The sequence below is a fragment of the Zalophus californianus genome, chromosome 14, assembly GCF_009762305.2.
Source record: "Zalophus californianus isolate mZalCal1 chromosome 14, mZalCal1.pri.v2, whole genome shotgun sequence".
Taxonomy (NCBI): Eukaryota; Metazoa; Chordata; class Mammalia; order Carnivora; family Otariidae; genus Zalophus; species Zalophus californianus.
Genome location: NC_045608.1, coordinates 179,539 through 321,913, shown reverse-complemented (window position 1 = coordinate 321,913; position 142,375 = coordinate 179,539). Strand labels below are relative to the sequence as shown.

Genomic DNA, 142,375 nt, shown 5'->3' with positions numbered 1-142,375 from the left:
AGAAAAAATATTTTTAAGATTTTATTTATTTTAGATATTATTTTATTTATTTTATTTATTTATTTTATTTATACAGAGAGAGCACAAGCAGGGGGAGCTGCAGAGGGAGAGGAAGAAGCAGGCTCCCTGCTGAGCAGGGAGTGGGACGTGGGACTTGATCCCAGGACCCCAGGATCATGACCTGAGCCAAAGGCAGACGCTTAACCCACTGAGCCACCCAGCGCCCCTAGAAAAAATGTTCTTAAATTGATGTTTTGGGACACCTAGGTGGCTCAGTCGGTTAAAAAGTTTGACTTCGGCTCAGGTCATGATCTCCAGGTCCTGGGATCAAGTCCCGCATCAGGCTACCTGCTCAGCGGGGAGTCTGCTTCTCCCTCTCCCTCTGCTTCTCCCCCTCCATCCTCACTCTCTCTGTCTCAAATAAATAATCTTTAAAAAAATTGATGTTTCTTATTGAGATTATACAGTTGTTTTGTGCAGAGTTCTTTGCCTAAAAAGATGAAACTAGAGGTGCCTGGGTGACTCAGTGGGTTGGGCTGCCTACTCTTGGTTTTGGCTTGGGTCATGTCTCATGGGTGGTGGGATGGAGCTCCACGTTGGGCTCCATGATCAGGGGGAAGTCAGCTTGAAGATTCTCTCCCTCTGCCCCTCCCCCTGCTCACTCTCTCTTTCTCTCAAATAAATAAATCTTTTAAAATAAATAAATAAATAAAAAGATGAAACTAGATTATTTTACATGGTTAGTTTCAGCTTCAAGCACTAATTTGTATTCATGTTAGTAATCTAAGAGGAAACATGACTAAAAATTCCAGCTTCTTTATGACTCACAGCATGCTTACAAGTTAGTTTAATATGCTCATATCTGGAATAACTTAAGAAAGTGACAGGTGAAATCATTTCCAGGATGGCAGCTATGGTGACAGGCTTCCATGAAAGTCCATAAAAACAGGTCAGGCAGAATGTCAACTAGCTGAAAGAGTAATATTTGAAATAATGAGAGGTATCAAATGTTCAATATAGCCAAAACAAAGCATCATCCATAGGAATCTTAACTTAGCCACCAAGAGATAACCATGCCCCTTCGACAAATCTCCAGTGGATCTTACTGCTTCAAGATGGTTTGGCGGTCGGCAGCTTTATGGTTGTGGTTGTGGTTGTGGTTGTGGTTGGTTATGGTTGTGGTTGGCTGGCAGTGTTACCTAATTGAAGGTGCCCAAAACCACACTTATTTTCCATGTCTGTTTCCAAGGTAATGGACTAATAAACAGAATACAACTCAGCAATAAAAAGGAACAAACAATACAACATCATGGATAAATCCCAAAATTATTACAATGAGACCCCAGGAAAAGAAAAAGAAATCTAGTCTATGATTCCACATATCTAAAAATCTGTAGGATGGGACGCCTGGGTGGCACAGTAGGTTGAGCGTCTGATTCTCGGTTTCAGCTCAGGTCCTGATCTCCAGGTCCCGAGATGGAGCCCTGCATCAGGCTGCTCGCTCAGTTCAGAGTCTGCTTAGTACTCTATCCCTCCCCCTCTTCCCTTAGCTGAGCTCGCTAGTGCACTCTCTCTTTCTCTCTCAAATAAATAAATCTTTTATGATTTTATTTTTTTGAGAGAGAGAGAGAGCACAAGCAGGGGGAGTGGCAGGCAGAAACCAGGACCCTGGGATCATGACCTGAGCTGAAGGCAGATGCTTCACCAACTGAGCCACCCAGGCATCCCTCATTAGTAAATTTATAGACTGGCCTAAATCCATTGGAAAACATCTAGAAATGCATCCAACCTGAGTGGGAAATATACACTATCTCTGAGTAGCAAGTGTCTGAAAGGAAGCAGTAGCTCTTGGAGCAATCATAAAGAGATACAGGTCAAATGTTCATCACTGACTGGTCATTCCTGCACACCGGGCAACTGTTGGATGCTGTTGTCCGTAGTGATCTACTGTCTAGATGACATTGGACAGGGCCAATGAAACTGTCCTTTGGCAATGGGTGACAGTCCAACAAAAAATACTGCAGAATGAAAACTAAGACACAGAGGCAGTAATTATTTTTGAAGGCTTGGAAGGGAGAATTTAAAATTCACTCAGGGTTAAGGCTTGCAAAATGAGAGAGGTGACTGAGAGAACACATACTTTTCCTTCTGAGGGAAAATTTACTGAAAGAATCTAGAAGAGGGAAAGAAATTGGAGATACAGAGAGGAAAGACATTTATCACAGACAACTCCACCTTTATACTCAGGTGGCTTCACACCTCCAAATAATTTTACAGAATCACAAGCCATCAACACCAGACATTATATGTATGTCCCAACACCCAATGATTGATTTTACCTCTGTGCATCATCATTGCCAAAGAATTTATTCATTTGATTTGAAAAAACAAGTCGCATATGGCTTCCACTAAAGATATTTTTACATAAGTGATTCTCAGGACCATGTAAACAAGCACTGCTGTTCCATAAGGAAATACTCTGGAGGGCAGGACATTGGACAAGGGTTAGGTCTTTCCCTACAGAGCCTATGACCGTAGAGGAGAGGCAAAGCCATGGATACACGTCAGGGGGATGGATACAAAGCAGTGGAAACCAGGGGCGCCTGAGTGGCTGAGTCCTTAAGCGTGTGCCTTCGGCTCAGGTCATGATCCCAGGGTCCTGGGATCGAGCCCCGCATCGGGCTCCCCGCTCCGCGGGAAGCCTGCTTCTCCCTCTCCCACTCCCCCTGCTCGTGTTCCCTCTCTCGCTGTGTCTCTCTCTGTCAAATAAATAAAATCTTAAAAAAAGAAAAAAAATTAGGGATGAAATACCCACAGAAAAATTTAGAAATAAATACATTAATCAACTGACGTATTTAAAAAACGTACAAATGTGTCAAATGCCCTCTAGAAAGAAAAATCTGCTAAATCTGCTGCCATTGAGAGAGACTATATTTTTTAAAATTGTAGGTGAGAGTAAAAATAAATAAAATATAAATTAGATCTTACATATTTTAGACTCGGCGGCATAAGTTCCTACGTGTAAATTACAAACTGAGGGAAAGTGGGGCACAGACCACACAGTAACACGGAAAACAAAGGCAGCACACATGCCGGGAGTACAGATGGGGCCGACGAAGGAAGCCAGCTAGGAATGGAGCTGGCTGCAGCAGGGACTCGCGTCTCCGAGACGGGAAACGGAAAGGACTCGGCGCAGGCTGGGTGGGGGCGCGCCCGCCGTCGGCGCGGGGGCCGGGGTGAGACTCAGGTGCAGGCGAGGACAGCCCTGACACCCCGCGGCGGGAAGAGCCGGTCCGCGGCCAGCCCTACGCGCCCCCGCGGGCTCACAACCCGCGGAGGCGTCCCGGCCGCGCCCCCGTCCCCACTTAGGGTCCCGACTGCTGGAGCCCCCGCCAAAGCTCGCCCGAGGATGAGGTCTTCCTGCAGCTCCGCAGGACCCGCCGAGCCTGCGGCACTCAGCACTCCCCCAGGGCGTCCCCCCGCCTTCTGCCCGGGCAGCCCGGGCCTGGCCCGCAGGAGCCCCTCCGGCGTCCGCGGTGGTCAAGGAGCCGAACAGGCGCGGCTGACTCGCCACCGCACCGCCGCCAATGGCAATTAGGAGCCGCCCGTTGCTAGGCAGGGTGCTGTCTCGTAGCAACGCAGAGGCGGGGAATTGGCCAACAGACAGACACAATCTCAGCCAATAGCCGCTTGTGCCTGCGGGCGTGGGCGCCCTGGCCAATGGGAAACAACAGCGGCCTGTTACTAAGCGAAAACCCATCTCTAAGTAATGCAGCGGCTTGGGATGGAACCCAGGAGGCGGCTCTCTGAGCGGTTATAAGGGGTAAAAAGTGTTTCCTGTAAACCAGATTTTTTAAAAAATTTGCCTTGCTGGGGCGCCTGAGTGGCTCAGTCGGTTAAGCCACCGACTCTTGATTTGGCTCAGGTCGTGATCTCAAGATGGAGAGAACGAGCCCTGTTTGGGGCTCCACCCTGGGCCTGGAGCCTGTTTGGGATTTCTCTCATTTTCCCTCTGCCCCTCCCCCACTTAGATAAATAAAATCTTTTTTTTAAAGATTTTATTTATTTATTTGAGAGAGAGAGAATGAGAGATAGAGAGCACGAGAGGGAAGAGGGTCAGAGGGAGAAGCAGACTCCCTGCCGAGCAGGGAGCCCGATGTGGGACTCGATCCCGGGACTCCAGGATCTCAGGTCATGATCCCGGGGGTCCTGGGATCGAGCAGGCTCCCCGCTCAGCCCATCTGCTGAAATCATCGTGGTATCTGTTTTTAAGTCTGGTACTAGGAGCAGCGGAAGGGAGGAAAGATCTGTCGGAAAATCATAGAGCCACAGGGAGCCTACCTGGGGGAGGGCAGGGCAGCCTGGGCTGGTGGCCTGAGGGACCTTCCGCAGAGGGAGGGCCAGTGTGCTGGCGACCAGGGAGCCCTGGCCATTCCCCGTAGGGCCCTCTGACTGTCTCCTGATTTCTGGCCCTGACCCTCCCCTCCATCAGGAACAGATGTCCTACTTACACGTTGGCCCCAAGGGGCTCGGGGCTGGGACAGGCCAAGCCTCTCTCACGGCCAGATGCCAACTCGAGAGGCCACGGGCAGGAAGGGCTGGTCAGGCTGACGTTCATGCACCAGAGCTCCCTATGGCGCATCTGAGAACATCCAGTATAGGGGGAAACATAAAAAATAGAAATTCAAGGGGTGCCTGGGTGGCTCAGATGGCTGAGTGTCTGCCTTTGGCTCAGGTCATGGTCCCAGGGTCCTGGGATGGAGCCCTGCACCAGGCTCCCTGCTCAGTGGGAAGCCTGCTTCTCCATCTCCCTCTGCCACTCCCCCTGCTTGTGCTCGCTCGCTCTCTATCAAATAAAATCTACAAAAAAATAAATAAATAAATAAATAAATAAAGATTCTAACACAAAAAGCATTTTGTGCAAAATGTTCACAGCACAGAAAAACCAGTTTAATTCAGAACAAAGTGACTTTGACTCTTAACTCTGAAAGTGTGCAAACCATGTCTGCTGCACCAGTAACCTGCCACTGTGCACATTGTATAAGGAGCATAGGGCGTGTGCGCTCCCCTGAGTCATGCTCACCTGAGCACCCTGGGCTGGTGCTCCGCTCACAGGCTTATGGTGTGTCTTCAGAAAGCCACTCGGCTTCTTCAGAACGTTTGGAACTGAGGGCATTTTTCTCCCTCAGGAGGTCATAGCCTTCTACTTCCCAGATGTTCCCCTGTCTACCTCTGTAACTTGACCTCAGAAGATGAAGAACAAGAAGAAGGCACTAGTGATTACTAAATCCTCGTGGACAATTCCTCTGGCACTAAACTGGTAAAATCAGCTTTGGATATAATAATATTGTTTTAAATTTTAATAAGCACATTTAATAGCACTAATTAATATGAATGTTAAAATTTAAATTTAATGTATATTTTAATATATAATTTATCATATATAAAATCTATAAAATTTATTATAAATATAAATCTTAAGTTGATTTTAATATAAATATTATTACATCCTAAGCCGATTTTAGAATAATCCTGTTACAACTCAAATTGTAGAACCGGGCAAATGGAATAAAAACATAAATGTATTTCTTACTTTCTGTCGACTTACATTGCTGTTTCAAGGGAAAATGTGTGTGTGTGTCCTCATGCCCTGCCCCATAGAGGAAAAAAAATCATTTATGTTTTAAATTCTAACTCAGGGCCTGTCTTCCCACAACTCTTAATGCTGAGCTCAGTCACACAACACAGATGAAAGCTCCTCTTTGCCGCAGCCCCACATGTAGGCAAACCTGTGGCCCATACAAATTAGATGAATCACTGCACCTCCATCGTTGTTGTCAAGTGGATCCCACAAGGAAGAATGCGGCTGACTCAATGACCTGGACACATTTTACAGCGTTTTACTGCTCCTGAGCAATTCATTAACCAACTTTATAAAACTATTATATGATCACCAGTTTATCAACTGCATAGTAGAATTTCTTTGCCCTATATTTGTGGTAAGAATTAAGGGGAAGGTCATAAATGTTCTAACTGGGCAAATGCATGCACACTTGTTTGGGAAAGTCTTCCCAAACAGTTAACACTGCACAATTATGTGAAGGAAAAGTATACATTGGAATGTAACACACCATTTAAAGCTCGAAAACTGGGGGCACCTGGGTGCCTCGGTTTGTTGAGCTTCCAACTCTTGATTTCAGTTCAGGTCATGATCTCAGGGTCGTGAGATCTAAATAAATCTTTAAAAAAAACCACATATGTAGGGCACTTGGGTGGCTCAGTTGGTTGGGTGACTGCCTTCGGCTCAGGTCATGATCCTGGAGTCCCGGAATCGAGTCCCGCATCGGGCTCCCTGCTCAGCGGAGAGTCTGCTTCTCCCTCTGACCCTCCCCCCTCTCATGCTCTCTATCTCATTCTCTCTCAAATAAATAAATAAAATCTTAAAAAAAACCCACATATGTAAATAAGTGTTCTATTTTATACATAAAGAAAATAATTGTAAGTAGATAATTATGTGTAAAGAAGTAAAGTATTTCATCATGAATACTACCAATAATTAAAATTATATAGGAATGATACATTTATTACTTGTTGGATGTACAAGTTACAAAAGATGATTTGTGGGTTGTTCCATGATAGTGTACAGCCACGTTAATTGTATTCTCATGTATACAGCAAGGACATGCAAAGTGGTTTGTATACGGTACGTGCTGGATAGCTGTTTGTGCGAGCACACCCTGAATGCCCGTTAATCACTATCTTGAGAATGCAGAGATCCCAACCTCCCTCTATAATTCCATCAGGCAGGATATGTAGAAAAACATGATGTTCAGGGCTCAAGATCAGGGGCTCTGGAGGTGGCCAAGCTGGAGCGTCTCCTTTGGAAGGAAGAGGAGGGGAAGGGTCCAGAAAGTTGTAGTTTAGTTGCTATAAAAGCTTGCTGCATGTAGATCCTAGCAGCATTTGGTCACTCCTGGACTCCCTGCGTGCAGGTTCCCCAGGCAGTCTGTGTCTCGATGACCCTCTCCGGGTCATTTTGGTCTCACTGGACCATCACCTACCACTGGCTTACAGTCGGCTGGGGTGCAGCCACACGATTTGTCAGTATGAAACTTTTGCATTAATTAGTTCTTGTAATGTAGCCCCAGACTCCTAAAAGCCATCAGGAAGATAATCCCAGGCTTTTGAAATCAGTTCTCACAATAAGGATGCAGAGTCTCATATTTATAGATTTTATAGAGTAAAATCCTTAACCTTGTTTTTTTTTTTAAAGGAAATACTTTTTTTAAGATTTTATTTATTTATTTGAGAGAGAGAGTGAGCACATGAGAGGGGGGAGGGTCAGAGGGAGAAGCAGACTCCCCGCTGAGCAGGGAGCCCGATGTGGGACTCGATCCCAGGACTCCAGGATCATGACCTGAGCCGAAGGCAGTCGCCCAACCGAGCCACCCAGGCGCCACAATCCTTCACCTTGTTTGGTAATTGTTTTAATCTCAGTGTCTTTTGGGAACAGAGATTAGACAGTTGTCCTGTTTATAAATAAGCACATGAAAATATTTCAGAGCTATTCAGTGAATTTCATATTTTAATTTGATCATCATATTTTATAATCACTAGACTGCATGTACATGTATAGAAACTAAAGTAACTATAAGGGTTCACACTCAAATCACATAGAAGTAGAGAGAATTTAGAAAAAAGTGGAGTACAGGACATTCACAGCCTCTTGAAATCACCCATCTTGAATGAGATTACTCTTTGTTGAATGCTCTGAGCACATCTTGAAATCACAGGAAATTCTGTTATGATAGGCCATATTAGTCTATAATATTCAAAGTTTTCTGATTAAATAAATTAATGAACATTTGAAAAAAGGATGGATGCTTTCAAGTTACATATTAATATTCTTTTATTTCCACAAAAATAAAAGTATTATACACCCCATATTTATGAAGAATTTTTTCAAATTTAATCCTTGTTTTCCAATTTTAAGTAATTCACACTATTCTATTTTTTGTTTTCGTTTTTTAAAGATTTTATCGTATTTATTTTTGAGTGAGTGAGTGAGTGAGAGAGAGACATGAGTGGGGGGAGGGATAGAGGGAGAAGCAGATTCCCCACCCAGCAGGGAGCCTGATGCGGGCTCAATCCCAGGACCCTGGGTTCATGACCTGAGCCGAAGGCAGACGCTTAACCAACTGAGCCACCCAGGCGCCCTCTATTTACCTTTTAATATCTTCAAGATCTGTAAGGAAAACTCTATCATCCCTGCCACACGTAATTTGAGTTTCTATTTTCTTGATCGCTCTAGCTGGGGTTTATCCACTTTATAATTTCAAAGAACTGATTATATTTTTGTTAATTTTCTCTATTTTTGTTTCCTATTTTATTAATTTCCACTTTTATCTTTCTTATTTCCTACCTTCTACTTTGGATTTAATTTGCTCTTTCTGAAGTTCTATAAGGTAGAGGCTTAAATCATTCATATCAGACTTTCCTTCTTTCCTCATATAAGCATTGAAGAGCTATGTTTCCCTTTCACAAAGCTTCAGCTGCCTCTCTTGAACTGTAATGTTTTTTTCTTATCCTTTAGTCCAAACTACCTTCTTATTCCCCTTTGATTTATTCATTTTGTGTTATTTATAAGCATATAGCCTAATTTTCAAATATTTGAGCATTTTCCAGACTTATTATTTTTATATCTATTATTATTGAGAACATATCCTAGGATTTTCACCTATGGAGACCTGATTTATGGCATTACACATGGTCTGTATTTGTGAATGTTTTACAGACACTTGAAAAAAAATATGCAGGGGCGCCTGGGTGGTTCAGATGGTTGGGCGTCTGCCTTCGGCTCAGGTCATGGTCCCAGGGTCCTGGGGTCGAGCCCCGCATCGGGCTCCCTGCTCAGCAGGAAGCCTGCTTCTCCCTCCCCCACTCCCCCTGCTTGTGTTCCCTCTCTCGCTGTGTCTCTGTCAAATAAGTAAATAAAATCTTAAAAAAAAAATGTGCATTCTGCAGATTTTATATGTAGAGGCTTATAATGTCCATTAGGTCAGGTTTGTTTGTAAGATTTCCCCAAAACTTTATATCCTTCTGGACTTTTAAGTTATTTATTTATTTATTTATTTATTTATTTATTTATTTATTTGAGAAAGAGAGAGCGCCCTCGAGCAACAGGAAGGGGCAGAGGGAGAAGCAGAAGCAGACTCCCCACATGGGGCTCCATCCTGGGACCCTGAGATCATGACCTGAGTCGAAGGGAGACGCGTAACTGACTGAACCACCCAGGCGTCCCCAATGTGACTTTTCTTGATCTCATGACCTGTGAACTAAATTATAAAACCAATCCTCACCAATGTTCCAATTCAAAACAAAAAATACGGAAGGAGGGGCGCCGGGGTGGCTCAGTCGTTAAGCGTCTGCCTTCAGCTCAGGTCACGATCTCAGGATCCTGGGATCAAGCCCCGCATCGGGCTCCCTGCTCAGCGGGGAGTCTGCTTCTCCCTCTCCCACTCCCCCTGCTTGTGTTCCCTCTCTGTCTCTCTGTCAAATAAATAAATAAAATCTTTAAAAAAAATAGGGAAGGAAAATTTGTTGAAACACAACAAAAATATACATAGCAGGTATATTCACCTCTGCACTCACCATAAAACTTTTTTTTAAATAACCACGTGTTTCATATTATGCCTGCCATTAGCAAGGTATTGGTGGGTCAAGGTTCTTTACTTGTGGGGAAACCCAATCTTCATTACTGAAGACTGAATTTCTAGTAGTCCTATCCTTATTAGGGTGCTTTAGTCTCCCACCGGAACTCACAACCATAATGGAAATACTAAGAGGCTCCATACAGAGTCCACCTGGCCCCAAATGTGTGCCAGCAACTCCTTAGTTCTGTGGATTTAAAACCCCAGTAGTAAGAGTAACCTCCTTCTCTGATGGTTGATTCACCGGCACAAGATGCTCAAAACAGCATCAAGGAACTGTTGTAACGTTTGATAGGAGCCTTCTTCCCTTGAGGATTAAGCCCTCGGACCCAGAGGCAGTCAAGGTTGCAAGAATGGGGAGTAGAAACTGCATATGAATACCTACAGCTCTACCCCCTCTGGCTTCTCAGCTCTCCTACTACCTCTTTAATCAACTGCAATTCGCTCAGCTTCACTTAGAGTAGCTGTTGTGCTCAAGCTTGGACCCTGATTGGTAAGTCAGACAAGCTCTCACAGGACACTTCGGAATAATGAAGACCTCCCCGTACAGGATGCATAAGAAATTGGGGGTCAAGGTCATCCCCCCAAAGCAATACTTTGCTAACCTAGGTCCTAACTTTAATTTTGATACAACCCCGTATACAAATAACATTTGCCATTGGATATGCAACATAAAGACTACTGTCCACAAATCTCCCTTTCTCTGATGAAAACAGTCATTTTTCTGTAAGTCTGAATGTTATAACCATTCAGGAAAGAAATCTGACATTGTCAGGCATTATCAAGGAGAGGAAGTACTAAAAAATTCTAAACGGAGGTACAGGTAACATGCATAATAGATGGTTTCAACAAAGACAAGTTTCTTGTGTTGGCAACAAAAGAAAATCACACATTTGGGTGTGATGCAAACCTCTGAATTTCACCAACATTCAAGAAAGGGTTTTGGCATTTTCAAGACACGTTATTTAAAAATTAAACTTAAAGTTGGCATATTTAAAAGCAAGATAATACCTTGTGCATTGCAAGGTCTCTTGTACATTAAAGATTTCTTTTACAAACAATAAGGTAACTTGATTTCTAAAGCCTCATCTGTACGAGATGTCTGAATCAAATTATCAAAAATCCTAATTCTCCTAGCAAAGAGTCTCTGCATGTAACCTTACAGAACTACATGTTTTTTTTTAAATAGAGTTTCTTCTAATTATTTGCAAAGTACTTTAGGAAAACATTAAAAGATTGATACAGAGAACAGTATTACATGATGTCTTAACATATTAACCTAAAATACAGTTTCTTGGCTCTATTATATTCAACGCATGTACAACTAATCTGTACAGAAATCCCACTGAGAAAATAACAGGAGGATATGCTTTGTGGGTCTTTTATTTTCTCAAACCCCATTTCTCATATATTTAGATGATGAGTGATGCAATTCAGGGCTTTTCTGTTGCTTACTCAGTTATATGTTAACGTGTATTCTTGCCTTTGCATGTCTAATATGAACAACAGTTCTGTATATAAACTGGTGACGCAGAGGAGGCAGACAACTTTACTGAAAAAGTCCAGCTTCTACTACTGAAGGCAGAGCAGATAAGAGCTCTCAAACTCATTTACGTGTGCCAAAAATATCTGGCAATATATCTTAAACTGTTTGTTAAATAATAAATACATCATTTGGTGCAGCTTATCTTCTACCATTATGGTACAAACAAACGTATCCACTGTGTAGCACTCTTGACAGATGCTGCGTCATAAACATGACATACACCATGTTCACAGATTAACTTCACATGTGCTATGAAAATATATAAATTTATAACATGTAGGCATACTCAGGAATATAAGCCCTATGTTCCTCTGAAGCAACAGGCTTTTTACTTGGCTGTCATCATTATGAACATATATATATATATATATATATTTATATGTACAGATACATATCTTTAAGGTTTCATATGCTTATTATTTAAAATTGAATAACCTTTTCTTTAAAAGATGCAATACCAGAGTTGGAAATTGATTTTTTTAACGTTTCTATGGACAAAGTTTTTCTATATTCTTTTAAATCATTATTTTTGTCCTCAATATGAATAATTTTATTTACGAGACTAGACTATTTGCTGAGTGCTTTTTTCTACAGTCTTTGCCACGTTCACTGCACACAGAGGCCCACTCTCCCATTTGGCATTCTGATGTTTAAGGAAGTAGAACTTCCTGCCAATGACTTTCCTATACTCATGGCCTTCAGGGAATTTCTATAAATGCGTTTTAGGATGTAGAGAGAAGGGCGATTATTTTCTTCAAAGTTTCTCACATTCACTCTGTTTCTAGGGTTTCTGTTCTATGAGTTCTCTGATGTATGATGAGGTGTGACTTCTGGGAGAAGGCCTTCCCGCATTCACCACACCCATAGGGCTTCTCTCCTGTGTGAGTCCGCTGGTGTATGATGAGCTGTGACTTCCAAATAAATGCTTTTGTACACTCATTGCATCCATAGGGCTTTTCTCCTGAATGAGTTTTCTGATGTCTAATGAGCAGTGACTTCCCACTGAAGGCTTTCCCACACTCACTGCATCCATAGGGTTTCTCTCCTGAATGAATTCTCTGATGTTTATTGAGACTTGACTTCTCTCTGAAGGCTTTGCCACATTCACTGCATTTGTTGGGCTTTTCATCTATATGGGTTCTCTTATGAGTAATAAGTTGTGATTTCCCACTGAAGGCTTTCCCACATTCACCACAGGCATAGGGTTTCTCTCCCGTGTGACTTCGCTGATGAATGATGAGCTGTGATGTCTGAGAGAACACTTTCCCACAGTCGCTGCATTCATACGGTTTCTCTCCCGTGTGAGTTCTCTGATGTGTGATAAGGTGTGACTTTCTAGAGAAGGCCTTCCCACACTCACATCCATAAAGTTTTTCTCCCGTGTGAACTGTCTGATGTGTAACAAGGTGTGACTTCTGGGAAAAGGCTTTGCCACATCCACTGCATTTGAATGGTTTCTCTCCTGTGTGTGTTCTCTGATGGACAATGAGTCGTGACTTCTTGCTGATGACTTTTCCACATTCACTACATTCATAGTATTTTAATCCAACATGAGTTTTTTCATGTTCAGTATGGAGAAAGGATTTCTCATATCCATTGCCCTTACCAGCTTGCTTTCTTCCACAGTTTCCAGTCTGAGTAAATAAATCTAACGAGTATTTCAAATGTTTTCCATTTGAGACACGCTTATTGGGCTTTTGCTTTAAAGGTGCAAGGTTCATGCCAGACTGAAATATTTTTCCACTTACATTCGTTTCATGGACTTGTTCCAATTTTTTAATCCTGTCTTGAATTTCTTGGTGCCATGCTTTGTAATCATCAACTTTCCAGTATTCTAGAAAAGAGAACAATCAAACACATTTTGTGAATTCTTCAATAACTGTGAACCAGATGAACGAGAACTGTAGAAATAATCACACACACCAGTACATGTTTGGGAATTAAAATTAAATAAAGTGTGTTCATGAAAACTGAGGTAAAAAACCAATAATAGATAAGGAGAAGGAAAAAACCCACATTGACTAAATAGGTTGTTAGAAGCAATGATATAATAATCTGTCCCAGGCAAAGGGTTTCATTTGCACACACACTCAACTCTAAGACAAGGCAATAAAAAACTGCACTAGGAGGCAGGGAATGATGACACCAGAGTTATTCCTTTGGTTGTGGGAACAGAAAGAGTAAATTATCATAAAAGAAATCAAGGAGAGAATAGAGGAAATGCCTGTGGGTTTACAATAGTAATCTGAGGCACTTACCAGTCAAAAGGGGAGGAAAATATGTGGGAATTGGAACAGTGAGAGGGGAAAAGTGACAATGACTCCTGTGTCCAGGAGAAAAGAAAAGGGACCTATCAGCAGGATACAGTTTGTGGTGCGGAGAGGAAAATGAATGTATGAAGTCTGACATGAGAAAGGGGGGCTGAGCTCCTCAGTACAGACCAGAGAAGCTAGCTCGCTCTGAAATCAAAGCAAAGGACAGATTACCCTCACATGGATAAGTGACAGATATCTACCTGTGTATCTGAGAAGCTCATCTCAATGGTTCTTTTTTTTTTTAAGATTTATTTTTTATTTACTTGACAGAGAGAGAGAGAGACAGCGAGAGAGGGAACACAAGCAGGGGGAGTGGGAGAGGGAGAAGCAGGCTCCCCGCCGAGCAGGGAGCCCGATGCGGGGCTCGATCCCAGGACCCTGGGATCATGACCTGAGCCAAAGGCAGATGCTTAACGACTGAGCCACCCAGGCGTCCCCATCTCAATGGTTCTAAGTCACTTCCAAAGGTTTAGTGACTTCGAGAATTCTCTCAACAACATTGTGAAGGTGCCCACCCTTCACTGTCTTCACTGTTCGCTTCAAAGGGCATTCCAATCCCCCTGCCTCCCAGGTGACTCACCTGAAAAGCTCTGACTGGGGATGTCTTCACTGATTACCCGTGGCTTCTCCTGCTCCAGTCTGAAGATCACATCTGGTCTGATAAGTTGAAACCCTGTGTATGGAAAATCACACAGGACTTGAGCCCAATTTCTTGGGCTTCAGGCTTCTAAAGAACAAACAAATGCTTAGCTTCAGAGGCTGTGAATGAGGTCTTTCATTTGGGATGCACATGGACAAACACTCTGAAGACAAAGAAGGGCTAAGAATTTTTGAATTCTTAAACTAAAGCCCTAAGTCATTACACAGTTCACAGGTCCCATTTTTCAGTAAACGAACAGGAAAAGACAGCTGACTGGGCCGAGTCCACACAGGATGTGTCCTTACCTAGTGACACAAGGCTGCTCAAGTTCTCCAACGTCACATTTCTGTACAGAGTCTTCTGAGCAGAGTCCAGCAGCTGCCACTCCTCCCGCGTGAAGTCCACAGCCACATCCTCAAACGACAATGATCCCTGAAAGAACATGCTCCTAGTAACTCTGAACCAACGGGTTTTGGGTAATGAAAGAGAGATGTAAGGGCCCTGGGGTATGAGCCACTAGCAGTCTTCGAATAGCTCTTCTCCTTCTGTCTGCTAACCTCAATTGTACGAGGGGTGCAAATACACCCCGTTCCCGGTAACAAATCACAGCCGTTCCCTTTGTCCTTCTGTCTCTCTTAAAGCTAGAGTTAGTCCTGTGCCTGTGTGCTGGCAGCGGGAGCTAGGAAGTGTGCGAGGGCCATCTGGGGGAAGCTGCTGCTCCTCTGATGAAAGAGAGAGACACTGATAGTACCCTCTGCTCTACTATTCTCCCTGCTTTTATTTATTATTATTATTATTTTTTAAATATTTATTTATTTATCTGACACACAGAGAGAGACAGCTAGATGGGGAACACAAGCAGGGGGAGCAGCAGAGGGAGAAGCAGGCTTCCCGCTGAGCAGGGAGCCCGATGCGGGGCTCGATCCCCGGACCCTGGGATCATGACCCGAGCCAAAGGCAGACGCTTAACGACTGAGCCAACCAGGCACCCCTATTTTTTATTATTTTTAAAAAGATTTATTTATTTATTTTAGAGAGAGAGCGAGCAGGGGGAGGGGCAGAGGGAGAGCGAGAGGGAGTGTTAAGCAGATTCTGCGCTGAGCGTGAATCCTGATGTAGGGCCTGATCCATGACCCTGAGATCATGACCTGAGCGAAACTAAGAGTTGGACACTTAACCAACTGGGCCACCCAGGTGTCCCTCTCCCCGCTTTTAAAGCAGACATGTACTTGAGTACTTGGCAGTAGCCACCTTGAGCCATGAGGCAACATGTGTGAGACAGAAAACCAACTTGTGAAGTATGGCAGAGTAGAACCCTGGAAAGACCCAGAGCCTTTCATGGCACCCCTCAAGAGCTGTGCTAGCCCAGGACTGTCTACTCCAGGTGTCCTACAGGAGAAACTTCACGGGCTTTATTATTAGAGCTATTATTTGTAAGTGAAGTCATCCCCAAGTGATACAGTTATTTAACATTCTTTTTTTTTTTAAAGATTTTATTTATTTATTTGAGAGAGAGAAAGAGAAGGAGAGAGCATGGGGGTGCACAAGGAGAAGCAGACTCCCTGCTGAGCAGGAAGCCCAACTCAGGGCTCAAACCCAGGACCCTGAGATCATGACCTGAGCTGAAGGCAGACGCTTCACTGACTGAGCCATCCCGGTGCCCCCAAAAGAATGATTTCAAGCCAAACACAAGATCTGGATTTTACATTCTATATAAGGTTATCATCCTTAGAAAAATTGTATTTTTTTTTAAAGATTTTATTTATTTGACAGAGAGAGAGACAGTGAGAGAGGGAACACAAGCAGGGGGAGTGGGAGAGGGAGAAGCAGGCTTCCCACGGAGCAGGGAGCCCGATGCGGGGCTCGATCCCAGGACCCTGGGATCATGACCTGAGCCGAAGGCAGTCGCCTAACCGACTGAGCCACCCAGGCGCCCCCAAAAATTGTATTTTTGATTTTGAAACAAATATCTTAATGTAAACAACACTCAAGTCTCAGCCCCTTATCTTCAATCATCACGTTAAAACATTAGATGGAATCATTAAATGAGTTGTTATTAAAACTTGAATGGAGGGAGCCTGGGTGGCTCAGTCGTTAAGCGTCTGCCTTCGGCTCAGGTCATGATCCCAGGGTCCTGGGGCCGGGCTCCCTGCTCAGCGGGGAGCCTGCTTCTCCCTCTCCCACTCCCCCTGATTGTGTTCCCTCTCTCGCTGTGTTTCTCTCTGTCAAATAAATAAATAAATCTTTAAAAAAAAAATACCTGAATGGAAAAAAAGCTCAGTATACTGGCCAGACAGCAGAATGTATCTCCTGAAAGAAGACATTTGCAGTGTAAATTACCACACTGATGAACTCCGCAAGAACAAAGATGAGAAGAAAAGAAGTCAAACATATTAAAGAAAAGTTTTTAAACTCAGAGGATAGATCCAAAAACCCATCGAGTATTCCAGAGCTACAGAGAATGGATAATAAAGGGGAGGAAATAATCACTGAAATAAAACAAGAAAGTTCCCCAAAGTTGGAGGCACACAAGAGCCTTCCAACTGAAAGCAATAAAGAATGTGGATAAAAATTTTATACCCAGGGCGCCTGGGTGGCTCAGTTGGTTAAGCGACTGCCTTCGATTCAGGTCATGATCCTGGAGTCCCGGGATCGAGTCCCACATTGGGCTCCCTACTCAGCAGGGAGTCTGCTTCTCCCTCTGACCCCCTTCCCTCTCGTGCTCTCTATCTCTCATTCTCTCTCTCTCAAATAAATAAATAAAATCTTAAAAAAAAATTTTATACCCAGACACATCAATGTGGGTACAGAGGGAAATGCAAATAAAAATCACAAAGGTACCATTTCACACCCCCTGAAATGACCACAATCAGACAATAACAGTGTTGGTGAGGAGTGGAGAAGTCGAGGCCCTTATATATGGCTGGTGGGACAGTAAAATGAAGCAGCCACTTTAAAACAAGTTTATCAGAGGGGCGTCTGGGTGGTTCAGTCAGTTAAGCGCCCGACTCTTGATTTCAGCTCAGGTTATGATCTCACAGTTGTGGGATCGAGCCCCATGTCAGGCTCTGTCCTCAACGGGGAGTCAGCTTCAGATTCTCTCCCTCCCTCTGCCTCTGCTCCACACCCCTTCCCCCGCTCGCTCACACTCTCTCTAAAATAAATAAGTAAACCTTAAAAAAAATACTTAAAAAAAAAGTTTATCAGTTCTTCAAAATGTTAAATATAGTTACCACAGGAACCAGTGATTCCATTCCTAGGTATGTACCAAGAGAATAGAGAACATATACACAAATGTTCGTAGTAGCATTATCCATGATAGCCAAAATGTGGAAATGTCTAGCAAATGAGGAACTGATAAACAAAACGTGCTATAGTCACACAATAGAATATTATTCCACAACAAAAGACAATAAAGTATTAATTCATGCCGCATCTTGAAAGTAGGCTGCAAGAAAAAAGCCAGTGACAAAAGACCCTGTAGTGTGTGATCCTGTTGAGACAAAATGGGTAGAATGGGCAAATGCAGAGAAACAGCAAGCATATTGTGGTGGCCTGGAGCTGGGGTGGGGAGAAATGGGGAATACCTGCTAAGGAGACAGGGTGTCCTTTTGGGAGGATGAAAATACTCTTTTTATTTTTATTTTTTAAAATTTTATTTAGTTATTTGACAGCGAGAGAGGGAACACAAGCAGGGGGAGCAGCAGAGGGAGAAGCAGGTTCCCCACGGAGCAGGGAGCCCGATGCGGGGTTTGATCCCGATTGTGACCTGAGCCAAAGGCAGACGCTTAACCGACTGAACCACCCAGGCGCTCTCTGGAGGATGAAAATATTCTAAATTTAGATTGTGGCTGAATAATTAAGACAGTTGCAGAAGTCTCAAAACTTACTAAAAAACAAAACAAAACAGTAAATTGTTCACTTTAAATGGGTGAATTGTATGGAACTACAATTGAGGAAATAAAAGAATTATTCACCTGGGACTTGGTCATTTTCTGCTATTCTTGGGAAATGGCCAGTAACTATAGGCTCTGCTCTCTGCTTGTGGACTCGGTGTATCTCCTGGACTCTATCTTAATGCTCAAATTAAAGGTCTCTGGTCAGGATTCTCTTCACCGAGGATCCTTGGTCCTGAGACTTCTTTATCTCAAATAAGCCAATTAATTCATGGAAACTGGAATCTGTTGAATCAGTTAACAAATTCTCTTTAGTTGATGCAAATATCCCTTTCTTGCTGGAAACTCACCTGCATTTAAAGCTCAGTGGGGGGCGCCTGGGTGGCTCAGATGGTTAAGTGTCTGCCTTTGGCTCAGGTCATGATCTCAGGGTCCTGGGATGGAGCCCCACATCGGGCTCCCTGCTCAGTGGGGAAATCTGCTTCTCCCTCTTTCCCTCTTCCTCTGCCGCTCCCCACTGCTACTTCTCTCTCTCAACCTGTATCTGTCTCAGATGAATAAAAAAAAAAAAATTCTTAAAAAAAAAAACCTCAGTGGGCTTTCTGTAGATTCTAAACAGACCTAACAAGGACTCAAAATAATGGGGTATGCAGAAGGAACCCCACAGCATTAATAGCAGTATTTCACAAAGCACTCATTCTCTCTCAAAGTGGGGAAGGGAAAGAGAGACCGTGTGTGTGTGTGCAAAATATATAGCCAACAGACAATACGAACAACAATTTCATTTTTAAATAAAGGCACAAATAAAAGAGGAAAATGAATCCAGCAGTTGATGAAATGAATAATTCAGCAGAGCTTCTCCTCAAAATACTGAGTCGTTCATTTTAAGCTCATAATGTTCTTGAGAGTTCTAAATTAGTTAATACATGTAAGTACCTTAGAACTATGACAGGCACGTAAACATTTAGCAAATGCTCGTTAGTGCTCTTCTTATTACATGATGTGATTATAGAAAATACATATCAATAACAGTTACTATCAATAATCCCACTACTTCAAAGGCACGTCTTTCATAGGGTGGGAGAAACCATGCTGATATTACAAAATGTGATCTGAAGTCTTCTTAAATTCTTAAGCCACAGAGTTTATGCGATATAGTAAACCCACTTCCAGACCCACAAATATAACAGCAGACCTGTGATTATATAGGTCACCCAGTCAGCTCTCAACCAGCACCCAATACCCTGGCATCCCTAGTCTTCAATCACTGACCCCCAAGGCCACGACATCAGTAGCCTCAAAGACCGCCCATCGGTCCCACCTCAAGCCCTCCACAACCTACTGCACCAAGCACACTCCCAGCAGGCTGGGAGTCCCAGTCGGTCAGACAGCGGGCCCTAACTAACTCCCACAGCCCTGTGACTTACACCCACAACTCCCTCACTCACCCTCACACTTACTAACCCACAGGCTTCCTGGTGACTAGTCGGATGCTCCCCACTTGTCTAAATCTACTCTGTCCCCAGTCAGCCCCACGGACCCCCAATTACAGCCAAGTGTCAACCAATCTCTGATCTCCACCCCCCAAGCTACCAAATCCTTCACCCCGTAGTTCCCCAGTCACTATTCTCTCTTTTTTAAAAGCAAGCGCGATGCCAAATGGGGGGCTCGAACTCAGGACCCCAAGATCAAGAGTCCCAGCTCTACCGACCGAGCCAGCCGGGCGCCCAAGGGCTCCTGGAACGGCCGACACTCGGGCCTCCCCAGGCACTATCATCCCTAGTAGTCCCCAGGCCCTCGCCCACCAGGCACCCTAACCCTGACCTCGAATTCCCCAGTCACGGACGTAAACGGCCAGCCTACACTCACGTCCTCAGGAGCCTACGGTTCGTGACAACACACAGCGCCTCCCAGACCCCCACTGGCCTCCCCAAGGCTCCGCAACAAGTTCAGGAGAGAAACCCTCCTCCGGTAACGCCCCCGACTCGCAGAGCTCTCGCAGGCCCCAGCAAACCGCAAGTCGGTCACCCCGCAGACACTCAACTTCGCGGTCCCTCCAGCCGGCAAATTCCACTTGCCCTTCACTAACCCCACCAGGCACCCAATTTCTGCCCTTCACGGCTGCCCCGGTCCCTGCAGGCACCCCAAGTCCAGACCTCCGATGTCCCCATTCCTGGCACCTTCAGACCGACGCCGCCCTAACAGGTGCACGACCGCTCACCGCCGCCGCGCTCACGGACACCCACTCCGCTGTCCCCGGCTCCCCCGCCAGCCCTCCGCCCGACAGGCCCCGGTCCCTCACCTGGCCCCAGTCACCGACCCCCGCAGGCCCCTCAGCAGCCCTCCGCACGGGCCGGCTCCGGCGGCCACGCTCCACACAGCAAGACCCGCCGCGCGCCGCGTCCAGCGGCCCCTCCCGGGAGGCCCCGTCACCCATCCCCGGAGTCCTCCGCCCCTCGGCCGCCCCCAAGACCTCCGCATTTCCGATTACAACGGACCGCCCCAGGCCGCGTTGGCCCCGAACGCTGCCCCGACCCGCGGAACGCGCGCCGGGGTCACCACAGGCCCGCGGGGAGAGCGAGGCCGCCCCAGCCCCGCCCCGCCCCCACCCCCTCCCGCGGGGGCCCGGGCGCCGAGACGCTCCCCGCGACCGCGGAAGTGGGCGCGCAGAACGACATTTCCCAGAGTGCCGCTCGCCCCAGAACTACACCTCCCAGAGGGCTCTGCGGCGGGTCTCGCCGTAAGCTCCGTCGGCTTTTAGAGTCCGGGGGTGCGGGGAAGGTGCCCTGGGGTGCGCGCGGCATAACGAATGCTGGAGTTCCTGCCATCGGACGACCTCCCAGCAAGACAAAAGCATGCAGTTTAACACCATACTCACGTGTTAAAGCAGGAGTCTGTGCTGAGGGCGGAGGGCATTAAGACAGGAATGTGGGGCACCTGCCCAGCTGAGTGGGTGAGCCTGCCCCCCTTGATCTCTGGGTTGTGGATTCAGGCCCCATGCTGGGTGTAGAGATTACTTAAAATCATAAAGAGAAAACAAAAGGACAGGAAAGGCATCCAAGGACAACTGCTTCTGCTGTGGGCGGAGCACCGGACAAGGGTGGGGGGGTCCAGGCCCCCCCCATCTGCCGGGCCAGACACTGCCCATCTGTTTAATGGGGATTCCGAGGGGGGATATCGGATACAGAAGGTACAGGGTGCGGGTGAGTACACCTCACACAGCGTGCCCCACCTCCACTTTTCTTACAAGTTGTGCTCGTGGTATAGCTACATTGTCAGCATCCTACTCATTGAAGCTTCAAGGGATTAGGGGAGTCTCCAGTTTAGTTTGTAAGAAAGCAGGCCGTTTTCTTCTGCACAGACCCAGACCCCAGCTAGGTGAACCAAGGGCCAGGCAGAGCATTGACTCTTAACACCAACAACTGAATCGAGCAGTGCTTTTCTCTTTACGTTTCAGGCGTATGTGGATGATAAACGTGTTGGGAAACTGGCCAGAGCTTAGATCTGGTTTGGGATACCTAGCTGAATGGAAGCTAGAGCTCAATGTTACCAAGGATCACACTCACACATACTAATTTGTTGAACAGTTTACTCAGTAAACATAGAGGTACAGAGATTTTCTTTTCAAATACAGCAGAGAGAAGTGTGGGCAATAGGTGTGAACACTGCTCCCCTAGGCACCCTTGCTCCCCAGGTGCACCAGTCAGTGGAAACGGACCAGCAGTGCACACACACAAAAGGGATGGCAACCCTGTCTGCCCCAACCTCGTATGTGTAGCCCTGCCGGCCCAGAGCTCAGGGGTCATCACGGGACACATTCTGCTCTGTGCAAACATATACCATAGAGTAAGCATATATAACTCGCTCACGTGCTATGGGCTGCCCTGTGATCATCAGTTTGGAGATAAACACACACTACCATTCTGATGGCTAAAGTGGTATCAAGTCCACGGTTTAAACGCTCCTTTAACATGCCGACTCTCTCACATACACTAGATCTGCTTCCCCATCTTCTTGTGAATCCGAGCTTGATGTGTTAATAAATGTTAATGATAGGAATGAGAGCAATGCTTTAATGAGAACCTCAGATTACAAATGTCACTTCGCTTGCATTCTCCCTCCATCTTAGCAGTGACTGCTTCTGTGGGCACTTCTAATGATGGAGGTGTTGTAAAATACCTAAGTATAATGATTTAAGTATTCAATAAAGTTGGTGTTCCCTGCTTTATTTAATCTTAGAATTCTGAAAGTAACAGCCTCTATGACAAGATGTCAAGACTACCTGGATACAATGAGTAATGACTGATCTAAATTGCGAAGACCCCACAAAGGAAATAAACAATGATCAGAGAAGCATCACCTGATCCACAGAGGGGACCGTGGAACAGTTAGTTACTTGTCATCCTTGTGAGCTGGTCATGAGATGTTACACTGCCTGCTTCTAAGCTGCAGACAGACATCATGAGGTAAAGTTTTCTAAGCTGAGAGTGAGCACGGCCTTTCCCTTCACTTTGTGACAAATGCAGGGGGCCAAGGGAGAGTTGTGCTGGTGGAAACCATTTTGCTATCACACAGAGAGCACACAGTCCTGTTACAGAGAAACCATTAGAGGTAACAGTGCTGTAATCCAATTATGTCCACGCCTCGAAACACTGATTTTGTTGGCTAATTCCCTAAAGACAGGACCAGAGAAAAACACAAGTTTTTTGGCACAGACTATATTGTGAATGGTATCTTTCGGGGTTATACAAAATGGAAGACCTGCATGAAAAGCTTCTTCAAAATGCATATATGCAGGGAGTCTGCTTCTCCCTCTGCCCCTCCCCCCTCTCATGTGCTCTCTCTCTCTCTCTCATTCTAATAAATAAAATCTTTTTTAAAAAGGCATATTGAAATGCAAAAGCACCTGGAGAGAAAATGCAGCTGTGTGGCCTGATGGCAATTACTTCCCTTCAAAAGCCGTCCGGGTACCAAGAGAAAAGGACCAGGTGAGAGCGGGTAAAGGAAGGTAAACTTCCTAAGAGGTATCTGACAAATGACAGCGGATGGGGCTGCTGTGTTGGGGCTCGTTGGTAGTCTACTTCAACCTGACCGCCTCTAACTTCCCCAGACACTATGCTGTTGGTGACGGGCACCGGTGTGGAGCCTTTAGAGAGACTCTGTGGCAATTCTGACTACAGACATGGAAATCTTGTCCATGGGTTACAGAGTACATGGATCATATAGAAAAGCAGCAGAATATGGAATATGGAGGGTATGCACAGCAGTGTTTCTAAAGGACATACTGGAACCTATGAGGCATCATTCCTTTCTGCCTCACTCAGGACTGGTTATCTTTTTTCTTGTCCATACATACTGAACATAAATGCCAATGTGTTTTTGTAAATTGCTTGGCTAATCTAGAGTAGCATTAGACTTCATAAATGTTTCGGCTTCTATTACTGAAGAAGGGTTAGTAATAACTGCAAGACCATTGGATACGCAGCAGATGATAACCTGTGGAGCCATTTACATTTGCAGCAAAACAAAACAAAAAACACAAAGAACTTTGTTACTTGTCATAATTGCTACTCAATTAAAAAAAAGAGAAAATACTGACATTTAGTGTGGGAAATCTTGACAGATGTCAGTCTCTGCCCTATGAGGCACATGTACCAGTAATTGACACACTCAAAATGTTGTTAAATGCTCATCCTTCCACATGGCACAGAAAACAAAGGGTACACTCAAAATATTAACTCAACAACATTTAATAGAGGGACTATTTACAGATATGTGTTCAGAATTAAGGACACCAACTAGGGATGGTGAAGCATCTGAAGAGCAAGGAGAGGGAGGCGTGAACTGAGAACGGAGTGTCTACAGCCCCAGAGGAGGACTGCCCAGCGGGAGCTGTAACCATACAGGCACAGACTCTGCCAAAACCAAGGTCCAGTAAGGGAGGGTGGGGAGGAATAAATGTCCTAGCCTCTCTCCTCCCACGGCTGATCTAGCACCTCGGCAGAAACCCTAGAGGGCAGCCCCCGGGGTGCAGAGAGAGGAGGGGGAGCAGGGAACAAGTAGCACGTATGCAGGTCCATCACACGTGCAACTCTGCTGAGTAGATGCTACAGATACAAGTCACCCTGAGCCCTGGGGAAGCAGATTTCTGACTCAGATGATGCAGTCTATTTAACTATTTTAGAAAATTCATCCGTAAGTGTTGTTGTTGTCATATACTTTACTTCTAAATAGATCATAACCCACAATACATTGTCACTATTTGGCTTTATGCAATCGACTACCTTTTTAAAAGATTTTAAAATGAGAAAAAAAATCTTTTATATTTACCCAGATATTTACCATTCCCAGAACTCTTCATTTCTTGCTGTAGATACACGTTTCCACCTAGGATTATTTTCCTGCTGCCCCCAAACTTACTTAAATTTTCCTGAAGGAAGGCCTACAGCTAATACATTCTCTTTGATTTTGTTTTCCTGGAAAAGTCTTCTTACCTTTAATTTTTGAAAGATATTTCTGATGGTTAATACACAAACGCCAGGTTGCAGGGGTTTTATTTTCTCCCTCAGTAATCCAAAGTGGTCGCTCACTCTGGTGTCCTGTGGCTCGAGCAGTCTCTGCCCAGGGCGAGCTGGCCTGCTCTGTTCTGTGAGCGCGTCCTGTTTTTCCCGAGGCGCTTTACAACTGTTCTTCATCCATTTGACTATGATGTCCATTAGCAGGATTCTTTTTATGTATCTTGTTTGGATATGCAGAGTGATATGCGGAGTGACACTTTTCATCCCATTGGTAACAGTTTCAGCCCTTGTTTATTCAGATACATTGTTGCTTCTCTTTTCAGGTACCTTGTCTGGGGTTCTTTGAACTCCTTGAGTATGCGAGTGACACTTTTCATCCCACTGGTAACAGTTTCAGCCCTTGTTTATTCAGATACATTGTTGCTTCTCTTCCCTGTCCTCTCCTTCTAGGACTCTGCTCTCCTCCACTCTTTTCTTCCAGGCTGTTTTTCTCTGTTCATCTGTTGGACAGTTTATATTCTTACTTAAATTCATCAATTTTTCTTCTTCTATGTCTCATCTGTTCTTAATTTCACCCAGAGTTGGGTTTTTTGGTCATTTTTTTTTTTTTTTTTTTTAATTTTCAGATACTGCTGTTTTCATCCTGAGAAGTTCCACTTGGGCTTTTTAAAATACACCTTCCACTCTGGTCTTGTCACGTTCATGTTTTTTTCTATATTCGAAAGAGCTGCTTGAACACCCTTGTCCAATGCCAAGTGCTCCAGTCTCTTCTATGTCTTCTACTGATTCATTTTTGTCCTGGTTACAAGTCGTATTCTCATTTCTTTGCATGTCAGGTAAGTGTTTAGATGGCAGACATTGTGGGTCCAGAGTAGCTTTTAATCTAGGGTCAGTTACTTCACAAGATCATACTCTGCTGGGAATCCTACAGATGCCCCATGTGTTCAAAGCTGTTCCAATCTAGCTGGTGGGAACTTTATTCCCATCCCAGCACTGACTTCTGGGAACTGTTCTGACGCCCACTTTCCAGCACACCTTTTCCTTTCACACACATGCAAATCAGCACTAAGCCAAAAGACTCAAGGGGACTTCTCATAGATTTCTGCAGCCCTCTCTCTGTAAAGCTCCCTCTTCTCCTTTCCCTGCAAATTCTAGCTACTGTGGCCTCCCCAAAGGCCACGTCAGCAGCTCTCTTCAACAAGACCACGTGTTCCTTTCCCTGAACAGCAGCCTGGGAGCTGCCACCAGGCGCTAGGCTGGGCTGTTGTGGGGCTCACCTCACTCTGTCCACCTTCTGATGGGGATCACAAGCTTCTGCTTGCCATAAGTCTCAAAACTATTCTTTCATATACATTTTACAGTTTCTAGATGTTGAAGGCAGGGGAGTTCATCTGGTCCTTGCTGTACCACCACAGCAGAAAGCAGAAGTCTTCACACTTAAAACACATCTACCATTTAAAAATAACTATTTTTTATAATAACTTACATACAACAAACACAGTGTTATAGAATTCCTTCAAGAGGATCATGCTTATCAAAATTCTTCACATGAGGACTTCTCCATATTGAAATCACTCATTCATACTATTCAGTATTTCCTTTGTGTATGCATTCTCTAGTGTACTGAGTTATCCTTTCTTGATGAAACCTCTCACTTGCTTTTTACAACAGTCCAGTTTCTCCTCAAGTGTAGGTCCTCTAACAATGAGCTGTCACTTCTGACTACAAGGGTCTGTACTACCACGATACTGGTAAGACTTCCACGTTAAGTCATTAATGTGTAACAAGCTGTGTGTTCTGGGAGAAGGCTCTCTTACACTGTCTACATAAACAAGTTCCCTCCTCTCCAAGTTGTTGGGTGAGACCTGCCTTCCCAGTGCACTGACAGGGTTCCACCCGTGTGTGTGTCCTTGGACATGTCAGAAGGCATGACGTCTGACAGTAAATCTTCCACGTTCACAGCATTCACATGGTTTCTAGAGGACGTGAGTCCTCTGATGAATCATGAGCTGCGACTTCCTGCTGAAAGCAGTCCCACACTCACTGCACCCATAGTATTTATCTCCTGTATGAATTCTCTGATGCCTCATAAGGTGAGACTTTCTAGTGAAAGACTTCCCACATTCACCACATTTATAGGGTCTCTCTCCTGTGTGAATTCTCTGATGGATAACAAGCTGTGCCTTCTCAAAGAAGGCTTTTGCGCAATCACTGCATCCATAGGTTTTCTCTCCTGTGTGATTTCTCTGATGCTTAATGAGCTGCACTTTCTGAACAAAGGCCTTCCCACACTCACTGCATTCATAGGGTTTCTCCCCTGTATGAATTCTTTGATGCCTAAGAAGCTGTGGCTTCCAGGCAAAAGCTTTCCTACACTCACTACATTCGAAGGGTTTCTCTCCAGTATGGGTTCTCTGGTGATGAATGAGGCTTGATTTCTCACTGAAGGTCTTCCCACACTCTGTGCACTCATAGGGCTTCTCTCCTGTGTGTGTCCTCTGGTGTGAAATCAGGCTTGACTTCTGGGTGAAGGCCTTTCCACACTCACTGCATTCATACGGTTTCTCTCCAGTGTGAGTTCTCTGATGTGTTAGGAGCTGTGACTTCCCAAAGAAGGTTTTTCCACATTCAACGCATCCGTAGGGTTTCTCCCCTAAGTGAGTCTTCTGATGTCTGATTAGCTCTGACTTCTTAAAGAATGCTTCTTCACAATCAGCGCACTGGTAGTTCTTCTCTCCCGTGTGAGTTAGTTGATGCTTGATAAGCTGTGGCTTTCTGATGAAGGCTTCCCCACACTCGCTGCACTCATAGGGTTTTTCCCCCGTGTGGATCCTCTGATGTCTGATGAGCAGCGAGTTCCTGCTGAAGGCTTTTGTGCACTCGTTACATGCGTATGGTTTTTTCCCCGTGTGAGTCCTCTGATGAGTAATCAGCTGTGACTTCCAGAAGAAGGCTTTCCCACAATCACTACACTTATAGGGCTTCTCTCCTGTGTGGGTTCTCTGATGGGTAATGAGCTTTAACTTCTGGGAGAAGGCTTTCCCACAGTCACTGCAGCCGTAGGGCTTCTCGACTGTGTGGGTTCTCTGATGTCTCTTGAGCTGCGACTTCCTGCTGAAGGCTTTCCCACACTCACTGCATCCATAGGGCTTCTCTCCTGTGTGCGTCCTCTGGTGTAAAATGAGCAGGGACTTCCTACTGAAAGCTTTCTGACATTCACCACATCCATATGGTTTTTCTCCTGAATGAGTCCTCTGATGAATAGTGAGCAGTGACTTCTGGGAGAAGGCTTTCCCACATTCGCTGCAGCCGTAGGGCTTCTCTCCTGTGTGCGTCCGCTGGTGTACGAGGAACTGTGACTTCTTACTGAAAATGCTGCCGCACTCCAAGCATAAATGGACTCCTGGGTGCGTTCTGCGGTTTGCAATGGGCCACGACCCTGTCCTGCTAGTCTTCCTACATTTACTGCAATCACAGTATGGCCTTTCACCATGGGTTCTATCAGCTCTGACATACAATAAATATTTCTTATTGAGCTCATCAAGTTTCTTTCTTCTACGGTTATTTTTTGGAATAAGGAACTCAAAAGGATGTTTCAGACTTTTTTCACCTGTGCCACATTTATGGGGTCTCATTCCTAAATGAACAAAGTTAATGCTTGAATGAAATATTTTCCTAAAAACATCATATTCATGGCCTCTCTCCATACTTCTAAGCTTGTCTTGATTATCCTGGTGCCACATTTTGAGACTGTTATCTAGCCAGACTTCTTCTAAAAAGGAAAAAAATGAATCATACTGTGTAAATCCCCCAATGATTACACTCATTGAATAAAACTGAAATGGAGCCTAGGATCCCAATTAAAACAAAACAAAACAAAACAAAACAAAAACCCTCCCAAATATAATGTCTACTTATTGGACATTAGAAATTTTGACAGATACTGTATGTTAACTAACTGGAATTTAAATAAAAACCTAAAATTTTTTTTAACAGAAATGAAAACATTTAAAAGTTACAAATGTCTAGAAACATGAACTTTTAAATTAGAAAAGATGAAATACACTCAAGGAGCAGTGATCATGAGCAATTTATGCTCAAATACTGGAGTGATTAATTTCCTTATTCAACAACAATCCAATTATCTGCTATATGTGCAGAGGAAAGACAAGGGAAGACCACAGGTAACACCCCCGAGTCAGAGGCCTCATGATACAGCGAACACTAGCAATAACCAGCACACGAAGAGCAAGACTGGTATACACCGCTGAATCCTACGAAGGGGGAAATACTGAATACAGAGCTAATACAGGATATCAAGCTTTCATCCAAAAGATGAGAAACATTAGGTTCCTGTACGATCATTACATTTAAAGTACATTCTCATTCAAGATTGTCACCTGAATCACTGACATCACTGACTTCACCATCAAGGCTATTTCCTGATAGCCAGCATCGACAGTTTTATTTAGGTTTTTTTTTGACATTTTAAGAGTCTATAATCTATATAATGAATCTACATGTAATCCTATCCATGAAAATCATTCCAAACCACAAGAACTCTCTGTATAACACATTAGGACAGACTCTTTGTCACCCAGTAAGTACAACTGTTTGTGATTTCTACAACATGATCATTTATTGGATATTTTAAAGTGAAGGTTTGTTTACTTTACGATATTCTTTACTAGTAATTGTGAGGTAATATTCCTAGAGGGTACCTTGCAAGTCAAAAGATTTGGCAAGATCTCAAATATAAGGCAACTACTTCTTTTCTGCAGGTTTTTTTTTGGTGTGTGTGGGAGACTTATCTAATTCTCAGACATATCACAATTTCAGAAAAAGGACCAACTAGAGTTGCTGATATAGAGAATAAAAGGATTCAATATTTTGAGCTTAAGTGAGTAGAGGTATTAATACTATTCATTGAGATGAAAAAGACTGAGAAAAAGTTTGGAGATTAAAAGCAAGAGTCATGGGGCGCCTGGGTGGCTCAGTCGGTTAAGCGCCTGCCTTTGGCTCACGTCATGATCCCAGAGTCCTGGGATCGAGCCCTGCATCGGGTTCCACAGAGGAGTCTGCTTGTCCCTCTCTCCCTGCCCCCACACGTGTTGTCTCTCTCAAATAAATATTTTTTTAAAAAAGCATTAAAAAAATAAAAAAAAAAGCAAGGGTCATATGTAGACATGTAAGTGTGAAGTCCAGCTGAAGTTTATAAAAAATGGTTTCATGAAATCTGAGTAAAGAAATGAAAATTTTAAATTAAAATCAAAACAAGAAATAAAATATATATACAAGTTAATAAATAATATAAAATAATATTCAAGTAGTTCAATTCCATCAAAAAATATTTAAGAAATAAAAAAAATCTTGGGGTGCCTGTCGGGCTCAGTCAGTTGAACGTCCAACTCTTGGTTTCAGCTCAGGGTGTGATCTCAGGATCCTGGGACCTGACCCTGTGTCAGGCTCTGTGCTCAACAGGGAATCTGCTTGGGATTCCGTTTCTCCCTCTCTCTCTCTCTCTCTCTGCACCCCACCCCCTCTCTCTCTCCAAAAAAAAAGAAAAGGAAAAGAAATAAAAATCTTGTCATTTTGGAAAACGAGTAAGTTGTCTCCTACTGGTATTATGCAGGGCCAGGCACAGGTGAACCCACTTCTCTCTGTTACACTCTGGTCCATACTGCTTGCATTTCACTTTAGTTTTCAAACAATATTCCTACTTCCAGCCTTGCTCCCTCCCAACTCTAGTCTCCAGAGAGCCAGTGAGCTTTAGAAAATGTGATCAGGCTTTTTACCCCCTTGCTTAAAAAAAACCCTTTGATACATGCAAGCTTTTGCCATGGCTCACATGCCCTAGCATGCCCCGGTCTTTCCAGCCTCTCCGACTTCCCCTCACACACTCCTGCTCACTGCTGCTCCACCCCATGAATTCCTTCCTGTCCCTTTGATCTCAAAGGCCTTTTCTGCCTCAGGACCTTTGCAATGGCTGTGCCTTTTATTTGGCATGCTCTTCCCAGCTTTCGGCGTGGCTCCTTCAAGTGTAAAAATCATTTCAAGGGCATCCTAACAACATCCTGTTTAATTCCTTCATAGCACTTATCAAATAGGTGAGCACCTTACTTCTGCGTCCCCCACTAGAATGTAGACCGTGAGGGCAGGGAAGAGGTTTGATTTCTCACTGATGTAACCCTAATGCATGCAGGGAGCAAGCCCTCAATGCATGTAGGATAACACTGTGCACTCACAACTGCATTTCTAAAGAAGTTCCTTTCTGTATCATTAATCTTGATAAAAAAAAACTTTGCATTTTAAGGGGCGCCTGGGTGGCTCAGTCATTAAGCGTCTGCCTTCGGTTCAGGTCATGATCCCGGGGTCCTGGGATCGAGCCCCACGTCAGGCTCTCTGCTCCACGGGAAGCCTGCTTCTCCCTCTCCCACTCCCCCTGCTTGTGTTCCTGCTCTCACTCTCTCTGTCAAATGAATATATAAAATCTTTAAAAAAAAAAAAACCTCTGCATTTTAATACAAATGCTTTGTGTTCAAATACTGAATTACTGAATAAATATAGTTCTCCATTTTCTTCTATGTTAAAATTGTCTTCTCCTGCAATGCTATTTCATGACTCTTTCACTAAATTCCTCTCATTCCACAGGATAGCGGTCATTCTAAATTAATGGGTGAACAGAAAAATCTACCTTCACAGACAGTATTTTCTAAGGTACACATACCCAGACCTAATCATCCATGTGAATGGTACCTAGACATCTATCGTTTGAAATATTTCCTAAGGTGAGCTGAGGTAAGTTGCTTAGATGTAGACCTTGGCACTAAAGAATATAAACAAGAAAGGTCCTGCCTTACCTGGCAGCACAACACTCAATTAATGAAACATTTAATAATTACACACCATAAATTCTACAGGGAAAAGAGAAAAATAAGTTACTTGCCATCTTAATATGTGGGTAAAAAATCATTAAGACCTAATTGGTTAAAAATTGGTGAAAAATTCCAGATAACGCCTGACCAGGGCCAGGGTTCCTATAATACAACACTAAGTGGGCAGAGATTTCAGAAAGGCTGGGAGTCAACATTAACTGGAGGTGAAAAGGGCAAAGCTGAAGAGAGGCATAGTGTCTACATGGAGAAAGGGTACGAAAATCAAAGGCTCACGTGCAGAGAAAAATGTATAAAACGTGGAGGAAACTAGTTCTAACGGAGTTAACCCTGACTTCTGGACACAGAAATTAAAAACAAAAAAACAAAAAAAATGGATAAGACGTTGCCATACCATGAGGTTCTTCAACATAAATGTCGTTAAAATATCACATGGCACATGGGGTTAATGAGGAGCCTGGAGAAGAGGAACATCAAGGCACCAAAAGGAACCCAGGAGCTGATTGCAAAGGGCTCAGTCTGCACAGAGGAGGGAGAGACGCAGAGCCTCCTCACCAGGCTTACAGTGTTCGGTTTTTATTCTATGTGCATGGATTCACCTTCTACTCTCTATGGGCTTAAAACAGAAATCCGACAAATTAGAGGGAGAAAAGAAAATAAAGGACTCAGTCAGCATCCCTGCAGCAGGAGAAAGTTTTGAACTCTTCAGGAGGAAGAAGGAAGCCTACCCCTGCAGAGTGGAAGTGCAGGAGAGAAGGAAGGGAGCTGAGGAGGCTGGGAAGAGGATCCTTGTCCCAGAGAGCAAGGTCTGCTATATAGGAAAGGGGGTATGTACCCGCATGAGCTCATGCAAAGAGCATATCCTGATGTGCAGACCAGGACAGAGAGCACATTAAAATGCAGAAGAACTCAGGTCACCAGTCCTGAGCCAACTCTACAGACTCAGGAACTTCAAACAGTTTTACAAATAACATTTCAAAATAACTTTTCAAAACATTATAAACAACCTATCATCAGAAACCTGTGATTCAGGGTGCCTGGGTGGCTCAGTCGTTAAGCGTCTGCCTTCGGCTCAGGTCATGATCCCAGGATCCTGGGATCGAGCCCCGCATCAGGCTCCCTGCTCCGCGGGAAGCCTGCTTCTCCCTCTCCCACTCCCCCTGCTTGTGTTCCCTCTCTCGCTGTGTCTTTCTGTCAAATAAATTAAAAAATTAAAAAAAAAAAGAAAGAAAGAAACCTGTGGTTCAGCTTGCACCTGATGACCTCTCACCTGAAAAGTTCTGACTTAGAACTTCTTCATCTATTATCCACGGCTCTTCGTGCTCCAGCTTGAAAATTGCATCAGGTTTGATAATTTGACAACCTGTTAATTGGAAACATAAGACAACCTGGACCCAATTCCTTGGGCTGATGGACTCTTAAATATGAAGAATATTTACTATGAAGGCTGTAAGACAAAGCAAGTGAACCAAAATCTTTCAATCGGGTATAGACATCAAAGAATCTTTGACATCTGAAACTTAAATCCAAAATCAGTAAACATCTTAGAGGCCCCACAGTTATTGGATACACACTATTTACATACGAATATTCTTACCCAAGAAAACTAGATTGCTGTAGTTCTCCAACATCACCTCTCTGTACAAGCTCTTCTGAGAAGGGTTAAGTAGCTGCCACTCCTCCGACGTGAAGCCCACAGCCACATCCTCAAAGGAGATCTGGAAAAGCATCATCACTGTTCAAGCTGCAGTGGTGCTCATGGCGGGACACAGGCTTTCTTCTCTAGCGTGGGAGGCAGCCTCGCCCATCTCTAACTCCCATCCTTAACGTGGGCTGGCCTTACTGACTCACTTCCACTGAGGAGAGTCTTCCTCCATCTTGGGAGCCCTGTCTTGCTCTCTCAGGGGGAATCCAGCTGCCACGTGGTGAGGCAGTTCTGTGGAGATGCCTATGTGGAGAGGCACCGAGGCCCCCCAACTCCCATGTGACTGAGCCCAGGAGGGGATCATCTCCCTGCTGCACCCCGAGAGGACCACAGCCCAGCCCAACATCTTCGTTACGGGGTTGTGTGAGACCCTGAACGGGAACCAGATGTGAACATGGCTGGCAAACTTTTTTTTTTTTTTAATATTTTATTTATTTATTTGAGAGAGAGAATGAGATAGAGAGACAGCATGAGAGGGGAGAGGGTCAGAGGGAGAAGCAGACTCCCTGCCGAGCAGGGAGCCCGATGCGGGACCCGATCCCGGGACTCCAGGATCATGACCCGAGCCGAAGGCAGTCGCTTAACCAACTGAGCCACCCAGGCGCCCATGGCTGGCAAACTTCTAACCCAGAGAAACTGTGAGAGAAATGTTTATGTTGTTAGCCACTGAAGTTTGGGTAATTTGTTACATAGCAATTGATAACTCATATAATATCCTAACCTTCATTATACTTTGAGAGAAACAAAAAGTTATTAAGCTATTTATCATTTTGAATTCACTCATCCATCCATCCACCTATCCATTAAGAAATTGGAATACATTGTGTTTAAATAAGCACAGTCCTCTCAAAGAAGGTGCCACTGGTATGTGGGGACAATTCTTAACCGAACCGCACGAAGTGTCAGACCTCCAGCATGCCTGGCACCTACCTGCTGAATGACAGTCCTATTTTCCTGTTACTGTCAAAACTAAAAACACGACTACACATCTACAACACTCTCCTCCCTCACATCTGCACCCACGTGGTAACAACTAGCTCTCCACGTATCCTCTGGAACACCTATATGGAGCAACCAGAGCTCCCCAAACTGTGAATGGTGCCAAAAATATAAAGATGAGTAGAATAAAAATCATGTTCTTAAAACTTTTCAGTCTTTTCAGGCCAGGAAAGAAGGTGTTACAGAGGCCAGGAAAGAGTACATAGAGGGTTTTGGGACAAAAGGCAAAGAAGCTACAAAGTGAAAACAATGTGGAAAAAGAACAATGTTGTGGGATTCACCCTACCTGACTTCACAACTTCCTATAAAGCCACAATAATTAAGACAACCTAGTGTTAGTCAAAGGATAAATACATAGAGGAATGCAACAGAAGAGACAATTTACAATTACACCCTCCTTAGTATACTCAATTGAATTTTGACAAAAGGATTCCATGAAGAAAGGAGTTTTTTCAACAAATGGTGCTAGAACAATTGTATACCCATAAGCAAAAGAATAAACCTCAACACATACCTCATACCTTATATAAGAATTAATTCAAAATGGATGACAGACCTAAATGGAAAACATAAAACTATAAAGCTCTAGGAAAAAACCTGCATGATCCTGGGTTTGGCAGTAAGTTTTTAGATATAACTCTGAACATATGATCGACTTAAGAAAAAAAATCAATGAAATGGGCTTTTTCAAAATTAAATTTTTTTCTATGTGAAAGGCACTGTTAAGAGAAAGAACAGATGGGGTGCCTGAGTGGCTGAGTCCTTAAGCGTCTGCCTTCGGCTCAGGTCATGGTCCCAGGGTCCTGGGATCAAGCCCCGCATCAGGCTCCATGCTCAGCAGGAAGCCTGCTTCTCCCTCTCCTACTCCCCCTGCTTGTGTTCCCTCTCTCGCTGTCAATCTCTCTGTCAAATAAATAAAATCTTAAAAAAAAAAAAAGAAAGACAAGGCACAGACTATGAGAAAATATTTGAAAATCACTAATCTGACAGAACACTTATATCCAGAATAAAGAATTTTTTTTTAAGATTTTATTGATTTATTTGATAGAGAAAGAGAGAGAGCATGAGCAAGGGGAGGGGCAGAGGGAGAAACAGACTCTCTGCTAAGCAGGGAGCCCAACGCAGGGCTCGATCCCAGAACCCTGAGACCATGACCTGAGCCGAAGGCAGCCGCTTAACCGACCGAGCCACCCAGGCGCCCCCAGAATAAAGAATTCTTGACACTCAACAGTAAGAAAACAATTCAATTAAAAAATGAGCATCTCTTGAAGCAAGGGAAATATAAGCAAAAATAAACCATTGGAACTACATAAAAATAAAAATCTTCTGCAAAGCAAAGGAAAAAATCACCAAAACTAAAAGCTAACCTACAGAATGGGAGAAGATATTTGCAAGTGACATATCTGATAAAGGGTTAGTACCTAAAATATATAAAGAACTGATACAACTCAACACCCCCCAAAACAAATAACCTAATTTAAAAATGAGCAGAAGACATAAACAGACATTTCTCCACACACAATAGACACATAAAAAGATGCTCCATGTCACTTGCCATCAGGGAAATGCAAATCAAAACCACAATGAGGTATCACCTCACACCTGTCAGAATGGCTGAAATTAACAAGTCTGGAAACAACAGGTGTTGGCGAGGACGCAGAGAAAGGGGAACCCTCCTACACTGTGGGAGGGAGGGATGCAAACTGGTGTAGCCACTCTGGAGAACAGTATGGAGGTTCCTCAAAAAGTTGAAAATAGAGCCACCCTAGGACCCAGCAATTGCACTACCGGGTATTTACCCAAAGAATACAAAATCAATAATTCAAAGGGATACAAGCACCCCTGTTATAGCAGCATTATCTACAGTAGCTTAATTACAGAAGCAGCCCAAGTATCCACTGACTGATGAATGGATAAAGATGTGGTGTGTACACACAATGGAATGTTACCAACCAAAAAAAGAATGAAATCTTGCCATTTGCAGTGACATGGATGGACCTAGAGAGTATAATGCTAAGTGAATTAGGTCGGTCAGAGAAAGACAGATACCATCTGATTTCACTCTTATGTGGAATTGAAGAAACTAAACAAATGAGCAAAGGAAAAAGAAAGAGAGAAACAATCCAAGAAACAGACTCAGCTACAGAGCACTGGTGTTTAGCAGAGGGGAGGAGGGTGGGGAGGAGTGAACCAGGTCCAGGGGACTAGGCGTACACTTACTGTGAGGAGCACGGAGTGATGTGTGGAAGTGCTGAATCCCTACACTGCACGCCCGAAACTAATACAACATCGCATGTTAATGACACTGGAATTAAAATGAACAAAACCCCTCTTATTTAAAAAGCAAAAAAGAAAGATGAGCAAAAGATCTTAACACACACCTCACCAAAGGAGATATACAGATAAAAAATAAACATATGAAAAGATGTTCAGCATCATTTGTCAATAGGTAAATATGAATTAAAATTATAATGAGATGTTACTACATACCTATTAGAATTGCTGAAATTAATTTAAAAAACCTACACAAAAAGTGACAAATGCCAGTGAGGATGCAGCAATAGCAACTCTCATGCAATGAAGGTGGGAATGCAGTGACCTTGGAAGAGGTTTTGGCAGCTTCCCATAAAGCTGGATGCAGAATTGCCACACAACCCAGCAACCCTACTCTCACAAACCTGCTCACCTCAAGAGTTATGTTCAAGCCTGTATGCAGATGAACACAACCGCTAAAAACTGAAGCAACCAAGATGTCCTTCCAAAGTGAAAGGATGGGCAAACTGGTGTGTTCGTATGATGGGTTACCGTTCCGGGACTCAGCAATAAAAGGAACAGACTACTGATTCAAACATGGATGAATCTCAAAGATTTAAGTGAAAAAAGCCAGTATCAAAAGGGTATGTATGTATGATTCCATTCTCCAACATTCCGGAAAAGGCAGAACTGCAGTGACAAGAGCGATCGGTTGTCGCCAGGACTGCAGGACGCATGAAGGCGAGACAGGGAATGTCTCTGGAGACCTGGACCCGTTCCAAGTCCTGACTGTAATGTTGGTTACACGTCTGAAAAGTCATGAGGAGTCAAGCTCCTGGTTAAGGCCCAAGCACAGGTAAACTGAAGGCTTTACCTGACTGGCCTCCCAAGGAAAGCTGCCCTTCCCTACACCGATGTGGCACCAGAGGACTAGTATCCTGGTCCTCACTGCTGAATGTGCTATTGGTGTGGACTTACTGCCTATGTACCGTCTGGCCAGACTTCGCCCCTAAGCCCAGACAGCAGCGACCACAGCCAGGGCCGTGACAGCAGCTATATGGAAGACTGAACCTGCCTCGTGGGCTCTAGCTCATGCCCCAGATGAGCCCCAGACTGGCAGGTAAAATGAACCCTCCTGCTGGGTGACACATTTGGATACAAGTAAGATCTGTTCCTAATAAGGTCGATTTTTTTTAAGATTTTATTTATTTAATTGAGAGAGCGAGTGCGCATGGGGGGGAGGGGCAGAGGGAGAGGGAGAAGCCGACTCCCTGTTGAGCAGGGAGCCCGATATGGGGCTCGATCCCAGGACCCTGGGATCATGACCTGAGCTGAAGGCAGACGCTTAATTGACTGAGCCACCCAGGTGCCCCTAGCTAGCCAAATCTTAAACATGATGCATCTTTCTGGTTAAGTTACGTAATATTTGTCCTTCTTGCATACAATCTTTCCAGACAAAGGGTCTGGATGAAAACAGGAGATGAACTTTTAAAAAGTTTTGATTACTAAATGGGACACACTGATCGCTTCTCGGCCTTTTGGCTAAGATCAAGTGTAAATGGGACACACTGATTCTAACAACAGAAAAACAAAAACAAAATAAAGCTAGCACCTGAGGAAGCATGGGGTTGGAGGACACGAATGATCTTTGTTTTTTGGACTTACTCCTGAAAGCTTTCCCCTCCTACTGCAAAAAAGAAAAACCAAAAGAAACAACTTTCAGTGCTGCCTTTGAAAGCTCATGGGGATGCTCTGGATTTAGACTGACTGCTGGGGCAACAAAGATGCCTTCCTGACGGGCCGATGGGGAGACAGCGGAGGACAGACTCTGCTCCTGCACTTTCCAGGCCAAACATGCCCAGATGGTGCCCACATCTAACAAAGTGTGGACTAATAATCTGAGGTCGTGGACAAAGTGATTTGGAAGGAAATGCCCCAAGCAGTCCCTCTAAAACCGCATTATCCAGACTGGACTAAAAACCCCAGGGCAGAAGGGCCCACATGGGGGGCTGTGTTAACCTAGCTGTGGACTAGAGCAGGCCCTGATGAGGGTCCCCTCTGTAATTCCTTTGTTTCTAGGAGAACCATGTGTCCTCTGGGATTGCGCTGCTGCTGTGTGTACCCCAACCATTGTGACACTCTCCGTTAAGTCAAAAAAGTAAAAAGACTAAAGGTAGATACTTCCATGCCCAGCTTTTGCCAATAGAAGCAAAAACACATCTACCTAAAATGTATCAAAATTCCAACTGAGGGAATATTTATGGGGGCCATTTGAAGATTTTGTGATGATCAATTCTGCCAGATGACTTAGGTTTCTTTCCTTTTTTTTTTTTTTTTTTAAGATTTTATTTATTTGGCAGAGAGAGACACAGCAAGAGAGGGAACACAAGCAGGGGGAGTGGGAGAGGGAGAAGCAGGCTTTCCGTGGAGCAGGGAGCCCGATGCGGGGCTCGATCCCAGGACCCTGGGACCATGACCTGAGCCAAAGGCAGACGCTTAACGACTGAGCCACCCAGGAACCCCTTAGGATTCTTTCCTAATACTAGAATATGGGTAAGATGGGTGGTCCAGGTCCACTGGTTTGGTCCTGTAGCAAACTATGTGTTCTGAATTTTACTTTAGATTCATGCCCTTAGTTCACACTGAGGAACTCTTGTAAGAAATAGCACTGGGAAATAAGTTCATTTATTGCAGGGTTTATGTATCCTAGGGCCGCTATTTAGGACTTTGTCCACTCTATCATCCACATGAACAGCTATCCAAATGTCTTCACTGTAAGCAATCATTAGCGCTGGTCTGCTTTTTGTCAGAGGAAACCACGTAATACTACTGTTTCCCTTCCCACGTCCACTTCCGGGAATATCTGAGCACAGCCTGTAGCTCTCGTCTGGCAACGAAGTACTTTATTTCCTATATATTTGTGCTTCGACTCTAAGACTTTTGTGTGATTCCATAATCCACCTTGTTCTCTGACACCTTCTTTCCCAAGTTTGTTTCTGAGTATGACTTAAATGTATTTAAGAGCGTTCCCATAAGCCTTGTCACGCCTACGGAAAAATACTGTTGGAGAACAAAGAACTCACCTGTGACTTGATCATTTTCTGCGGCTTGGAAAATCGGCTCCGTTCTGTGACTCCTCTCTGTCCTGATCCTCTGGAGAGAGGCTTCTGGTCAAATGTCTGTAAACTAAGAGAGCACCCCTAGTCCTGAGGCCTCTTCTTTCTTATCTCACATGAGTTTTCTTGTTCCTCAGCCATGGCCTGGAGATACAATGGGAATTTTATTTCAGATGATGCCACTAATCTGGGTTCTCTCTTACTGGGAAATGAAACAACTCGAATCAGGGCTGGGAGGTAAGAAGCAGATGCAAGAGGAGCTCCTGGCAAGTCTGTATCAGGCCAGGCCTGCACCACCCTACACTCTGCAGCCCCTGGATCCCACCTATAAATGCCAGATTCAAGCCACTTGCCTCACCAGTTCAGCCAAACATCTCCGGAGGAGCATCACCACACCAAGACGCTCTCCAGAAATAGAGCCTTGGCTCACTCATTCTCCAGCAGTATTTTCAGAGAGCATTTAAATGAACTTACTGGTACAGGTTCTATAGAGTAAGATGCAACTCGTTTCTTTTTTTTTAAGATTTTATTTATTTGAGAGAGAGAGAGAGAGAGAGCACGAGCAAGAGAGAGCACAAGCCAGGGAAAAGGCAGAGGGAGAAGCAGATTCCCTGCTGAGCAGGGAGCCCAATGCAGGGCTCAATCCCAGGACCCTGGGATCATGACCTGAGCCGAAGGCAGACCCAGGCACCCCAAGAGGCAACCCATTTCTGAGCAGGATGGTAAACAGATGATGGCTCTTAGATCAAGATGATGATAGACTGGGGTGTTGGCTCTCTACTCCAAAATCAGCCGGAAAGGGGCGCCTGGGTGGCTCAGTCGTTAAGCGTCTGCCTTCGGCTCAGGTCATGATCCCAGGGTTCTGGGATCGAGCCCCACATCGGGCTCCCTGCTCCGCGGGAGGCCTGCTTCTCCCTCTCCCACTCTCTCGTGTTCCCTCTCTCGCTGTGTCTCTCTGTCAAATAAAAAATCTTTAAAAAAAAAAAACCAAAATCAGCTGGAGAGCAAAAAAAGAAAGCCTCAATCAGAGGAGCCAACAGAAACAGTGAAAAGAAGAGAGGTGCTGGGGGAGACTCATGTGTGGGTTTGTGCCCTTCCCTCAGAAGCCAGCAGGAACAGCCAGGCCTCATTTCCAAGGGGTAATGGAAGCGGATCAAAATCCCTGATGAGGGGCACCTGGGTGGCTCAGTCATTAAGTGTCTGCCTTCGACTCAGGTCCTGGGATCGAGCCTTGCATCGGGCTCCCTGCTCTGCAGGAAGCCTGCTTCTCCCTCTCCCGCTGTGTCTCTCTGTCAAATAAATAAAATCTTAAAAAAAAAAAAAAAAATTCCTGATGAGTGAAGGGCTGCCCTTCCTGATCTCCCAGCCCCCTCCATATCCCAAAGACACTACTCCAATCTGCTTCTTTCTGAGGGTCTCTGATCCCTGACTGGAGGAGATGCCTGAAGGGGTGGTGGGACACAGGGCTGTCCAGTGGTTCCACAGGGTCCACATTGTTGGCCCTGGTGCCCCTTCCCTGCCCTTCCCAGAGCATGCAGGAGAGCAGCTAACACCTCTAGGGGACTAAGAGCTCAGAGGCCATCAGCGGCACACATAAAATAAAAATAAGAAAAAAGATTAATTTTCCGTCATGCAAAAAAGGGAGACTCCCCCGACTCCTATTCAAAAAGCATTTACTTCAGAAAACCCGTAATTGTACATTCTTTCTCTGCCCCTTTGAAATGTGTGTAAATCTTTTCTAAAGCTAATAAGCCTTATCTAGTTTACCACCCAAGATGTCTTTCTTAAGGATCTAGGAGCTATCTCTTTGATGGCATCCAGGAGGACAGGCCGCCTACTTCCCAGTCTCAGGAAGGGCAGGACCCTAACCAAGTGCCTGACTTTGGCACCTGGCTCCCAGGTATAAAACCACCCCCAATCACAAAGATATGAGAAGGCTATTTTTCCTTTGGACAAAGGCAAAAGGCTAACACAATGGCCACCCCAAGCACCAGGAAAGTGTAGTAAGAACTGTGTGTTAACACATTATCCTTTATCTTGAGAACAGGTGTGTAATGGGTGTACCTGCCTGACTGCAGAGAACAGTGAGATTTCTTTCTGTCTCTTCAATCTCTTCAGCACGTTGCCTGCAAAGCTCAGTGCATTCTTGTTTCAAGTTTAATTTTTATGCAACAATAAAACTGTTTTTCTTTTTCTTCTGCTTTGGCGAAGAGATTTTTGGGTTGGCTGATTTGGATTTTAATTATTTCCCCAAGAGGCCACATAACCAGATAACTGAGTACAACTGCTATTTTAAAAACTTTTTAAGAGATTGTAAACTACATAACAGATATCTTAGGCAGAATTATTGGAAAAAACGAAACTAAGATTTCAGGTAAGTAGAATAAACAAAAAATACTAAATCTTGATGCATACACATACTTACACCTTGAATTCCTTCACTGCTCATGGACCAGGTCACTTACATTCAACCAGAGAGGAGACAAGCGCCAGGGACTTCAGAGGCATGAAATCGCACAGAGATGTTACTGCCTTCCTAAGAACATACCTGAAAAGAAATGTCCAAAAAATCACAGTACCCAGTCAACTTGGGAACAAGAGGGACAAATTCCACCTCTCATAGCAATCCTACCAACGGAGATTTGTCCAGCACTGGTGCTCTGTACCTGGGGTCCAGGAATGGCTGCTGAGCTTGGTCTCCAAAGGCTGACAGGCTAACGAGGAAGCCCGAACATGGTGGACAGGTCAGCGGGCACCTTTCCAAAAAATAAGCTGAACAAAGAGAGGGTATAGCACCTGTACAAGATGGACAGCAAGAGCTCTTTGTCTAAAGGCACCGTTTCATTCAAGCACAGGGGAGGGGGTCTCCAATGTCCCAATGGACATAGTGAAAAGTCAGCCACAAATGAAGAGAGAAATTTATGCCTGGATGTTAGCCAACTGCCGGGTTCTGCCCCAGGGCAGCTAACAGGAGCAGAGCCAGAACACCAGCCCCCTTGAGGCAGTTACAACCTACCCCAAGTTGGGCTGAGGGCTGGAAAGAGATGAGACAAGGCTTCGCTCAAAACCACATGCTCAGGAACCCTACACAGCTCAGTTAGCAAAGCCCATGCCCTCTGCAGACAGTGAGCAGGAAGCGGAAGGCTGTGGGAAGACCATGCCCATCACAGAGCACTACATTCAAGAGGGCTGGAGCTAGACAGAGCTGAAGGTGCTTCAGGGATGGGGGAGGACACAGGGACTCAGCCTGCAAGGGGGAGGACCTTAGGGCCAATGGGGTCACTGAGAACATAAGGAAATATTCCAGTAAAAGAAGCCATCACAAACCAACAACGTGATGTGCTGGGTGAGAAGAACCAAAGAACAAAAAAGAGTATGTCATTCAACAGAAGTCACTATGTGAGAGTCTTGCCTGAGCCAATGCGTGACCAACACTCACTGGGACCCACCCAAACCCACAAACACAACTCCCAGAGGTCCTATCACCAAAGATAGCCTCAATCACACATAAGTCCCCACAGAATGACTGAACCCCCCTGCCACCCCAGCCCATGGACGGAACTTAAGCACTCAGAGGCTCCCACTTACCCACACTGACCACCTGAGAATTCTCCAGCCCCTCACTCACTGACCACAACAGAGCCCTCACAAGTCTCCAGACCACACAGTCACCGAGCGCCACAAGCCCCGCTATCACTTCCCCCACTTGTCCCTCATCCCACCAGGACCCTGACTGCTGACTTTACAGGCTGTCCCTCCTGGACCTTCAGTTACACATGCACATCCCCAGTGACTCCTCTAGCAAAGCCCCCAGTCATCAACCCCCAGGTGACACAGGAGTGTATCCATCAGTGAAATCCAAAGTCTCTCCACAGCCCCACCCCCAACCAGGTATCTACAGGACCCCTGATTCCTGATCATTCCAGGCTCCTCCTCACTCAGCCCCAAACACCAGCCATGGTCAGCCTCTCATCACTGATTCCCAAAAGCTTCTCAACACTGACGCCACGAAACCCCTCACTGGATGCCCCGCACTCCCACCCAATAATCTCGACAGAGCCTATTCTATTTGTTGACTAGAAGTGGAGTCAGTGAAATCCCAAACACAGAGTCCCAACTCCTTTCTACAGTTACCCATCCACTCACCCTAAAAGTGCCCCAGTCACTGTTCTTACAGAGCCCCCTCAGGCTTGCTAGCCTCCATCACTACACCCAAGGGATGGCCAATCCCTAATCATACAGGGGCCCTAACCATTCATTTCCATGAGACCCCATTTTCTAATCTACCCCATGCTCACCCACCATTCACTAACACCCCTACAGTCCTCCTAATCAACACCCAAAAGGGCCACCAGCTCTACACTAACACCAATAGGCTGATACCTCCAATTCCTACCCCCACTGTCTGCTCATTCACAACCCCAAATAGATCACCCATCAGCTTGCACCCAGACCCCTTGTCAAACCCGCGCTTTTTGTCCTGGTTGAGCAGCAGGGGCTACAGTCCAGCTAGCCGCTGGCGAGGCACAGGATGAGAGCTGGGAGGACTGGTATCTGGCCTTGCCACAGGCCAACAAGGGGGCATGTGTTACGGGGTCACCCAGGCAAGGGGGTTCTCTGCAGCGATGTCTTTCCTGGAGCACACGGGGAGGGGGGTAGATTTCTCAACCTTCCTGCGTCCCAGGAGCCTAGGGCTCAGGTGAAACCCAGCCCTGTCACGAACCAACAGGCCTTCCAGTCAACGAAATCCTCGGTCCACCGATCCTGAGTCCTCTAAACACCCCCAAAACAGACGCCCCACAAAGGCCTTACCACTTGCCAACCCAAAGGCACCTCAGTCACCGGTCACCAGAGGCCCTGTTTTTCCGGCAAAGCCGCCCTCAAGCCGCATCCCGACGGCACACTCACCCTCTCCCACACTCCGGAGGGCAGCCTCCAGGGGCTCCCGCAGCCGCATCCCGGCCGCCCGCTCCAGTCCAGGCCTCCGCCACAGCCCCCGCCCCCAACTCGCTAACGGCCGCTCGTCCCGTCCCCAGCCCCAGATCACACTGACTGATCAAAGACACGCCAGCGTCTTGGCCGGCCGGTGCCCCCTGCTCCACGATCTCCCTCAGGGCCTCATCACGGCCACTACAGGCGGCCCCCCACACTCTCCCCGCCTCCACGCACCCCGTCCCCTAAACGCAGCCCCAAGACCGCCCCGCCCGGCCGGGAACCGGCGCCTGTGCCGCGGGGCCGTCCCCGGACCCACCCCGCACCCTCATCGCACCCGGCTCCCGAGCCAGTTCGCCCGTGCGCCGCGGTCACCACGGGGCCGCACGGACACCGAGGCCACCCCAGCCCCGCAGCCTCGCCGCTCCGCCCCCCGCCGCACACACCCTCCCGCTCCGGCCCGAGGCGCCGGGACTCACGCGGCTGACCGCGGAAGTGCGCGCGCGGAACTACATTTCCCAGAGTGCCGCTCGCCCCGGAACTACATCTCCCCGAGGGCTCTGCGGCGCGCCTCTTCCGATTGGCAGTTCTGTGGTTTCCGGTTGACAGCCGCTCAGCGCTGCCTGGGGGTTCTTGTGTCAGAGACCCGGCATGGGGTCTGCGCGGCCCAAGATGTATGTGTGAGTGAACGTAAGTGTGTCACCAGGAAGAAACTTTTGTGTCCTTTCCATTTTTCATGCTAGATCAAAGTCATCTACAAATGACTTAGGTAAGTTTTGGTACATCCAACCAACAGCACTGACAAAAGGAATGAAAATAAATGAAATAAGGAATTTAGGGAGAAAGAAAGTATAATTATGGAAAGAGGTGGAAGGGAATTAATATAAAAGCAGCAGTTAAGGGATTAAAATAGCAAAAAACAACTTGATGAACCAGTTTTTAAAAAATTAAATATAAAATCTTACTAGAATTTTTTATCAAAAAATGGGGAAGAACCACCACTCCTGGGGAAACCATTATAACGAACGTACCATGTAGGCTTCCATTCAACGTAGTTATAGTTTTTACTTACAGACTATACTTATCACGTATGTCACGTACTTTTCATATGGTTTAGCTTCCCGTGAATGCTGTTACCGACAGAAAACATTAAATCTTCAAGTTGTTGATCTTGGTCTCAAGGCATCATTATTAAATAACTGGAAAACTGCACTAGCTGGAGGCCTCCCTGAAGATTCTTAGGAAATGTTCGGGAGCACAGAACTGCACGAAGCGGACAGCGTCTTCCCAAGACCAACAGAACAGGGTCACCTCTGCAGCAGATCGTCAGACTTGCTGTTTACTTCATCCTCCATCCAGTTACGGTTTAGATTGCTTATAGACACTAGTTACATGGTACCTATGATCCTGGATAGACTCCTTATCCTTAATATTGTTCTTTGTGGCTCAGTCTTTGGGACGAGTCCACACCTTGTCACAATTTGCTGATGATTTGACTAAAACTGATAGTTTCCAGGTGCCTGGGTGGCTCAGTCGGTTAAGTGTCTGCCTTCAGCTCAGGTCATGATCCCAGAGTCCCCAGATCAAGCCCCACCTGGGGCTCCCTGCTCAGTGGGGAGTCGGCTTCTCCTTCTGCCCCTCACTCCGCTCTCATGCTCTCTCTCTCTCAAATAAATAAATAAAATCTTAAAAAAATAAAAGAAATTAATACCAAAGTAAGTTGGGTGGAAAGTAACTACAAACTTAACTGTCAGCTTTTTTTTTAAAGATTTTATTTATTCATTTGACAGAGAGAGATAGTGAGAGCAGGAACACAAGCAAGGGGAGTGGGAGAGGGAGAAGCAGGCTTCCCGCGGAGCAGGGAGCCCGATGTGGGGCTCGATCCCAGGACCCTGGGACCATGACCTGAACTGAAGGCCAACACTTTACCGACTGAGCCACCCAGGTGCCCCTGGTACTTAATTTCTTAATAAATTAGTTGATTTCCTAAGTGAATTGGATCAAACTGCTAAGTGCGTTTTAAAAGACAAGGCTTTTTTTTTTTTAAGTAGGCAGTTTATTTTTTTTCAAGTTTTTATTCAAATTCCAGTTAGTTTACATACAGCATAACATTAGTTTCAGGTGTAGAATCTGGTGATTCATCACTTAAATACAACACCCAGTGCTCATCACAAGTGCCCTTCTCATTTAAGTAGGCAGTTTAGTTTATCCCCCCTATCTAGTTCTTTCAGACTTCACAATGGGGATGGAACCTGTTTTCTTCGTTTATTTTGGGTAAAATTGGATCTTGGCCTAGAAGTCTCTGATGTGTAATGAAGTCTTAATGGTATCTAAAGACTTTATTATGCTCATTAGTTTCATAGAGTCTTTCTTCAGTATGAATTCTCTGATGTTTTAATATGGCTGGAGCAATAACTAAAAATCTCCCACATTATATATATTTAGAAACTTTATATTTAGCATAAATATCCTGGCATTCAATAAGGGGTGAATGACGATTAAAGGATTGTCAATATATATTGCATTTAGAGGGGTTTTCTACCTTATGAGTTATTTCATGTTGAGTAATGCCTGTTCTGTACATGCGGGAATTATCTTCATAGAGTTTGATTCCAGCTTGAATTTTCTGATGTTGGGTTAGAAATCACTAAAGTTTTTTTCAGATTTAAAATGTTCATAAGCCAGGCGCCTGGGTGGCTCAGTCGTTGGGCGTCTGCCTTCGGCTCAGGTCATGATCCCAGGGTCCTGGGATCCAGCCCCGAATCAGGCTCCCTGCTCGGCGGGAAGCCTGCTTCTGTGTGTTCTCTCTCTCTCATTCTCTCTTTCTGTCAAATAAATAAAATAAAATCTTTAAAAAAGATAAAATGTTAATAAGCTTTCTCTCAAGTAAGAATTCTCAGATAAAGACTAAGGTTTGTGTATTGGCCAGCAGAAGGCATTTTTTGCTTGGTGCTGAAATGTTTTTTGATTTTCCTTTTGCTCAGTACACAGCTTTTACATTCCTAATTTTCTCTGAATCAGGAACACTTAAGCTCATGGCTTAAAAGTTGTTCCATTATTTTGTGTTGGGATGAGTAATGTTCATAAATACCCTAGACTCCAAGTGTGAAACATGAAAGAACAAAAAACTCCTACTTTGATTTACTACTTTGGAAGAAAGGAAATTTCTTTCTTTCTTTCTTTCTTTTTTAAGATTTATTTATGTTTAGAGCAAGCAAGAGAAAGAGCACAGGGGGAAGGGCAGAGGGAGAGGGAGTCCCACGCCGATTCTGCACTCAGCGTGGAGCCCAATATGGGGCTTGATCCCACGACCCTGAGATCACGACCTTGAGATCACGACCTGAGCTGAAACCAAGAGTTGAATGCTCGACCGACTGCACCACCCAGGCACTCCTGGAAGGAAGGAGATTTCTACGCTAAAAGTACGATCATTAGGGGCGCCTGGGTGGCTCAGTCGTTGAGCGTCTGCCTTCGGCTCAGGTCATGATCCCAGGGTCCTGGGATCGAGCCCCGCATCGAGCCCCGCATCGAGCCCCGCATCGGGCTCCCTGCTCGGTGGGAGGCCTCCTTCTCCCTCTCCCACTCCCCCTGCTTGTGTTCCCTCTCTTGCTGTCGCGCCTTCTGTCAAATAAATAAAATCTTTAAAAAAAAAAGTAGGATCATTAAACTTTCAATGATGTCAATGAGACGTGACAGACAGCTTTCAGTTATGGATTTGTAATCTAAAAATTGGACAATAACACTGAAAATTAGAAGATTTTTGTGTAGGAAAGTGAGAAAGGACATTAGAGAAAGGGGTAAATCAGTGATTCTCACACTTTGGCAAGCATCATATTTACCTAGCAAATATTAAAAAATACAGAGTCTAACTCTCATCCTCTGGATAAAGAACACATGTCTCAAAAACCTGGTTAAGTGATTTCATTGAATCCTAAACTTTGAAAACTACGGGATAAGATAAAGGGAAATAATATAGGAAAACATGGTGAAGTTAAGGAATTGGAGAAGGCAATTTGGAATCATAGTCTTCACTGTATATCCGGAATCATGTAAGAAGTGATGAACTCTCTTCCACCAGTCTGTAGTCCTTCTGTCCTCCAAAACATTCCGTATCTGTTTTAACACTTTAATTAATTTATTTGTTTTAGAGAGAGAGCACAGTGGGGAGGGCCAGAGAGAGAGGGAGAGAGAGGCTGAAGCAGATTCCCCGCTAAGTGCGGAGCCCGATGCAAGGCTCTGAGATCATGACCTGAGCCAAAACCAAGAATCGGCTGCTTAACTGACTGAGACACCTAGGCATCCCAACATTTATCCTTTCTAAATATTGATTTATATCACTGCTGCTAACCCAAAACCACCAGGGGCTTCCCTGCAACCATACACACTTCATAGTGACAGAATAACAACAAATGTAATAATAGATAACATTTACTGAGTACTTTTATTCAAACCAGTGCCACAAAGCTATTTAATAGTAGGTCAGAAATTCAAACCTAGATGGTCTAAGTTGTGACATGTACAAGAAAAATGTAACACAGGCCTATTTATAAAATCCATGTGAAATTTCAAGCTCAACTTTTCAGAATGAAGTATAAAGAGAAATTTTTTCTGGCTAAAAAATGATTTAGGTCACTCTATGTACCTGGTTGAACTCTGGAAATCATTATTGGTATAAATACTACTTTTCATCACATTGTATTAGTATATACAATTGGTATATATTAAGTATAGGCAGTGATGCTACCCAGGGTATGTCTTTTTTTTCTTAAGGATTTTATTATTTATTTATTTATTTGAGAGAGAGAGCACGTGTGCGTGAGAGAGGAGGTAGGGTGAAGAGCAGAGGGAGAAGCAGACACCCCGCCGAGCAGGGAGCCCGACACCGGACTCAATCCCTGGACTCTGGGATCATGACCTGAGCTGAAGGCAGATGCCCAGCTGACTGAGCCACCCAGGCACTCCTGGGTATGTCTTACCATGGTTTTGCCTATTTCTGCTTAAAAGCTGGCTCTATAATAATACTCTGATTTTCCTGCAAAATCTGTAATCCATTTCAGCAGTCTTGATGGTTTTACTGCCTTTGGCGTTGTAGTGGGTGCTCTGGCATATGCTGTCCTTCAGGACGGAGGCCCTCATTTCTCCAGACGCCATAAATGGGGCCATAAATGAGTCCCTCTCAAGAAATTGCCCTCAACTGAAGGGAGTTGCTTCACTCAAAATTAGCCTCCTTGGGTTCAGCCCATACACTAAAACTGGTCAGTATAAGGGTACAAAGTCCCCACTCCTTTACCTCAATTTTGTTCATCTCTGAACGGCCAATTTCAGAGATTTTGTGAGATTAGCTGAGGCCTCTGTTGTAAAAGCATCACTATTCAACTTTTTCTTCTGTCCAGTCTTGCTTCCCTCGTTTCCTCACAGTGGTCGATCCTGAGAGCAGTCCCTAATACACCAGCTGCTTATAAGGTCTGTTTCCTGCAAAACTCAACCTCCTGCATGTGTATATTTATTGTTCCAGCTAGCTTATAAATCTGTTAGAAAAATAAATTTGTGTCATCCTTTGCCATGTCCCTTAGTATTAAAGTCCTAGACCTATATAGTAGATATTCTACAAGAACACAGAAATAGGAAAGACAATCAGGGAAGCTAAGACAGAAAAGAAATTATGAAAAAGACAATTAAAAATGAAGAAATAATTTTTTAGGCATTTTCCAAATAAATGAACCAACAAATCCTATATCTAATGAGAGCCTGTTTCCAAATATGGGAAGAAAAATAAATACAAGCACTTTTTAAAAAATTTCTTTGAAGTTTCTTGCTTGATTTTTAAAAAAAGATTTTATTTATTTATTTGTCGGAGAGAGAGAGAGAGAGAGAGAGAGACAGCACAAGCTGGGGGAGCAGCAGACAGGGAGCAGAGAAGCAGGCTTGCCACTGAGCAGGGAGCCGGACATGGGGCTTGATCCCAGGACACTGGGATCATATCCTGAGCTGAAGGCAGACGCTCAGCCAACTGAGCCCCTCAGGTGCCCCAATACGATCACTTTTAAGTAAAAAAAAAAAAAAAAAAAAGGCGAGCAGGAAACAAAGAATGATATATGACATAAAGGCCGTAGGGATAATTAACATGGTTCAAATTACAGGTCATACCATGGTTCATAAATATGAGATCAAAATTCGTTAGAATAGACAAAAATTAATTTTGTAGGCTTTGAGACATCACCTGAGCACTGAAAATGTAACAGTGCTTCCTCATGCTGTGACTTTCCTGATTAACAGGATTAATCCATTACCAGGGAAGTCAGTAATTCTAGAACTAGACCTGAAAAATTTCATTTTTGCCTTCTCTACATCCGTTCCCTTTCTTTGGATAATTTATCTCTATTTTTTAAGGAAACAACCCTTCTCCTGTGTTTAGTCTGTGTGGTTTCAGTGAAGCTTAGGACAATGAACTACTGGTTTTATACAGTGGATCAAGGCCTGGACAGTCACTGTGACTCTGGTTCAGGGATGGGCGTCTGAACTTAAAAGAGTCAATCTTTACATATTTGCCAGAACCATTACAAAAGTATATGTATTTTCCTGTGCTACTTAATGAGGAAAGCTTGACTAAAAATGAAGCCAACTGGGAAGATGAGAAAGGGAGACAGTAGTCTATAGGTGATTGAAGCCCTGGATCCAGCCATTCCTGAAGCTTGACCTCTTCTGTTACAAAAGGCATTTCCTCTGTTAGTTTAAGCTACTTTGAGCAATATTTCCGGCATTTGCATTCAAGAGTTTTAATACAAACTTAATGAATTAATTACATATGGTGTTTCGAGCATCAATTCCCATGCCAATACTGAAAAAAAATCTTAAGGTAGATCACTGAAAACAAGAAACAAGGCAATCACATGTATGTATTTATCAATTGTTGCAAGTCTACTTTCTTTAATGCATATGGATCTCCCAAAACTGTCCCAAATCTTTTATGAACAGATTGGTATCTTTTTTTTTTTAAGTAAACTCTACACCCAGCTCAAACTCATGACCCTAAGATCAAGAGTCAAATGCCCTACCAACTGAGGCTGCCAGGCGCCCTTCAGAATGTTATCTTTGTGTGGAGTTGTATCATTACCTTACATACCGAAATGTCCTCACTGGTCTCCACTTGTCTGAATACTGTCATCAGTCATTCTTATAGGTGTCTATTTCTCTCATGGACTTTTCCAGGATGTCCTTCCATTCTTTTATTATTTTTTAAAGATTTTATTTATTTATTTGACAGAGAGAGACACAGTGAGAAAGGGAACACAAGCAGGGGGAGTGGGAGAGGGAGAAGCAGGCTTCCCGTGGAGCGGGGAGCCCGATGTGGGGCTCGATCCCAGGACGCTGGGATCATGACCTGAGCCGAAGGCAGACGCTTAATGACTGAGCCACCCAGGTGCCCCAACCTTCCATTCTTTTATACCCAATTCCAACCCTAGACCCTAAAATGGGTCTTACCTATCCATAAACATAGTTCTGGATCATTTTAGTCCAGTAGAAGCTTTTCACCATAATACATTCGTTCATAATTATGAATAAGGAGACTTGGGTTAGCAACAGACTAAAGTCCCTAATATGGAAAGTTCTGGGAAGACCATAGGATTAGGGACGATGCATTTAAATTTATTTAAATGATATAAGATGGCAATCCGGATGGGAGGATAGCCTAAGAAAGGTCTTAAGACGTAAATTTGCTTCAATCAGAGTAGTAGACATAGAACATATTTTTGCAATTTGCTAAAAATATAATCTGCTTGTGAGTTTATGAGACCATAACTGAGTGATTAGCTCTGGATTCAGCTAGAAAGGGAAGACTAAATTAGAGGTAAGTGGAATAAAGGAAAGAGCTCAGGATTTAGATTTCTATCTATCTAGACTTTTTTTGATGTGTTGCATTTTCATTTTAATTCAAAGTATTTTCTAATTTTCTTTGTGATTTTTTTGAGTTAGGGGTTACTTAACTTAATCTGGGGACTTCCTACATTTTTCCCGGGGTTGATTTCTTTCCTTTTTTTTTCTTTCTAATTTAATTCCACTGTTGTCAGAAAACATACTTTGTATGATTTCAATCCTTATAAATCTATTGAGACTAATTTTGTGGTCCAATATAGGACCTATCCTGGAGAATGTGCCATGCACACATAAAAATTATACATACTTAACAGTTTTTGGATAGTATTGCTAAATAAAAAATTTTTTTAATTTTAATTTTTTAAAGTTTTTTATTTATTTATTCATGAGAGACAGAGAGAGAGAGAGAGAGAGGCAGAAGGAGAAGCAGGCTCCTCGCTGAGCAGGGAGCCCGATGCGGGACTCGATCCCAGGACTATGGGATCATGACCTGAGCCGAAGGCAGATGCTTAACCATCTGAGCCACCCAGGCGCCCGCTAAATAAAAATTAAGCCAAGTAAATTTTAAAGATGTAACTGACTTTATTATTCGATTTATGAATCTGGCAGCATCCCATCTAGCAGATAGAGGGGAGCTCCAAAGGGCTACAGAAAGGGAAAGGTTTTAAAAAGCAGGGCAAAGGGGCGCCTGGGTGGCTCAGTTGGTTAAGCGACTGCCTTCAGCTCAGGTCATGATCCTGGAGTCCGGGGATCGAGTCCCGCATCGGGCTCCCTGCTCAGCGAGGAGCCTGCTTCTCCCTCTAGCCCTCCCCGATCTCATGTACTCTCTCTCTCTCATTCTCACTCTCTCAAATAATAAATAGATAAATAAATCTTAAAAAGAAGGCAGGGCAAAGAAGTCATAAATAGAAAAAAGTATTATCTTAGGTAAGGTCACCCTCATTTGGGGACAAAGGAGTTTTAGTAGGTAGAATACCTCCTCTTCCTTTGGGGGATGAAAAGGGCCCTGTGACAGATGACCTTCTTGGTGCTTACCCTTTCAGATTACATTTTTGGGAGGTTGAGACTGCTAATGTTAGGTTACATACTACTTCTGGGTTTACAGACTTGGGGCCTTCACCTAAGTGCCCCCATTTTGGGCCTGTGGTTTTCTCTTTAACAGTGTTCTCTAGATGTCAGTTACTTTGTGTCTTTTCAGTTCTGGCTAATTTTGTCTGTTTGCTTTTATCTTTAATATATCCTTTGCTTCCTTTTGGCTTACTTTGTTGGTTTTTCACTAGGTTTTTGAGACTTTAATTTGCTCCTTTTTTAGTGTTTATTGTTATAATTACTCCAAATTGTGAGATTTTGTTATTGCTGCTTTATTTCTCCCATAAATGCTTATAGAGTGTTGTCTACACTTTTGTCTTTATTTCCCTATTTCATTAAAATATTTGTTGAATAGAAAGCTTTTTGAAAAAAAAAAGATTTTCAGGCAGAAAAGCCTTTTAAAATTATGGTATTTAGAGTTTTATTGCATTGTAATGAGAAAATTGTTTATTTTGGACCGGCAGTTTGTTCTGTCTTGTTTCTTTCCATCCACTGCAGTGTCTCCTGTATGCAGTGCTGACTGTGTGGGTTAGTGCACAGGTGTTCCAGACTGTTGTGTAACTCTGTGACCTGCAGCTTTGGCCTTACAAATTGTCCTTCTCTTCTGTCTGTGGATCGGAACCTTTTTTTAAATATTTATTTATTTATTTATTTATCATTTATTATTTATTTATTATTTATTTATTATTTATGTATTATTTATGTATTATTTATTATTATTTATTTATTTATTATTTATTTATTATTTATTTTATTTTTATTTATTTATTTATTATTTATTTACTATTTATTTATTTATTTATTTATTTATTTTTTTATTTATTTGACAGAGGGAGACACAGCGAGAGAGGGAACAGAAGCAGGGGGAGTGGGAGAGGGAGAAGCCGGCTTCCCCCCAGCAGGGAGCCTGATGAGGGTATTGATCCCAGGATCCTGGGATCATGACCCAAGCTTAAGGCAGACGCCTAAGGACTGAGCCAGCCAGGTGCCCCCGGAACCGTCTTGTTTGACCTCAGGCCTCAGCATGTTGGCCCTTGCACTGAGGCTGGAGCACGGTGAGGCCCGAGAGAGGGGACGAGGGGTCGCCTGCAGCGCCCCGCCCTGAGGTGGGTCCGGTGAGGCTTGGCCCCTCTGCAAATCAGCTTTCTGCTGGAAGCTCGGTCAGTAAGGGGGAACCCCCTCGCAGAGGATTCTGGGAGATGTAGTTTTCTTCCGGCGCCGTCGCGTCCGGTGCATGACGTACTTCCGCTGCGCCGCACCCGCGCCTGTAGTGGGGTAGGCGCCTCTAGGGCTGTTTCTGCCTCGGTGTTTGTGGACCCGAGGGGGCCCGGGGAGCTCTGAGTTCCTGTGGCTCCGGACCCGGCGGAGGCACAGATTTAGGCCCCTTCGAGCATCTTGTGCAGACCAGCAGCTTGGCCGGCCGAGCCCCCACGGTAGGTCTGGGGCGTGGTCGGAGCCAGCCGCGACTCGGGGTCTCCGGTTTCAGGGCCGCGTCACAGTGCAAACTCATCGCTCCGACTGCTTGTGCCCAGGCCCGGAGGCCCCGGACCCACCCTCTGTGGGGCGGGAGATCCCTCCTGGGTGGGCGCGGATGAGGCCAGCAGGGAGATCTCACGGTTCGCTTCTTTGCCCCGCAGCCTGCACGAAACAGCGCGGGATGGCCGGCAGGTTTCGGACAGCGTCGTGTTGGGTAAGTAGGGACTCTCTCGTCTTTAAAAGCCGACTGGGCACCGAGGACGGACACGTTCATCTCTTTATCGTCACAGCCAGGGCCCGAACTCGCGCGTTCCCTCCCCCCACTTTCTCCCCCTGATCTCCGGAAACGTCCCTTGTTTTCTGGCATTTTGTGTCCAGTGCCCTCTCCCTCGGAAGTTACACTTTATTGCCAGCTGCAACCCTGAACTCTGAGGGTAATGAGGGTCCTTGTTAGGGAAGCAGGAAGGAGCAGTTTTGGAGCAGGGGAGGCCAGTGGACCGCCGGGACTGTGCGAGGGTTGATGGGGTCAGCGAGCGGTCGCCGTTCTGCTGGCTTCTTGCACCGGGTGGCGACGCTTCCCCTCGGGAGCACTGTTAGAAGGGGCGCCCGGGAGGAGTGTAGCTGTGTCGGTGTTGGCTGTGTGGTGCGTACGGTTGAATCTGCAGCTCAGGTGGGGACTCCTGGGAAATATCCAGGTTAAAGAGCTCTGTGTTAGTGGAAGCTTAGGGTGCGAGGGAGTAGAGCCCCGAGGGGGGGAGGATGTGGCGGACAAGGGAGGACTGCGGTGCACAAGGGCTGGGGTGCAAGAGAGGAGTAAGTTGGGATCGTGGCTGCTTCCCTTCAAATTTGAGGAAAGAGAACTTCGTAAAAGCCGTGATACGAAATACCTCAGAGAATTATTTGACAGGACAAACAGTTGCCCCTGGATTTGGGAAGATGTCTTTTTTTTTTAAAAGATTTTATTTATTTGGGAGCGAGCGAGAGAGCGCGCACTAGCAGGAGCAGAGGGAAAGAAAGGGGGAAGCGGACTCCGCGCCGAGCAGGGAGTCCCGCTCTCGGCTCCATCCCAGGACCCTGAGACCACGGCCTGAGCCCAAGGCAGACGCTTAAGCGAGCGAGCCACCCCGGCGCCTTGCTTATTTATAAGTCTTAAGCAGTTTTTCCATACCTGAGAGAATGCTGAATAGTCCCTTTCTCAGAGATAACGGGGGGTGTTGCCAACTGGATTGCATAAGGTTGTGGACAGTGGAATGTAAAGAAATGATTAGTGACAGTAGGGACCTTTTTTAGGTGGTATGATGCCTCAGGTGTTACAAGAAGAGTATGGGTGCCAGGAACAAGGGAGTTCAGAGTGGCATGAGTCATACAATTAACCTTAAAATTAAGGATCTTTTTATTGTTTTATTTTTTAAGTAATCTCTATGCCCAATGTGGGGCTTGAACTTAAAACCCTGATATCAAGAGTGGCATGCTGTACCAACTGAGCCAGCCAGATGCCCCAGGATATTTTTATTCTTAAACAAAACCATATGGGGGAGCGCCTGGGTGGCTCAGTCCTTAGGCGTCTGCCTTCGGCTCAGGTCATGATCCCAGGGTCCTGGGATTGAGCCCCGCATCGGGCTCCCTGCTCCGCGGGAAGCCTGCTTCTCCCTCTCCCACTGCCCCTGCTTGTGTTCCCTCTCTCGCTGTGTCTCTCTCTCTGTCAAATAAATAAATAAAATCTTAAAAAAACAAAACCATATGGAAAATACAGTGAGAGAAAACATTGTATTTACAATAGCAATAAAGAAAGATAAAGTAAGCAAACAGAATCATACCTTATGAAGAGTAAGTAAGTAAACAAAGAAGACTAATGAAGACTTTAAAACTATTGAATAGTATCAGTAGGTACCATTCTTAGCTAGGCACTTCGTGTGTATGTTGTTAAAGTCTCATGACCCTATGAGGCAGGTATGTCCCCACTTTACAGGTGAGGAAACAGGGAAGCCTGTCCATGGTCCCAAACTAGTATCCAAGGAGACTAGGGTTGCGGAGCTAGGACTCAAACAAAGCAGTATCTTCAGAGTTTGTGCTCATAATGCCTCTTACTTTTTTTATTTTTTAAGATTTTATTTGACAGAGAGAGAGAACGAGCAGGGGGAGCAGCAGACAGAGGGAGAGGGAGAAGCAGGCTCCTCACTGAACAGAGAGCCTACCCCTGGGCTTGGTCCCAGGACCCCGGGATCATGACCTGAGCCGAAGGCAGACGCTCAACCGACTGAGCCACCCAGGCGCCCCTGTGCCTCTTACATTTTAATGTGAACAGTATTTCCTTATTCTTGGGTGCACATATTAATTTAACAAATGTTTTTTGATGATTACACCAGGTAATTTTTCTAGGGCATGTTGGGATGAACAGGATTGACAGGGTCCACGACCCCGTGCAGTTTATGGGAGATCCCATAGCTGGTGTGTCCGGTCAGACATACCAGAGGAGCGTCACAAACAAAGATGTGAGTGTGATGCCCGTGAAAGAGAGTGGCTGAGTGGCTACATTAGCTTGGCACCCCTTCTTGAGGCAACATTCATGTACGGTCTGAGTGACAACTTGACGATCATGGGATGGTGGGGGTAGTGGGGGAGGAAGCATTCCAGACTTTTATTTCTAGGGTTGTATTCCGAGCAAGTGGCAATAGCCTCAAGTGGAAAGCAAGGCCGTGGCTGGAGTGCAGAGGGATGGCACGTCTGCCGGGGCCAGATTGGTAGGGCCCTTTAAGGGGGAAGATCGTGCTGGAAACCCCTAGGAGTTTTTAATTTTATTTCATCTTGGAAGAATTTTGGAACTGTAGAGAAATCACAAGAACAGTATAAAAAATTCCTGTACAGTGTTGTATAAAAAACCTCTTCACCCAGAATTGTCAACATTCTGCTGTATTCACTCTGTTATTTTCTCTCTGTGCGTGCATGTGTTTGTGCGTACACGTGCATATACACACTCTAATTCTCCTCCCTTTGTTCTAGCCCACACCACCTTACTCCGTAGCCCAGCTCTTGCCTACACACCTCATTTGCTCCTCAGCCCTCCTTCCCTCCCTCCCTCCTTTTCCTTCTCTTCTTTCTCCTCTTTTCTTTCCCTTCCCTCTCATTTTGGTTGACACAAGTGTTCCAGTGTAAGAGTGCTTCACCCCTCCTGTTCTGCTCCCCGGAAAAGACTGCCATCCACAGTGTGTTATGTAACCTTCCCATTGTTTTTCTCTGCATTTTACATGTATGATCATGTACACTGCTGTCTGTTCCACAGTTTAGTATGGAAATGGCTTTATTGCTTTTCCTCTTTAATATAAAACCATTTTTAATTGCATCGTTTTAGAAAATGGGATTGTAAGTAACACAGCCAAAGCTCTTTGGTTATCATTTCCTTCCTCTAATGTCAAGACGTAGTCAGTGGCAGGTGCCTGTTCTCAGGGTCATGAGTCAGGCCCTACATTGGCGTGGAGCCTACTTAAAGTAAAAAAACCCAAAAGTTTAAAAAAGAGGTAGTCAGTAGCTTGGGGGGTTTCCATCCAGACCCTTCCTACAGGAAACAAGGTTTATGTTCTCTTCTATAAATTGTGCAGTTTGCCATTTGCTTTACATTTATTTTAGAATTCTTCATGGCAATACATATAGATCAGCGTTTCCTTTTATAATAGCTCCATTTTGTTATCGTGCAGTATGATTGGGCCGCATTTTATTGAGCTGTTTCTCCACTGATGGGGATTTAAGTCTGTGGACTCACCTCCTCATGCCCACAGCTGGTAACCACTAGGGCTTCTTACTTCCTGCTCTCAGGCCTCTCAGCTTTTGATCTGCTGAAATTTTGTATTCCTTGGGACACAAAGATATTTAAATTTTTTAAAAGAACTGATTAAAATTACTTACGAATTTTATAGGTGATTGGGTGGAATTTTAGGTGTGCTTGATTCAACATTTGAAAAGTTTGTTTATTTATTTATTTATGTATTCATTCATTTGTCAGAGAGGGAGTGAGCACAAGCTGGGGGAATGGCAGGCAGAGGGAGAAGCAGGCTCCCAGCCAATCGAGGGGCCTGACGTGGGGCTCGATCGCAGGCCCCTGGGATCATGACCTGAGCTGAAGGCAGACCCTTCACCGACTGAGCCACCCAGGCGTCCGGAAAAGTTTTGTTTTTATATGAGTTGCATCATACTGGGTACAGTTATTCTACAGTTTGAAAAATGTCTCTATAGGATGAACGTACAATATTTTTTAGCTGTTCTCTTATGGATGGAAATTTAGGTTGTTGAGCTTGTCACTGTTACAAACTTTGAAACCATGAACAACTCTGCACATGTATATTCCTATCTCGTTAATTTTTGGTTACATATTTGGTACTTTTCTACATTCTCTTAGAACACAGTTCAGTCTTATAATTACCCACCTTTCCTAATCCCTTTCTCTCTTCAGAGATAATCAATTTGGTGTATATTCTTCTAGATCTTTCTACATATGTTTGTCTACAGCCGTTTATATCCTTAAAATGTTTGGTTTATTTGTCTGGGTTATTACATAAGTGGGTTTCACAGTATGTAACATTATTTCTGTTTTTACCCCCATGCAAAAAATGTATTTGTAGTTGTATCTGTGATGTTTTTATACATATATATCCATTTGTGGCTTCTTTTGCCTTTTTAAAAATTTAATTGAGTTCTAACTTATAGTAAAATGCATAAACCTTAAGTGGAATATTTATATTCTTTTAGGTTCCTGGACCAATTCCAGCAAGAGGGGTGGGGGTGCAGTTCCCCCACACACAGCATCACACAGTTCTTGGACACCAGCAGGTTGTCTGAGAATTCAGCTTCAGTCTGTCACTGTCTACCCAGAGATGGGGGACAGTCTCCTGGAAACCAGCTGCCCTTTGGTAGGTTACCTAGGGGCTTTCCAGAAGTTGCCTCATTAACATAACAAAAGATACCTTGATCATACTTACCAGAGGAAATTCCAAGGGTTTTAGGGGCTTTGAGCCAGGAACCCATGGATGAAGACGAAATACATATGAGAAATATGTTTTGGACATCTGAGTGACCAAATATTCTTAAAAATCACAAAATTAAAGTATACACTGAAGACAGTTGAAAATCAAGAATTCCAGCCGCCCCGGCAGGTTCCGTTGTTCTCCCTGTCACCACTGCCCTCCACCCCCAAGAGGTCACTGCTTTATTTATATTTTTTTACTCCTGTTACAACACTGTTAATTTTGCCTTTTTTTCTCTTTTTCTAACTTAATATAATTGGAATTGTACAGTAAAGTATCTGGCTTCTCTCAGTCAGCATAGTTTGTGAGTGACATCCAAGTTGTATGATTCTCTGTTGTATGACTGTTTTATGATCTGTCTGCTGTATTCATGTGTGATCATAGACATGGTCATCAGCAACACTTGGGCTGCGTCCAGTTATTGGCTATTTTGAATAACACTTATAAACATTTTTGTACACGTCTTTTGAGGGACATCAGTTCTCATTTCTGTTAGGCTTATGCCAGGATTTCTCAGCCTCAGCACTATTGACATTTTGGACTGAATTACTCTTCATTGTGAAGGACTATCCTGTACATTGTAGGATGTTGAGCAGCATCCTTGACCTCTACCCGTTTAGATACCAGCAGCTCTACGTGACCAGCGCAGAAGTCTCAGTGCCAGACATCCCCGGGGGCGCAGAATCTCCCTCTCAGTGGACAACCACCTGGCATATATCTAGGAGTGATGGGTGTGTGTGTATGTAAGTTTAGTGAACACGACCAAACACTTTCCAGGAGCGCTGAAACCGCTTTGTGTCCCATCAGCAGTGAGTTCCAAGTGTTCTGCATGGAGGCCAGTCCAAAGTTTGTCAACTTTGCTTGGAGTATTTTCCCATAGGATGGATGTCCTGTACTCAACTATTCTAATGATGCTCAGTTAATGTGATATCCATTCTTTATTTCTAAATGTCTCCTGGTTTTTTAAAAACAGATTTCCAGTTTCCTTTTAATCTATTGTATACTTTTCTTCTATAATTTTAAGTATTTGTAACAGTATATACTATGACAGTTACTTCTAACGTTGTCTGCTAACTTCTGGATCATCTGTTGAGTCTGTGTTGTGTGCTTTTTCCTTTGATTTATCAGTCTTGTTTTCTTGCCACTTCACATGTCTCAAAATTTTCTATTTTATGCCTATGTTGGTATAAAGGAACAACTACATAGACTGAAGTTCAGTGTTACCTTCTACCAGAGTGTTTCCTCTTTCCTCTGCCGTGCAGATAGGGAGATGACTGATGACATAATCAAACAGGCTTGGAGGTGGTTTGGGCCTGGGGTGCCGCTTTAGTTATTGTACATTCACCTGTGGTCTTGGTGGTAGTTGGGGGGGGGTTATTGCATGCTCCCCTCTAGGGTTCTTTGTGTCCTCAGTGCCTTGAGACTGTGGGAGAATCAGTTCGCCATTCCAGCCCAGTTCCGGTGCTTACCAGCACTCAGCAGATGCGCCACAGGGAAAGCCTGCTGTCATGGGGCATCAGAGGCTCCCCTGCCTGTTCTCAGGCTGGACAGATGCCCCCCAGTGAAGGAAACACCCAGCACTTAACTCACCTGGGAAGAGCTCTGATTTTTAAAAGTGTTGAATTTTACCACATTACTTTGTTTCATCTATTGAGATGATTGGTTGACTGCTCTCTGCTAATATACTGATGTGACTTATTTCACTGATGGGTTTTTTTAGTTGTTGTTAATTTTGGACCGTCCTTTAATTTTTTGGATACATTTCCTTGTCATAGTTTGCTCTGTATGTGTGTACAGGACTTGTACTTGAGTGGTATTTTTATCTAGATACTTTGATCAGAGTTAATGATAAATGAGTTAAGACTACAGTTTGTGCTGTACTTGCCTGGTTTTGTCTGTGGGGTTGTGCAAGTCTGTGCCATGTGCTGTATAGGCATCCCGTGGTTCCCAGGCTCAACATCAGGCGAGACATGATGGGAATTTTATGTTTCTGCAATGTTGGTAGAACTTACTTTTAAGTGTAGTGTGGGCGCATGGCCTCTCTGGAACGGAGGGTGTATCTTCGGTTGCTACTTCTGTGTGTTTTGTGATCATGGATTAGTCAGTCTTGCTTTTTTTACTTCCTTCTGGGCCAGGTTGGGTTCTTTTTACTTTCTTAGACAATTTTTATTTCTTCCAAGTTTCCCCAAATTTATTGGAACAAATTCGTTAATATAGTTAGATCTGCTACCATGTTTGCTTTAAAAACATGAATTCAACACAATTGATTTTGTAGGGAACAGTGTGAGCCTTCTGTCTGACTTCACACAGCCCTCTTTCCACCACTTTATGATCAGCTTTAGCCCCTCTGATGTCCAAACACCAGGTCTTTTCCAGGGTAAAATGATGTATTGTCATTTTATGTATTTCTTAAACATTAAACATGTAAAACTGCTACTGTTTTTAATAGGTTCCTGGTGTTCTCTTTTATGTGTTGCTGACAAAGGTGTTGTGCCCCAACCCCATTCTCCCCATATTCCCTGTGGGTTTGCTGTGTGACTTTGCATAGTGGTGATTTTTTGCAGTATACAGTAGAACTGCCTCTGTACAATAATCTCATATATTTAAAAATCTTTATCTTAGAGCTATGGATTGTGTCTTGGTCATAATAGTATTCTATTTTTAATTTCTTCATTTCTTGACCAATAAAAATTTTTTTAATAGTTTCTCTGTATTTTATTTTTATTCTTATCAAGCTCAAAATACAGTAAAAAGCTTAAAATAAAATAAGCCTCACGGTTTACTCCCACTCTCTTCTTCCATCCTGTCTGCATACTCAGCCACTTTGGTCTGTGTTCACTCTCGTGGCGTCTGCCTTAAGCTTGTACACAATCACGCTGGTATGCCTTGCTTGGGCTTCTCCTCTGCTATAAAGTCGCAGATCTGACAAGTGGCCTGGGCTGGATCTGAATGTAGGAAGGCACAGCCTCAGGCGTCCCTGTCCGCTCTCCCTTTCCTTGGCTCCAGGGGTTGTCTCAATGAGCGCTCGTGATATTCCGGTCTCATCTTCTCTGGTCACTTTCAGGCATTGGGCAGTCCAGTCTGTGCTCTTAATTCCACCTCCTCTGCTGGCCCCACTCAGGCTGCAGAGGAGAGATGGAGTGCTCATCTCTTTATTCCCTCCTCCTGTGGGGGCTCCTCATGGGTTGGGAAGACCAGTGCTTAGACCAGAGAAGCTCCTGTTGTCAGGTGGTTGGTGCTCAGCACCAGGCGGTTGCTTGGAGCCTGAGGCAGGGCCTTACCCCGAATTTCCATGTTGTGAGCAATTCTCCCACTTACTTCTGCAGACTCACCCAGAATTGCATTCACTGTCTCTTCCCTCCTGGGTCTCTCTTTCTGCAGGCAGTGGTGTTGGGTAAGGAGCCTGTCAGGGGTGATCAAGTCCAGGAATCTTTGGACCTCACTTCTCAGCTGCCTTTACAGAGTGTTCCAGAAGCCTCTTTCTTCAGAAATTCCCAGAGGAGAAGAGATACCAGATTCCTGGTTTACTGAAATCCCTGAACACGGGGCCAGTTCCTCCTGATTGTGGGCTCAGTGGACACTCAGATGGTCTCCTCCTTCCCTCCCTTCCCCCAGTGCCCTGCTTCAGGGAATTCTGTCCAGCTGCTGCTTCAGCCCCTCGTTCCCCTCATTTTTCATCCCTCAGGCACCCTCACCTTGTTAGGGCAGCGTCTTCAGTTTACTTGGCCAGGATCCTTGCTGTCCTCAACACCCTTCTCTGTGTGCTGGTCATCTCCCATCAGGAGGTCATCTGCTCTGTCTTCACTTGATGCCCAGAATCCAACCACTGCATATTACTTCCAGCTACCTTCATTGCCCCAGATCCAGGACCCTCCCTTCTCCACAGCAGTCAGAATAATCTTGGTTGGGAGTCAGAACATCCCACTCTTGCTTGAGGCCTTCGGATGGCCTCTCCTCACCTGGAATGAAATCTCAAGTCCTCACCATACCCTCTGAGCCCTGAAGTCCTGGCCCTTTGTTTTCATGCCCCTTGGAAGGCTTTTCTGCACAAATCTTGGTATCATTCTCACATCGCTTGGGTTTCTACCCAAATAGTCCCTTACCAGAGAGCTTCCTGACCACTCCAGCTGCCTACACCTGCCTCCCTGGGCTCTTTCCCTTTACCCTGCTTGAGTCTTGGTAGAGCACCATCACCATCTGCTTGTTGGGTAGTTATGTGTTTACTGTCACCTTCCCCTGCAAGGATGGAAACGCACTAAGTCCAGGGACCATGTCCATGGCTGAGCCCCCAGCACCAAGAACAGTCCTGGCACATTGTCAGTGTCTCAGAAATGTTTGTTGAATGATCCTGTGAGGACCTGTAGCTTGTTACTACTTTTTTTTGGTCCCATGAAAGAAACTTATTATAAGCATTCTGGGTAGTTCACAGAGATGTCAAGAACCACACTTACTGTCTCACAACTGCCTGGTGGGGACTGCCGCCTCCTGCCCAGCCACAGTGGCTCTCCATCATCTGTAGCTCTGCAGCACTAGCTCCAGGCTCGGAGTCTATGCTGGAGCGAACCCTGGTTGACCTCAGTAATGGGCCCCTAATTCTCTGGAAAGAAGGCTAGGAATTTATCTATTTGGCCTTTTTTTTTTTTTTTTTTTTTTTTTTTATGGTGCCAAGCTCTCACTCTAAGACTCAAGATGGGTTGAGCAGCTATCAAGATGTCACACCTTCCCATGTGTTTAGAATTGTTCTCTCCATCTCTGGGCAAAATATATCCTGGATAATTTTTTTTATCAGAGGCTTCTAACACCTGTTTCTTCTCCATGTATAGATGTTTATTTCCCTCTACAAGACTGGAAGACTTTATTTTATTTTATTTTATCTTATTTTATTTTATTTTATCTGAGAGAGGGAACACAGGGGGAGGGGCAGAGAGAGAGAGAGAAGCAGACTCCTTGCCAAACAGGGAGTCCAACATGGGGCTTGATCCCAGGACCCCAAGATCACAACCTGAGCCGAAGGCAGATGCTCAACCAACTGAGCCACCCAGGCGTCCCAAGACTAGAAGCTTCATGAGGGCAGAAGTTGGTTGTGTTCGTCCTGAAATTTTCAGGACCAAAAATAGTATCTGGCTCATGGAAGCTCAAAAGTTTTATTTTATTTTTTAAGATTTTTTTATTTGTTCATTTGAAAGGGAGTGAGAGCACAAGCAGGGGGAGGGGCAGAGGGAGAGGGAGAAGCAGGCTCCCCGCTGAGCAGGGAGCCCAACATGGGGCTCGATCCCAGGACCCTGGGACCATGACCTGAGCCGAAGGCAGACGCTTCACCGACTGAGCCACCCAGGTGCCCCGGTTTTTGTTTTGTTTTATTCTGAAAGTCAGTGCTGATCTGGGCACAGGAGGCAGGCTGTGGAGGAACATTTCTCCTTCCCAGTTCCTGTACATCTGTTCCACGTCACCTAATGCAATGGTATCCAATTGAATGGGATGTATATTATTCCAGGGATTATTGTCATTCAAGGATATATCTGTGGAGTTCACCTGGGAAGAGTGGCAGTTACTGGACTCTACGCAGAAGTACCTGTACAGGGATGTGATACTGGAGAACTATAGCCACCTGGTATCTGTGGGTAAGTGCAGCTTCTCTGTTGATCTCAGACTATGATTTATAAATCGCCACCCTTTTTCTTTTGTTGATCTACCCTGAGGTCTCCAAAGTACTTCCTGGTTGTGGGCTTGAACTTCAGAGATCAAAGGCTCATAGTCCCTATTTGGGCCTCATCTCTCATTGTAGTCTTCCCTCAAGTGCCAGTGAGCAGTTTCATTTTGTAGTTCTGGATCCCCTAGTCCTTAGCAGCTTGGCCCACATCCTTTATGATTTTCCACCAACAGGGTATCATGGTACCAAACCTGATTTAATCTTCAAGTTGGAGCAAGGAGAGGAGCCATGGATAATAAATGCCAAAGTTTCCCGTCAGAGCTGTCCAGGTGGGTGCGTGGGAACCAGGAAGATGGGGGTGTGGGCGTGAACCTCAGGCAGTGTTGTGTGGAAGCTCTGCTCTGAAGCTCTTGAACCATTGGGGCAACTCGGGAGGAGCCAAGTTAACCAAGCTAACTCCTCAGGAAAGGAGAGGACCATCACTCTACCCATGTTTGCTCTTTCCTCTCTTGGGTCTGAGGGGCAGGCGTGACTTCTTGTCTGCACTCTGCTCAGACGTTGCTTTCTGGGTTAGTTTCCTTCCTTCCCATGGTCACGGACTGCATTAGTTGTCCTCGCTTCCAGAGAGTTCCTCTCCTCTCCCTTCGTGTGACTCACACCCTCTACTTCCCTTTCTCGCTTGCCTTCCACAGATAAATCCCTCAGTCTTCCTCGTCCTGTGCTCAGCATCACCTTCAGAGATTGCATTGTTTCCTTTTCTTTCACTGTGAAATTATAGCTGTTACTTTCTTGGGCACTTTTCTGAAGGATTCTGAAAGCTAGCCCAGTCTCACCTGTGTCATGAAATGATTTTCTCACCTGACGTTTCCTGGCTCCTCTATCCTTCCCTCTGGAGTCCTCCAGACGGGCGTATTTCCCACATCTGGCTGTTCTCTCACCAGTATCGTAACAGCTGAAAGGCTGTTCCTTCTCCCGGGTCGTAACGTCCCATGGGTACCCGCACCCTCTTGCCTTCCACACTCTCGTCCCGCATGTTCAGTGCTTGTGAGGAGCCCCGGGCTTCCTCACTCTCCATTCTCAGTAGCAGAAGTGGGAAGGAACTCTGTCTTTGGCCTACCCACGTTTCTTACTGCCGCTCTTGCCCTCGTGGTACCGTATCCCGGGCTCCCCGGGCTCACCTCTGCTGCAGGTCTTCGTCCTGCTTCTGTTGCTGCCGCTGTTTTACCTTCATAGCTCCTGTCCTCTCAGTTGTCACCCGGACCAGATCAGTGTCCTCTCAGGTGTGGGAAGCTCAGATTCTTAGCCATGTTTGAGAACTCTAGCCTTGTCCTCAGCTGTTCCTGCTGGATTTGTTTTCATAAGCATCCTATCACTAGTCTGAGAAAATAAACAAGGATCTTACATCCCTGGTTCAACCAGAGTGAAGAATAAGGAATTTATAGTCTCAAATGACAGTTGTCTGTCATAGGACAGCAGCTCCACAGTGGCTTAATTCAGAAGCTTAGTGATGTCAGGGGTTCCTGGTGGCTCAGTCTTGATTTCGGCTCAGGTCATGACCTCAGGGTTCTAGGATCGAGCCCTGCATCGGGCTTGTGCTCAGTGCGAAGTCTGCTTGAGATTGTCTCTCTCCCCCTCACGATAGATTAGATGGATGCATACATACATAGATAACTAACTAAGTATCTAACTTAAAAACAAGGAGCTTGGTGATGTCAGCGATCCATCTGCCTCCCTTTTCTCACCCTGAGAGGTTATGCTTTTCTTTTCCTTTGTCCTGGTAGGTTCCTCCATGCCAGGCATCATATGCAGATACAACAGGAGTCACTGGATAAGTCCTGTTTCTTTCCCCAAAATCCCCTTCACCAGTCCCCAGACTCTTTCTCAGAAGCCTGCCGGCATGTTTTCTTAGAGCTGACATGCCAGTGCCTGAACTAGCCGTGATGTGGGGGTGGGGAGGGCTCGGTGGGGGACCACAGGGACCATGTCCTCACCAGTCAGGGCTGGTGCACGGAAGAAGGGAAGTTCGTGTGGCTCTGCGAATAGTGTGAGTCCTACCTTTGGGTGTGCCGCACATGTGCCATTCTTTCCACCTGTGCAGCTTCAAAAATGCTAATGTTAACACAAAACGTGATCATTCCTTCCCCAAGGGAGGCAGCATGTGTTCTCATCCTGGACCCGGAGTCCAGTTGCAAGTCCAAGATTTCTTGAGATGAGTGTGGTACCTTCACACAGATGTGGCTGTGGCCTCACAATCTGAACGGACATGGAGTTAGAAGACCAGCAGTCTACTCTAGACATGTGCAGTGGTGGGGAAGGGTCCCCGGAAACTATAACAGAAGCTCCTGTTTGCAGGGGGGTGGGGGATAGCAGTCCATCACACACTCTCCTCTTTGAGAAAAAATCAAAGAAGACTCCTTGCTCTAGCACTGGCATACTTTCCCTGTTCACTCCAGTATTTTTGTCCTGTTGGCATAGATGAGACGATGCTTGGAGAGAATATGGTCCTGTCTGTTGGTGCAGATTTGGGCGTATTTGGGGCTAAAGAATCATAGGCTGTTACCAGACCAGGCTTAGGTTTCCTTCAAAACCTAACAAGTGGGGCGCCTGGGGGGCTCAGTTGGTTGAGCGTCTGCCTTTGGCCCAGGGTCCTGGGACCAAGTCCTGCATTGGGCTTCTTGCTCAGCAGGGAGTCTGCTTCTCCCTCTGCTGCTCCCCCTGCTTGTGCTCTCTTTCTCTCTGTTAAATAAATAAATAAATAAATAAATAAATAAATAAATAAATAAATAAATCTTAAAAAAAAAAACAAACCCACCCAACAAGCTTCCAGTCAGTCTTTTTTTCCCGACCCTAATTCTCTGAAGCCAATACCAACAACCAAAAGTGGTTTGAGCATTTGTTCAAGCCCGAGAAGTCTTCTAGCCACCGGTCTTGGTATTCTCACCCGCATCCTTGAGTTTAGTGGCCCTACTTTGAGGCACAAACCATAATGCGAACTGTTCCCGCATGAGTGGGGAGAGAGGGTTTATCAGGAGGTCCTGAGGAGGCAGGAGAGCCCCTGGTGGCCCCACAGGACAGCTGTAGTAACATGATGAGGCTGTGCCCCTAATGAGTGTGCCCTTCCTGGTGCCCTGTGGGCCTCACACTCAGCATCAAGCTCCTGTTGGGCCTCATCATTGTCCGGCCACATGTGTCATCTGCTCACCTTCCCGGGAAGGTCTCGTCCTTCATGGTGTTTAAGACCTTTTACATGTTGACTCCTGCTTTTCTCTGAGCACTGAACTTCCGTCTGTCTGCCTACTTGCTGTCTCCTCTCCATTTGGGTATTTAGCTGAGATCTCAAGTGTAGTCAGATCCAAAACAAAGTCCTTAATTTTTCCTGCAAACATTTTCCCTCTCAGAGAGCAGCACCTCCTGTTTCTCCAGCCTAAAATCTGGAGTCTTAAAGCCTCCCCTTCTCTCACCTTCTCCTTCACCCAGTCCTTTGGTAGATTTTCTTGGTTCTCTCCAGATGCATTCCACATTTGCTCAGCTCCAGAGTTTAGTCCAAACCACTGTGACGTCTTCCCACACTACTACAAGGGCTTCCTCGTTTGTCTCTCAGCCCTTCTCCTGCTCATTTTCTACATAACAGGCAAACATCTTTTAAAAGCACAACATGAGAGGCGCCTGCGTGGCTCAGTTTGTGAAGTGTCTGCCTTCGGCTCAGGTCATGATCCCGGGGTCCTGGGATTGAGGCCCGCTTTGGGCTTCCTGCTCAGCGGGGAGCCTGCCCCTCTCTCTGCCACTCCCCCTGCTTGTGCTCACTCTATCTCTCTCCATTTCTCTCTCTCTGACAAATAAATAAATAAAATCTTAAAAAAAAAAAACACTCCAGAAAGCACAACATGAATCAAGATGTCCTCTTACCTTTGGGTAAGATGAAAACTTTTTTGCCTGCCTATTTGCTTTTTTTTTTTTTTTTTTTTTAAGATTTTATTTATTTGACAGAGAGAGACCCAGCGAAAGAGGGAACACAAGCAGGGGGAGTGGGAGAGGGAGAAGCAGGCTTCCCACGGAGCAGGGAGCCTGATGCAGGACTCGATCCCAGGACCCCGGGATCATGACCCGAGCCGAAGGCAGACGCCTAACGACTGAGCCACCCAGGCGCCCCTGCCTATTTGGTTCTTGATTGCACTCTGTTCACTCAGTGAGTTTTAGCTGTCCCAGCCTTTTTTCAAAATATTTTTCTTTTCTTTTCTTTTTTTTTAAAACTTGTAGGTTTCCCACCCAACTTGGGGCTCAAACTCATGACACTGACAACAAGAGTCACAGCCTCCACCGACCAAGCCAACAAGGCATCCCATTTTTTTCTATTTCTTAACTGTGCCAAACAGGTGTTCCTTTCTCAAGAATTTTGTATGTGCTTTGCCGTCTGTTTGGAATGCTCTTGCCCCTAATTTTCCTATGGCTAACTGAGTCTTACTTTAACGTCTCATTGTCCCTGTCTGAATGTTATACCCTGGTTACTCGGTATCCTCTGAATTCACTTTTTGAATAAGCCCCTGTAATAATAACATTCAGATATAAGATAAATGGTGTTGGCTCCTAAGTGCAGGCTAAGCATCTGAAGCCTCGTGTTCTCTTTTTCTTTGTCTTTTTTTTTTTTTTTTTTGAGAGAGAAGGAGAGCGTGTGTGAGCGGGGGTGGGGTGGGGGGAGAGGGAATCTCAAGCAGGCTCTCCAATAAGCACAAGCCCGACGTGGGACTCCATCTCATCCTGAGATCATGACCTGAGCTGAAACCAAGAGTCTGACACTCAACACACTGAGCCACCCAGGTGGCCCTAAGCTTCTATTTTAAAAAAACATTTTTGATCACTGCTAATTTGCCATCCATTTCCATAATGGGATTTGGTTTAACACAGTTCCTCATGCTCCATAGCTCAGACATATGGCACATGTGGGCTTGGCCAGTATTTCTTTTGAACCAGTGTTTGAGGCCTGTTATTAAGCAAAAAACACTCATTACATGACAGTTTTGTAGCTCTCTAATTCCAGATCAGCTACATTGATGATTAAAAATATATATATATGTATATATATATTTATTTTTCCTAGAAGGTTGGAAAGAATGGTACCAGAAAAATCAAGATGAGTTTGAAAATATTGAGAGAAGTTATGCTTGTGGCGCATTTGGAAAACGTCATCTGAGCAGAACCCATGTTCCTTCAAGACAAAGAATCCATAAGTACAACACACATGGAAAAAGTCTGACACAAAACTCAGGTTCAACCAAAAGCTGTCTGAGAAAAAATCCTGATAAGTTCCATGGATATGAAGAATCCTATTTTCTTAAGCATCAAAGAGCTCATAGTATAGAAAAGAACTGTGTGTGTAATGAATGTGGGAAAGCTTTTCGTTGTAAGTCACAACTGATTGTCCATCTCAGAATTCATACGGGAGAGAGGCCTTACGAATGCACCAAATGTGAAAGGGCATTCAGTGCCAAGTCAAACCTTAATGCTCATCAGAGGGTGCACACGGGAGAAAAGCCCTACTCCTGCGGTGAGTGTGGGAAGGTATTCTCCTTCAGGTCACAGCTCATTGTCCATCAGGAAATTCACACAGGGGGGAAACCTTACGGCTGCAGTGAATGTGGGAAAGCCTACAGCTGGAAATCACAGCTGCTTTTACACCAGAGAAGCCACACAGGCGTGAAACCTTATGAATGTGGGGAGTGTGGGAAAGCCTTCAGTTTGAAGTCACCGTTTGTCGTACACCAGAGGACTCACACAGGAGTGAAGCCCCATAAATGCAGTGAATGTGGGAAAGCCTTTAGGAGTAAGTCCTACCTCCTGGTTCACATCAGAATGCACACAGGGGAGAAACCCTACCAGTGCAGCGATTGTGGGAAAGCCTTCAATATGAAGACACAACTTGTCGTTCACCAGGGAATCCACACGGGGAATAATCCTTATCAGTGCAGTGAATGTGGGAAAGCCTTCGGTAGGAAGGAACAGCTCACCGCACATCTGAGAGCACATGCAGGCGAGAAGCCCTATGGATGCAATGAGTGTGGGAAGGCTTTCAGCAGCAAATCATATCTTGTTATACATAGGAGAACACACACTGGAGAGAGACCGTACGAATGTAGTTTCTGTGAGAGAGCCTTTTGTGGGAAATCTCAGCTCATCATACACCAGAGGACTCACTCTACGGAGAAACCCTATGAATGCAGCGAATGTGAGAAAGCCTATCCCAGGAAGGCGTCACTTCAGATACACCAGAAAACTCACTCGGGAGAAAAACCTTTTAAGTGTGGTGAATGTGGGAAGGCCTTCACTCAGAAGTCGTCCCTCAGTGAACATCAGAGAGTGCACACAGGAGAGAAGCCGTGGAAATGCTCTGAATGTGGGAAATCCTTCTGTTGGAACTCAGGGCTTCGTATACATCGAAAAACTCACAAGTGAGAAATTAGAATGAAGTAGATGTTAGGGACTTTCTCACAGACGTTGATTCTCAGGAGATTTTAGATGATAATGGAGATGGGATGCAGAAGCAGGAAGTCCTAAAAGTACACTCCTATCAATTAAGTCAGAGAGAGACCGTCATGTTTGCAATGAATGGGCAAAAGCTTTCAGAAATAAGTCCTATGAGTCTGTAGACGAGAACTCAAGGAATGAGGAGCAGTAACTATGAAGTACACTGCATCATGATAAAGATAAAATTCAGAGAATTCATATTTAAAACTTGCCAAATTTAATAAATCACGAAAGCATTTTCCCGTAGGAATGTGTTATGTGTGGAGAGTCACATTCCAGATTTGAAGCTATGTTTTAGAGTGAAGAAAATCTCAATTTTAAATGGTGGATTTTTTCATGGTGGAGTATAAAGTTGTTTTTTATTTTAATATGTAAATAGAGCAATGGTCAGGAAAACATCAAGGAACATATTCTGAAGGTTAAGAGGTATTTAGTGTGACTTTCTTGAGTAACACTGAATAGCATTTTTTAAAACTTTGGTATTTTATTTTTTAATGTAACGTCATACATATATTTGGTAGTTTGTGGAATAACATCCCCTAATATTCTCCATATTAAATGCTAAGTATCAGTTTTGTCTCTTTATTTCTTAGCAACTAAAGTAATGTGGCTTTTAATAAATGGAAAGATACTGTTCCCCAAATGAGTTTTACTTACTCAGCAGTCTTTGTAAGTGGGTCTGACAGTCATCACGGGGCTGCTGTGTAGGAGCAGAGAGAGAGATTATATTTTAGCAGTTCAGAGTGTGTTCTCCACTGATTGGCGAGAACACGCTAGTTTTCTCTGGAGGAGCACCTCTCTGGTGTGTCCATCTCCGGGTTGGTGTCTCTCAGGGCACCTATTGCACCAGCTACAGGTGAGCATTATGCCCATTGCCGGCTCATGGTAACCTCGTTTCTGGATCGTGAGTCTCTGACTCAGCCTCATGTGAACCAGAAGGGACGTGTGGAACTAACTTACTCTTGCCCCAGAATGGAGGGCCATCAATTCCTTCCTGCTGTATTGGTTTCCCAGAATAAGTATGGGTGCTGTCCCTCTTTGAACCTGGTTTTCTGGCCTGTGTGCTTCCGCCTCTCTTCAATAAACATGTTTTTCTGCTAACGTTAAGGAGAGTGAATTTCTATCTCATATTACTGAAGGGCTTTAATCGATAAATTGTTGCTGGGGAGTAGTGTATAAGTCACAGAAGAGGGCTTTTTTCCTGAGGCAAGAAGAAAATCAGGTTCTTGTTTACATTCCAATGTGGAAACTTTAGCCCATAGTACAAAGTGCTGTTGCTTGTTTACACCAAGAACCTTGTGGCCCCTGATGACAAGATTCTGGGAACACTGAAGGCTATTGCCATAGAAGAGTTTTTAGTTAATGAGGAAATCTGACACAGGAGATGGGATGGCTACTCTGGTCCTGTTAGCTCTTAATCACAACAGTGACAGATGTGAACCCCTGAAAGCTCATCTCAAGGAAGAGCATTAACTGTGACGTTGCTGAGTGAAACCATCCACTTCACGTGCTTGCTAATCCCTATACCGATACCGAAACATGTATCGGTATAGAAAAAGTAGTCTCTTTAATAATTTTTTTAAAGATTTATTTGTGAGAGAGAGCAAGCAGGGGGAGCGGCAGGCAGGGGAGAAGCAGTGTCCTCGCTGAGCAGGGAGCCTGACGTGGGGCTCGATCCCAGGACCCTGGGATCATGACCTGAGCCGAAGGCAGACAGACGCTTCATCGACTGAGCCACCCAGGCGCCCCTAGAAAACGTAGTCTCTTGACAGTTCATGTAGGGATACCTGACAGAAGTGTGAGGACTCTGCCTCGCAGACTCCTGAGAAAGTGCGCTGGATGCGCTTCACTCAGACACACAGCTTAGATGTTGGCGGCCGCTCGCTGCCTGTATTTGTACGGACGGAGCCAAGAAGTCTTTACGTTTTTAAATGGTTGCAAAAAGATCAACACTTCACCAGTTGAGAAAATTATTTGAAATTCAAGTCTCAGCATCCGTGAGTCAGGTTTTATTGGAACATAACCATACGTTAATTGTATTGTCTGGTGGCTTTTGCACTAACTACAATGGCAGAGTTGTGGCAGATGCTGTTGCTTACAAAACCTGCCAAGTCCTGCTGTAGAGTCCCTCCCCCTCCCTGAAAAAGTGGACCTTGCCTTGTGGGAGGAAGCTTATTCTGCCAACACCTCAGGGCTCATTGCCACCAACTGTCTGCCCCAGTCTCTTAGAAGGATCCTACTATTGGCTTAGGTCTCACCTCAATTATCTCATTTTCACTTGATTATCTCTGTAAAGATACTATTGCTAATTAACTTCACATCCTAAGGTACTGGGGACTAGGAATCCAATACATCTTTTTTGAACAGACGTAATTCAACATGTAAGTTTGCCCTCTTGCGCCCTGCCCCCCATCCGTGTCCTTTTCACGTGCAAAATACATTCCCCCCAGCCGGCTTACTTCACCCAAGCATCAACTCCAAAATCTCTTAAATACCATCTAAATCAGATGTGGGTGAGATGGGGTATGCTTCATCCTGGGGCAGTATTCCTCTCCATTTGGGAATGTGTGAAACCAGACAGATTACCTGCTTCCAAAATACAATGATTAGACAGGCATAAAGTAGACTGTCCTATCCTAAAAGGGAGAAATCAGGAAAAAGGGTTGTGAGTCCCAAGCAAGTTAAAACCTGACAGGGCAAATTCCATTAGATTTTAAGGCCTGGGAATGATTCTCTGGCCAAACCTCGGTCCTCTGAGACCACTGGGTGATGGCCCTGCCCCTCATCCCTGGATGGTGGACAAGCCTCTGGAATTGAAAAGGTGGCTTCACCCTCTGAGTCCAAGGAGGTGGCTCTGCCCTCTGGGTCAGTCTTCCTTTGTCTTTTAAGGATGACCCATGTGCCCATCTAGAGAGCTCTATTGGCCTGTTTCCAGGACAGCCAACGACTTTCTTCATTCACCTTTCTCTGTCCCCTTCAATCCAAGTTGGTAGCATTCCTGCTGAGATGGCTGATGGATTCACAAGGCACACCCTTGTTCTCTCCAGAGCATGCTTTCTCATTTTTTTGCAATATGGATAAGCTGAGAATCTTTCAAATTTTCAAAATCTAGTTCCTTTATGCTTAACAATTCATTTTTCACTTTATCTCTGTCCTCCCGAATTGTACTATTAGCAAGAAGTCAGGCCATGTCTTCAACACTCTGCTTAGAAATCTGTTCAGCTAAACGTTCCAGTTCATTATAAGTTCTTTGTATGAAGCACTAGAACACAGTTTAGCCAAGTTCTCTGTCACTTTATTACAAAAATTATCTTTTCCTCCAATTGTCTTTTTTTTTTTTTTTAAAGATTTTATTTATCTGTTTGACAGAGAGAGACCCAGCGAGAGAGGGAACACAAGCAGGGGAGTGGGAGAGGGAGAGGCAGACTCCCCACCGAGCAGGGAGCCCGATGCGGGCTCGATCCCAGGACCCTGGGACCATGACCTGAGCCGAAGGCAGACGCTTCACAACTGAGCCACCCAGGCGCCCCCAATTTTCTTTTTTTTTTTTTTAAAGAACTACTTTTTGAAGATTTCATTTATTTATGTGCCAGAGAGAGAGAGCAAGCACAAGCAGGGGGAGAGGGAGAGGGAGAAGCAGGCTTCCCGCCGAGCAGGGAGCCCGATGCGGGCTCGATCCCAGGACCCTGGGATCCTGACCTGAGCCGAAGGCAGATGCCTAACGATGGAGCCACCCAGGCGCCCCTAAATAAATAAAATATTTTTAAAAAAATGATTACCGGGCACCTGGGTGGCTCAGTTGGTTAAGCGACTGCCTTCGGCTCAGGTCATGATCCTGGAGTCCCAGGATGGAGTCCTGCATCGGGCTCCCTGCTCAGTGGGGAGCCTGCTTCTCCCTCTGACCCTCCCGATTCTTGTGCTCTCTCTCATTCTCTCTCTCTCAAATAAATAAATTTTAAAAAATCTTAAAAAAAATAAATGATCACCTCTGTAGACTCTAAATAAGGTCACGTTCTGAGGTGTGTGGTCAGGATTCGAACATATCTCTTCTGCGGGGATACAATTCAACGCATAACAATCAACAAAGAAATAGACAGCTTGAACAACACTATAAACCTTGACCTAACATATACATGGAGCACTCCACCCAACTACAGCAGAATATACATTATTCTCAAGTGCACAGGGAATATTATACAGTATAGACCAAGTGCCAGGTCATAGAACAAACCTCAAAAATTTCATGATGCAGTCTTGTCAAAAGAACACTGCAACCAGCTTAACACTGCCAAATCTGGAACAGTTAGAGCATTCAAATAATGATAGCAGGTTATAACCAAAAGAATAAAATAAGTCCATGGATCCATATTTATATAAATATGCAAATGTATAAACAAGTAGGAGAGAAGGGAAAACTCTTATTTCTTTAAAGTAAAATATCAATATATAAGAAATGACATAATTAGAAAACTCACCCCTTGGTGGCCAGCACAGTAATATTTGTCTTAGGCAAGAATCATCATGAATGCAAAAATTAGGTGGGTGAAAGTTTTATGAGGGAATATTAGTCTTAAAACCTCTGCCCACGAGATACTTGTTAATTACAATTGGAAAAATAAGAATTTTACAAAAGAGAAATCTGGCATTTACCACCTTAAGCAATCAAAATGAATATCGCTATTTTTGGCACAAATAAATATGGAACTCTTGATATGGATCTCTGATAAAGACACATCACTTGTGTAGTATTCCTGCCAAAAATGCGTAACGTGAATCTAAATCATGAGGAGGGGCGCCTGGGTGGCTCAGTTAAGTGCCTGCCTTCGGCTCAGGTCATGATCCCAGGGTCCTGGGATTGAGCCCCGCGTCGGGCTCCCTGCTCCGCGGGAAGCCTGCTTCTCCTTCTGCCACTCCCCCTGCTTGTGTTCCCTCTCTCGCTGTGTCTCTCTCTGTCAAATAAATAAAATCTTTAAAAAAAAATCATGAGGAAACACCTAACAAACCCAGGATAGAGTCATTCAGCATGAAAATGGCAACACTTTTAAAAATGTTGAGGTCAGGAAAGACTGAAAGACTGATCCAGTTTAAAGGTAACTAAAGAGGGGCACCTGGCTGTCTCAGTCAGGGGAACATGCGGCTCTTGATTTTGGAGTTGTGAGTCGAGTCCCACGTGTGGACTAGAGTTTACCTAAAATTAAAAAAAATTTTTTTTTTTTTTTAAATTTAGAGGTAACTAAAGATACATGCAATCGGACATTGAATCCAAGTTTTGTTTCTTGGACTTTATGAGGACTATTGATGGAATTTGAATAAGTTCTGTGTATTTGATAATAGTACTGCATTTAGGTTCATTTCCTCAATTTGATAACTTACTGTGGTTAGATAATGGAATGACCTTCTTGGAGACACTCTGCAGTGTTCAGAATGTAGAGGAATTATGTCTGCAACTCATGCTTCTACCTTTCGAGAGAAGTATTTTCTTTTATGGAGAAAGCAGACATGGTAAAATGTTGACATCTGGGGAATGTAGGTAAAATGTATTTAGGAATCTTCCCTATCCTGTAAATTCTGTAATTCTGTGATTGTTTTTTCAACTTTTCATCAGTATCAAATCATTTCTAAATAGATAAAAAAATGAATTTAGCAAAGTAATCAGATGTCAGGTCAATATATCCAAGTCAGTTCTATTTCTACATACAAGAAAAACTTTGCAAAATGGAATTTAATAAAATGAATCTATTTTCAAAAGTATCAAAATACTAAATGTAAAAAAAAAATCTTGTGCTGTGGGAACTGTTCAGTATCATGTACTGATATTGAAGAGTTGTTCAGTTGTTGTTGATACATGAACCTACACAGGTGATAAAACTGAATAGAACTTCGTACATCAACATGAGTGTAAGTGAAACTGGAGAAATCTGAATACGTATTATGGGCTGTATTAAGGTCAATATTCTGGCTGTGATGTACTGTAGTTTTGCAAAATGTTAACATTGGGGTAAACTGGGCAAAGTATAAGGATCTCTTTCTGTTATTTTTAACACTACAGGTGAATTTATAATTATCTCAATAGAAGTTTCAATTAAAACAAATCTAATAAAGATGTAAAAGGGGAATGAATAAACTATTATATAGAGTCAATGGAATATTATGTTCTATGACTTAAAGTGCAACTGAATAAACCATATGTTCAAGCCCTAGGTATATAATATCATTGTTAGAGGCCAAAATAAAGTGAAACGGAATTACATATTATTTAGAGAGGCATGTATCTTGTGACAAAATGATGAAACAGAAGCAAGAAAATGATAACCAAACTATTCAGGATGGTGTCTGCTTCTGTGGAGGGGCAGCAAATAGAAGCTGCAAATTATTTGTAATTTCCTGTTTCTCAGACTGGGTGACAGATTCATGAACATTCATGAGAAAGTACTTGTAACTAATGTGAGATGAAAGGAGGACATAAATATAGACAATTTAGATTTTGAAAAATTATAGGAGAATACTAACGATAATCATGTACCACTAAATATGAAAGGTTATATTAAATTTCTCAATTTTCAGGGCGCCTGGGTGGCTCATTTGTTAGGCATCTGCCTTCGACTCAGGTCATGATCTTGGGGTCCTGGGATCGAGCCCTGCATTGGGCTCCCTGCTCAGCAGGGAGCCTGCTTCTCCCTCTTTCCCCTGCTTCTGCTCTCTTTGCATCTGTCAAATAAGTAAATAAAATCTTTAAAAAAATTCTCAATTTTCTTGCAAATTATACATGACCAAAATGGACCAAGCAGAAAAAGCAAGACTGAATAAGTCAGTAACAAATATGGAAATTGAATTGTAGTCAGAAATTTCCCTTAAGAAATGTAGCAAGCTTAGGTTACTGAACAGTAAAATTTTACCAAACATTAAAGGACTTGATCATTATGTTATACAAGCAGTATTGGAAAATTTTTTTTTAAAGATTTTATTTATTTATTTGACAGAGAGACACAGCGAGAGCAGGAACACAAGCAGGGGGAGTGGGAGAGGGAGAAGCAGGCTTCCCGCCAAGCAGGGAGCCCAGTGCAGGACTTGATCCCACGACCCCGGGATCATGACCCGAGCCGAAGGCAGATGCTTAACAACTGAGCCACCCAGGCGCCCCTGTATTGGAAAATTTTAAAAGGATAGATTACTCCCAAATTCATTTTACAATCCTAGTATAAACTTCATACCAAATCTGGATAGAGACTATAGAAAAACAATGATTATAGACCAAATAGATGAAAGTTTTCTGGGTAAAATGGAATCCAGGTTACTTTCCCCACACATTTGTATATTTAGGTTGAACTATATGAAATTACCGATAATGGGCCATTTTTGACATATATGGTGGATTTTTCTTTCCAAAGATGGCTGTAGCCAAGAGCCAGCCCTTTTTACCTCCCCTTCCACAATGTGGATGTACCACTCCTCCCACTGAGTCCCGTTTGCTGATGGTCCCTGGTAGCTGCAGAATGTGGTGGTGGTCTGCTGCGCCCCCTTACACACACACGCACACACACTGACACATGTGCACGTGCGCACATATACATGCACACACGTGCCACACGCGGGCACACACACACGGACACACGTGCATGCGTGCACACATACACATGCACACAGTGCGGACACACGGGCTACACGCGGGCACACATACATGCACACACGTGCACACGTGTTACACATATGCACAGACATGTTACACGTGGGCACACATGCACACACGCACGGAGACGTGCGAGCGCGCACGCACGCACACACACACACACACACACACACACACCATAAGTTAAAAAAAGGCAATGCAGCTTCTGCTGTCCCGACTGGAGTACTTGCTCGTGAAGCTCTCAGGCTGCCATGTGGCCAGTCCCTCAGGCTCTGGTGCTGGGGGGAGCCTCTGAGAGTCCACGCGGAGAAACTACATAGGTTCTGAGGCTACATGAAGAGAAAGAGATGCCCGTCCACCTCCCCATATACACTCCAGTGCCATCTTCCCAGCTGCAGCCACCAAACGGGACAGCATTACGTGAGATGTCCTGAACCACAAATGCCCAGCCAAACCTTTCCTGAAATCCTGACCAACAGAACCATGAGAACATCTTTGTTGTTATGTATGCTAAGATTTTGGGGGTGACATTTTAGGCAGAGTTGTGATTGAAATAGAAATTTGGCCTGGAAGTAGGGTCCTACTGGCCTTGGCACTGGGCGGTAAGCAGAATCTGGAAGACTCTTGAGGAAAATATTAGTGAAAACCTGAAGGGCCCTTGGGAAGGTTATTAGCAGAGCCTAGAGGTTGTTGGTGAGAGCTTGAAGGAACTCGAGGACAGTGTTATGGGAACATGGGGAAAGGAGACTTTTTAGGTAAAGGCAGACAAGTTATCAACATTGCCATCTAATGTAGATGGAAGATAGAAAACCCACCTAATGCCCTCAAATGGACGAGCCGAGATGTTAAGTGACCCAGACAGTTTTTTCAGCTAGTAAAATGTCCCCAAAGTAAGAAATGCCCTCAGGAGGGGCGCCTGGGTGGCTCAGTCAGTTAAGTGTCTGCCTTCAGCTCAGGTCATGATCGCAGGGTCCTGGGATCGAGCCCCACATCGGGGTCCCTGCTCAGCAGGTTCTGCTTCTCCCTCTCCTCCTGCCCCTCCCCCTGCTCGTGCTCTCTCTCAAATGAATAAATACCTCATGAACCCCTTCAGACGAAAAAAATGCTTTCTGACGACCTCCCCCACTTCGTGTGTACCCCCTGCAACAACACATATGTATAATTACTAAACTCCTTCTCCACCAAAATACTCTCAAAACAGAAATTTGGGAGTTCTCCTCTTTAAGAACAAGAAGGGGGGCGCCTGGGTGGCTCAGTCGTTAAGCAACTGCCTTCGGCTCAGGTCATGATCTCAGGGCCCTGGGATCGAGCCCCACATCCCGCTTCTCCCTCTCCCACTCCCCCTGCTTGTGTTCCCTCTCTCGCTGTGTCTCTCTCTGTCAAAAAATAAATAAAATGTTTAAAAAAAAAAAAAAAAGAACAAGAAGGAAGTCCGGGTGCCTCGGTGGCTCAGTCAGTTAAGCTCCTGACTCTTGATTTTGGCTCAGGTCATGATCTCAGGGTCCTGGCTCGGATGGGAGTCTGCTCGAGGATTCTCCTCCTCTCCCTCTGCTCTTCCCCCCTGCTCACATGTTCTCTAACTAAATAAATAAAATCTTAAAAAAAAAAGAAGTAAATCAACAAGCCCTCAGTGAGATAAGCCATGGCATCAGCTGGTAAACTCTAAGAACCCAGTTGCAGATCTGGGGGAAAATAATTTTGAAGATTTTATTTATTTATTTGAGAAGGAGACAGAGCATGAGTCGGGGGGAGCAGCAGAGGGAGAGGGAGAAGCAGACTCCCCGCTGAGCAGGGAACCAATGCGGGGCTTGATCCCAGAACCCCAAGATCATGACCTGAGCTGAAGGCAGACACTTAACTGACTGAGCCACCCAAGTGCCCCTGGGGGAGAAACATTTTGACGAAAATTTCATTACAACCTCAATTTCCAAGAATATTTTCCATCACTTTTCCATGAGGTTGAAGACATGCTAAGTAAAGAGTTACCATGAGTGTTATGAGTGTTCAGTTAAAAAAAAAAAAAAAAGAAATGGCAAAGTGAGTAGAAAGAAAAAAAATATAGGACAAAACTTATGGTATGGGGCGCCTGGGTGGCTCAGTCGGTTAAGCATCTGCTTTCTGCTCAGGTCATGATCTTGGGGTCCTGGGGTTGAGTCCCACATCGGGCTCCTGAGTCTGTTTCTCCCTCTCCCTCTGCCCCTCCCCCCTGCTTGTGCTCTCTCTCTCTCTTTCTCAAATAAATAAAATCTTTCAAAAAAGGTTAAAAAATAAAAATCTTAAATTTTTTTTAAAAAAACTGAAAAATTCAAAGATATATTGGTGGAGTAGAGTCAATGTAATAAAAATACTAATGCTTACAAAATATAAATTTAATAAAATTCCTGTCAAAACAATAGAAGCATTTTCTTTCTTGAAATGGGACAGATCTTAACATTTCCATGAAAGTTTGCAGGTCTCAAACTATCCAAGGCAATCATGGGCAAGGACAATTAGAAGAGATTTCTGTTCTAGATACATGAGGTTTTTATTAAGCTAGAATAATAAAACAGAGTGGTGCGGCGCCTGGGTGGCTCAGTTGGTTAAGTGACTGCCTTCGGCTCAGGTCATGATCCTGGAGTCCGGGGATCGAGTCCCGCATCGAGTCCCGCATCGGGTCCCGCATCGGGCTCCCTGCTCGGCGGGGAGTCTGCTTCTCCCTCGGACCCTCCCCCTCTCATGCTCTCTCTATTTCATTCTCTCTCTCAAATAAATAAATAAAATCTTTAAAAAAATAAAAAAGATTTTATTCATTTATTTGGCAGAGACACAGCGAGAGCGGGAACACGAGCAGGCGGAGCGGCAGAGGGAGAAGCAGGCCTCCCGCGGAGCAGGGAGCCCGAGGCGGGGCTCGATCCCGGGACCCCGGGACCGTGACCTGAGCCGGAGGCAGACGCCCGGCGCCCCGCACTTCAATTTTAAAAATCCTGATCTTAGATATACCCGTCTCTTGTCAGCGAGTCCTCCTGATGTTCCGGCGTTAAGGAGCGCACTGGTTTTATGGTTAACGTCTATGTTTATCTCCGAGCGCGAGCGCGAGCGCGCACACAGCCCGGGAGGGGAGGCAGGGGGAGAAACAGATTCTCCGCCGCGCAGGCAGCCCAACAAGGGACCCGGGCCCCTGGCCCGGGCCGGAGGCAGACGCCCGACTGACTGCGCCACCGCGGCGCCCGGGAAGGTCCCTTTACGTTTCAGACGTTCGTTTCGTACTGCGGAGGTGGTGCTGTTTCCCCTCGGACTCGCCGATAGGGCGGTACGGACGCACGGCCCAGCCACCCGTGTTCCCGCCGCGTTCCAGGGTGCTGGCGGGAGGTACTGCCCGCTCCTCTGTGGGCAATGCCTCAGGGTGGTCGAGTGTTGCAGGGTCATCCTCAGGTTTTGTCTGAGCTTTTTCAAACCATACATTTGTCGATTTTGGTGTCTTTATGCTGAGTAGTCAGTAGAAAAATTCCTCCTTCTATTTCCTCTGGTAATTTTACATGTAAGAATTCTCTGATCACTTGAAAAAATTCCCCGGAAACTCAATGTTCGATGCTTTTCGGCGCGGGATCTCTGAAACTGTCTTCATCTTTACTCATGAAGTGGTTTTCTCCTTTCTCGGGTCAAATTTGACACATCCATTCCTGGAGAGTCAGCTGTTTCACCAAGAATTTCTAATTTCTTAGCGTTCAGGGGATTCTCACTCGACTTCCTGCATGTCTGTGGTTATTCTCTCTTTATCACCCTGCCCTTCTGTCTCTTTGTAAGGGTAGTGACTTGTTTGTAACTCCCCCCCGCACTTGAATTATGATCAGCTTTACTTTTTCCTGTTAATTCCTATCTACTTAACGTAAATGTACGCATACATTTTTTTATTTCCTCACTTGAATTCTTAAGCCAGTTGTCTTTTTTCCCCCCTTTTTTCTAACGTATTGGTGGGTTTGAAATCCTGACCCTATACATCGCTCCCAGACGCGCGTTCACGCCGCTCGCTCCCGGGCGGGCGGTCGCCCTCGCGTCTGCAGGCGACCAGCGAGCCCCAGACGCAGGGACGCCTACGTGCCGCGGTGCCTTCTGGGAAGTGTAGTTCAAAGGCGGCTTCCTGGAGTGACCAAAAAAAAAAAAAAAGGAAAGAAAAGCAAAAACAAAGGCGTCTTTCTCTCGCGCACGCGTACTCGCACTCACACGGCCCCTGACGCTTTCGGGTTGCGCCCCTTCTCTTTGTCCGTGGCCGCCAAGCAAGAGGCGAGTGTGGGCGTCTCCGCGCGCGCGGCCGCATCTCCGTGCGCGGCCCCCGGCTCCGCCGCAGCCCGGTCGGCAGCCCGCGGACCCACAAGCACCGCACGGAGGTCCGCGGGCCGGGGAGGCGTGCGGGCCAGGGGCGCATGCGGGCCAGCGGCGCATGCGGGCTGGGGGCGGGGCGGCGGCGGGGCTGGGGGCGCTGGGGCGGGTCACGTGGCTCGTGGGCCTGCGCGTCCAACGACGGAGGTCTGGGGTCCGTGCTGGCGGTGGGGGTGGTTCGGGGGCGGACTTCGTCCGGGCCGGCGTTTGGGACGAGTGCGGGGGTCGTGTGGGCGGCAGGCTCGGAGGCCTGTGGGCACCGGCGTGTGGGCGGGCGGGGGTTCGCGGGCAGCGCGGCGGGGCGCGTGGTGAGTGGGGGGGCGCGGGGTCCGCGCGCGGGTGCGGGGACGCCCCGGTTCCTGGATGCGGCCCTCGAGGGCGCCCCCTCGCCGGGCGTCCCTGGCTGTGCGGGGGCCGCGGGCCCCGGGCACGTGCGCCCCGGGGGCCGCGCAGGGAGGGTGTGGGGTCCCGCTGCCGGGGCGACTTCCCTGCAGGGCCGCCTGTCCCCCTCCAGTCTGGCTTCACCCAGCCCCGTTCTGCCTCTTATCAGTAGAGCTGTTTTTTTTTTTTTTTTTTAAAGGATTTTATTTATTCATTTGAGACGCAGAGATACAAAGAGAAAGCAGGAGCAGGGAGAGAGGCAGAGGGAGAGGGGGAAGCAGCGGGGCTCCATCCCAGGACCTTGCGATCATGACCTGAGCCCAAGGCAGACGCTTAACCATCGGAGCCACCCAGGCGCCCCAGTAGAGCTGTTTTTAAAGGCTTCGCTACTAAAAACAAAAACCCCAAAGCCAGAAACAAACCCCACATAGGTTTTTGATAGCAGCTGGTTGCTACGGCCTGAAGTTCTCTCTCTCTGACTGTGATCCACCTCTGCCACTTTGGACACTCCATTCTACGATTTCGGGGGTCTCACGTTTATCGCCTGAAAATGAGGGAGTGCAAAGAAATGACCTTTTTCTTTTTTTCTTTTCTAGTTCTAATGCTTTTTGCTGTCATTAACGCATACTTTTTTTTTTTAAATATTTGTTTATTTGAGAGAGAGAGAGAAAACAAGCCAGAGAGGGGCAGAGAAGCAGGCTCCCAAGGAGCAGGGAGCCCGATGCGGGGCTCGATCCCAGGACCCTGGGAGCATGACCTGAGCCTAAGGCAGGCGCTTAAGGACTGAGCCACCCAGGCGCCCCTGTTTTGTTTGTTTTTAAGTAGCCTCTACACCCAGCGTGGAGCCCAATGCGGGGTTTGAATTCACGACCCTGAGATCCAGACCTGAGCCGAGATGGAGAGTCGGGCACTTAACTGGCTGAGCCATCCCGATGCCCTTCTTTCTTTTGTTTTTATCCTTATTTTGCCCTGGTGGCATTATTTCAGGATAGGGGACTGGATGGCACCAGTACTGGAATGTAAACAGAAATTCTGGAGGCCTTTGCCCCCCCCACCCCCCACTTTTGTTGAGGGGCTGTGACTGCAGGTCTTTGGGGACACTGAATGGGACCAGTGGCCTGGATCTGCCACTTCCTAGGTGTGTCATCGATGTTGGGCAAGTTGCTGAACCTCTGTGCCTTACCACTTTTTGTAATGGGTGCTGGATGCATTAAAAAAAAATGTGTAAAACATCTGTCACAGTAAGTAAGTAAATGTTATTTTTTATTATTCTCTACGTTTCCCCTGAAATTCCTTCAGAACTTGATGCTAAGTGGAACTACACGATGATGCTGATGGTTGCCCCTTCCTTCTGAAGACAAATGTGAGAGCTGTCTCAGGGAAAGCTGCGTGTTATGCAGGAAGCTGCCAAGGTACACAAAAATAGTCCGTTAAACTGGGCCAGTTGTACAGAGAAGGGCTTAGGCTTCCATTTGCTGAGAGGACACGTGGGAGCCATATAAAAGAGTTCAGGAGAAAACTTCTCAAAACTTCCAACTTTCAAAAACACGTTTAAATTAGAGTAAGGTTGAGTCTGCGTTTTTCTGAATAACAAATACTGGAAATAATACTACCACACTGATGGCTTGTCACACTTGTTCACCTGAAATTCTCAATTCTGTGTATTTTCTATAGTAAGTCTACATCATTTTTTTTTCTTTGAGAGGGAGTTGGGGAGGGACAGAGGAAGAAGGGGGGAGAGAGTCTCAAGCAGACTCCCCGCTGAGCATGCTGAACTCAGGGCTTGATCCTAGGACCCCAAGATCATGACCTGAGCTGAAATCGCGAGCTGGATGCTTAACTGACTGAGCCCCCACAGGCACCTCTTAGGTCCACATCATTTGACATGACATGATGAGTTTTCTACTTTTGATGAGTTTTCATTGAAACCCAAGTAATCTTTACTGAGTAGTCTTTGACAACAATTACAAAGGAAATTTTAAAATCATACTGTGAATTTGGCCGTCTGCTTAAGGAAATGGCTTGTGTGATAAACATAGTTTTATTTGTCACAGTGCCAGAATTTTTTTTTTTAAGATTTTATTTATTCATGAGAGACAGAGAAGCAGAGGGAGAAGCAGGCTCCCCACTGAGCAGGGAGCCCGATGCGGGACTCGATCCTAGGACCCTGGGATCATGACCTGAGCCGAAGGCAGACGCTTAACCCTCTGAGCCACCCAGGCGCCCCCAATGCCAGAATTTTTATTATGTGAAATGAAGGTAAAGCATAATGCAAAGCAAATGACATTTGTTGTAGGTATATTTTCCTGGTGTTTGTGTGGAGCAGGGGAGTGGTTATGCGGTTATAACTGACTTTTTTTTTTAACCATGCAGAGGTTTTTAAATTTTTTAATGGTCAAATTTATTGACTTTTAATTATGGTTTTTGTCTTTGTATTATGTATAGGCAAATTTTCCCCCAAATTACACAAATAATCATCTGTGTTTTCTTTTTAATTAAAAAATTTTTTTAAGATTTTATTTATTTATTTATTTGACAGAGAGAGACACAGCGAGAGCAGGAACACAAGCAGGGGGGGTGGGGGAGGGAGAAGCAGGCTTCCTGTTGAGCAGGGAGCCCGATGTGGGGCTCGATCCCAGGACCCTGGGATCATGACCTGAGCCGAAGGCAGACGCTTAACCAGCTGAGCCACCCAGCGCCCCTTTTATTTTTTATTAACATATAACGTATTATATGTTTCAGGGGTACAGTTCTGTGATTCAACAGTCTTACACAGTACACAGCCCTCACCATAGTACATACCCTCCCCAATGTCCATCACTCAGCCACCCCATCCCTCCCACCCCCCACCACTCCAGCAACCCTCCGTTTGTTTCCTGAGATTAAGAGTCTCTTATGGTTTATCTCCCTCTCTGGTTTTGTCTTGTATCATTTTTCCTCTCTTCCCCAATGATCTGCCTTGTTTCTCAAATTCCACATATCAGTGAGATCATATGATAATTGTCTTTCTCTGATTGACTTATTTTGCTTAGCATAATACCCTCTAGTTCCATCCACGTTGTTGAAAATGGCAAAATTTCATTTTTTGATGGCTGCATAATATTCAATTGTATACATACACCACATCTTTATCAATTCATCTGTTGATGGACATCTGGGCTCTTTTCCATAGTTTGGCTATTGTGGACATTGCTGCTATAAACATTGGGGTGCATCAACTGTTTTCTTAAGGCATCGTTGTGGTTTAAATTAAAATCCATATGGAAGTAGTTTGTTTTAATGTGTGAGATACAAAACTAGCTTTATTTTCTTCTAAATATTAATAATTTCTGTTCATTAAACAATCTCTGCCCCTTTCCCCGCTCATGTGCATGTTCTGTCTTTCTCAAATAAATAAAATCTTAAAAAAAAAGCCACATTTATGGCCTGCTAAATTCTTTTTTTTTTTTTTTAAGATTTTATTTATTTATTTGACAGGGAATGACAGAGCAAGAGAGGGGGAACACAGCAGGGGTAGTGGGAGAGGGAGAAACAGGCTCCCTGCTCTGCCTGATGTGGGGCTCGATCCCAGGATCCTGGGATCATGACCCAAGCCAAAGGCAGATGCTTTAATGACTGAGCCACCCGGGTGCCCCTGGTCTGCTAAATTCTTACATATTTGAACTGTTATGCTTAATTCATCTGAATGTCTTATGGAGACAGTGTCAAATATTTTTAATTATTTGATTTTATAATACATGTTAATATTACATGGACCTGTTCACATTCATTATTCTGTAATTTTTTAAAAGATTTATTTATTTGAGAGAGGGGGTGTGTGCATGTTGGGGGAGGGGAAGAGGGAGAGAATCTTCAAGCAGACTCCCCACCGAGTGCGGAGTGGAGCCTGACTCAGGGCGCAATCTCACTACCTTGAGATCACAACCCGAGCCAAAATCAAGAGTCATTCGCTTAACCAACTGAGCCACCCAGGTGCCCCAATTATTTTTTATTTCTAAAAGTGTCCAAGGTATTCCTGAACGTTTTTTCTTCCAGATGAACTTTAGAATTGCTTGGATTTTTTTTTTTTTTTTAAGATTTTATTTATTTATTTGCCAGAGAGAGAGTGAGAGTACGAGCAGGGGGAGTGGGAGAGGGAGAAGCAGACTCTCGGCTGAGCAGGGAGCCTGATGCGTGACTCAATCCCAGGACTCTGGGATCATGACCTGAGCCAAAGGCAGGTGCTTCACTGACAGAGCCACCCAGCCGTCCCTAGAATTGCTTATTAAAGAAAAACTTTTTGAGATTATGATTGGACTCGACTAACGATAGAAATCATTTGGGGCTGATCAGGTCATGATCCTGGAGTCCCGGGATCGAGTCCCGCATCGGGCTCCCTGCTCAGCAGGGAGTCTCCTTCTCCCTCTGACCCTCCCCCCTCTCATGTGCTCTCTCTCTCTCATTCTCTCTCTTAAATAAATAAATAAAATCTTAAAAAAAATAAAAAAAATATCATTTGGGGCTAAACTACATCACTGTGAAGTAATTTATCCCAGAGCAAGACCAGATTGTACATGTATGAAGCCTCTCTTTATAGTCTCCATTGGTGGTTTTAGTTTCTTTCATACGGATCTTACATGTTTTTGTCCAAGTATATTCCTACATAGTTTGTTTTTTCTTTTAGAGTAGATTTTATTTTCTACCTTTTTATTGTTTTACATGAGAAGGCTGTGGCTATCATAGAACTGTGTTTATTGACCTGGAACGATGGTCTTTACGTAGTAGGGGGAAAAATCACAAAAGTGGTTTTGATTTATTTATTGACAGAGAGAGAGAGACAGCGAGAGAGGGAACACGGGGAGTGGCAGAGGGAGAGGGAGAAGCAGGCTTCCCGCGGAGCGTGGAGCTGGGATCCCAGGACGCTGGGATCAACACCTGAGCCGAAGGCAGATGTTTAGCAACTGAGCCACCCAGGCGTCCCCAAAAATGGTTTTTAAATGTGACCACATACTTACATTTTTGTTAAAAAATATCCAGTTTCCCCATCTCCTAAGAAGGGTTGTCTGTGGTGTGGTAATAGAGGTACCAGTTGTTTCTTATTAGCTTGTATACATTTCTGAATTTTGCCATCGTGTTCCACTGCTGCAGTAATAAGTATAGCTAATACTTGGGTAACGCTCATACGCCCCCACTGTTCTAAGATGCAGGTATTTTCATTATGTAAAAGCATCATTTCTTGTGTAACTGGGAGAAACCTCCCTATGTGTTTCTGAACTGGTGCTGAAGTTTGAGTTGCAGAAAGGCATGAAAGGGAAGAGCTTTTTTTTTTTTTTCCACTTTCCTGAACTTTATTAAAGAAAAAACAATGATGGTAAATCTCGAGAACATAGTCAATTTTCTAGGATTCTTCCCTTGAAAATGTGACACCTGATTTCCAAACACATGCCAGAGCGTACATGGTTCCCAATTGTACTAAGTAGGTGAGAAGCTGAAATCCTAAAATGTTCATCTTCTGACTTTCCCCAGTCTGTGGTCTGTCTTTGGATCAGCGATAATTGCCTGAACAGCTACTATGGCTTCATGAGTTTTTTCCGTGGCTCTCTGAGCTCTTCTATATGCAGCAGTCGCAGAATTTGAGCAGCTTCATTAAGAACTGCATCTCCTGTGTCAAAACCAAGAATATGTTTGTCTAAAGCAACAGGCAAGTCCTCTTTTGTTTGATTTGCTTTAGCAACTGCATCCTTGGTCAGTCGCTCCTGGACCAAAATGCGAATTGCCTTAAGCGTTACCAGGTAATCATCATTACACTGAATCTGAAGAAGGTTAGCCAAAGCCATTACACCAGCTTTAAAATCACGATTATTTACATCTAAGTTGATCAATGGCTCTGCATTTTTAGCTGCATTATCAGCATTTTTTGTATTATCCGGGACCAAGTCCTTGTATTTTTCAGCATTATCTCCATATTCAAGTCTAACAGCTAAACCAAGAAGCCAGTCAATTGCTTCTTGTCGGTCTTGAATCTTGAAAGGACAATTAACATCTTTGAGATACTTTTCAAAGAACTTGGGCCAGTCACTGCTGTGGATGGTTCTTAAATTACCTCTGTCTTCAATCTTGTAGTGTCTGATTTTCTGGTCTTAAAGCCAAACAATAAAAGTTTCTAAATTGTTTCATCTTTGCAGTTGAAGCCAGCCGGGTTGTGGTAGTCAAGGGCTGTCAGCTTGCGTTGGAACATGGTCCCCGCATCTCGCTCTGGTCCCCCGGGCTTCGGCTGGGAGAGCAAGAGCTTTTTTTTTTTTTTTTTTTTTTTTTTTTAAAGATTTTTATTTATTTATTTGAGAGAGAGAGAGAGAATGAGATAGAAAGCACGAGAGGGAAGAGGGTCAGAGGGAGAAGCAGACTCCCTGCTGAGCAGGGAGCCCGATGTGGGACTCGATCCTGGGACTCCAGGATCATGACCCGAGCCGAAGGCAGTCGCTTAACCAACTGAGCCACCCAGGCGCCCCAAGAGCTTGTTTTTTAAGTGTTGTTTTTTTATTATGATTTGGGGGCAGCAGGCCGTTCATCATTTGTGTTTCTGTGGAAATATGGTGACTGAAAGTGTGCACAGAGATAAAAGCTAATTTGAGGATGTATGAAGGGTGTCTGCATAAATACACCCACGTGACATGATTTTAGTAGTAAGTGCCTTGAGCATAGCAAGAAAGAGAAACAATATTCCAATTCTGCTACTTAACAGCTATGCAGTCACTTTAAAGATCTCTGCTTGCTTTTGGTACGGTGGAGATTCTGTTAAATGCCTCCTCGGGTTGTCTGTGAGTGTCATAAAGTGCTTAGTATTTTCCCTTACATGAAGAAAGCATTCACATTCCTTTTATTATTTCATTTATTCCTCAGAATGCCACTGTTAAGTGGACCCAAAGGTCCACTTTACCTCACAATTTTAGCAAGTAAAAAAATGAGGCTTAAAAGCCAAGAAAGGAGCATGATTTGGCATATGGAGTGCCATTATGCAATGATTAAAGCATAATCTTCCAGAAATACATAACCTCCTTGTGTCGAACAACATAGCTTTAAACATATAATCCAAATATCAACAAGATTACAAGGTAAAATTTACCAAACTGTAATCTTATTGGGAGATTTTAACATACTTCCTTCAAAAGTTGATAGAGTTGAGGGGGTGTAGACCCCTTTCGTAGGGAGCTAAGGCTCATACAGATAAAGATTGTCTGGTTTTGCCCAAAGCCATGTAGCCAGTTAAGGGAAGAGTTGATTGAAACTCAAGTCTTTTTTAATGCAAATCACTTAAGCTCTCCAAATTCCATCTGCCTAAAATAGAGTTGTACTTCGTTGCACCTGTGAAAGTGATTTATCCTGTAGTGTCCAGAGTGAGCAGTGAGTGGATATCAGAAGTACTTTATTTCTGCTATCTCTTGCCAAGTCACAGACTTCCGCTCTTCTTTTGCACTGTATCCTGTTCCTATTCCTGGCTAGCCCTATTTCAGTTACATAGAAACACAGATGACCGTGAATGCCTGATTCCTAGCAAGAGGAGAAAAGATTTTAGGTGCAGCAAGAGTATACCCATCAAAGTGCATTTGTTCCTAAGTCCACGAATCCTGGTTACCCACAGATAAGCCTGCTCATGTGATGTAAGGAAGGAGCTCCTGGAGCCAGGAACCTGCTCCCGGTGTGAGAGACCCAGCCACGGCCTCCTGGCGGAGCTCCGGGACAAAAGCAGAAGAGACTTGGGGTGGAGCAGAGCTCAGAGGTGCTACTCATCTTGCAACAGAAAATGACCATGTTACAGGTGAGGTGATTGCTTCTTTATTTTCCAGGGGATTAGAAGAGGTGTGTACGTCTTCTAGTGAAAAAAGTATAAGTAGTTAAGAAATCAGGGGAAAATAGCCTCAGCATAGAAGACCTGGGTTGGGACAAAACGGGAGCAGTTAGAACAGTGGGGTCAGGGGCGCCGGCTCCCTGCACTGTGGAAAATCCATGTGTAACTTTCAGCTCCCCCAAAACTTACCTCCTCACAGCCTACTGTTGACCAGAAGCCTTACCGGTAACAGGTGATAGCATGTATTTTCTATGTGTATTATATGCTGTGTTTTATGATAAACCTAGGGAAAAGAAAATGTTATTAAAGTCATAAGAGAAAATACATTTATAGTACTATAACAGTATTTATTGAAAACTCCACATGTAAGTGGACCTGCACAGTTCACACCCGTGATGTTCAAGGTCCAACTTTTTAATTTTTTTTTTAAAGATTTTATTTATTTGAGAGAGAGAGCACAAACAGGGGTAGCGGCAGGCAGAGGGAGAGAGAGAAGCAGGCTCCACACTGAGCAGGGAGCTTGCTATGGGGCTCCATCCCAGGACCCCGGGATCATGACCTGAGCCAAAAGCAACACTTACTCGACTGAGCCACCCAGGCGCGCCTTCAAGGGTCAACTTCATAGGACCTTGAGAAGGTCTTAAGATTTTAACTGCTTTTGTTTTTGTTTTGTTAGAGAGAGAGTGTGAGCAGGGTGGGAGGTGGCAGGGCAGAGGGAGAGGGAAAGGGGGGAATCTTAAATAGATTCCACACCCAGCACAGAGCTCCATGGGCTCGATCCCACAATCCTGAGATCATGACCTCAGCTGAAATCAAGTCAGATGCTTCAACTGAGCCACCCAGGCGCCCCTGAATTTTTGTAAGCCATAGTGTCCTACATAATTAATGAATTTGAGCTACAAACTTGGTTTTCAAATTTTTAGCAGTTACAATAAAGAAATAAGAATGTTTCTACGAGTTGCATTATCCAAAGGTAAAAGTAAATTAGTTCTTCATAGAAAGTAAATATTTCTTGGTCATTCTTTGATGAAGTTTTTGAATAAATGATATAGTGTGGGTAATGCCCTCAGAGAAATGTAAATCCCTGGGTCTTACAGTCATTTTTCATAGTTTTCCACAGAGTGTGACCCAAGCGGAAAATACCAAAGTACTTAGTAATCCTAATTGCATATTTTATGTACCTCTTTAATTGTGAGGCAGTATTCACATATGGAAAAGTACATAAAATGTAAAGGTACAGCTTAATGAATTATTATCAACTGCATACCCGTGAGGCCGCCATTCAGGTCAAGAAGTAGAACATTCCCAGCCCAAATGAGGCCCTTCGTGTGCCAATCACAACCTCTCCCTCCTGACAGAGGGAACCGGGATCCCGACTTTTGTAACCATTTCTGTGCTTCTCTTTCTAGTTTTACTCCTAAGTGTTCATCCTTAAACACTGCAGTTTGGTGTCATCTGCTGTAGTATATAGTGATTTGTGTTTTGTTTCTTTCACTTAACATTTTGTTTATGAGATTCATTGCAAGTGCAACCTTCTGTCCAGTGAAGGCAGCTTCTTAATATCACTGAATTCAGTCAGTGTTCAAAATTCCAGTTGTCTCCTGAAACCCCAAATCGTTTGAAGTTTGGGTCAGAATCTGGGTACAGTTCATACAGTGTAATTGGTTGATCTGGGTCTCTTAAGTCCCTCTTAACCTATTGGCTCTTTTTTCCTAGCCCCATTAAAAAAAAAAAAGATTTTATTTATTTGAGAGAGAGAGAGAGCAAGAGAGAGCACTGAGCTGGGAGGAGAGGGAGAAGCAGGCTCCCCGCGGAGCAGGGAGCCCGACGTGGGGCTCGATCCCAGGACCCTGGGACCCTGACCTGAGCCGAAGGCAGATGCTTAACAACTGAGCCACCCAGGCGCCCCGAGGCCAGGTGATTTATTCTCTGGCTTTCCCACTGTCTGGGTTTTGCTAGTGTTGCTGGTGTGCTCTGTTTCCTGCAGTGCATAGATTTGGAACTGTGCTGTCCAGTACAGAAGCCGCCGGCCACATCAACTGTTTAAAATGATTAAATCTAGCCCCGAGTCACACTGGCCTCATTTCAGGTGCTCAGAAGCCACAAATTAGCACAGATAAAGAATATCTCCATCTTCACAGATCTGCTCTGGAGACTTGATCAGATTCAAGTGTGACTTTTTTTTGGCAAGAGTATTTCAGAGGTTTTGGTACATGGTCTTTCAGGAGGCAACTTCCATCTGCTTGTCCCTTTGTCATGCCAGCAACTTTATATGGTGGTTGCCTTGATGGATTATTTCATTAGGGGCTACAAAGTGATACCCTGCTTCTACCTGCTCTTTGTTTCATTTTTCCCCCCCCACTTCTTTGTTAATTAATTAATTTTTAAGTATTTTTTTAAGATTTTATTTATTTGAGAGGGAGGGAGGGAGAGAGCACAAGCAGGGGGAGGGGCAGAGGCAGAAGCAGGCTCCTTACTGAGCAGGGATGTGGGGCTCGATCCCAGGACCCCGGGATATTGATCTGAGCCGAAGGCAGATGCTTAACTGACTGAGCCACTCAGGCGCCCCTAATTAATTTATTTTTAAAAAATTTTATTGGGTGCCTGGGTGGCTCAGGGTCCTGGGATCGAGCCCCGCATCGGCCTCCCTGCTCCGTCGGAAGCCTGCTTCTCCCTCTCCTGCTCCCCCTGCTTGTGTTCCCTCTCTCACTCTCTCTCTCTCTCTCCGTCAAATAAATAAATAAAATCTTAAAAAAAAGATTTTATTTATTTGAGAGAGAGAAAGCACAAGCAGGGGGAGGGGCAGAGGGAGAGGCAGACTCCCTGCTGGGATGTGGGGCTCGATCCCAGGACCCAGGACCATGACCCAAGCTGAAGGCAGACGCTGCACTGGCTGAGCCCCCACCCCGCCCCCTTGCCGTATCATACTGAATTTTGTTATCAAGGTTATGCTTGTATCAAAAAGTTTAGGGTTGTGTTCTTGCTTCCATATTCCATAGTTGTTTAGTAAAATAGGAATTATTTCTGCATTAAATGTCTACAAAATTAACTAGGAAAGCTGTTTTTTTGTGAGAAGACTTTTAAGTTAGAGATTCTATACTGTGGCTTCGCTCATTTTTAAGAGACGACCAGCTCATTAGTTTTGGTGCAGTATTCAAGAAGAATATCCATAGTTAACTAATTATCATTGTTTGTAGTATTTTAAAAATTTTCTTCGTATGCAGTCCTACCATCTGTGGCAGGTTTATCTCTTCCTTCCAATATTTGTACTTTTTCCTTGTATTATACTGGCCAGGACCTCCAGGAGACCTGTTGCCCCCTCCTCTCAGCCTGCCTTGTTTCTGTCTGGTGAATTCCAGTGCTCATTTATGACAGTGTCTGCCCTTAGCACCGACTCTGCAAGTTAAGGACACAGCCCCCAACAAGACCGCCCTCTCTTCCATTGCCAGATATGAGTTCTGGGGTTCCCAGGCCACCTGCATTTCTGACCAACTGGCTACAAATTTGGGGGCTTCCCATGATCCCTTCAGGTTTGCTGGAACAACTCACAGAACTTACAGAAGTGCTGTACATACAATTACAATTTGAGCGTAAATGACACAAATTGGAAGCAGCCAAGTGAACAGACACAGAATGAGGTCTGGGGGGGGGGTTGCGGAGGTGGACCTTCTGTGCTCTGTCCCCATGGAACCAGGACGTATCCCCCTTGTGGCACATATCTTTGTGCTTCCCAACCAGGAAGCTAACTTAAGGTTCTAACGTCCAGTTTTGTTTTTTTGTTTGTTTAGATTTTATTTATTTATTCGCGAGCTGGAACGGGGCTGGGGAGGGGCAGAGGCAGAGGAAGAAGCAGGCTCCCTGCTGACAGGGGGCCTGACGTGGGACTCGATCCCAGGACCCTGGGATCATGACCTGAGCCGAAGACAGACCCTTAACCCACTGAGCCACCCAGGCGCCCCTATACGGTTTTCATTGGGGATTCATTCTGTAGGTGTGATTTGTTGACTCACTGGCCATATGAGTGAACTCAGTCTCCAGCCCCCCTCCCCTTCCTTGACGTTGGACTCATATCAACACCAACCCTCTAATCAGGTGGTTGATCCTGACGAGCCGGTGCCCATCTAGAGGACCATCTAGGAGCCCACTAGGAGTCCCCTTTTTTTGTGAGAAGCATAAACTCCAGATGAGCCCATCATGAACTACGAAAACACTTATGTCCCTGGGGAAATAACGAGACTTTAACATTTTTAAGAGAAAGTGAGAGAGAGTGTGTGCATGTGTCCTCGGCAGGGGGAGGGGCGGAGGGAGAGAGAATCCTAAGCAGGCTCCATACTTAGTGAGGAACCTGACATGGGGCTTGCTTGACCTCATGACCCTGAGATCGTGTCCTGAGCTGAAAGCAAGAGTCGGAGGCTTTTAACCAACTGAGCCACTCCGGTGCCCTCAAATAACAAGGCTTTAAAAGCTCTGTCCTAGGAACCTGAGACAAAGACTGGACAAATTATTATACAGTGGGTTGCCATTAGGTACCTGTGCTGTTTAATTAGTTAAACATAAGTAAAATTAAATGGGGAACCCTCTTACAGTCTTGGTAGGAATGCAAACTGGTGCAGCCACCCTGGAGAACAGTATGGACGTTCCTCAAATAGTTAAAAATAGAACTATCTTATGATTCAGTAATTGCACTACTAGATATTTATCCAAAGGATACAAACAGGGGCGCCTGGGTGGCTCAGTTATTAAGCGTCTGCCTTCGGCTCAGGTCACGATCCCAGGGTCCTGGGATCGAGCCCCGCATCGGGCTCCCTGCTCAGTGGGGAGCCTGCTTCTCCCTCTCCCACTCCCCCTGCTTGTGTTCCCTCTCTTGCTGTGTCTCTCTCTGTCAAATAAATAAATAAATAATTAAAAAAAAAAAAAGGATACAAACATAGTGATTCGAAGGGGCACCTGCACCCTAATGTTTATAGCAGCAATGTCCACAATAGACAGACTATGGAAATAGGGAAATAGCCCAAGTGTCCATAGACTGATGAATGGATAAAGATGTGTGTGTACACAGACAGACAGACACACACACACACAGACACACACAGACACACACAGACACACACACACAGACACACACACACAGACACACTGGAATATTGCTCAGCCATCAAAAATGAAGTCTTGCCATTTGCAACCACGTGGATGGAACTAGGTGGTATTACGCTAAGCGAAATAAGTCAGAGGAAGACAATTACATGATGGCGCTCGCATGGAATTTAAGAAACGAAACAGATGAACATAGGGGAAGGGAAGGAAAAATGAGATAAAAACAGGAAGGCAAACCATAAGACTCTTTTTTTAATTAATTATTTTTTTAAAAATTTTTTTGAAGATTTATTTGACAGAGAGCACAAGCAGGGGGAGCAGCAGGCCGAGGGAGAAGCAGGCTCCCCGCGGAGCAGGGACCCCAGTGCGGGGCTCGATCCCAGGACCCTGGGACCATGACCTGAGCCGAAGGCAGACGCTGAACGACTGAGCCCCCCAGGCGCCCCCATAAGAGACCCTTAACTCTAGGGAACAAACGGTGGCTGGGGGGAGGTAGGTGGGTGGGTGGGCTAATATAATTGTGTCCTTGCTGCATTGTCTGGTAAAATTACACTTAACCATGGGCATGAAGGAGGGCACTTGATATAATGAGTGCCAGGTGTTACATGTAACGGATGAATCACTAAATTCTATTCCTGAAACTAATAATACAGTATATGCTAACTGAATTTAAATCAAAAATAAAATCCTTTCCTAGTCAGCTTTGAAGTATTCAGTAGATGTTTGTGGCTAATGGCTACCTTGTTGGATGGTGCAGATACAGAACATATAAGTCATCACAAAAAATTCTGTTGGACAGTGTCCTTCTTGTCCTCTGAGAGCGAGCATTCACAATTTCATCATTAAGTATGATGTAGCTGTAGATGTTTGTAGATTATGATTACAAGTTCTGTTACTAGTTTGTTGACAGTATTTTACAATGAAGACATTTTCATCATATGCCTTTTCCACATCTGTTGAAATAATGGTTTTTCTCCCTTATTCTGTTAACATGATTTATTGATTTCTGAATGCTAACCCCATCTTGCACTGCAGGTCACATTATGCTGTTTTTATACATGGCTTGATTCAATTTGCTAATTTTTTTTTTTTTAAGATTTTATTTATTTGACAGAGAGGGACACAGTGAGAGAGGGAACACAAGCAGGGGGAGTGGGGAGAGGGAGAAGCAGGCCTCCTGCAGAGCAGGGAACCTGATGTGGGACTCGATCCCAGGACCTTGGGATCATGACCTGAGCCGAAGGCAGACGCTTAATGACTGAGCCACCCAGGCGCCCCTAATTTGCTAATTTTTTGTTAGGAATTTTGATTCTGTTAGAGTTATTTGCCTGTGATGTTCATTTATTATGTTTTTGTTTGGTTTGGTCTGCTGGCCTTATACAGCGAGTCGAGAAGTTTGCACTCAGGAGGAATTTCTGTGAGGTTATTTTATTTATTCCTTAAATGATTGGAAGAATTTACCTCTGAAGCCACCTGGACTTGGAGTTTTCTTTGAAGGAAGGTTTTAAATTGTGGGGGTCAGTGTCTTTAACATTTACAGAATTAATTCAGACTTTTATCTTGTGTCATTTTCGAGTGCATTTGTTTGAATATTTATTTTACCTAAGTTGTCAAATACATTGGTAAATCTTTATTACTTTCATGTTATCCTTTTTAACAGCTTTTCTCAACTGTGACTTCAGTAGGGTCTACCCAGTTTACGTGTGTAAGTCTGATTTTTTCTGGTAATTTTATGTTGTGTTACTGTCATTCCAGCTTTAGAAGGTCTGGTTCATCCCAAGGGGACCTGGTGATTTTGCAGTCGGTCCCTGTTTCCACCCGCAGCGGAGGCAACCACTGGTTTCCTTACTCTCATTTCACATCAGTGGGTTTGTATAATGTGTGTCCTTCCGTGTCTGGCTTCTCTCATCAGTGTAGGGTTTTGAAGTCCATCCATATTTTGGCACATGTCAGAAATTCATTGTTTTTACTAGTGTTCCATTCTGTGGGTGTTCCCTGTCTGTTTACTCGTTCACCACTTGCTGGGCATCTGGATTATTCACACATCCCGGTGGTTGTAAGTCCTCTCGTGGGGCAATCGTGTACATGGTCCATATGAACGTAGGTTTTCCTTTCTCTTGGGAACATGCCTGAGCGTGTCCTTGCTGCGTTGTCTGGTAAAATTATACTTAACCTTTTTAAGAAACTGCCACAGTCCTGTAGTGTCAGAACCTTGTTATATCAGTTGTTCAGTTCCAGTTTCTCCACATCTTTGCCAACACTTGTTATCGTCTCTCTTGTTGATTATCAGCATGCTGGTGAGTGTCAAGTGGTTTCTCATTGTGGTCTTAATTTGCTTTTCCTTAATAACTAGTGATGTTGGTCACTGTTTCATTGCTTCTTATTAGCTATTCCTAAGTCTTCTTTGATAGAATGTATTAAAATAGTCTACCAATTTTTATTTTTATTTAAAAAATTTTTTAAAGTAGGCTCCGCGCCCAACGTGGAGCTTGAACGCTTGACCCTGAGATCAAGCATCATCTGCTCCACTGTCTGAGCCAGTCAGGCATGTGCTGCCTACTTTTTAACTGTTTGTTTTTTAGAAGAGGTTTTCCTTTAAGTTCTGAGTCTTTTTTTTTTTTTTTTTTTTTTATTAGAAATAGGATTTGCAAATTTTTCTTGTCTGTGGCTTACCATTTCATTTTTCAGTTGTGTGGTTTGAAGTACAACAGTGTTAAATTTTGTGTTGCTCCTTGGAAAGGGATGTGGAAACCACCACTGTCTGGGCCCTCTCCTCTTGTAGCCAGGTGGGCCTACTGAAGACCCAGCGGGAGATGCATAAACATACCTCAGAGAACGCAAGGGAAGATGACCATGTGTCATATTTGCAGGGATTCTTAACTCTTGTTCCCCTGAGTTACTGCTGGTGCTCTTTGCATTGGTTAACCCTTTCATAGCAGGTCTCTTACCCTGAAGGCTCTTGCGTTTTTTTCATAAGAGAAAATGTTCTTATTTCACAGTTATTTCTGATGAATATTTAAGTTGGCTACAAAATCTTTTCAGCACTTTTAAAATGTCCTACTTTCTTCTGGCCTGTATGCTTCTGAATAAGAAATTTGCAATCATTTGAACTGCTTTCCCTGTAAGTGATGTGACTTCTTTCTTTGTATTCTGTCTCAGTTTGATCGTGGCATGTTTGGTTGTGGCTTTCTGCATGTTTATCCAGTGGGAGGTTCACTGAGTTTCCTGAATCTGCCAACTTAACGCCTTTTGCCATGTTTGGGGAGTGTGTAGCTGTCATTTGTTTTGTCCGCCACATTCCTGCTTTTCTCTTCCTGGGACTTCCGGGACATACATTTGGTGTTGTCTGGCAGTGTCCTGAGCCCTGAGTGTCTGAAGCGCATTTTTAAGTCTTTTTTTCTCTCATTTGCTCAAAATGGGTCTTCAGGTTCGCTGGCTCTTAAAGTGTATGATGTGCTGTTTAGGTCAGACTTTGTATTTTCTGATGGTATTCTGGATTTTTTAGAGTGCATGTTTTCTGGTCCTCTCAGGAGGCTTTGGGACAGAAATCCATCATGACCTAAAATCCACAACCCTTTCTGAGACCTAGATTTGGTTATGTCACACCCATTCCATGAAATCATGGCTAGCTGTTGGCAACAAAAAAGTGTCTAGCTCAGGGGCGCCTGGTGGCTCAGTTGGTTGGACATCTGCTCTTGATTTCGGCTCAGGTCCTGATCTCAGGGTTGTGAGGTTGAGCCCCGTATCAGGCTCTGTGCTCAATGGGGAGTCGGCTTCAGATTCTCTCTCCCTCTGCCCATCCCCCCCAAGCTTGCTTGCTCTCAAATAAATCTTTAATTAAAAAAAGGAAAAGTGTCTAGTTCGTTTAACTACAGTCGGCCCTGCCTCCCATGTGGCCTTTAATCACTACCTTGCACCCTGTGATCTTGTCTAACTAAACTGTTTGCACCTCCTGAACTCTAGCAGTTTTGGGGTCTCATTGGAGCTATTGGCTCCCAGAATGTCTTTGCATCACCATTTTTGTGGAAAGCACTGCTAATTTCCTAAAACCCATCTCAAGCTTTACCTCTTGCAAAGAGCCTAAGCTGATGCTCAAATTGATCGCTTTTTTTTTGTTTAAAGATTTTATTTATTTAACAGAGACACAGCGAGAGAGGGAACACAAGCAGGGGGAGTGGGAGAGGGAGAAGCAGACTCCCCACTGAGCAGGGAACCCGACACGGGGCTCCATCCCAGGACCCTGGAACCATGACCTGAGCGGAAGGCAGACGCTCAACGACTGAGCCACCCAGGCGCCCCAAATTGATCGCTTTGACCCACATTGTGCCCTCCCTTCATTTCTGCCTCTGCTATTATAATAGCTTATTTTATGAATAGGTGTGTATGTTTGCAGCCCTCTGCAGGGCTGTGCAGCTTTTTAGGGTGTTGTTTTGCTATATTTCTTTTGGTACCACTTTTCTGGTGCCAGAGTTGAGGTTCAGTACATATTTTGTTGGTGGCTCAGAAGATTTAATTGCCAATTCCAGTTGTCAGGTATTGTATGAATGGAGGGATGGAAGAGTGCATCGTGGCACTTTGTCCCAGAGACGTAATGCGGAGGAGACCGTCGTCATTCCCCGTAACTTGATGTGACGAGAACGGTGTGCTCAGGCTCCAGTCCCCTCCCGTATCACATAGTGACTGTTGCTTCAGATTCACCGGCCTGTGCTCTTACAGGACACATTCTCGTTTGAAGATTTATCTGTGGACTTCACCCAAAAGGAATGGCAGCTCTTGGACCCCAGTCAGAAGGACTTGTACAAGGATGTCATGTTGGAGAACTATAGCAGCCTCGTGTCACTGGGTAAGGCAGCTTCCCGAGGACCACCTGTGGGGCCCAGCACCTTACTGTTTGAGTTGCTGAGAGCTCTGTGGCTTCTGAAATCTCTAATGGTTTTGGACCTGAATTTAGGGGATTGAAAGTTCCCTGCACTATGACAGTAGGGAAGCCGTCTACATCTCACCCTCCAATAATGAAGACTTATTTTCATTGTGCAGCTCTGAAACTTATCAGGATGGTGGCGTTGGTAGCAATAGTGGTCAGCACCTAATGCAAGGAACTTACTGTATTTCACATACTGTTCACATGTGGACTTATTTACAGAGCAGTTTTGTATGGCAGGTTTAAGTAACTTTCCCAAGGACTGACAGCTGGTAAATGAAAGGGCCTGGATTTGAACCCAGGCAGACTGGCTCCAGAGCCTCTGAAGAGTGTAATGGTTTTGGATTTGGATTATAGAAGTCAAAGATTTTGATTTTTTATTTACATTTTGTTTATTTATTTGACACAGAAAGAGATAGCAAGAGAGGGAACACAAGCAGGGGGAGTGGGAGAGGGAGAAGCAGGCTCCCCACTGAGCAGGGAGCCCGATGCGGGGCTCGATCCCAGGACCCTGGGATCATGACCTGAGCCGAAGGCAGACGCTTAACGACTGAGCCACCCAGGTACCTCAGAAGTCAAAGATTTTTAGACCCCAGTAGCCACCAGGGAGACTGTTGCCTTTGAGAATTACTCCGTTGATACACCAGTGAGTAGCTTCACTGTCCCCCTGATGCCAGACCTTGCTCATTCTTCAGAGGCCCTAAAGCCCAAGCAGTCGGGGCCATGGCTTTTGTTTTCCCCTGAACAGGGTACGAAGTTATGAAACCTGATGTCATCTTCAAGTTGGAGCAAGGAGAAGAGCCGTGGATTGGAGATGGAGAAGTTCCAAGTTCAGATCGTCCAGGTGGGTGTGAGAACCAGCCAGATGCGGGAGGCAGAAAGTCAGTCTCAGCTGGTCAGTGGGTTGACTTCTGTGAATTGTGCTTTGCTTTGGAGAGCTCTCTTTAAGATCTGTAAACCTTTAGTGGTGATTCAGAACAGGTGACATGAACTACTCAAATAAGTCACATTTAGATGTGGCTTCTTTGCTTGTAACTTAAAGCAAAATATTTACAGCTTGTCTAGGCCATGAATTATTCCCTTTCAAGTCTGGGACTTTGACTTCTTGTTTGGTATTCTGACATGTTTAATCTCCTTCTGTCCTCTCTTCACTTCTGCTTGTACCTTCGGGAGGTTTCCTTTGCCCTCGTTTGGGCGTCTGATGCCCAGAGAAGTGCCCTGTGGAGCAGAAAAGGAAGTCCTCCCTTATTCCTCCCAAACAGTGGTCCTTTTCCTCCTTTTGTAAGATTGGCTTCTGCTGTACTTTACCTGTAGATTAGACCCCTTGGAGTGTATTGAATGTTCTCTCTTGCATTCTTATTATTGAAGTCTCTTGCCCTTTGGAAACTATCTTTTTTTTTTTTAAAAGATTTTATTTATTTATTTGAGAGAGAGAGCGCACGAGAGGGAAGAGGGTCAGAGGGAGAAGCAGACTCCCCATGGAGCAGGGAGCCCGATGCGGGACTCGATCCTGGTACTCCAGGATCATGACCCGAGCCGAAGGCAGTCTGCTCAACCAACTGAACCACCCAGGTGCCCCTGGAAACTATCTTTTTAACTTAATTTCTCAAGTCACACTTAAAACTAGGCTTGATGGGTCTAGAGTCTTACCTTTTATAAGTGTTCTCAAATAATACCTTGTATTTCAGTTCCTAAAGCAGCCAGCTCTCTGATCTGTCATACATCCTTACTCATCTGTGTGACACTGACTTCAGGTTCCCTTGGAAGCAGACCCTGAGATACGTATCTGAGTGCCAAGAATTTACTGTACTGGGAGAAAGAGCAGTGAGGTGGGGGTGGAGAGGGAATGGCGGTGTGCATGTTGGAAGGGGTGCTGACCCATGGCGGCTGCTGGGAGCCCCTGTGGGGCCAGGAAGCTGGTCACCTGCTAACTCCCATCTCTCAGGGTGTGAGCATTGCCCTGGGGGTGTTAACTCTCCAGAATGTCCAGAATCCCTGCATACAGACCAGGCATGCCATGTGTGGCTTAAGGATTGTTTTGGGCAGAGAGATGTGGGTGCCTGGGGTAGGTCCCACAGTCTGCCCAGGGCGTCCCTGTAAGTGTAGCTGAGGTAGCAGAGCATCTGTGGCCTCTTCCTCTGGGACCCACAGTCTGAGTCTGTGTAGGCCGTCAGCTGTTTACCCTTTCCCCCCACTTCATGGTCAACGCCATTTAAACGTTTCTCTGTGTTTTCACATGTAATATTTATTCTCTGCATCTGAATGTTTGATTGTGCTTTATCTTATCCTTTCTGCATAAGCTCTGTTTTCGCTGCATTCATACTCACAGAATGTTCCTTGACTCTTCCAGCTAAATTTTGCTCACTTTTTTTTGGAAGTCCCATCCCAGACCTGATCACAGTGTATGTAATGTTCTTTAGTTGGTTGGTTCCCTGAGCTGTGTGCACACATAAACACAAGGTTTATAGTTTACATCCACTTATGTGTCAGACAATATTTATGCAATAAGCCCATTGTTTTAATTCAGGTGTTTTTAGCCAGGTGTGCCTTAGATTACCTGGGCATTTTTTTTCCCTAGCAATAAGCATTATGGATGCATTATCGGCAAAATTGATTTAGTAGAGTGGTGTGTATGTAGTTTTAAAATGGAATATTCTAGAACTGGAGTTTGTAGTTTGAGAAACCTCTTGTGATTTTTATGTGCCCCTCATTCATTGATAGCATCCACTTGAGTGACGACTAAAGATGATTAAAAATAAAAGACCTAGAAAACACCTTACAGAAACGTAGAAATTAGTGAAGAAGTTAAGACATTTGTGGGGCGCCTGGGTGGCTCAGTCTGTTAAGCACCTGCCTTAGGCTCAGGTCATGATCCTGGGTCCTGGGATCAAGTCCTGCATTGGGCTCCTTGGCTGGGCAGGGAGCCTGCTTCTCCCTCTGCCTCTGCTGCTCCCCCCTGCTTGTGCTCTCTCTCTCTGGCAAATAAATAAATAAAATCTGTAAAAAAAAAAGTTAAGACATCTGCATTTAGGTTTTTTTTTTTTAATTCAGGATTTAAATATTGGACATTTATGCCTCACTGCAACATAGTCAAAGTTACCTAAACAAGGTCTGTGTGTCAGGGTCCTCAAGACCACCACATTCGGAGAGTCGCTAGGAGGACTCAGGGTATCGTTGTCCATATGGCTAAGACTTATTACAGTGACCTAATGACAGCTTCCTCACCAGGGAAAGGGCAAAGCAGAGTCTGGAGGAATCCGGGTGCAGGTTTCCTGTGCTGCTCCCTCCGTGAGGGTCACCCCAGCAACAAAAATGCAGTAATGTGTGTAGTGTTTCTGCCCAGGGAAGCTCACTGAAGACCCAGCACCCGGGGACCTTGCCTGGCCACAGCAGCATTGCAGACTGCCAGGACAGCAGGTGCTCAGCACACACCACCTTGCTGGCACACAGTCCAGGCACAGGTTGCCCCTCTTTCTCAGCTGGGAGTGGTGGCAACACTGTAGAAACCAAGCTCCAAATGGCAGCCAAGGGCTACCTTGCAGTTGTGTGTCATAGAAAGTTGAAGAGGTAGTGATGTCTCTTACTCTTCAGGTATTGTGCTGGGTGGTGTGGGTACAATAGTGAGCATTAGAGATCAGTTCCCTGCCAACACAGTGCTTACTTTCTCATGGGAGGGTAAAACTAATCAAGTTGGCAGATAACCAGGGTAAAGCCCAGACCCTGAAAGTTCTATTATAGAAATAAATGAGGTAGATGATAATAGGGTAGAGAGTTTGTGGCTCTGCTCATGCTGTCATAACAAGATCACACAGATGGGTAAACAGCAGCAAGCCATTCGCACAGTTGTGGAGGCTGGAAGTCCAAGGTCAAGGTGCCCGCGTGATTGGGTTCTAATGAGCGCCGTCTTCCTGGTTTGTGGACAGCTGCCTTGTAGCTTTGCTGCCACATGGCTTTTCTTTGTGCAGGGAGTGGGGGGTGGCGAGTCCTCCTCTGGTGTTTCTAATAGGGATACTAATCCTTTTGGATCAGGGCCCCACCCTTATGATCTCATTTAACCTTAATTCCGTTGAGATTCCATTTCCAAATACAGCCACGCTGAAGATTAGGGCTTCAACATAGAGTTTTGGGGGCGGGCAGGTAGGGGGGACGCATAAACATTCAGTCCACAATATGGTCACATGGAGAAGCCAGTTCTAGACATGAAGACCAAAGTAAGTGAGCTATGTGAATTGGGGGAAAGTCTTCCCTAAATGAATGACAGATATGAATGTATTAGGTCAGGAAGGGGCTTGGTGACCTCAGGAAAACGGAGAGGAAGCCTTTGCGTCTGGGGCTTAGTGTGCCAGGGAAATAGAGGCTGGACTGTGTGCGAGACCTAGGTCATACATGGACTTGTAAGCAGTAGGCAGGTGGTTAGACTGATTCCAGTAATTTTAAATAAAAATAGTTATCTGATTTACACTTTTTTAAAAAAGATTTATTTATTTGAGAGGGAGCACGTGTGAGTAGGGGAAAGGGCAGAGGAGTTGGAGAGGGAGAGCGCGGAGCCCTGTGTGGGGCTCAGTCCCACGACCCTGAGATCATGACCTGAGCCGAAACCAGGAGTTGGACACTTGGCCAACTGAGCCACCCAGGAGCCCCCTGATTTACATTTTTAGAAGTTTGACCTAACTGCATTGTGGAAAATATAATGGGAAGCAGGGAAACCAGGTGGAAGGCTATTTCGCTGAGCTAATGAGATAGATTGAAGTACAGCCCGGAAGAGTGGTGGAGAGAGTTGGGGTATCTGGGAGATACCACAAGTGACCAAACATAAAGCAGTCCCATTTTGCTAGTGGGAAAAAAGTAAAAATTTCCAAATGTGTATTTAGTCTAACAATGTAATATTTAAAGTAATGCAAAGTTGTAAGTTTAATTTACAAATATTTCATTTTCTGCTCTCACATCTCCCATTACTACTTTATTCAGGCTCTTAATCTCCATCTCAAAGCTAATGTTTCTGTACTGGACTCTGATTTTAACTGCCAGACCTCTTTTTCCCTCATCCCCTATCTTAGGGTATTTTCAGTGAAAGAACATACGGATCTGGGGCGTGGGGGGCTCAGTCGTTGGGCGTCGGCCTTCGGTTTGGGTCATGGTCCCAGGTCCTGGGATCGAGCCCCGCCTTGGGCTCCCTGCTCCACGGGAGCCTGCTTCTCCCTCTGCCTCTGCCGCTCCCCCTGCTCGTGTTCCCTCTCTTGCTGTGTCTCTCTCTGTCGAATAAATAAATAAAATCTCAAACAAACATACGGATCTTAAGGTTTTGTGCCTGAACAGGTTAAATGAAAGATGATGTGTTCCATGAAGTGGCTTTCATGGTAATAATGTTGAAAATGTGCTTGGAAAGTTCAAACTCCCAGAAAATTTAAAAATGGGGAAAAGTTCACAAACGATTCCTCATTCTTCAAGCTTGAAATGGCTTCAGTAGTTCCTCTGTCAAACCTGTTAATTTTCTGTCTTCTTCTTCCCATTAGAATGTAAACTTTGCAAGGTCAGGGGCTGACTGTCTCCTGTCCCCAGTGCCTCGCACACTCAGTCAGGGTGGAGGAAATCCACTCCTCAGAATATTGGATCAGTTCTTCTTCCACCCTCCTTTCTTTGTTCCTCTTTGGTCTTGATGAATTTTTTACATTTTATAAACCTAGATTTGACAACAACCAGAGGTGACTTAATATACTGCCTGTGTCTTATTCCTATTTATAGCATTTTCTTTTCTTTTTTTCCCCCAAATACCCAGAGGATAGATCTTATACTTGGGACTGAGAGACAAAGCATTCATCCCCGCAAAGAGCATTGCTGGTTTTGTATTCTGTAAACACAACCGTAGAAGAGGCGCCTGGGGGGCTCAGTCAGTTGAGCGTCCAACTCTTGCTTTCAGCTCAGGTCATGATCTCAGGGTCATAGGATTGAGCCCTGTGTTTGGGCTCCACACTCCTCAGGGGGTTTGCTTTTCTCTCCCTCTGCCCCTCCTGCTTTTGTGCACGCTCGCTCCCTCTCTAAAATAGGTAAGTCTTAAAAACATAACCATGGAAGCATTCACAGGGTTTTCTTTCTTTATAGAACAAGTCTTGCAAGTAGATGGTCACATGACATGGCACCAGGATAACCAAGAGAAGCTTAGAAATATGAAACAAGATCATGAATGTGATACTTTTGGAAAAAAATTCAATCTGAGCATAAACTTTGTTCCTTTAAGGAAATCAAACAGTGAAGATGACGTAGATGGATTACTTTTAAAACATCACTTAGATTTACTTATTCCAAAAGCAGATTACGGAAAAGCGGAACCACACGGCTTAAGTGTATTTGATAAATTGTTTCTCCATACCAAGCCTGAGGAAACTAATACTTGGTTAAAATACTATGACTATGATAAATATGATAAAATTAGCTCTAAGAAGTCACAGATTATCATATATCATAGAACTCGTTTAGGGGAGAAACTCTATGAATGTAGTGAATGTAGGAAACGCTTCAGTAAGAAATCAAGTCTCATTAAGCATCAGAGCAGACATATAAGAGAGATCGCCTATGGCTGTGGTAAGTGTGGCAAAACCTTTCCCCAGAAGTCACAGTTTATTACTCATCACAGAACTCATACAGGAGAGAAGCCTTATAATTGTGGCCAGTGCGGGAAAGCCTTCTCCCAAAAATCGCAGCTCACATCCCATCAGAGAACACACACAGGAGAGAAACCGTATGAATGTGGTGAATGTGGGAAAGCCTTCTCCCGGAAGTCACATCTCATCTCGCATTGGAGGACACACACAGGTGAAAAACCCTACGGGTGCAATGAATGTGGGAGGGCCTTTAGTGAGAAGTCAAATCTTATTAATCATCAGAGAATTCATACCGGAGAGAAACCTTTTGAATGCAGAGAATGTGGGAAAGCTTTCAGTAGGAAGTCACAACTTGTTACCCATCACAGGACTCACACAGGAACAAAACCCTATGGATGTAGTGATTGTAGAAAAGCCTTCTTTGAGAAATCAGAGCTCATTAGACATCAGACCATTCATACAGGAGAGAAGCCCTACGAATGCAGTGAATGTCGGAAAGCCTTCAGAGAGCGCTCGAGTCTCATTAACCACCAGAGAACTCACACAGGAGAGAAGCCTCATGTGTGCATTCAGTGCGGGAAAGCCTTCTCCCAGAAGTCACATCTCATATCCCATCAGATGACACACACAGGAGAGAAACCCTTCGTATGCAGTAAATGTGGGAAAGCCTTCAGCAGGAAATCTCAGCTTGTTAGACATCAGAGAACTCACACAGGAGAAAAGCCCTATGAATGCAGTGAGTGTGGGAAGGCTTTCAGTGAAAAATTGAGCCTTACTAATCATCAGAGAATTCATACAGGAGAAAAACCCTACGTGTGCAGCGAGTGTGGGAAGGCCTTTTGTCAGAAGTCACATCTCATATCCCATCAGAGGACTCACACAGGAGAGAAACCCTATGAATGCACTGAATGTGGGAAAGCCTTTGGTGAGAAGTCAAGTCTTGCAACTCACCAGAGAACTCATACAGGAGAAAAACCATACGGTTGTAGGGATTGTGAAAAAGCCTTTTCTCAGAAGTCACAGCTGAATACTCACCAGAGAATCCACACAGGAGAGAAACCTTACGAATGCAGTCTTTGTAGGAAAGCTTTCTTTGAGAAATCGGAGCTAATTAGACATCAAAGAACTCACACAGGAGAAAAACCATACGAATGCACCGAGTGTGGGAAAGCCTTCAGGGAGAAGTCAAGCCTCATCAATCATCAGAGAACACACACAGGCGAGAAACCCTTTGAGTGCAGTGTGTGTGGTAAAGCCTTTTCTCGGAAATCACACCTCATACCACATCAGAGGACACACACTGGGGAGAAGCCCTACGGCTGCAGCGAATGTAGGAAGGCCTTTTCTCAGAAGTCACAGCTTGTTAATCACCAGAGAATTCACACGGGAGAGAAGCCCTACCAGTGCCACGAATGTGGGAAAGCCTTCTCCCAAAAGTCACAGCTCATTAATCACCAGAGAACTCATACAGTGAAGAAGTCCTAGGAATGGAGTCAATACTGGTCTTTGAGATCTCACTGTTTGTACTTCAGAAAACACGGTTAGGGTAAACCTTTCCGATAAATAGTTGCATCACACTGTATGTCCGTCTGGGTAATCTTTTAGGGTATGAACTCTGAGGTTATGTAGGGAGAGCTTTCAGCAGGTTAACCTGTTCATGGAAGAACCCTGAGAGTAGAATGAACCTGTGGGATGCAATGGATTTCAGAACTTGTCAGACATAAAGTGGGAAATGAACAGCAACGAGGAGTACAGTAAACATCAGAAAGCCTTGCAGAGGTCACACCTCATTTGCTGGTGGAAATATCCCCACTGGGGTAAACCCTAGTCCAGTAAATGAGGAAAAACCCCATGAACGCAGCAAGTAATGTCATATTTTCGTCAAGAAGTCACAGCTCGTTGTGCATTAAGAAAATACTCTCAGGAATGAAGTTCAGTGAAAATGCTAAATATGGGACAATCTTCAGCAGGTAATCCAACCGTATTGTATTTTGGGGGAGTTCATATCGTGGGTAAAACTAACAATTTAAAGACCTTGGAAACATGTGCCCCTAGAAATAAGGCTATAAAGGGAAGCCATACATTTTTTTATAGACGGGGTTATCAAAAATGCCCAATTCTAATGGTTGATATGTTCACTCTGAAGAATGAAGTTTTAAAAATATGTGAATAAATTGAGTCATTGAAACATCAAAATAAGACATTTCTCAGTGGTATTTATGGCTTATTTTCCTGTGTCACACAGTGTGTCTCATATTTTGGAATCACATATGCTAATTAATTACAAGCATGAAATGCACATACCATACCTGGTGGTGCCTCTGATGTCAGGACACACCATGTGCTGCTGGTTTTTGTGTTTCAATGATACAGTAAAAATGGCAACTAAAACAGCACATCTTACTGCGAAATACGCAGCTTAAGTGATAGCATCACATCCTTTTTCCTTACGGCTTGTTGGCATATAAAAGGGGTCTGTTGTTCCTGACCTTTCTCTTCAGTTACAAAAGCCAACATTCTGCAACCTGAGAGAAACAATTTAAATAGAACCTGGTTAATAAGTATTCAAAGGCAGGAACCACAACCCAGCAATAGTGACTCAAAAGAAAGCAGGTATGTGAACTCGTCACTCAGCACTCAGGCTAAATGGCAGTCGTGCTGTGCAAAGTCTTGTTCCCATTCGGCTTGGTGCCTTTGTGCTTCAAGTAGGGCATGTATGTTACTTCACTCTGACAAAATACCATGATGCTGTGTGCTCTTATGTTTTTGGCATTTCTTAAGATATCTTGTAAAAAAAAAAAAAACTAGATGGAGAAGCCAATTTAAGAGTCACTGTTCAGAAAATGTAAAATACAGATTTTTGTGGTGAGAAATATATTTTTGGTGTATTCAGGGAAGCCTGTTTTGCCTTCCTGCGAATTTCTGTGACTACTGGATAGGTGTTAGGATTTAGGATTTTTGTTGTTGCATCATTTGAAATATTATGTGTTTCACCTTTTGTCCCCAGTTGCATCCTCGACGTAGAGACTCCCGCTGTGAACTCTTCATGATGAGTAGGGTTTGCTCTGGCAGTGCATGAACCACCCTTTAGCGTAGGTAGAACTTTGCAGTGATCTTTACAGTGTTGCTTGACAAAGTCAACAGTATTCTGTGTATGATGGTGAAATTCAGAAAAGTCCAACCCTGACCTTGTTACCAGACTCGGAAAGATCATGACTTCTCTCATACACAAGTTGCTTTTATCAGTACGGTGTATTGCACCTTTGATTTTAGCAGTATTTTTTTCCCTTTAGTTACCAATTTTAACATTGTTGAAAAATTGGGACTTAAAGAGTAATTTTCTAAACCACTGCACCAGGTTAAAAAGTATCTGAGTTCCCAAATTTGTATTCATATTCAAATGTATGGACTTCCTACTCTTCTCCCTAATACCTGAACTTGATTTTTATCAACTTCATTTCTAAGAGAATAGTGACGGGGTGATTCTTTGTAGATTTTCCCATTTTTAAATTTTCATCTATCATGATTCTCTTCCCTAGTCCCAGAGATTGATTCATTAGTTCTTGGATTGAGTTTGGAGTCTGTTGTATAAAAGTGACCTAAGTTTGCTCACTTCAATTCTAGATTATCCCATTTACTATTAAGTAGTTAAACCCAGTGCTTTCCTCACTAAATAATAGAACTTTGGCACTAGCCCATTGGTCTAATACTCAAGAGCAGGTTTTTTCCCTGAGTGCCAGGTAGCAGTCCTCGGGAGGGCTAAATGCTTGCAGCAGAGGTCTCATTTATCAGAATACCTTACGTGGAGGCCCAGCTATGTTGTGTAGAACTCACTAGGGACTCTTTCTGAAGTCACAAGAGGGCTTTGATTCTGAAGTTAGATATTTCTAGTGTTTGTCTTTCAAATCACCTTGGTAAACCACAAAACACGTGTAACCCCACGTTTCCTTTCACAAATCCCACATCAGGAAGAAAACAGGTTTTAAAGTTAAGAGGGATTTACGTGCAGCTCCCTGGAGCACAATAGGTTATGTTGGTTGAATGGTAAGGAACCCGGGTGGAAGGAGCAGCCCCTCTCCTCTCTCCACCGAGGTTAGCCCACTGGCCTGGAGACAGTCCTGCAGAGGATAATTCCTATTGTATTCCTTCTACTAAGTGTGAATTTTGGGACCTGCCCCAGGAGTGCCTTCTGTTCAGCCTTTATTTGTGGGCTTTGGTAATGAGACAAAGTTATCTCTGTGTGGATCCCTGGATATTTTAATTTCAAGATCAGCCCTTGTAGAGCCTGGGTGAAAGAAACCCAAAGAATATCTGATTTATTCAGCAATACCTGTATCAAGTAGCAGAATATGGATCAGCAGGCATTTGGAATCTACACTTGAGGCCTCCCTCGTTGGTTGCTTATTCCAGCAGAATATGCTCAGGTTGTTGATTTCACCGAACTCCTGAGTCTGCAAATACTGTACCAACAAGCTGGCCTGGCCCAAGTGTGGATGAGCTCACCCCACCATGACCCTCATCCATATTCCACAGTTAGTAGTTATTTTAAGATGCAATTCTGATTATGCGCTTCTCTGTTGAAAAACCACGTGGCTAATTGTGGACTTAAAGTGTACTGTCCTCACCGTAGATGAGGACTTCTATACGAATCCAGCCTATCCGTCATTTCTGAATATCTTTCTTCCTACACAATACTTTTTTGGCCTCCTTGAACTACTTGCAGTTCCTTGAGGTTGCTACAGTTTAATGCTTTTCCCGACTTTCTGTCCCTGAAATGCCCGTGCTCCTTGTTAATGCCTGTCCACACTTCATGGACATGCACACGTGTTTGTCACTGATAATATAACCATCACATGTCTTCCATTAGAAAGCTTTTGGAAAGCTGGGACTACCTTCTTTGTATAGTTTTAGAACTGAAGCTGTAACATCGAAGCGTGGGTGCTCTCGGTGGCCCCCCCACCACGTGGGGAAGCATCGTCTATGGAAAGAACAAGAATGAAGCCATGGACAATCACGCTCCAGGATCTGGATCTGCTGCTTCTGGTCTCGATGTCCTGGTTCACCGCTGCCCTCTGCCCTTTTCATGCCTGATTGTTGCATTCTTCTGTGAGATATCCCAAACATCCTTGTAATAAATTCTCATGTTTGCTTTGGCTCGTTCAGGTTGTGTTTGTTACTTAAAACCCAAATATTCCTCACAGAGGAGGTCAGGCTGTATCATGACTTGGATTCTGGAAGTGGACCCTGACAAGTTTGGAATGCAAGATGCTCTTAGAGGATCAGCAGCTGTGAGGTGGAGGGAGGGTAAACAGCGGAGGGTGGGTCAGAGGAAGAAGGCTGCACAGAAGTGGTGGAGACCCTGGCCACGCCAGTTGGGAGCTCTGAAGCAAGTGCTGCTCAGGAGTGACTCGTATGGGGCCCCAATGGTCAGGTCTCTGCAGCCCTGAGGTGTTTTCACCAGAGAAGGGGATCATCCCATGTCAGGCAGTGTTGTTTGTTTGTTTTTTAGCTGAGACTAACTCCACAAAGGCCAGCCACTGGAGGCAGCCTGCTGACCACTCTCCCTGCCCCTGGGCAGCAAGTCCTTCCTTGGAGGGGGTCGGGCAGCCCGTCTCTGTCACCACAGTCCAGCCCTTCCACTGCTGAGCCCCATTTTCCCAGCATTGGGTCTGTCTGAGGAGAGATTGAGGAAACAGGTCACTAGGACCGACGGGTCCCCACTGGTGGTGGTCTCTCTCACCGGGGAGCCATTCTGGGGCCTCTGCTGGCTTTGGTGGCTCACCTCCTTCCTGAGGGGTGTGAGCCATAGTTAACATGCCCTCCCGTGACCCAAGTCGATGGTAAATGCAAGAAGCACCTAGGTGCATCACCTGAATCCATTCATTCCTCCTCATCCTGTTGTGTAAGTAACCCTACCCCCTTGTGATGCATCAGGAACCCCGACAAAAAGAGTGACTCCTGACCTGCTGGCTCCTGGCCAAGAGGAGCACAATGCCCACACTCTACCTGTAGCTTGCAATCAAGTAGAAAATTTGCTCTGTCTCCTGGTGAAAAGTGTGTTCCCTTTGGGGATCAAGACCTGTAACCCTGCAGAGCCCAGAGCTGTGGGTATGGGAAGCACCAGGTGCCCTGGAGGTATACATTGGTAATGGTGGTGGTGGTATGCAGACCCGTGTCTTCTGCTTTGGGGACACAGCACCACAAAAGGTCTTCTCAAGCTCATAAGCTGCATTTGGAAGGATGGCACCCTGTCCCTACAGAATATTGCTTCTGAGCTCGGCATTAGCTGTAGCTGGACCCTCATGAGGCCATTCCAGCTTTCGATGGAAGGTGAGTTATGTAATAAATCCAGTGTACCCTTTTGTTCTGGGCATATTCTTGCACCCCTTTTGCTGCAGAGTGGTTCCTTCTGGTCTCATACAGTGTATGGGGGAATCCCATACTGTTCAATCATTTTGTAAGCCTTTTTTTTTTTTTTTTTAAGATTTTTATTTGGGGAAGACAGAGCAAGCACAAGCAGGGGGAGTGGCAGAGGGAGAAGCAGGCTCCTTGCCGAGCAGGGAGCTCAATGCAGGACTCGATCCCAGGACCCTGGGATCATGACCTGAGCTGAAGGCAGATGCTTCACCAACTGAGCCACCGAGGAGCCCCTGTTTTGTCAGCCTTTGGATAGTGGTGCTGGCTGAGGTACTGTGGGCAGAAAAGAAAACCCCTACCTGGATTGTGTTTTTTCCTGTGAGATTGGTGGCCTTTTCAGGCCAAAATTGTCAACTTGACACCAAGTGCCATTTAGTCTCCTCAGGGAATGGTGCTGTACTGGGGGCTCAGCCCTGGTTCTCTTGGACATTCACTAATGGCAGTAGCCAAATCAACCCTGTGAGATTCTGTGCTATTGGACAGATTGGCACTCGGCAATTTGGATTAACCCTTGCACTGGATGCCTGGTCTTTGGCTAAGGGTCACCATAGTAGGGAAGGCAAGATGGAAGTCTCTGAAACTTACTCCCCAGATAGGATAGTACATAAAAAAAATACTGCCCTTGGGGGAGGAGTATAGGAGGGGGTGGCAGAGGTTAGTGCTATTCTAAAAGACCTAAAGGATACATTGGCAGGGTTCCTATCACACCGCTATCTACTTTAGTAGCTCGGGCTTTTTAGAAGCCCGGCAAAGCATACAGACTACACTGACTACAAACTACAGACAAGTTCAACCAAGTAATAGTCCTGCTTGCGGACCTGGCACTGTTTTCTCAAGTTTTTTTTTTCTTTTTAAGACTGTATTTATTTGACAGAGACACAGCGAGAGAGGGAACACGAGCAGGGGGAGTGGGAGAGGGAGAAGCAGGCTTCCCGCGGAGCAGGGAGCCCGATGCGGGGCTCGATCCCAGGACCCTGGGACCATGACCTGAGCCGAAGGCAGACGCCTAATGATCGAGCCACCAGGCGCCCCCGGCACTGTTTTCTAAAGCAGATTGATGTGCCCTCAGGTACATAGGGTACAGACTTTGATTTGACAAATGCATTCTTTTTATCGCGCTCAGGGAAAGAGATCAGAAGATGTCTGTGTTAACACGGAGCGGACCACATTATACCTTCACAGTTCGCCCCAGGGCTGCCGTAACAGTCTGAAGAGGTCCAGACTATCTGGACATAGTCTGGTAACAGTGCAATTGTGCTCATCCAGCAGGATGACGGAGAGGTGGCTAGCACGCTGGAGACCCTGACACCCCAGGTACATTCCAGGGAGAGGTGACAAGCCCTGAGAAGTTGAGCAGCTTACTGTAGAAGATAGCATGTGACTCACATTGCTTTATATATATTATTCAGGAAGTTTTGGTAGGCTGTTTTTCTAGTAATTTATATCTACTGACATCAAATCATAGATACTATCTTTGGATCTCTTCTGTATCTGTAGTTACACTGAATTTTTCATTTGTATTTATTTGTGAATTCTCTTTTATTCTCATTCCATCTTGGCAAAAATTTGCCTATTTGTTAGCTTTTACAATGAACAAGATTTTGATTTTGTTGAACCATCAGTATCTTTGTTTCTGATTAGTTTATTATCTGAAATCTTGGACTTGACAGAGGCCCACACAAAGATAGGATGTCAGAAACTCCTTGGCATAATATATGGATTTAAGGAAATATGACGATACAGGTTTGTTATGAGTAATCCACTCACCAGTTCCCCCAATCTTGACCCCAAGAGGGGTATTGAGAAATTAGTGGGTAAGAGGAGCACCAGAATCCTGTAAAAATGTGCTTATTGTTGTGCTAGGGGCCAAGGGTGCCCCAAAGTGAGGTTCCTGATATCAAAGGAGACTCTAGGGTTCTGTGATGGAACAGGTTTAGTAGCAGAATTTAATTTTGAGAGACAAGATGGCAGGGTTACTGTGATAGGCTCAAGGTCAGGATGGTAATCAGAATTGCTGTCCCTGCAGGCAACTTTGTAAGTGGCTAATTGATCCTGGGGTCTAAAGGGCCAAAATAGATGGACAGCCTATGAAAATCTTAACTCTATAATCAAAAATGTAGAAGCTGGATATCCTTAAGGATAGACCCAATAATTGGGTCACAAGACGTACTGTAAAACTGGGGAATCATCAATAGGCCATTTTACCATCTGTCAGGCTGACTCCTTCTGTGTAACGAAGTAATATTAACACTTGTGGTCTTAACCATGACTATGACCCCATTATTATACTTTCTTTGCTTCAAAATGGCCCACTGGACCTGAAGCTAGCCAGTATGCAGAAGATGAGTCACACTGCCCATTGCTTTCTCTGATTCTTCTAGGTATTAATGAGATATAAAAATCAACCTGCTTTATGTCCATTACCAAAGTGCAGAGTTCAACGTAGTTACCTTTTCCTCAGACTTCCTTGTCCCTGATGTTTGCTTTGTACCTGTCAGCATCCTAACAACCAGCCAAGTGAGTTATCCATGGTTTCAGCCATCCCTCCATCTAAGTAAATTCCTCAGTGCATTTCTTTATAGCTTTGACCACTGGGAAGGTTTCTTTCCCCTGGAAACCCTTCAGGGTCTCCACAAAATGAGGGGCTAATGTGTACCAGTAGTTCTTTCCAGATGATACTTGATGCATCTGTGAATTATTTCTTCTGCTGGGCTTTATGCACTTTCCAGGGCCTGATACCTGATACCAAATGAATCATTCTACGATACAGTGAATTCAGCAGCCATCAATGAACCTGATATCACATCTAACACCAGTTACAAAATCACATGGTGAAGTGTGCAGGCTCTGTGAGGGCCCTGTGGTGTATAAGACTCTGCTTGTCAAGAATAGTTTTCTGTCACAGAAATTGGGGCTTTGCTACAGAACCCCAGAGATCTTTGCAACTATAACTCCAGACAGCATCCTTCTCTGCCTTGGATGCTTCTCATACAGACCTTCTGCACATTTTAAGTTCAGCTGCAGGACGCCTCACACCCATCCCGTGCCCACCGCAGAGCCCTCTTGCTCTAGGTGCCACTCAAAATCAGAAGGTTTACAAACTACCCAAGTGTGTTCCATGCTGCCTTCCAACTTCAAAGAGGCCCACCAAGCACTGTACCTTGGTGTGGTGTGGAGTGTGCATTTTAATAACTTGCCCTTTTTTTCTTCAAAGATTTTTATTTATTTGAGAGAGAGAATGAAAGAGAGAGAAAGCGTGCGCTCACATGGGGGGGGGTGTCAGAGGGAGAAACAGACTCGCTGCTGAGCGGGGAGCCTGATGCGGGACTGGAGCCCAATGCGAGACTTGATCCAGGGACTTTAGGATCATGACCTGAGCTAAAGGCAGTCGTTTAACCAACTGAGCCACCCAGGCGCCCCCATCTTGCCCTTTACTTTAAAGCCTTTACCTGGCTTTTGTCAGTTCACTGAACTTCTAAAAATGGCATTTACGTCAGGCCTCTAAGTCCTTATGAACTTTACCTGGCACCTTCTGGCCTGTGTCATCAGGGCATGGCGGGTATTTGCTACTTCTTATACAACAGTTCTATCTGTCCACCAGGCCAGCCTCTCTCTGATCAATTGCTGCCTTCTGTGGTGTTAGGCATGCTAAGTCTATCCATTTTTTAAAAAGATTTTATTTATTTATTTGACACAGAGAGTTAGCGAGAACAGGAACACAAGCAGGGGGAGTGGGAGATGGAGAAGCAGGCTTCCCGCCAAGCAGGGAGCCCGAAGAGGGGCTTGATCCCAGGACCCTGGGACCATAACCTGAGCGGAAGGCAGACGCTTAACGACTGAGCCACCCAGGCGCCCCATAGTCTATCCATTTTCATTCTTTCTTCAGAACCACACTTTAGAAATAAATTTTATTGATAAAAGTTGCAGACAATAAAATGTATCTATTTTTAACAGAGTTGAAGCTCCATGAGTTCTGATAAATGGCTATGCCTATGTAACTACCACTCTTACCAAGTTGTAGAGTATTTCCATCACTTAAAAATGTTCCCTTGTACCTCTTCACAGTCAAATTTCACTCTCACCACTGATCCCAACCATTGGTTTCTCTTCTAATGCTGTAGATTATTTTATCTGTTCTAGAATTTTGTATGAATGGAATCATATACCTAGTGATCCTTTGTACCTGGCTTCTTTCACTCAGTGTCATGGTTTTGGGATTTGTGCATGTTATTGTGGATCAGTTTTTTTTTTAATTGCTGAGCGTTCCGTTGTATGGATATGCCACAGTTTGTCTACCCATTTACCTGTTGATGGACAGCTGGATTGTTAATTTTTGTTGTGAAAAATAAGGCTGAGATATTGCGCTACACTCATCAGAATGGCCAAACATAAAAGACTCCCCATACAAAATGTTGGCAAGGATGCAGAGGAAGCAGAACTCTTAAGACATTGCTGGTGAGAATACAGTTTGGCAGTTTCTTAAAAGTTATACATATAGTTGTATGGTGACAGATGGTAGCTACACTTGTGATGACCATCATGTATAGACTTGTCAATCACTATGCTGTGTACCTGAAACGTTCACATTCTGTGTCAACTATACTTCAATAAAAAATAATTTAAGGATTAAAAAAAAGTTAAACATATACAGACCATATGGTTCAGCAATTCTACTCCTAAGTATATACCCATGCGAAATGAAAACATGTTCATAAAAATTTGTATACTGATATGCATAAGATTAGTTTAAGGAATGTTTGTTTTGTATCTGCTTCTAATTCCTGTTGCCGAAGCTACAGAGTCAAAGAAGAGGAGAAAATTAGAGTCAACAAAAGGAGAGTCCAGAAGGGCATTCTATTTATATATTCTTGTTCTTAAAAATATGTTCAGGAGAGTTTTGTGTGGCAGAATGTGGGAACCCGTTTGAACACGTGCTCTTGTGGGTCCCTATGTAATCTCTGGGCCACTGAAGAAAAATGACGTTGAAATTAAAGGCAGGATGTTTCGTTCAATATATGTTAGGACCCACAACCAAACATTTTGGACAAAATAATAGCACTGCATCCGAGTTACACCAAGAAACCTAAATTCCAGAAGGGATAAGAAGCAATATAAGAAACAATTAAAGTATCATATATATGAATATTTATAATACAGACGAGCAGGTTCAAGTGTACAACACCGAGATTCGACAACTCCACGCGTTCAGGTCTAGCTACCATCTGTCACCATACAATGCTCTTAAAACACCACCAAGTTCCCTGCACTGTACCCGAACTCCCCCGACTCAGTCCTTCCGTAACTGGAAGGCCGTGCTCCCGCTCCCCTGCACCCATTTTGCCCATCCCCCCAACCTCTCCCGCTGCCATTTCTTTCTTCCTTTAATCCTCTTCCATTTTTTTTTTTTTACAACGGACTGCCTTTCTTTCCTCCAGTCTTTTCGCACAACTGTCCCTCCACCTGTTACCGTGTGCCCTGGGCCGGTGGGCCGACTCTTACCTAACCTTCACGCTGGGCGGGCAGTCCCTCCTCCCGCCTCCACCGCACTGGGGCTCTGAGCTCTCTAAGGGCAGAGCGGTATCTGGCCTGCACCCCAAAACCTCCCCTACGCGGCCACCACAGGACCCCCACGGCGCAGGGAGGAAAGGAGCTCTCAGGTCATTCTGGCAGTGCAGCCATGCCAGCTCCTTTCCGGGGGGCGTCAGGGTTCGGCCCGAGGGAGCCCTCGCTGTCCCCGGCGCCAAGTCTCTCGGAATCGCAGTCCTTCGCGCGGGAACTCCGTGTCCTACAGCCGTTCAGGCCGGGAACCTTCCACGGAAGTGTTGGGAACCGCAGTCGCTTCCGGTTAGGCTCCAGGTCTCAGGCTGTGGGCATGGTGCATTATGGGAGTCGTAGTTGAGGCCAGTGGTCTTGGTCTCGAGGTGCCATTACCTCCCCTAAGGGGCGCTCCGGGAATCACAGTGTATGAGGGGCGCTCTCCTGCGCTCACCCGGAGGCCGCGGTGGGTCCTGGGAAGTGTAGTCGTCGGAGGCCCTCCGGCTCCGGCGCTGTGTGTGCAGGCGCGGGGCGTTCGGGCAGTCATCTGTATGAGGGCCGCTCTCCTGCCCTCACGCGGAGGCCGCGATGGGTCCTGGGAAGTGTAGTTGTTTGAGGCCCGCCGGCTCTGGCGCTGTGTGCGCAGGCGCGGGGCGCTCTCCCCTGCCCTCACCCGGAGGCCGCGGTGGGCCCTGGGAAGTGTAGTCGTCTGAGGCCCGCGGCCTGGTCAGGGGTCCGGTCCCAGAGGCTCTGGCAGGCGGAGTTTGCTCGAGGCTGGCGGCGGGGTCCCCGGACGCAGAGCCGAAAGTGTGGCTTGCGTTGGGCCCGAGGTAGGTAACGCGGCCCTCCCTGCCCGCGCCGGGCTCCCCTCCGGGTGGCCCGGACCGAGGGCTCCGTGTGGAGCGCGAGACCGCCTCGGCCACTTGGCCAGAGGCGCGGAGGAAGCGCGCCGTCCTGTGACCCCGTTAAGGGGGGAAGGGGCGGCGGGGGTGCGGGTCGGGTCCAGGCTTCCCGGGGCGCACGCCGTGGCTGGGGGGCGGAGGGGACCCTGGGTGGCGAAGACGGCCCGCGCGCTCAGGGCTTCGTTCTCTCCGCGCCAGCTCTGCCGTGTCCCTCGGCCCCGTTGTCCCCGGCCCCCGCCGTGAGCCATGCCTCAGGTAAGCCGCCCTTTCCCCTTCTTTCGGGATGCGTCTGCAGGCCGTGCGGCCGGAGGCTTGCTTTCTCCGGACACCTCCCGCCGCTCGCACGGACGGGGGCGCGAGAGGGTGCACGCGCAGCCGAGATTGCGCGGGCGGGTTTCTAACCCGGCACGCGAGTGTTAGGGCAAGAAGGGGCGCCAGCGGTGCCGGTGCTTCCTCCTTTTCCCAGTGTTAGAACTGCTTTACTGTTTCTCGAGCCAGCTGCCCCTTTATTCGCCATATACACATATATATATATTTTAAGATTTTATTTATTTGAGAGAGAGAATGAGAGAGAGAGAGAGCACGAGAGGGGGAGGGTCCGAGGGAGAAGCAGACTCCCCGCCGAGCAGGGAGCCCGATGCGGGACTCGATCCCGGGACTCCAGGGTCATGAGCTGAGCCGAAGGCAGTCGCCCAACCAACCGAGCCACCCAGGCGCCCATTCACCATATTTTTATTAGGTGTCTACTTTCAGCACCTGGGTCAGTGTGACTCCTGGACCAGCGGTATCAGCATCACCGGAGAACTTCCTGGAAGTGTCTGTGCATGAGCTCCAGGCCAGACCTTCTGAACCAGAAACTCCGGATGTGCGGCTCAAGGCTGTATTTCAACAGCCACTTCCAAGTGATTCTAACCATGACCCATCCTAAGTCTCGAGGATGCAACAGGAGCAAAACAAAATCGCTGGCAATTACGCTTCACAGACGTGGGGGATGAGAAGGCCAACCATTCTGCTTTAGTCCCCCTGTTTTTAGTGCCACTTCTCTACTTTGTCATATTTGTCTCCAAATCCAGATGCTCCCCAAGTTTTGCTGGGGAGCGCAGTTTCCATCTGTGCTGCAGAGTCCACTGTTTAGGAAGTAGCTTTTTTTTTTAAATTTTATTTATTTATTTGACAGAGAGACACAGCGAGAGAGGGAACACAAGCAGGGGGAGTGGGAGAGGGAGAAGCAGGCTTCCCGCGGAGCAGGGAGAGGGATGCAGGGCTTGAGCCCAGGACTCCGGGATCATGACCTGAGCCAAAGGCAGACGCTTAATGACTGAGCCACCCAGGTGTCCCAGGAAGTAGCTTTATTAGTCGATAATCTTTTAACACTTAAAACAATTTTTTTTTGATTTTATTTATTTATTTGAGAGAGCGAGAATGAGAGAGAGAGAGAGCACATGAGAGGGGGGAGGGTCAGAGGGAGAAGCAGACTCCCCGCTGAGCAGGGAGCCCAATGTGGGACTCGATCCTGGGACTCCAGGATCATGACCTGAGCCGAAGGCAGTCGCTTAACCAACTGAGCCACCCAAGCGCCCCAACACTTAAAACAATTTTTATTAATTTATTAATTTTTTTTGTGAGAGAGGGAGGGAGGAGGGGCAGAGGGAGAATCTTTTTTTTTTTTTTTTTTTTAAGATTTATTTATTTGAGAGAGAGAGAGAGATGGGTGGGGGGAGACTCGGAGAGAGAATCCTGAAGCAGAGTCCCCACTGAACGCAGAATCCAGGGGTCCACCCCAGGACTCCAAGATCATGACCTGAGCTGAAATCAAGAGTCAGCTGCTCAAACGGCTGAGCCACTGAGGCGCCCCTAAAACAATTTTTTTTAACTGTAAAATATAACTGCCATACATCTGGGGCTCTTACTAGTTTGGTACCTTCTAAAATTTTTCTTTTTTTTTTTTTTTAAGATTTTATTTATTTGACAGAGACACAGCGAGAGAGGGAACACAAGCAGGGGGAGGGGGAGAGGGAGAAGCAGGCCTCCTGAGGCGCAGGGAGCCTGATGCAGGGCTTGATCCTAGAACCCCGGGATCATGACCTGAGCCGAAGGCAGACGCTTAACGACTGAGCCACCCAGGTGCCCACCTTTTAAAATTTCTGTTCATGCTTAACGGTTATGTGGATTTTTAAGTCGGGCAAAACCAGGCTGCAAAGCAGGGGCTTATTGTTACTGAGGGGAAAAGCTTTCATTTCCATTCTGGGAAGTGTTACATTTCTTCCTTGGGTAGTCCTTAACACTTGACTGCTCATCTTCCTTGTTCTGTGACATTGCTTAAATTACCCCTCAGTTTCATAGCTATTTCTTCTGGAATGGGGACAACTGTGACGCACTTGAGTGCATGCCTCTTTTCAAGGATGCTGCTGCTGTCTGCTATAGCCAGTTGTTACTGATGTAGTTTTTGAATGTAGGTGGGGTCCAGAGCTGACTGCAAGATGTCTTTGGTACAAAAAGGTGATTTTATAAAGCCGGGGACAGGACCCGTGGGCAGAAAGAGCTGCTGCGTCGGGGCTGTGAGGGGTGACTGATTATATACATGGGAGTTGGGGGAAGTAAGGAAAAGGGAGGTTTTCAAAAGAACTTTCGTGGGGTACCTGGGTGGCTCAGTCGGCTGGGCGTCTGCCTTCGGCTTGGGTCATAGTCCTGGGGTCCTGGGTTCGAGCCCTACATTGAGCATGCTTCTCCCTCTCCTTCTGCGCTCTGCCTACTTGTGTTCTCTCTCTCTCCCCATCAAATAAATAAATAAAATCTTAAAAAAAAAAAAGAATAGTAATTGACCTCACAGATCTTTAAAAAAAAACAACAACTTTCGAATGCCTAAGAGGACCTACAAGATACTGGAGGCATTGCCATTGTCAAGGTTGTTTTTTCCTCTAGCAAGGCATTACTGATAAGACAATTGGGAGTTTCCTTCCAGAAGTTAGGTTGTTAAGAATGCTTTTTCTTGTAGACAGTAAGACATTTGTAAACTGAGGGAGACTCATGCCTTGCAGGACTTTAATCACTATAAATAAACCATTTGTTTTTCCTTCCCTTAGCTTTAGAGGGACCGGGAGTGCTTGAGGAATGTTACACTGTAACCCACCTGGGAGTTAGGGGTGGGGGTTGCCAGCGTGTCAGCTTGTGCTTTGTCCTCAGCTTGCCTTCTGTTCCCGCATCAGTTACCAGGAAGAAGTTTTGCCAAATCATATCAAAATAGGGCTGCCATTAAGGAAAATATACATTGCCTGTTAAATACAAAGGGATTGTCTTCACTATTCATTAAGTGTTGTAAGATTCTAAGAACTTTTACAACAAAAAGCCAGAAGTCCATGTTGTTCACACGTATAATTCTTTATCTTTCACAAAATTATAACTGATCTCAGGACAAATTGCATTTATTTTTTCTGCTCTTCAGTTACACAATAAAACAAAACAGCTAGGCTCTTACACTTACTGATTACTCAGAATTCTGAAAACTCCCATTGCTACTACTTACATACACTGCTCTCCACAGTGGGACTCATTTCACTCGTTGATCAGGGCCTTCAGGAGCATGGGTGTTGGTTGTGCAGATATCTGTATGTCATTTCAGGGGTCAGTGACATTCAGAGATGTGGCCATTGACTTCTCCCAGGAGGAGTGGGAATGGCTCCAGCCTGCTCAGAGGGATTTGTACAGACATGTAATGTTGGAGAACTATGGCCACTTGGTCTCACTGGGTAAGTGTATTCCTCCTTCTCCTCTCAGTCAGAATTTGAACTTTAGGATGGCTTTGTGAATCCTGGTTTTCTGACTGAATGTTCCCAAGGGAGGTATGGTAGTTTTCTTTTTGTTTGTTTTTACTTTTTTTTTTTAACAATTTTTATTTGTAAGTAATTTATACACCCAACGTGGAGCTCAAACTTAAAACCGGAGATGTATGCTCTACTGACTGAGCCAGCCAGGCACCCTTGTTTTTTACTTTTCAAGATGGATTATAATTTCCTAATCCTTAGACATCTCTCATATTTACATCTGGCATTTCTTTTTTTTTTTTTAATTTTATTTATTTATTTGACAGAGAGACAGCAAGAGAGGGAACACAAGCAGGGGGAGTGGGAGAGGGAGAAGCAGGCTTCCCGCGGAGCAGGGAGCCCGATGCGGGGCTCGATCCCAGGACCCTGGGATCACGACCTGAGCAGAAGGCAGACGCTTAATGACTGAGCCACCCAGGCGCCCCTACATCTGGCATTTCTTTTAATGGCCCCTCTTCTAGGGACTCAAGGACTGATATTGAATTTATTTCATTTTCTGCAAGCAGGTCTTAACATTTCTAAGCCATATGTGGTTTCCTTATTGGAGCAAGGGAGAGAGCCCTGGCTGGTGAAAGGAGATGTGAGAAGAGATCCTTTTTCAGGTGAGTAAGTTAATAAGAACCCAACTAATCAACGAGAAAGCAATACTTTTTTATATGTTGGTTGTAAAGTTTTCCCTTAAAGATACCAGAGATATGGAATCTATGAAGTCTTGCCCATAGCTCTGTAAGGAACCACTTCACATCCACCTACCAGTCTGGTTTCAGTTCTCGTCTTACCCTTCCCCTACTTTCTCACAGACAGATGTGTTCTTTCTTTCCATTGTTAGCTCTGTCTGGGCTCTGAGTTTCATTTCTTTTTGACTTCTTTTCTTTCTTGAAATTGACCTGTGTTGCCTAAATTAAAAGGTATATATTTTTTCTGTAAACTCTTATTCTATTTAACCATCTTGGAAAGACTCATTCATTAGTTTTTGGTCAGTTGATGGGTTTATTCATTCACTCACACATTCTCTTATTATTTATTTAAAAGACTTTCTCAGGTGCTATAAAGAGTAGAAAGTATAAGAAAGTGTAATAACTATCAAAGAAGTTATAGCCTAGTGAGATAAAATAGGTCTGGAAATAACTTCATTATTACTTCCTCAAATAACTTCCTCAAATTTGCGGTTCAGCAATAAGGAAAAAGGATTTCCAGTTGGAGTTTTAGGCCTACATAATTTGCATAGGGATAGTAGTAATAGAAACATAAAAGACAGGAAAAGGATCAGTTTTGGAGAAAAAGTGATGAATTTGTTTGAGATAAGCTTGGTGTAGGTAGAGGATGGTATTTCCAAGTGAATATTTGCAACAAGCTGTTGGAATATATGATAGGAAAAGTTCCAGTTAGAGATGCAGATGTGGGAATTTTAATATTAAGCAAAAATTGAAGCCATGAGATTGAGATGTCACTTTGGGTTGACATAGAATTGCTGGTAAAGCTCTTTAAAAATAAATGGCCATGCCCTACCCTGGAAGATTCTGACATAGAAGATCTATGGAGCTTAAATTCTATATTTATGAAAAGTTGTACAAGTTCTTCAGTTGATTCGGAAGCCTCTAATGGCGGCATATGACCTGTCCCTGGGATATAGCTGGGGGAATGCTTACACGGACAGAGAAGCAGCAGCTTGGAAGGACTGATGAAGGGCCAGGGGCAGGTGCCATGGAAACAGCTTCAGCTCTGAGGAGTGTGGTGGTGGTGAATCCCACATGCTACGGAGACTTTCAGGAGGGTATGGAAAGAACTGATGTGGGCCGAAGTCATGAGCTGGAGCAGGTGCAGGGAGATTTCTTCACTTAAGTAGGAGTTGAAGAAAAGTGTCCTCTTCTAAATCTTGTCAAAATAAAACTGATAGAACTATGTATAAGGGAAGTGAGGTAAAGGACATAGAAAAATTGTCTCTAATTCCACTACTTCATTCGTTCATTCATTCATTCTTTCATTCACTTTTTTTTTAAGTGATCTCTATGCCCAGCCTGGGGCCTCGTACTCATGACACCGGGATCAAGAGTCACATGCTCTACCTACTGAACCAGCCGGGTGTCCCTCCACAACCTTAATATAGCTCTTCCAATTTTTGTGTGTTCATTCTAGTAGGCACCCCACCCCTTATTTTAACAGGAAGTGGGATTTATTGGTGGGCATGAATAAGGAGGGGGCAGTGCTAGGGTTCTCATGAGCACAGAGCCCACCATTTGTCCAGGGGGCCACGGTTAGGGATGTATTTGACCCCACAGACATTTGCGATGAACTGCTTTTCAGCCATCATGGCTTCAAATTCTTGTGCATTAAAGTGAGTAAAGACCCACTTCTTGGAGATGTGGATCTCCTGGCAGCCCCAGGGAACTTGGACTTGTCCCTGCATAGGGCCTCCGTCCACATGCTCCTTGTTCTGCACCTTGGTATGGATGGACATGATTTGGCCTATGTGGGCCCTGGCCACTGTGCCCTGAGGTTTTCCAAGGCCACCCCACATGCCTGTTTGGAGCCAAACTGGGGATAGCATGAGGTCAGACATGAATGTCCACCAGAAAGGGCTATGTCCAAGGTCCTGTAAGGCAACCCATATAAGCAACAGGCTGCATACACTACCGAGGAGGCCACTGTTTGCCACCGTTGCACATCAGACCCTCCATGGGGAGACAGCACGGTTGGCTTCATTGGCTGCAGTCCAGTACTTTTGTAGAAAGGTGAGATATCACCAGAAATAATGTATAAAACATAATGTACAGCTTAACAAATTATTGAAAGGTACCGATGTAACCACCACTCAGGTCAGTAAGCAGAACACTGCCAGGTCCCTGCGAGCTCTCTGTGTGATCCCCCCTTCCCCCACCCAAAGGCAATCTTCTCTTTACTTTAATGGGAGTAACTTACCCTGCTGGTTACTTGACAAAGTAACTGTTGTTATTTGTCAACTGTTTGTGTTTCTAATCACTATAGTTTAGGTGTGTGTGTTTGTGAACTTTATAAAGAGGGGTTCATAATTTATATATTGTGATTTGCTTCTCAAAATTACTTTTAAAATTTATGCATTTTGCATATTACTCTAGTAGTTTGTTTCATTGTACAAGTCAGTACTCCCCAATTTATCTCTTCTATTATTGAGGGCTTCTTGGGTTGTTTGCATTTTGGGGCTGTTACAACCAGTGTTACTATTGTCCCTGCATCCTGGTACAGACTGGCCAGATTTCCTGTGGTATATATCTAGGACTGGAACTGCTGGGTCAGAGGACAATATACCTCTTCCTTATTAGATAATGCCAAAGTGTCTTCCAGAGTGCTTTTACTGACTTACATTCTCACAAACACCATAAGTGGGTTCTCCTCGCTCCCCATACGTACTAATGCCCAATACAGTTAGGCATCATAATATTGACCTATCAGAAGAGTGTGCACTGGGAGCTTGCTGTGGTTTAAAATTGCATTTCTCTGATTACTGATGAGATTGAGCACCTTTCTGTATGTTTATTGGCCATTTAGATATCCTCATTTGTGAAGTGCCTCTTGAAGATTTTTGCTCATTTATGTTTTGGATTCTCTTTTTCTTATTGATTGGTAGATGTTATATATTTCAGATACAAATTCTTTGCTAATTATTTTCACTGCAAATATTTTCTCCCACATGCGGCATACTTTTTCCCTTAATGACCTCTTTTAATGAATGGAAATTCTTCATTTTAGTGTGGTCAGATTTACCAGTCTTTCCCTTCATAGTTGACCTGTTTAAGAAATTGTTCCCTACCAGGCGCCTGGGTGGCTCAGTTGTTAAATGTCTGCCTTCGGCTCAGGTCACGATCCCAGGGTCCTGGGATCAAGCCCTGCATCGGGCTCCCTGCTCAACGGGAAGCCTGCTTCTCCCTCTCCCTGTACTGTTCCCTCTGCTTGTGTTCCTGCTCTCCCTATCTCTCTCTCTCTGTCAAATAAATAAATAAAATCTTTTTTTTTTTATTTGACAGAGACACAGTGAGAGAGGGAACACAAGCAGGGGGAGTGGGAGAGGGAGAAGCAGGCTCCCCACTGAGCAGGGAGCCCAATGTGGGGCTCGATCACAGGACCCTGGGATCATGACCTGAGCCGAAGGCAGACGCCCAACGACTGAGCCACCCACGCGCCCCTAAACAAAATCTTTAAAAAAAAAAAAAAAATTGTTCCCTACCATGAGGTCATAATGAAGGCATTTTCCTATATTTTCTCTTTAAAAAGTCCAGTCATTTTGCCATTCACCTTTAGATCCATTGTCCACTTTTAATTGATTTTTGTGTGTTGTGTGTTACTGGTCAGTTTTGATTTCTTCTGTGAGGAGATCCAGTTATCATGGCACTACATACTGACATGTCTGTTCTATCCTTGTTACAATGTCATAAGTTTGTCATAACTTAAATGTCCATATTTGTATATGTTTCTGAGTTCTCTATTCTTTATTGCTCTCCTACCCTTGCATACATCTGTACAGCCTTAGTTATGGACTTAATGGATAACATTTTACTCTATTTACTTCATCCCATGCCCCCTTTTTTTGCTGAATAATTTAAAAGTAAATTACAAACATCTCAACGTTTCACTGAACAGTACTTCATCATGTGTAAATTATAGGGACATTTTCTACATGATCAAAATAGCATTTTTCATACCAAAATAACAGTTTTGTCAGTTTTGTTTCCGTTTTCACAGTTTCTAGTGTGGTCTATAGGGTCAGATCTATGCATGCACAACTCAGGGATGAGCTCAGGATTTCATACACAACTTTATGGGAGCACTTTCTTGAGCTCCGTTTGCTACCTTTGTGGCTCTCAGGGCCCCTCTTTCAGGTCTTCTGGGTAGAAAGGCAGACCTTTAGTTTCCCCTCTGCTCTCTATTTCCTGCAACTGTGTCTGCCTCTGTAGCTAAGCAACAAGGAGACAGAGAGAAAAAGAAGTAAATGGGTATTATTCCTGTGCTGTAGGGAACATTGATTTTTCTTTTCTTTTTTAAGATTTTATTTATTTGAGAGAGCAGGCATGCCCCTGGGGGAGGGGCAGGGGGAGGGGGGAAGGGAGCCTGATGTGGGACTCGATCCCAGGATTCCAAGATCACAACCTGAACCAAAGGCAGACGCTTAACCAACTGAGCCACCCAGGTGTCCCAAGATGAGCAAATTTGAAGGGGAGGAGATTATATCAATTTGTGACTTACTGACTTTTGGATCTTTGTGGGATGCTTGACTATATCAATTCATTAGGCAATTGAGTATCATACTCTGGAGCTTAACAAAGAGATCACTGTGCTTCTCAAATTTTAGTCATGTGGAGAGATTTTTCTTTTTTTTTTAGATTTATTTATTTTAGAGAGTGTGTGCACATAAATGGGGAGGGGGAGAGGGAGAGGGAGAGAAATCCTCAAGCAGATTCCCCACTGAGCGCAGAGCCTGATGCAGGGCTCATTCCCAGGACCCAGAGATCATGACTGAGCTGAAACCAAGAGCTGGCTGCTTACTGACAAGGCACCCAGGTGCCCCTAAAGATTTTATTTTATTTATTTTATTTATTTATTTTTTAAAAAGATTTTATTTATTTATTTGATAGCACAATTTATTTGATAGAGGCAGAGAGGCAGACAGAGGGAGAAGGAGAAGCACGCTCCCTGCCGAGCAGGGAGCCTGATGCGGGGCTCGATCCCAGAACCCTGGGATCATGACCTGAGCCGAAGGCAGCTGCCCAACTGACTGAGCCACCTGGGCGCCCCAAGATTTTATTTTTTATAAGTAATCTCTACACCCAACATGCAGGTCAAACTAACAATCCTGACATCATGAGTTGCATGCTCCACCGACTGAGCCAGCCAGGCAACCCATACTGTTGAATTTATTCTTAAGCAACTTTCCCTAGTTTCTTATAGATTATATTGCTTTTCTATAGGAATGCTAATGAATTTGTATATTATATCTCTGTCTTTATTGTACTAATAAAAATACCCGAAACCTTTCTAGATTGATTCTTCCCTGCAAATACAGTAATGATTTTTTTAAATTGATAAACTTTTTAAAAGCAGTTTTTGTTTCACAGCAAAATCGAGTGGGAAGTACAGAGAGTTCCTGCGTACCCCAGGCCTCACCACAGCCTACCCCACTGTGGACATCCCACACCACAATGCCACATCATAGTATATTTGTCACAATTGACGAACCTAGACTGACGCATCATTACCCAGAGTCCATAGTCTGCATCAGGTTTTGCTTTTTGTGTTCTATGTACATTCTGTGGGTTTTGGCAAATATATAGTGAATGACATGTATCCACCATTACCGTATCATACAGAATAGTTTTACTGTCCTAAAAATCCTTCATGCTCTGCCTCTCCCCTCTTACCCCTGATCTTTTTATTGTCTCCCTTGTTTTGCCTTTTCCAGAATGTTATATAGTTGGAATCATACAGTAGTTAGCCTTTTCAGATTGGCTCTTTCACTTAATATTGTGCATTTAAGGTTCCTTTATATCTTCCAATGGGTCAACAGCTTTTTTTTTTATAGAAACTTTTTTTTTTTTTTTAAGATTTTATTTATCGAGAGCACAAGCACGGGGAGCAGCAGAGGGAGAGGGAGAAGCAGGCTCTGCACTGAGCAGGGAGCCTCATGTGGGACTCGATCCCAGGACCCTGAGCCACCTATGCGCCCAACAGCTGTTTCTTTTTAGTGCTAAATAAAATTCTATTGTCTGGATGAACTACAGTTTACTTTTGCATTCTCCTACTGGAGGGTATCTTGGTTGCTTCCAAGTTTTGGCAGTTATAAAGAAAGCTGCTATAAACATCCATATGCAGGCTTTTGTGTGAGCATAAGTTTTGAATTAATTTGGGTAAATACCAAAGAGTGCAATTGTTGAACTGTGTGGTAAGAAAATGTTAGGAGACATCCAAACTGGGCGCCTGGGTGGCTCAGTTGGTTAAGCATCTTCCTTCCGCTCAGGTCATGATCCTAGGGTCCTGGGATTGAGTCCTGCATTGGGCTCCCTCATCCGCTGGGACTCTGCTTCTCCTTCTGCCCCTCCCCCACTTGTTCTCTCTTACTCTCTCTCAAGTAAATAAATAAATAAAATCTTTAAAAGAAACCGCCAAACTATTTTCCAAAGTGCTTCTACCATTTTAAATTCCCACCAGCAATGAATGATAATAGTTCCTATTTCTCTGCATCCTTGCCAGCATTTGATGGTGTTAGTGGATTGAATTTTGGCCATTCTAATAAGTGTGTAGTGGTATTTCATTTTAATTTAGAATTCTCTCATGACATGTAATGTTGAATATCTTCCCATATTCTTGCCATCTGTATATCTTCTTTGGTGACGTGTCTGTTCGGGTCTTTTGCCCATTTTTAAATTGTATTGTTCATTTTCTTAGTGTTGAGTTTTAAGAGTTCTTTGTATATTTTGGATATCAGATCTTAACAGATATGTCTTTTGCACATATTTTCTCCCAGTTTATGGCCTGTCTTCTCATTCTCTTGATGTTGGCTTTTGCAGAGCAGAGGTTTTTTATTTTAATAAGTCCAATTTATCAATTACTCTCCTGGATCATGACTTTGGTTGTTGTATCTAAAAAGTCATTGCCATACCTAAGGTCATCTAGGTTCCCCCTATGTTATCTTCTAGGAATTTTATAGTTTTCTGTTTTACGTTTAGGTCTATGATCCATTTTGAGTTAATTTTAGTCAAGAGTGTAAGGTCTGTGTCTAAATTCATTTTTATGCATATGGATGCATAGTTGTTCTAAGACCATTTGTTGAAAAGATGTCTTTACTCCTTTGTGTTGTTTTTGTTCCTTTGTCAAAGATCAGTTGAGTATAAGTATGCAACTCTATTTCTGAGCTCTCTACTCTATTCCATTGATCTACTTGTCTCGTCTTTCACCAGTACCACACTGTCTTCATTACTATAAGTTTATAGTGAGTCTTGAAGTCAGGTAGTGTCAGTCCTCTGGCTTTGTTCTTTTCCTTCAATATCCTGGTATTCTAGGTCTTTTGCTTCTTGATATAAACTTTAGAATCAGTTTGTTGAGATCTATAAAATTACTTTCTGGGATTTCATTGTATCTGTAGATCTTGACAATATTGACAGAATTATCAAGACGTCTTGACAATATTGAATCCTCCTATGAACATGGAATTTCTGTCTCTCCATTTAGTTCTTTCTTCATATCTTTGATCACTTTTGTAGTTTTCCTCATACCAGATTTATCTGGTACATGTTTTGTTAGATTTATACCTAAGTAATTCCATTTTTTGTGTGCTAATGTAAGCAGTAATGTTTCAGTTTCAACCTCCATTTGTTCATTGCTTATATATGGGAAAGACTGACTTTTATACATTATTTTATACATTAATTTTATATTCTGCAATTTTGTTATAATCACTTATTCCAGTTTTTTGGCAAAATTTTTCAGATTCTCTGCATAGATAATAGTGTCATCTGCCAGTAGTAAGTTTTATTTCTTCCTTGCCAATCTGTGTACCTTTTATTTACTTTTTTTCTCTTATTGCATTAGCTAAGAATTCCATTATAGCATTGAAAAGTAGTTCTGGGGCGCCTGGGTGGTTCAGTCATTAAGCGTCTGCCTTCAGCTCAGGTCATGATCCCAGGGTCCTGGGATCGAGCCCCACATCGGGCTCCCTGTTCGGTGGGAAGCCTGCTTCTCCCTCTGCCATTCCCCCTGCTTCTCTCTCTGTAAAATAAATAAACAAAATCTTAAAAAAGAAAGTTCTGAGCAGCGCCTGGGTGGCTCAGTTGTTAGGCATCTGACTCTTGGTTTCAGCTCAAGTCTGATCTCAGGGTTGTGAGATTGAGCCCTATGTCAGGCTCTGTGCTCAGTGCAGGAGTTGGCTTGAATTTCTCTCTCCCTCTGCCCCTCCCCCCTGCACTTTTTCTCTCTCACTGAAATAAATAAATAGGTCTTAAAAAAAAAAAGCAGTGCTGAGAAGGGACATCCTTGCAGTGTTCTCGGTTTTAGCAGGAGAGCTTCAAATTTCTCACCATTAATATGATGTTAGCTATAGGTTTTTTGATTTTTTTTTTTTTTTAAGATTTTATTTATTTGACAGATAGAGAGACAGCACAAGCAGGCAGAGTGGCAGGCAGAGGGAGAGGGAGAAGCAGGCTCTCAGCCAAGCAGGGAGTGGACGTGGGGCTTGATCCCAGGACCCTGGAATCATGACCTGAGCCGAAGGCAGCCGCTTAACCGACTGAGCCACCCAGGTGCCCTAGGTTTTTTGATGTTCTTTACAACTTGAGGAAATTCCACTCTATTCCTAGTATGTTGAGTTTTTTCTTGAATGGATGTTGGATCTTGCAGGGCATGTCTACTGGTAATATGTTTCCTTAGTTTTTGTCTGAGAAAATCTTTATTTCTCCTTCACCTTTGAAGTATAGTTTTGCAGGGTACACGATTCTAGGTTGGTGGGTTTTTTTCTCTCAACTCTATACCACATTAAGTACTATCTCAATGATCTTAAGTAACATTGGTGATAGAGAATATTTGTTTTTTTTTTCTTCATAAGAAGAGAGTGAGTGCATCTAAAAGTCTTGCTTTGAGTATATTGCTGATTTGTCATAGGAACCCTTCTTTACATTAAGAACTGAATCCTTGTGGGCACCTAGGTAGCTGAGTTGGTTAAGTGTCCGACTCTTGGTTTTGGTTAAGGTTGTCATCTCAGGGTCGTGAGATTGAGCCCTGTGTTGGGCTCCATGCCCAGTGTGGAGTCTACTTGAGATTCTCTCTTCCTCTCCCTCTGCCCCTCCCTCCACTCACATATGCTCTCTCTAAAACAAATAAATCTTTAAAAGAAAAAAAAAAAAAGAATGAATCCTTGTATTCCTCTAGGCTTTTAATAAGTATAAGTGCTAAGTTTATATCAGATCCATTTGACATTTACTAAAAAGAGTATGGGCATATAGGTGATAGAAAGAGGGGAAGTGACTTCGAGGGAATGAAGGGGGGTGAGGAATATATAATTAGCATTCTATTCATATTTTGAACCTGGTTTTCTTGGTTGTGCCTTTTAATCGCAGTGGTCTGTGAAACCATATGGCAGGTAGTATACTAAATCTTTGCAGTCAACCCCAGTTGCTTTTTCTAATATCATTAAATATCTATGTTCACCTGATATATCTTGCTGTATTTCCATTCTCAACTAATTTCTGCAGTGAAGCCTTTCTAGATGAAGCTTTTCTTTACCAATTCCAGTGGATTTTTAGTTCTCATTTCTGATCTCATAGTTTTTACTCTAAATATAATGAGCTTATCTTGTTTTTTTTTTTAAGATTTTTTTATTTATTTGAGAGAGAGAAAGAGAGAGAGAGCACATGAGACGGGGGAAGGGTCAGAGGGAGAAGCAGACTCCCCGCCGAGCAGGGAGCCCGATGCGGGACTCGATCCTGGGACTCCAGGACCATGACCCGAGCCGAAGGCCGTCACCCAACCAGCTGAGCCACCAGGCGCCCGAGCTTATCTTGTTTCTTATATCATTGTTTTCTTGTCTGTCCTCTTTATCTCCCTGTTTATGTTCTCAGCTCATGAAGATTAACTATTCCGTTTATATCCCCAGGGCTCTTACTGAGTTGCTCAGTAGATATGGAATTGGTTTATAGAAGAGCCAGGAAAGTAATTTAAGATTTTCCTTTATTGAGACCATTTTCTTAACTATTGTTTTACTGCCTCCCCACCCTAATCTTCCATTTTAATGTGCCTACCATATAGGTATAGATCCTGATTCTTTGTTCAGATATCTATTAAAGAAATAGGTCTGGGGCACCTGGGTGGCTCAGTTGGTTAAGTATTGGCCTTTGGCTCAGGTCATGATCTGGGCTCCTGGAATCAAGCCCAATGTTGGGCTCCATGCTCAGCGGGGAGCCTGCTTCTCCCTCTGCCCCCACCACCCCAGCTTGTGTGGAGGCATGCTCTCTCTCAAATAAATAAATAAAATCTTTTTTTTAAAGATTTTATTTATTTATTTGAGGGAGAGAGAATGAGAGATAGAGAGCACGAGAGGGAAGAGGGTCAGAGGGAGAAGCAGACTCCCTGCTGAGCAGGGAGCCCGATGCGGGACTCGATCCCGGGACTCCAGGATCATGACCTGAGCCGAAGGCAATCGCTTAACCAACTGAGCCACCCAGGCGCCCCAATAAATAAAATCTTGAAAAAAAAAGAGGTTTATATACTTTTTCCTAGAAGCTTAAGGTCAGTGATAATAAATAAAAGATAGCATTCCCCCATACAAAATAAATGTCAAAATGTGTTATAAAGAAAAATGAATTTTTTAGTGTTATTTGGAAATAATTTTAAACTTCCAGAAAACTTTCAAGAATAGTACAAAAATACCTATAAGCTCTTTATTCAAATTCATCTATTGCTAATATTTTGCCTCATTCATTTTATCATTTGGTGTATGATTTTTTTCTGAAAGATCAGAGAATAAATTGGATACATTATGGTGTTTTACCCCTATGTATTCCTAAGAATTAGGATATGAGTGAATATATTTCTTAAAAAGTCTTCATATTATTATACTGTTTTGTTCCCCCCAAAATGATAAAGTACCTTCCTAAAATGTAGCCTGGAGAAAATCAGGGCTGATGTTTGTTAAAAGCATCTGATAGGGCGCCTGGGTGGCTCAGTTGGTTAAGCATACGACTCTTGGTTTTGGCTCAGGTCATGATCTCAGGGTTGTGAGATTAAGCTGTGGGTCAGGCTCCACACTCAGCGGTGAGTTTGCTTCAGATTTTCTCCCTCTCCCTTTGCCCCTCCTGCTTGTGCACTCTTGCTCTCTAATAAATACACCTGGGGGGGAGAAAAGCATGTTATACCAAAGTTGAGCTTCAGTTATCAATTTGGAAAGTAGAGTTAGAGTGAGGATCATAGACAGTCATTTTCATGGATACCTATTTAAAATAAGTCACTGTCAGGTGTTCCAAAGGCATTAAGTGAACAGAGTCTGAGGTCTTTGTGGGACCTGAGGGACATTTGTAGTTTATTAGCAGCATTATGAAATTGTCTTTTTCAAGTCCTTTTTGCCTCAGATAAAGTTTAAGTAGAGCTGAGAAAGACGAAAACGTATCCTTCCCAAGTATTTATCTTCCTGACCGTTTTTTTTTTAAGATTTTATTTATTTATTTGTCAGAGAGTGAAGAGTGAGTGAGCCTCAGCAGGGGGAAGGTCAGAGGGAGAAGCAGGCTCCCAAGGAGCAGGGAGCCCGACGCGGGGCGCGGTCCCAGGAGCTGGGACCCTGGCCTGAGCCGAAGGCAGACGCCCAACGCCTGAGCCCCCTGGGCGTCCTCCTGTTTCTTCCCTCACCGTCAGTTACTTCTATTTAGTCTTCCCTTTTTACCGACATCCCTCTTCTGAATTTCTGGGCATACTGCTCAGATTTCAGTCTACATGAGAACTATGAAAGCCATGTAGTGTTGAGCTGTTTGTTTGCTTTATCTCTCATTGAAAAAGTGAGGAGTGGCTTTACTATCAATACAGGGGAAAAAAAATTTGCTTTGTTTTTTTATTTTCAGAGTCAAATGGTGAGATCAAAGAGTTTTCTCCAAAAAATGTCACATATGAAGACAGCTCATCCCAGTATTTGGTAGTGGAAAGAATTCTAAACCAAGACCCTGAATATTCCAGTTTTAAAGGAGGCTGGAAATGCGAGGAAGATACCCAGATGCAAGGAAATCAGGGATGTATCAGGCAAGTGACAGTCTCTCATCAAGGAGCCCTGTCTCAGCATATGAGTATCAATACCGTGGAGAGGCCCTATGGATGTCATGAATGTGGAAAAACTTTCAGTCGGCGCTTTTCCCTTGTGTTACACCAGAGAACTCATACTGGAGAGAAACCATACGTATGTAAGGAATGTGGCAAAACCTTTAGCCAGATCTCAAACCTTGTGAAACATCAGATGATACATACTGGAAAGAAACCCCATGAGTGTAAGGACTGTAATAAAACATTCAGTTACCTCTCATTCCTTATTGAACACCAGAGAACACATACTGGGGAGAAACCTTATGAATGTACTGAATGTGGAAAGGCCTTTAGCCGTGCCTCAAACCTCACGCGACATCAGAGAATTCACATAGGAAAGAAACAGTATATTTGTAGGAAATGTGGGAAAGCCTTTAGCAGTGGCTCAGAACTTATTCGTCACCAGATTACACATACTGGAGAGAAACCTTATGAATGCATTGAATGTGGGAAGGCATTTCGCCGTTCTTCACACCTTACTCGGCATCAGAGCATCCATACTACCAAAACCCCCTACGAATGTAATGAATGTAGGAAAGCCTTCCGTTGCCACTCATTCCTCATTAAACACCAGAGAATTCATGCTGGAGAAAAGCTCTATGAGTGTGATGAATGTGGTAAGGTTTTCACATGGCATGCATCCCTTATGCAACATATGAAAATTCATACTGGAGAAAAGCCCTATGCATGTACTGAATGTGATAAAACCTTTAGTCGGAGCTTTTCCCTCATTCTACATCAGATAACTCACACTGGGGAGAAACCCTATGTATGTAAGGTATGCAATAAGTCCTTCAGCTGGAGCTCAAACCTTGCCAAACATCAGAGAACACACACCCTAGAGAACCCCTATGAATATGAAAATTCGTTTAGTTATCACTCATTCCTTACTGAGCACAAAGGAATTCGCACCACAGAGAAAACCTAACAACATATGGATAAAAAAACAAAACAAAACAGTTAATGCCTTACTTTGGACTCCTGGAAAGAAGCCTTAAGTGAGTATGTTGAATGTGAAGAAGGTGGGTCATACTTGATTCAATATCCGGAAAATAATAACCCAGGAATATGATGGGAAGCCATTAGTAGCTGCACATTCTTTTTGTTACATCAGAAGATGAAATCAGTGCTGAGAAGACTTCATCCGGTAGGGTTCTCTCACTTGACGTTTGTAAATTCCCACCAGGGAAGGACACGCGGCCGATAAATGTGAGAAAGCTTTTATTTAGAAATTGGCCCCAATTCTGCATCTGTCAGCTCAAACAGGACAGAGTGTGTGGGCAAGAGTGCACTTTTTCGTGGACATCAGAAAATTCCTAATGAAACAAAGTCATGCAACTGCAGTGATTTGGCAATGTCCTTGTGTACCATGCAATATTTATTAAGTTTGAAAATACTCTTCTAAAGAGAAAAAGCAATTTATAAATGAACTGAATAGAGGGTTTTCTGCTTTATTTCAGAACTGCAGAATTATACTGGGAAGAAAACTACTATTGTAAGGAGTGTGGCAAAATCTTAAAAGAGTTCTGAGAAGTCCTACTGGAGGGAATTTGTGGGAGTTTTTTTGGGGGGGTTATTTTTGTTTTAAAGCAAACTCAGAAAAGAAAGCTATGAATAAATGTTTTTAGTTAATTTGGTACTTGCAGAGTTTTTTCCACAGCATGTGTCGTTCTGAAAATGCAAATACCACAGTATTGACATCAGCAGTGAAGACTAGTGTGCGTTTGTAGAAACTTACGTGGTTACAGAAACATTTTTAGTATCTTAATGGCTTTAACTTTGAGATAAGAGTATAGATTTAAGGATATGCTAACTCATGTTTATCCTTGAATATGACTAGACCTGTCTTGGCCTGAAGTAAATGTAGATAAGGTATGTCGCAGGAAAATGCCAAGGTGGTTTTCCTCTTTTGATCCACTTACAGTGGGAACATTCCTTTTGTAAGCATGTTTGTCAAAATAAACCAGATGATGTTTTTACTCTCCATGTACACCTTGCCCATTTCTAAATGTCCCAGTTGAAAGTGTACCTTATCTTGGAAGCATCTGTCTGCCTCCTTTTAAGAACTGAGCTTGCATTTAGGATAAGTAATACACAGTTTAGTACTTGAATAAGTGCCTCATTTAAGTATATTTCATGTATGGGTGAATCTTCTTTCACCAAGTGAGAGGCTGGCAGTTTTCTTTCCTACTTACTATGGTGTAACACATATAACTGTTGCCTAATAATTTTCTCAAAGCCTCAATCTCTACCAGAACAGCTCCGTTGTACAAACCCTTCTTTTCCTGCAGTGCAGCAGGGCATTATTACTTTTCCTAGCCCCGTGTGGGGAGTCTTTGTTGGACAAAAATGTATTTATCATTTCAGAGGTTTATAACATTCAGGGATGTGGCCATAGACTTCCTCTTGCGAGAAATGGGGCTGACTGGACCCTGACCAGAAGAATTTATATAGGAATCTAATGATTTGGAACTATGGGAACCTCATCTGAGATGACCATTCCTCCAAATTCAAAACCTGAATTTAGGTATCTTTGCTTTCTCTTTTAGGAAAAGGGGGTGGGCTTTAAATTGCCTGCCTGAATTCCTACTCCAGGTTCTTGAGGAAATGAATTAAAATTGATAGAAGTGGGAAGTGGCTTGCATTCTTCCTTGAATGCTCTGCCCCTCCCTGCCACTTGTGCTCTCTTTTTTATTTTGAGAGAGGGGGGGAGAGAGAGAGGGAGAGGGGGAGGGAGGGAGACAGAGCATGAGCAGGGGGAGGGGCAGAAGAGAGGGAGAAGCAGGTTCCTTGCTGAGTGGAGAGCCTGATGTGCCAGGACCCTGAGATCATGACTCGAGTCAAAGGCAGATGCTTAACTGACTGAGCCACCCAGGCGCCCCTAGATTCTCCTCCTCTGTATTAAGAAATCAGGTCTGGATCTAGGAAAGACCATAATCTTTTGAAGTATCTATTTTCTCCCTTTTATAAGCAGGACTCTATTTCTAAATCAAATGTGACCCTTACTGGAGCAAGGAAGAGTCAAAGAATGATGGACAAAAGATGACAAGAGGCCTATGATCGGGTAAGTGGGGGTGGGCAATCAGGCAGGGAGTGCCACTGCATGGAGTAGTCCAGCTTACCAAATTGCTTGAATCATTTTCTCAAAAATAGTAACTTTCCTTTAAAATTCCCGTTATGCAACAGCATTCTGAACTATAACTCATCCTAAAGGTACTCTCATTAAGTTGTGGTTAAGATACTTCAGAAAATAAAAACTATGCTTTTATTTATTTGAGAGAAATTCATGCACATGTGAGCAGGGGGAGGGGCAGAGGGAGAGAGAATCTCAAGCAGACGCACAACACGGGGCTTGATCCCATGACCTGAGCAGAAATCAGGATTGGGGCGCTTAACTCACTGAGCCATCAGAGTACCCGTGCTATTATTTTTATTTATTTATTTATTTTTGTTTCCATGTAATGTTGTGACCCTGGAGGAAAAAGTCCTCAGGTTTATTTATTTTATTAAAAAAAATTTTTTTTAAAGATTTTATTTATTTGACAGGGAGAGACAACAGCGAGAGAGGGAACACAAGCAGGGGGAGTGGGAGAGGGAGAAGCAGGCTCCCCGCTGAGCAGGGAGCCCAAAGCGGGGCTTGATCCCAGGACGCTGGGATCATGACCTGAGCCGAAAGCAGACGCTTAACCGACTGAGCCACCCAGGTGCCCCACCCGTGCTATTATTTTTAATTAAAGTAAATACAGATAATGTCTAGATTATACAATAAGATATCAAGAGACTTCCTACTGAAAAAAGAAAATGGGGCGCCTGGGTGGCTCAGTGGGTTAAGCGACTGCCTTCGGCTCGGGTCATGGTCCTGGAGTCCCGAGATCGAGTCCCGCATCGGGCTCCCTGCTGAGCGGGGAGTCTGCTTCTCCCTTGGACCCTCCTCCCTCTCATGCTCTCTCTC

General features: G+C 44.6%; 5 protein-coding genes, 1 non-coding gene and 1 pseudogene across 17 annotated transcripts; 3 read left to right on the top strand and 4 right to left on the bottom strand.

Moving 5' to 3' along the window:
* Positions 1 to 9,500: 9,500 nt before the first annotated feature.
* LOC118356246 (zinc finger protein OZF-like) lies at positions 9,501 to 20,697 on the bottom strand. The gene is made up of 4 exons (XM_035723874.1): positions 20,410 to 20,697; positions 14,517 to 14,643; positions 14,152 to 14,244; positions 9,501 to 13,090 (listed from the first exon to the last, which is right to left on the bottom strand). Exons 1-4 carry the CDS (start codon positions 20,542 to 20,544, stop codon positions 12,027 to 12,029), a joined length of 1,419 nt encoding a protein of 472 aa, XP_035579767.1. The 5' UTR covers positions 20,545 to 20,697; the 3' UTR covers positions 9,501 to 12,026.
* A 5,867-nt stretch (positions 20,698 to 26,564) lies between these two features.
* On the bottom strand, positions 26,565 to 44,307 carry LOC113913166 (zinc finger protein 605). The gene is made up of 6 exons (XM_027577212.2): positions 42,258 to 44,307; positions 42,017 to 42,139; positions 39,559 to 39,735; positions 33,116 to 33,236; positions 32,789 to 32,881; positions 26,565 to 28,397 (listed from the first exon to the last, which is right to left on the bottom strand). The coding sequence occupies exons 3-6, from the start codon at positions 39,571 to 39,573 to the stop codon at positions 26,602 to 26,604; spliced, it is 2,025 nt and encodes a 674-aa protein (XP_027433013.1). The 5' UTR covers positions 39,574 to 39,735; positions 42,017 to 42,139; positions 42,258 to 44,307; the 3' UTR covers positions 26,565 to 26,601.
* A 10,479-nt stretch (positions 44,308 to 54,786) lies between these two features.
* Positions 54,787 to 73,312, top strand: LOC113913170 (zinc finger protein 26). Of its 5 annotated transcripts, none has more exons than XM_027577225.2 (6): positions 54,841 to 54,920; positions 55,125 to 55,177; positions 59,704 to 59,864; positions 65,473 to 65,599; positions 65,862 to 65,957; positions 70,727 to 73,310. In XM_027577225.2, the coding sequence occupies exons 3-6, from the start codon at positions 59,829 to 59,831 to the stop codon at positions 72,073 to 72,075; spliced, it is 1,608 nt and encodes a 535-aa protein (XP_027433026.1). In that variant the 5' UTR covers positions 54,841 to 54,920; positions 55,125 to 55,177; positions 59,704 to 59,828; the 3' UTR covers positions 72,076 to 73,310. The 5 variants fall into 5 exon arrangements, with proteins under 5 accessions (XP_027433027.1, XP_027433025.1, XP_027433026.1 ...); XM_027577223.2 differs by having other exon boundaries at positions 70,724 to 73,309; XM_027577226.2 differs by lacking the exon at positions 59,704 to 59,864 and having other exon boundaries at positions 54,787 to 54,920; positions 65,491 to 65,599; positions 70,724 to 73,310.
* Positions 54,857 to 110,527, top strand: LOC113913164 (zinc finger protein 84). 8 transcript variants are annotated; one of them, XM_035723875.1, is made up of 7 exons: positions 54,857 to 54,920; positions 55,125 to 55,177; positions 85,811 to 85,923; positions 92,130 to 92,306; positions 102,147 to 102,273; positions 103,100 to 103,195; positions 108,451 to 110,527. In XM_035723875.1, the coding sequence occupies exons 4-7, from the start codon at positions 92,292 to 92,294 to the stop codon at positions 110,433 to 110,435; spliced, it is 2,223 nt and encodes a 740-aa protein (XP_035579768.1). In that variant the 5' UTR covers positions 54,857 to 54,920; positions 55,125 to 55,177; positions 85,811 to 85,923; positions 92,130 to 92,291; the 3' UTR covers positions 110,436 to 110,527. The 8 variants fall into 8 exon arrangements, with proteins under 8 accessions (XP_035579768.1, XP_027433010.1, XP_027433008.1 ...); XM_027577207.1 differs by lacking the exons at positions 54,857 to 54,920; positions 55,125 to 55,177 and adding an exon at positions 65,865 to 65,957; XM_027577210.1 differs by lacking the exons at positions 54,857 to 54,920; positions 55,125 to 55,177 and adding an exon at positions 84,021 to 84,138 and having other exon boundaries at positions 102,166 to 102,273.
* LOC113913181 lies at positions 89,996 to 90,728 on the bottom strand (annotated as a pseudogene).
* Positions 110,528 to 128,202: 17,675 nt separating the features above from the next.
* Positions 128,203 to 128,337, bottom strand: LOC113913407. Its single transcript, XR_003517194.1, has one exon. It is a non-coding gene; the product is annotated as a small nucleolar RNA SNORA70 (small nucleolar RNA).
* Positions 128,338 to 138,372: 10,035 nt separating this feature from the next.
* On the top strand, positions 138,373 to 139,877 carry LOC113913175 (zinc finger protein 140). The gene has a single exon (XM_035724052.1). It carries the CDS (start codon positions 138,407 to 138,409, stop codon positions 139,349 to 139,351), a length of 945 nt encoding a protein of 314 aa, XP_035579945.1. The 5' UTR covers positions 138,373 to 138,406; the 3' UTR covers positions 139,352 to 139,877.
* The last annotated feature ends 2,498 nt before the right edge of the window (positions 139,878 to 142,375 follow it).

Coding starts and splice junctions, on each gene's coding strand:
- LOC118356246 (XM_035723874.1), bottom strand. CDS start 20,544: ATGGGTGACGGGGCCTCCCGGGAGGGGCCGCTGGACGCGGCGCGCGGC. Junction 14,644..20,409: donor GGGTCGGTGACTGGGGCCAG/GTGAGGGACCGG, acceptor ATGTTCTTTCAG/GGATCATTGTCGTTTGAGGA. Junction 14,245..14,516: donor GAGCAGCCTTGTGTCACTAG/GTAAGGACACAT, acceptor TTCCATACACAG/GGTTTCAACTTATCAGACCA.
- LOC113913166 (XM_027577212.2), bottom strand. Junction 32,882..33,115: donor CAGCAATCTAGTTTTCTTGG/GTAAGAATATTC, acceptor TCCAATTAACAG/GTTGTCAAATTATCAAACCT. Junction 28,398..32,788: donor TCTAAGTCAGAACTTTTCAG/GTGAGAGGTCAT, acceptor TTTCCTTTTTAG/AAGAAGTCTGGCTAGATAAC.
- LOC113913170 (XM_027577227.1), top strand. CDS start 59,829: ATGGGGGACAGTCTCCTGGAAACCAGCTGCCCTTTG. Junction 59,865..65,472: donor TGGAAACCAGCTGCCCTTTG/GTAGGTTACCTA, acceptor ATATTATTCCAG/GGATTATTGTCATTCAAGGA. Junction 65,958..70,723: donor TTCCCGTCAGAGCTGTCCAG/GTGGGTGCGTGG, acceptor TATTTTTCCTAG/AAGGTTGGAAAGAATGGTAC.
- LOC113913164 (XM_035723875.1), top strand. Junction 102,274..103,099: donor TAGCAGCCTCGTGTCACTGG/GTAAGGCAGCTT, acceptor TCCCCTGAACAG/GGTACGAAGTTATGAAACCT. Junction 103,196..108,450: donor TCCAAGTTCAGATCGTCCAG/GTGGGTGTGAGA, acceptor CTTTCTTTATAG/AACAAGTCTTGCAAGTAGAT.
- LOC113913175 (XM_035724052.1), top strand. CDS start 138,407: ATGAGTATCAATACCGTGGAGAGGCCCTATGGATGTCATGAATGTGGA.